Below are 144,179 nucleotides of genomic sequence, written 5' to 3'. Positions count from 1 at the left end.
TAATTTGGTGGACCAGGCCTAGTAGTGTAATATACAACAGTGAAGAATAGCCAGACATTTCTGGAGAAACCACTGGGAGATTTCACTACTGTAAGGGACCCATGATTAGAACTCAGCTCCACAACAGGCACCAGAAAGAGAAATTAGTATTTAGAATAAAAAGAAAGACTGAAATGGAATTGCCACCTTTTCCCCCCTTAAGGGGAATTACTTTTCATATGAAGAGTCCCATAAGAAAATATAAGGTTATGAAAGATTTTGGAAGAATTCTGCCAAGCTGAAAAGCATAGTACTGTACTTCTACAAATAATTTATGGTAAAAAGGAAGAGAAGTGGGTGATTACAAGGTAGAGCTACAAGGTGAAATAAAGGACATCCTTCATGACTGAGTAATGGAGAGCTAGCACAGTGTCGTGGCTTGAGCATTGGACGCTTCCAGATAGCACCAAAATCCACATTTTATAAATGAGGCAAAAATTTCTGGGATCTGATAGAAGATACACACAAAGACCCGTCAGTTCTGGGATATGGCCCCTGGCATCCTCACAACCATTTTCTGTAGCAGTTCAAGATGGAGGGTGGACAAGGGTCATTTGGCAGAAGTTTTTTTAAAAAAAAATCACTCTGTTATGCACTGGACCATATATGCACACATGCAAATATATCTCAATATAATTGCAAGCAGATTTGCATGTGTGCGTATGAGGTCCAGCACATAAAGGAGGGATTTTAAAAAAAAAATCTTCCCTCGGAGCTCTCTCTTCTCCCAGTTCTTAACCTCTGTTTAAGATTATAAAGTGTAAGATAAAAAGAGAGTTCTAATTGCTCTCCATTTGTGCTTCCTTTGAACCACCTATGTGTCCGTTTGACAGCTTGATCCACTGTTTCGGGCCTTTAAAAAGTGCACATGCACTGGAGCACTCTATACAGGGGGGGGGGGGAAGGCAAGGGAAACATGTTTTGTATGACTGCAGTGATATACCATCATGCAAAGGTGTGAATTTTTTAGGCAGAATTGGGCTTTAAGCTCACCTTTTTAACACTTGCTTTTAAGATCTTAACCTGATCCCTCCCACACTTTGACTAAACATTGTTTAGTTAGCCCCTACACCTTTTAACCCAGGTACTTCTGGGTTTTACAGCATGTGTAGAAGGGCCCAATGACTATGGAGACCAAGGTACAGATCGCTGCTCTGCCAGGAAAACATTGGGTAAGTACATACTCTCAGCCTCAGAAGAAGGCAAAGGAAAACTCCCAGCTGAACAAATCTTGCCAAAAAAAACTGTATGTAATCTCACCTGAGAGTCACTGTAAGTCAGAAATTACTTAAAGGCACACAATAACAATAGCTGTCATGCAAACAACACTGGCTGAAATTCCTATTTATCCACAATGTTAAAGGACAGGAGCCCTGTCCCATATTTCACATATTTCATGAAGCAACTCTAGAAAGAAGGGAAATGCCTCCATTCCCAGGAAACAGGTGTACTCAATAAGAAAATATATGTAAATTCATTCATACCTGTACATAAATATATATGTACACACACACACACACACACACATTTATTTGTGTATAGGTAAGAATAAAAACTACTTGCAGGCTCCTCCAAAATGAGGTTTGTTTATAAGCACCGATCACTCAGTTTATAACTTCAAATTCCCAACTACCTTTATGGCCAATAATGAAATTGCTTCTGAAATGGAAGGAGAAGGTTTGGAATAAAGCCCAGAAATCTTTCACTCTCCCATCAGTGTCTAAGTAAAATTAGTAACCTCACAGACCTAGCTCTGCAATATCACAGGTTTCTCTGCATTGCAACTCTGTGTTATGTCAATTTAACATGTAGCCTTTGTAGGGCCATTTTGGATCTGCTCCCAATTTTATGCTTTAGGAGTACACATTGTGATTAGAAGAATCCTTCTCAAAGGAGAAGCAGACTCCCAACATATGTGCAGCCAGTTGGCTCCAGAAAAACCCAAACGCTGTTAAATAAATGCTATTTCCAGAGCTGTTTAATGGAGGGCATACAGAGAAGGGAATCAAGTAGCATCAGCTTTCTATTTTCTTCATATGCACATTTGGAAGATCTTTTGCCCTTTGATTCTACACTTTCCAGGATCAAGTATAGATCCAAAAGTAATATATCAAAAAAAAAAACAAGCAATATAACACAGAACAAGTTTCCTCTTACAACAGAAATAAATGTTGAATAGGTCAATGTTTCTTAAAACAGCAAGGCCAACTGCTGAGATATGGCAGAAGCTTTTACAAAAAAGGGAAAGGAAACAAAAAGCGTAACAACAAAATTAAATGCAAATACAATGCTGTCAATATTTCCCTTGGTGTTTTATATTGAGGATCAGCAATAGAAAGCCCCATGTTGCCAATGTAGAAATAAGGAATGGCAATGGTTAAAATAAGTTGGGAAACTTTCCTTTAGAGGATTGTTAAAAGAGCTGTTGCAAAAGTTGCTATGTTGCTATACTATGTTGCTATGAAATAAAAGTCAAAGGGGCAGCGCTAAACAGATTATTGTTTCCTCAATAACTATGATTGTTCTAGAAGGATTTGGGGAAATTTTCAAAGATTCACAGTTGAGATCATAAAAAGCTTTGCACTTCCTGAGGTTGTTCTCCACTTATATGTGTTTAATAAAGGTGAAAGCTCGTTTCAAAGACTGTTTCATTTTCACAGTCAACTTTGACACTGTCATCTGAGTCCTGGTACCCCGAAGCTGCCCCAAGTTCTCAAACCAATAAGGTTAGGAAGGAAGAAACAAAAACTTTATTTCTTATTTGCACAAAGAGGATTCACATGGTACAAAGCTAGTGAAATCATACCAAACTTTTTTGTAATACTTTTTTATACTTTTGTTCAGCACTTGCATGTTGTTTGATAATTGGCTAATGTTCCATATCTTACATGCTTCTAATTGGCTATTGCCCTATATCCTATACGCATGTGTGTGGTTTTCTATATATTTCTGTCCACATGTTTGTCTGCATGTCCTTGACTTTTGTAACTTCTCTTTCTTTAGGACTCATGTTTAGACAGACAAAGGGAGACAGTAGAGGTGTGCATTTGTTTGTTAGTCCTCATAATTCGGATCAAATTCATTAAATTTGTACTTATGAGGCAATATCCAATATGTGGATGTGACCTGCAGCAAAAATTTAAGAATCAAAATTTACCCCATATTTTTCATTTTAGTTTTGTAAATCTCAAAAGGCTCCCAAAGTCAGTTTCATATTCAGTGCAAGGAAACAAAGCAAAGCAAAGCCAAAAAGGCTGCCTTAGTGCACTCTCAACCTTATTATATAGGCTATCAGAATTGCCACAGATTATGGTGAATCCAGTGGTGCCCATCAAGGGACGTGGAGAACCTGTTACCCCATGCCCCACATCAGCCGACTCACCAATAACCCTATCCCATGGGGAGAAGCGTTGGTCGCCCATCTTTCTTCCTATCATTGCTGGTTCAAACACGGGAAGCCTCTCGTGTTGCCACGGTAGCAGCATATGCCAGTTCCACAATAGTTTAGCCATGGAGCCTTGCTGGAAGTAGTATTACATCGTGAGGTGAGAGCCGGCATGCTCAATGGTTAAACTATTACAGAACTGGCATATAATGCTGGAAAAAGCCCTGTCTGATGAGGTTGTAGCTGCCTGCTACCTAGTTAAAAGCAATTAAGTTGGACATTTTATAACATAAAGGGATAACATGATTAAATTCAACTTTATTACATTCTTGTTTAACTAAAGAGATTGACTTAAATTGGAATTAACTTAAATTTAATTTAATATTTTAGTTTTCACATTTTTACATTTAATTCCAGAATTAAGTTGTTACTTAATTAAATAACTGTCAGTGCTAAGGACAATTTCTATATCACTTAAATGTTTCTTAGCCCAGGGCTTTGTTCTCTTGGATTTTTGTAAAATTGTTTTACTCTTCCTTATTTATTGTTGAAGAATCATAATATTTAAGGTCGTCAGAGTGAAAAAATTACCATATTTACTCAAAGCTAATGCACACATTTTTGGGCTAAATTATCTTCCCTTAGTTCCATAGAATTGAGTCAGTTAAAGTTGCCTCAAACTGCATTAATTCTCCAGTGTAGATGCACCATTGGTCTCTTGAGCAGCAGAAAATAAGCTTGCACCCTCCTCATATATGAGATGTTATTTGCTGCAAAGAAACAAGCAAACCCTGGATCATATGATCAATGCAGAGCACAGAGACCAAAATGATGAGTTTTGGTCAGTTTACAAAAACAGTCCTCATATATATGATTGGACAAGAGAAAAGGAACGGAGATGCTCCAAAACCAAGCAATGCAAAATAATCACCATCTGGAAGCAAGAGCCATAAACAACATTTCCCTCAAGCTATGCAGAGCCACCTGAAGTGATGAGCATCAACAGATATTTCAAGCTACTTCTGCAACGCTGGGTTCATGCATAATTTAAATGCTTAATTCTCTAAGGTTATCTACAGCATGACTGTTTTGTGGGGAAAACAATTTCAACTTTGAGGTTGTACAATGAAAAGGAATCTGGGATGGACAGTCACAACATAGTCAGCCCTTTTCAACAATTCTTGAACACCGCATCCATCCCAGCTGCACAAGTAGCGCTGCGTTTATCTGTCCAAACTCCAAATAAAAAGTAGTCATGCTATGAATAACATTAGAGAACTTAATTTTTTAAATTATACATAAACATAGGCTCCCAGCTGTTCCTTGAAATCAATGGAGCTAATGTAAGCATAGACACTAATGGGGATTAATGATTTAGAAGTTTCCCTTGATAAAGAATAACCCATTGGTGCTGTGCATTTTTGGGCTGAGTATCTTCTAGCCTCCTTCCTTAACTTTCTAGTTTGTCTAACTCCTCCCAAATGATTTTTCTGTTCTTAGTAGGTGCTTTATGCTTTTCCTGCATGGCTGGGGATTGTATTAGCTGGCTCGTGTGGTCTCTTCCAGCTCTATTATTCTACGATTCTATGATTCTAGGAAAGCAGTCTTCAGCACATATCCTCACCCCTTTGGCTGAATTCAGCAGCTAGTCTTAACTATAACAGACTCAGTGTACATTTGGTAAATCAACACTTATGTAAGTTCAATAGTAAGTCTACTTTCTTTCGGGCTAGTAATTTAATTTAATTTTTTTATTTCCTGCAGAGTTCAAAACATTTCATTATTTGAAACACAAAGCTGGAAGAGACCCCAGGGTCCATCTAACCCAACCTTTACCATGAAGGTACAATCAAAGTACTCCTGACAGGTGGCCATCCAGCCTCTATTTAAAAACCTCCAGAGAAGGAGTTTTTGCCAGACTCCCAAGCAGCAGCAGATTCTACTGTTGAACAACACTTACAGTGATGTAATAAAAGAGTGTTCCTTATGTGAAATGACAAATTTCAAATTTGCTGTGTGTTTGTGTGTGTGTGTGTGTGTGTGTGAGGGAAGGGGAATATTTTCAATAAATGGTTGAATTTCTGGATGAGGAATGACTGTATAGTTAAAAATTCACATCATTAAATCCTAAATAACTTAAAATATAATTAGACTATGAGTGAAGTCAAAAGCAATATAAAAACACACAAACCATTTAAAACAAAATAAATGCAACAACATAGCCCACGATTAAGGATGCTTTCTTCATGAACATTTATTCCCCAGGACTGGTGTAAACAAAAAGTTGTTGCCTGCTGAAGGAAGGACTGCAAGAAAATTTATTATTTATTTATTTATTTATTTATTTGCAGTATTTATATTCCGCCCTTCTCACCCCAAAGGGGACTCAGGGCGGATTACAATGAACACATATATGGCAAACATTCAATGCCAACAGACAAACAATATACATTAGACAGACTCGGAGGCATTTTTTAAAAACATTTTTCCAGCTTCACGATTCCGGCCACAGGGGGAGCTGTTGCTTCACCGTCCAGTAGTGGCTGTACTTCCGCATTCCTTTCCTCGTGTTTTGCTGGCAGTTTTATGGTGTTGTAAATTAGCCTCCCGCATAAAGCATCCCTAAATTTCCCTAATTGACAGGTGCAACTGTCTTTCGGGGCTGCATAGGTCAACAGCAAGCCGGGGCTATTAATGGTCGGAGGCTTAACCCAACCCGGGCTTCGAACTCATGACCTCTCGGTCAGTAGTGATTTATAGCAGCTGGTTACTAGCCAGCTGCGCCACAGCCCGGCCCAGCCCGGCAAAGCATTAACCTTGCATCTGTAGAAAGTAAATTCAGAAATTGGGAGCATCCACTTAGGATCTCATCAGACACAGTGTCCCCTCTGTTTCTTTACACTTTAAAGATGGGGTCTACAGAGACCATTAAATGACACAAGAGTTGTTCCATGGGTTGCCCATGGTGCTCTGTCTTTAAAGTGTATAGAAACGGAAGGATTGTGAAGTCAAGGAAGAATCAACCTACACATAGAAATGGCTAAAACCAATACTTTAAGGCTTTATGGGAACAGTTGAACTTGAAGGTGGGATGGGAACTGTTGCAAAATTATCCATTTTCTTTGGAAATGAAACAGCATGGAACACCATGTTAAGAAGACGATTTGGCCCGCTTTCCCACCCCTTGTGGGATGAGGTCCTAAGAGGGTGCTCTCCCATATCCACACCCAACATACTTGTCAGAGTGGTGTGATAAAAAGAAAGGTCTCCACTGAAGATCACAAGACAGGAGAGATTTGTATGGGAATATACAGTCCTTCAGATAATCTGGATTATCCAGTGGAATTGTTTTAACAAAGGAGATGTATGTTCTCCATAATACCTAGAGAGTCACTAATTTGGACAAAGGAGCCTGCCTATCTTAATTTTTTAGCAGGACTACAATTTACTCAATTGGCTCAATAAAATGAATCCTAGTATTTATACTTTGGGGAGACACCAGCACTCTTTAGCAGGTGAGGCTGAAGACATTGTAAAACTACAGCTCCAATGATTTCATAGAATTCTATAATGTTGATACACCCTTCATTTCTGGCTTAAACCCATCTCCTAAATCCATCTAGTGGTGAAGAAGTGTTATAGGCTTTCTTCCTATGGATCAATGTCCTAGAAATACTATTGGAGCATACTTGGAATAACAAATATATCTGAATTTTGAATTTCTTCAGAGAATTCAGCACAGCTCACAGCAGGTCACATGTATCAGAATATATATCAAAATACATATTTCACCTCCAGTTGATAGAAAAATAAATTCTTCCAGTCCAGTGGAATCTGTCAAATGAAAGAGAACAGCAGAGTTAATAATATATAGTATAAAACACAAATGTTATAGAAACAGCATACATTCCATTAACATATATAGGCCAGCATCCTATTAGTGACTAAGATGTACACAAGTGCAACATATGGACAATTACCAATAACAATGATGGCAAATTTCATTGTCCCTATACATTATCAAGGTCATATTAAGGTACAGTCAGCCCTTCACATTTGCAGGTTTCACTTTCGCAGCATTGATTATTCATAGATTTGACTACTACATTCCCTCTAGGAGTCCCTGGGTCCCCCACTGATACTTAGCCAACATGTGTCAGAAGTTGACTACAGAGTTGCACTGGAAGATCTAAAGATCCCTAGAGAACATTTCTTTAGGCATTTATACACCCTCCAGCATGATTCTAAGCATAATGTCTAGCAGAACCTGACCATAAAGTCACACTGGAGGACCTAGAGATTCCAAGAGAATCCAAGAGTTTTCTCAGGTTTAAAAAAAATTAGCATTTTCCATGTTCACAGGGGTTCTGTGCCCCTATGCCCAGTGAATGTGGACAGAAAATTGTAGTTGGTACCCTATAGCAAAGCTTCTTAAACTATGGATCAGGACCTCAAATGGGGTCCCAGAAGTGAATGGTCGGGATGATAAAAGGCTCCCTCCTCACCACCACAGAGTAGGAGAGGTTACTGCTGTCATTGCCAAAGTCAGGCCCAAGTTGCTTAGGGAACTGAAACATAGCCATTTGTATGGATTAGGGAGAAAGAAACTAGTTTGTGTGTGTGTGTGTGTGTGTGTGTGTGTGTGTGTGTGTGTGTCCGTCCAAAGAGAAAACCATTTTATGTAAGAAAGACCATTTTACTACACTCTTGTTTATCATGGGACTTGAGCATCCATGGGTCTCCACAAAGGGTCTTGAAAGCCAACCCCAGTAGATTCTGAGGGCTCAATGTTTTTAACTTAGAGAATATTTTATGTACTCGAGACTTAGACATGCACTAATTCTCATTGATGTGGTATAGTCAGTCCTCTGTATCCATGGATTTAACCACCCAATGATTTTTTTAAAGTTTGATTTGTATATCTATTTTATATACCTATATACCCGAGATCACATACAAATTTATTGGGAGAAAGGGGGTCAGAAGTTGACAAAGTTTAAGAAACCTTGTCATAGAGCAGTTCCAGAAATAATTTCCTTTGTGTACATGTGTGAGTTATTCCAAAAGTGCAAAGACAAATTAAATTTAAAAACAGGGAGGGGAGACGACAAGAATAAAAAATCTAATTTTTTTCAGTGACCTTCATGTTTGATGTCATTTTCAGCTCTGCAACTTTGGTGAGTCTGACAGCTTGGTCCAATGCATTTTTACTCGGTTAATCAAGTAACACAAAAAGAGCTGTTCATAAATGAAAACACTGGGAGATTCAGGAAACAGCTGAAGATGAAGGGGAAGCAGCTGACACTATCTTCCTTTAACACCTGGCCCATAGCCAATAAAACAGCAACTGCCTCAACAGAAACATTGGTTTTCCATTCCTATGCATCTTCGCATTTTACAATTGTATTAGTAGAATGGACAAAATGATAACATGAAGTACACTGTTTATCTGTGTTCGGAATTTTGCACTAGACATATTAGGTGAAAGTTTACCAAAAAAATGAGCACACATAGAAGGGAAGGGAAATTAAAAGCAAATCAGAGAAATATACTTTCTAAAATGCATATGTAAAAATGCTTCCAAAAAGGGGTTATTATGAGAAAAATCTTGCAGATTTTGGATTTAAAATATTAAAAGTTATGATATAAATATGTCTGGCATTTTTTCACAATTTAATATTAACACTAATAAATTCAAATTTCAGGGCAATTGACTTTTCCAACAGTATCTCAAAAGTCATTGATAGAAATTTTGAGCGGCTGATTGACATAAAGAAATTAAATTAATTTTAAAATAATATGTTAGGATTGCATTAGTAAAGAGTTACTTTACACACATCTAAGTCTATACCATGATTAAATTGTTATTTAAGATGCTTGTAAATTAGCTATTTTAAATGGTTTTAAGTTCTGACATTAAAAATGTAGACTTTTTTTAAAAAAATTGCATAAAAAGAACTAGAAATGGGATAGAAGTATGGCTGAAGAAAAGGAAAAGCATAGTTGACAGGTGCAGCCATTTCTATGTAGTTGGCACACTACAGGAATACATAACTTTGGGTTTATTCAGTGTGACCTGATTTATAATGTTATATTTAAATAAAACCTTGAAGAGCATGAACTGTGGCTGGAGAAATAGCTTTTTCAAATGTGAGCTCATTCATGAATTCACTATGTAGCTTAAAGCAAGTCACACTTAGACCTGTCCTCTTTCACACACACATACACACATAAATGGGATAATAACAGGGACTTAACTTACACATTTATATGGAGAATTAACTGTAATATATTTCATCACTTAGAACATTCAGAGAAAGGGTCTACAGAATAGCATGAGAAATCTATCATTATACAAAGAGAACAGAAAATGTTCACCAAATTACTAGGGGCAGGAAATGATATCACTTACTGCAATTAGCTCTGCAAACAATACCCAATAGGTGGCCATGACATTTGTGCAACCACGTACCACATAGCAATTACTGTAGCAATGAATATGCTATCTCTCAATTCCCAAGGTTAAAAAGACTGCCAGTTGAGTGGTGGGAAATGATGATATCCTGGGGCAGCTAGATGGAAACAGTTATGCAGAACAAGTACCTGGGAGCCTGGGTGTGCTTTTATATCTACCTATTTAGTAATGATGTACCATATCAAAGAAAGTCCAACAGTGGTGGCTACTAGTGGCATCCATTTCAGTGAGGCAGAGTTTTTGCTACTGATTTCAGTGCTAAGTTCAAAGAACTATCCAAGGTGCTGAATTTTGGGGCCAGGAAGACACCATTCCACCATGTCTCCATGTCAATATAACAATATAATAATATATAATACTAATATTATGCTATACTAATTAAATAATATATTGTATATACATATAATATTAATAATAGTATTATAATTTAATACAATATAATAATAATACACTATTATAATTATATATTTTACATGTAATATTACTAATAATAATGCAGTATAGTGGTATGTACAATATAGTAATATATAATGGTTATATTGTACTATGCTAATAATATAATGTAATGTGTGTACATATAACTTGTAAGCCGCCCTGAGTCCTCTTCGGGGTGAGAAGGGCAGGATATAAATGTCACAAATAAATAAATAAATAAATAAATCTTGTCATCAAAATAGATTCAGTACCTTGGATAGCTCCTTTAAAGTTCACATTCAAACCCATTCTGGATTCTTTACACCATTGACATAGTGAGCACTATGAAATCGTGGAGCAATAGCCTAAAAGACAGATAAACAGGATCTCAGTTATAGAAAACCTGTTTCCCAGAGAGAGAAAATTTGTGATGTTATTGACATGGGTAGAATCATATTCAAGATTTTTTTGCAGTATTTCCATTTGATATTGTACTTCAATACACTGAAAATAAATTATTTTCAGGTAGAGAGTCTGTTGACTCTAACCTGATAGAAAACCAAGCACCTATAACAGGATAACTGTTGAGTGGAAGGACATTTAGCCCCAGCCTGTAGCTCTGAATTGGTACTACTCAGAAGAACATTTAACACTTTATCTACTGAAGGAAAATTAGTTATTGAAAGAAAATTAAAAGATACAAAGTGGCACAGCCTTGGTTTGCAACCTAAGGGAGTGGGACAAAAGAAAATATATTAAAACGACAAAGCATTGTTAACAGGAGTCAGTCAGTCAGCTGATGCCCTTCCCACTGTATTTATTGTGGCCAAACTAGGCACAACATTTATGTTCTGCAAGCAATCCACTGTGCTCATTATTTTTTAATTATAGGAGTCATTTTTAGTCAGATGGGATTTTGTTGGCATTGGTTGATTGGTGGGCTGAAAATATTTTCTTTTTTAACTCCTGGTTGCTGTTAGTTCTTTGTATTGCTCTGTTTTTAATTGTGATTTTTATTGTATGGGTTGTATTTTTAACTGTGACTTTGTCTGTATTGTATTTAATTTATGGAAGACACACTGAGCACCATTTTCAGTGGAAAGGCAAGATATGCATTACCCAAGTTAGATAAACAAATACTGTTATAATTTGCAAGCAGGATTGATATCACAGTGTGTGTGTGTGGGGGGGGGGGGGGTTGCTTCTTTCCTCCCACCACAGTCCTAATGGAAACTTCTCTCCTGAAAACATCTCTTTTACATCAGAGGAGAAACTTTCCACTGGTCACAACTGAAATATTAAGAGCTAACACATGATACCTACATGTTGTATATGGTTTGGTCATAAGAGAGCACGTGCTCTTGTTTGTAAAGAATTCATCCTGTACATAATGGCAATGGGAGGTGACTGCCTTGAATGCATTTGCTCAAGTCTCTTGATCATTCCTTCTGATGGTGATCAGATCAGTGTGCCTTACAGTTTATGCTATACCTTTTAAACCTGGGTGAACAAAATATTGTCCATGTGTTTCTAGTAAATTGTCTTTTCCAGCCTTTCCTTCATTTAGATTACCAACAAATATCTGTCCAAGTTCTCACAATGCTTAAGATGGGAATAAAAATGCCACGCTCATACACACACATATATTGCATTCTCATGGTGGTGTTGGCATACTACTCACACAGAAAAAGGTGATGAAGGCAACAGCAGCTGTAGCACCACCACAATCCCATACCACCAATGACCACTGCCACCATATAGAATCACTTACTTCCTGAATGCCTCAGAGTTTGGGTGACTTGCACAATTACTCCTCCCCACTACCATTTCACAAGAGAAAGTTCCAATCCAGGTAATTCAAGGTTCTAAAGAGTTATACAGATCAGGACAGAACAGCAAGAGCCAAACCAATTTGCCATTTGCTGTGGCCCTGGCATTTCAGGTTACTGCTTCACCAAGATACCTGGCAGAGCCCATCCTGCCACCAGCTTCCCTTTCCCCAGCAATTCATGATATTTCCCCACAATGCCTTATAAACACCAGCCTCTCAGGCACAAAAAAAAACTTCAGCAAACATGTGACTCCATCAAATCTTAGCAACCTTTCTCCTGGCAAAAATAATAGAAAGGTAGCCTTCCAGATGTTGTGTCTATCAACTTGTATTAAAGGTATCAAGCTGTCAAGATACTCATTTCGCCTTAGAACTTTGGGGAAAGCTCTAAATAGGGGGTACTTCAGAGCTCCAAAGAGGGCTTCTGGGTGAATAGACATGCTTTAACACCATACCCCAAGAGCCCTGTCACAATTGCCGACACCAGGCTTAATCTAAGCAAAGCTATTAGAGGCTACATGCCTAGGTCGCCTCTAGCAGTTCGCAGGATAACTGCTTTGTGGGCTTCAATATACTGAGAGAGAATTAGATTTCTCTAAGCCAAGGGATGGGGTTTTTTTTCTTCTCCCTTTCCATTTTGCTTCATTCTGCCCACTCACTCCCTGCACAAATGCAAGCAATTTTATTCTTGTTGCGTGTAAGGTAAGGGACATTGTGCTGCATTTGCCAGAGGCTGGACAAGCTGAAGAGTCTGATATTTTTTATAAAAGTTTCTTATTTTTGAAACTTAGAGTCTGGGGTCTTTTTAAGAGTGGCTGTAAGGCAGTGAGCTAGAGGTTATTTTATCATCTTGAGCAACTTCATGACCAAAGCAAAGAGCAGGGTTTCTTTGCTTGGTTTTTCACAAAAACTGTACTCTCTGCTGCTCCTGAGTTTAAATATGTTTGGATTTTGTAGGGCAAAGGACACCCAGTCTATTTGGTTTTTTTCTCATAGAGAAGGCTTTTCAAATGTGTTATGAGGATATAGATAGAGGAAGACATTTGGCTGCCTGAGTTATTGTTGGCTTTGATTTATGGCATCCCTATGAATAAGAGACCTCAAAGACTCCAGTCATCAGCAGTCCTGTTCAGATCTTGCAGACAGCACTGAATCAACCCATCTGTATTGTAATCTTCCTCTTTTCCTTCTGCTTCCCACTTTGTTGAGCATTATCATAGAATCATAGAGCTGGAAGAGACCACAAGGGCTATCCAGTCTAATCCCCTGCCATCAAAATACTCCTGACAAATGGCCACCCAACCTCTGTTTAAAAACATTCAGGAAAAGAGACTCCACCACACTCTGACAAAGTAATTTCCACTCTCCAAGAAATCTTACCATTAAAAAGTTCTTCCTAATGTTTAGATGGAATATTTTTTCATTGTTCTATGTTGTAATCTCCAGAGCAGTAAAAAAAAAAAACAAGCCTGCTCCCTCCTTAATATGATATCTTTTCAAATATTTAAACATGGCTATCATGTCCCCTCTTAACCTTCTCTTCTCCATGTTCCTTCCCTACTCCTCATAATGCTTGGCTTCCAGATCTTTTACTATTTTGATCACCCTTCTCTGGACATATTCCAGTTTGTCAATATCCTTCTTGAATTGTGATTCACAGAACTGGATGCAGTATTCCAGATGAGATGTGGCCAAGCAGAATAGAGTGGTACTATTACTTCCCTTGATCTAGACCAGTAATTCTCAACATGTAGGCCCCCAGATGTTTTGGCCTTCAGCTCCCAGAAATCCTAACAGTTGGTATATGGGCTGGGATTTCTGGGAGTTGTAGGCCAAAACACCTGGGGAAGGCTGAAGATATAATTACACCCCTGTTCATAGTGCAGATGGTACAGTTTCCTTCACTTTATTTAAAGGAAGCAGGCTAGCCTAGGGTACACAGGGCAGAATGCACTGCACATGGAGCTCTAGCCTCTGACCCTTGCTGCTGCCCCCACCCCTGTAGCTCCCACTCCCTGTATCTGCCACTTGTACAGCTGCATCATTTTCCATCTTGGCAGGACAAGGCTGCAAAGAACTCAGATGAACTCAGCATAGCTGTTCCTCAGAGTCAAGGCTAGAAACCACAGGCTAAACTTTTCTGAAAAATAGCTTCCCTAACACTACTAATTTTGTGCTGAAAAGTGCAGCCACAGGAAAGCTGTCAGTTGTGTTACAAGGAACAATTTCAGTTAATGTATGTGCATACCCTCCATTAACATGAGAGTCTCACAATTCTGCTGGTGCCTCCGCCAGAGCAGATGGCTATGTATGATGAACTGCTTCTTAAAATTTCTCACATGCCTCATATGTCCCCATACTATTTCTAAGCATTATGGGAAATCTAGTCTAAGATATATGCATTTTTCAAGTTTCTCCATGGTGAAAGACTAATACTCATCTTCCCTGTGGTTTTGAGATTTTATTTTGGGGTTGCTGTTGTTTTTTCTGTGCAGGGAGTTTTTATTTGAAAATATCTTCCAGCATCTTCTCACCCTCTGGCACTCTGTACAAGTTAACAGGTCCAGGTAACTTTGGCATCTAAAATAAATATAGGGCTTACAGGAAATTAGTGGAAATATATGAAAGCTGGGAAGCTTTGAAATAAATAGTAACCTTTTCCCTGAGGTTTAGCATTTGAAAATAACTAATGGAGTGAACCCTTGTTATGATATGATATATTCTGGCTGAAATCCACAGGAACTTGTAGACAAGAGTCACTTTTCAGGGGAGGAAATAATGGATTGAATCTAGTTGTAAATAAGTACCTACTATTTACAGAGTCATTTTAGAAAATATAATTGGGACCTACCCTGGACCTCTTCTCATGACCATTTCAGCAGGTGACAGCTGAGATAAACACCATATCTTGTTGATTCTTAGATTGGAAAAACTATACATCCAAATTCAGCTTTTGGCACAACAATGCTATCTAGCATGGTTTTGTGCCCTTCTCCATAGAGGACAGTCTTATGTTTGAAAGAATCCTTTGTTTGATTTATTTGAAGGACTGTAGAGCCCAAGTCCAGAATAATAGGAAGGGAGAAAAGCATCTTAAATCCAGGACTGACTGGTGATGGAAGACTATGTGGTTTTTCAGTTTTGTTTTGTTTTCTTTTGGGGCAATATATAAGCCACTGCCTTAGTTTTTGAATAATTTTGCTGTTGGCATGTCAAACCTGAGTTGAGTATGGCATTTTCTGAAGGACAGATCAGCACATAGGGATGCTCAGAATGCCTTACATGTTTTCAAGTACAGGTCGAGTATCCCAAATATGGAATTCAAAATTATATGTAGTTGAGAAAGTGACACCTTTGCTTTCTGACAGTCCAGTGTGCACAACCTTTGTCTTGTTCACAGAAGTATTCCAAAATCTGGAGTTTTGGAGTTCGGTGCCATCTCTATGCAGATGACACTCAACTCTATTACTCCTTTCCACCTAATTCCAAGGAAGAGCCCCAGATCCTCGACCAGTGCCTAGCCAGTGTGATGGGCTGGATGAGAACTAACAAGCTGAAACTTAATCCTGACAAGACAGAGGTCCTCCTAGTCATTCATGCAGCCGATCAGGGTATTGGGTCGCAACCTGTGCTCAATAAGGTTACACTCCCTCTGAGGACACAGGTCTGCCATTTTATTTATTATTTATTTATTTACACCATTTATATTCTGCCCTTCTCACCCCGAAGGGGACTCAGGGCAGATCACATTACACATATTAGGCAAACATTCAATGCCTTTTTAACACAGGACAAAGACAAACAAACATAGCTCCGAGCGGGCCTCGAACTTAGGACCTCCTGGTCAGTGACTCATTGCTCTCCCGTCTGCGCCACAGCCCCGGAGAATTTGGAGATTCTCCTGGACTCAGTGCTGACGCTTGATTCTCATGTGTCTGCGGTGGCCGGGAGGACCTTCGCAAAGTTGAAGCATGTGCGCCAGCTGCAACAATACCTTGAGAAGTCTGCCTTGGCCATGGTGGTTCATTCCTTAGTTACCTCCAGATTGGATTACTGCAATGCACTCTAAATGGAACTGCCCATGAAGATGGCCCGGGAACTACAATTGGTACAACGGTCGGCAGACAGGTTGTTAACTGGAGCGAATTATAGGGAACGGACAACCCCTCTATTAAAACAGCTGCACTGGCTGCCGATAAGTTTCTGGTCCCAATTCAAGGTGCAGGTATCTATAAAGCCCTAAACGGTTTGGGTCCAGCTTATCTTTGCAATCGCATCTTCCGCTATGAACCTGTGCGAGCCTTAAGATCTGCTGGGGAGGCCTTTCTCTTGCTCCCACCTCCGTCACAAGTGCAGTTGGTGAGGATGAGGGAGACTGCCTTGGAGGTGGTGTCCCTCCAGCTCTGGAACTCCCTCCCCAGAGAGACTAGATTAACGCTCACCCTGACCACCTTCCGGAAAGACCTAAAAACTTGATTGTTCTGATGTTCTTGATTGTTCTGAAGACACCTCCAAGGTCATGTGGCCGGCATGACTGCATGGAGCATCGTTACCTTCCCGCTGGATCGGTACCTATTGATCTACTCACACTGGCATGTTTTCGAACTGCTAAGTTGGCAGGAGCTGGAGCTAACAGCAGCCGCTCACGCCGCTCCCGGGGTTTGAACCTGGGACCTTTCGGTCTCCAGCTCAGTACTTTAACGCACTTCGCCACTGGGGCAAAGCCTTTCTAGCCCCACTTAATATCTAGCCTTTGCACTTTATTACCAGAAGCGTCCCTGCAGTATATTGCACAAGCCCTGCCCTGCCCTCTTAGCTCTGACCATGCCCACTGTAGTTGGCTACTGGTATAAGTTATAATGGAGTTCATGTTTTTATGATGTTTTACATGTTTTTATGTTGTTAATGCCTTGTAATACAAATGTATTTTATGATGATGTATTTTATTTTTTGCTTCACTGGGCTTGGTCCCCATGTAAGCCACCCTGAATCCCTTCGGGGAGATGGAGTAGGATATAAGAATAAAGTTGTTGTTGTTGTTGTTGTTGTTGTTAAAATAAAACAATTGAAATACGAAACACTTCTGTTCATTTCAGATAAAGGATAATATCCCTATATAAGCTAGAGAAGACTCATACATAACTTCTATTAGGACAGCAATAAGTCTGTTGTATCATTGATATGTGTGTGAGAGAGAGGGGGGGAGGGAGAGGGAGAGAGCAGACAATAATTGTTCTATGATGAGAGGTGGGCAAGAATTATTACTACTACTACTACTACTACTACTATTATACATGCTTACCAGTTGTGCTATTAAAGATGCCATAGAACATTTGGTCAGTATTAGCTTGACAGTTGGGATACCACCTTACCACATCCCTTTAGCAGAACTCTCGCTTGACTGCAAATTGAAAAATATATTTTTTCCTTCACCTCCTGACCTGGCCCACTGCACCAAGCAATGTTATTTGGTGATAAATATGTTCTGCCTACAAAACCAGGCTTTTGTCACATTTCTATGAACAGTTCCAGAAACGTGTTCATAGATGTTTACTTCATTCTGTAACTCCTATAGAAGCCTTAGAAAGATCTCATATTGCAAAGAGAAGTGTCTAGATTGGCTTTCTCTGTTTCCTTCAGTTGTCAAATCTGAGTGCTGTTGTGGGATGTAGCTGTGATATCCCCATGGTAACTAAAAGGCTTCATTAAATGAAGGGCACGGTGCCAACGCCTCTGCTTCAGAATGACCTCTGGAGTTTTTGGCCAGTTTTAAACACCTTTGAATCTCCAGTGTACACAAGGGGCTCTATTAGGCTGCCTTGTTTGTTTCTAATTGTGGATTTTTAGCAGGCTGGTTAAATCAAACATCAGAAACAACAACCGGAGTACTCGATGTGGTTCAAAGTCTTTTCGGCGCTAATAGCCATGACCAAAGGAGCCCTGCCCTCAGGCAGGAAATGCTAGACATGCAACCATTTATTCTTACTTGCTTCCTTGTGGGAAAAGTTAAGACTTAACTAACTCAAAGTGAGAAGAGGATTTATAAATGCGGGAATGATGAAAAATTAATCAGCCAGTGTCAAACTGTGCGCAGTGGCTCCCATATCAGCCAGCTTTCCTTATACAATGACAGCTCAGTACCACCCTGTCAGAATTAGCAGTAATAAGATGGATGGAGAGAAGGAAAACCTGCATTGTGCTATGCAGTGCTCAGCAATTCCCTTCTGCTATGCTGGCAGGTGGTGTTCGTGCTGTGGAAGAATGACGGGATAAGTCATTGCAGAATAACAGCTCTGGGAAAGTAGGATTTCCATGCTTAGAAAGAGTGTAGAGATACTGAAGACAAAGAACAGGGAAAGACTGGTGCTGCCAACATAACACAGAAATAGATAGACCCTTGGTCTCATTCTGCAAGGGACACCTTAGCATACATGCAGAAAAGTGTGAGCTTTGTTTTGTGTTTAGGCTTGTGTGGATTCAATGTTAAGGTTATAACTGAAAATTTAACATCAGCCCATCAGTGCATACTGCTTTCGATGTCGTTTAAAAAAGAGCATAAGTCTTGGGACCATAAGAAGAACTTCTGACCTTCCGTAAGTGACTGAAAATGTGGCTTTGTGACCAAGCCTTTGGAGAACTTGTGCAATAGACATATATGGAATGATGTGCAATGACTTTTGGAATGGCCTGATTTACACTTTTGGATTAGGTGATTAATTGTTAATGTATTATTTTAAATATTTAATGTATTTCATAATTTTCTTTTAATGTCTGTTTGAACTGTACACTGTTTTTAAGGCATCAAATAGTTGCCTATGTGTAAAGCTGCTATGAGTCCCCTTCAGGGTTGAGAAAGGCAGGATAGAAATGTTGTAAATAAATAAATAAAGATAATTCTTGGTTTAGAGTAACATTTTTTTTTCCATATTGTGCAATCTCTTCTCCTACACGCTTTATTTACAGCTTCTGTTCCCAGGAGGTTTCACTCTGAAATTGCTAATATCTTCCAAATGGGGAGTATACAAACTGTAGCCATTATACCCTCCAGTGAGAGCCCCAGTTAATCTTCTGCTGTTTCACTTCTGAGCTGCTTTTAAAATGTCCTGGTTTCTCTCTCTGCTGCCATTTTGCTCTTGTCGTCAGTTGCTCCAAGCAGAGTTTAAAGTCATTGAATCATATAATTAGAAAGTTGAATGAGATCTCATGGGCCATCGAACCCAACTTCCTGCTAAGTACACAATCTCCACCTAAAACGTCCATAGCATGATGACATTTAGAGAAGGAGACCTTGCCATCTCTCTAAACAATTGATGCCATTGTCATAACACTCTTGGTGTCAAAAAATTCCTCCTAATACTCAAATGAAATTTACTCTCCTGTAACTTCAAACCATTAGACCTGATGCTACCCTCTGGGACAGCAGAGAACAGGTCTTCTCCTTCTCTCTATGACAGCCATTGAAGAATTTAATGAGTGAAATTATGTCACTTTACAATCTTCTCTTCACTAAACTGAACTTGTCCAGCTCCTTCAACCTTGTGTTTTCTTCTCCATATCTTTTATTATTTTCACTGGGCCCCTCTGAACCTGCTCCAGTTTGTCTATATCTTTTTTAAAAAAATGAGATACCTAGAACTGAATGCAGTTCTCCATATGAAAAGTATAGATGGACTATTACTACCCTCAATTTGACTGCCATATAATCCAGATTATCAAAGCAGATACTCAACATTATCTGCTTTGAACTGGATTATATGAGTCTACACGGCCATATAATCCAGTTCAAAGCAGAAAATCTGGATTTTGTATTGCAGTGTAGATCCAGCCTATGTTTCTATTAATTCGGGCTCAAAGTATCACACTGCTAGGTCATGTTCAATTGACAGTCAACAACAATCCCAAGGTTCCTTTTGCATGTAGCACTGCTGAACCATGTATGTTCTTTTACCCATGTATTCAGTTTATGTGGCTTAAACTTTGCTTTTGTCTGTATTTCATTTTATTAATTTGTGCCCAATTTTCTAGTTTATCTTAGTTTTTTAATACAGTTTTGTTTCCTCTACAAACTTGATAAAGATTCTCTCCACCCCATCATCTAAGTAATTGATACAAATGTTGAAGAGTAATGGCCCTAAAACAAAACCATGAGGCAATTCCCTCTAGACTTCATTCCAGTTTGAAGTGAAGTACTTGAGCATGGTTTCCCACACAATTATGGATCCATCTGATAGTGTTCCTATCTATTCCACATTTAATCAGTTTGCTAATCAAAATAATATGCGAGGAATTATCAAACATTTTGCTGAAATCCAGACAAATGGCAGCTATAGAAACTCATAACTTGACAAGGGGGGGGGGGAGAGAGAGAGAGATAAAGGATTAATTTAACAGAATTTGTTCTTGACAAAACTATGCTGCCTCCTACTGATTACTGCATTGCCATCAAGTTAGCTGCAGTCAGACTACTGTATAATCCATTCTAATATTTGTCCTGGTTTTGAGGTCAGTCTGACTGATATGTAGTTTGCTGGATATTCTTTTTTGCTTTTAAAAAAGAAGACGGGCAATGTTTGTCCTTCTCCAGTCCTTGAGTACCTCTCTGTTCTCCAAAAATTCACAAAAACAATGTCAAGTGGTTCAAGAATACGTCAGCAAGTTCCTTCAGTACTTTGGGAGGCAATTCATTTGGCCCTACAGATTGAACTCATTTAGTTGAGCTAGGAGATTCCCAATGAACTTCCAATCAATGTTGCCATGGCCTTGTCTCCCAGCAATAATTGAAGTCCTCAGTAACTATTGTGTCTTACATCTTTGAGATTTCTGAAACTTGTTTCTGAAAAGTATTGCAAAAGTAGTGTGCGATCTGTTAACTCAGCAGTGGGAAGCAGGGGCAGAATCTACCTTTCCCAGCAGGCTGAAACAAAAGCAAACCAACTGCATTTTCTCCTAGCTTGTATAATCTTCCTCATTAATACTTTTGCCAACTCAACCAAACCCTGCCCACAAAAGACCATTGCAAAATACACTCCCTTGCTTCTTAAAGCCTTTTAATCTAGTTTATTGCAATAGCAAGCTGTAAAGGGGAGCTATAACTTTAGAGCAAATTTTTGAGAGAGCCCCAGTGTTTGACATATCTAGCAACAGATATTAAACACATATATTCCATTACCTCTTGTAAATGTTAACAGCTTTTTGGGAAGCAGAACATATGTCTAAAGATTAAAGGTGTAAACAAGACCAGCAGTTATTTCTTTAAAAGCAATAATCATCCAGGTACACTTTTTACATGGACTATAGCTCTTAAGTTTACATGTTAAATGGTTAAGTGAAGTGAAGTAGAATGGTCCACACAACCAGGGATCACTAATAAACCAGGTTCTCTGATTGTATAGAGCAGTGGTTCTCAATCTGTGGGTCCCCAGATGTTTTGGCCTTCAACTCCCAGAAATCCTAACAGCTGGTAAACTGGCTGGGATTTCTGGGAGTTGTAGGCCAAAACACCTGGGGACCCACAGGTTGAGAACCACTGGTATAGAGCATTCTACTTATGTTGCCTTTAATATGAACAAAACTCTGTTTCAATGCAAGAAGGACTGAGGCAGGTCTCATCACATATGGGAATACAGGAGATGTTCCCATATGGGGACACCTGAGAGAATCATTACTTAGGAGCTTTATGCATTCTTCTGAAAAAGATCAAACTCTTGAACCAGAGGAATAGAAACCTGGATTATGGTCATTAGTTGATCACCATGTTTATGCTCCCTGGATAACTCCCTTTTTCAAAGCCCCATATTACCACTTCATCACACCTCCGCCCCCCCGCCCCCCAATTTTATGGGCAGCCACTGTAAATTTACTGGGAGTCCTGGCTGCCATCAAATGACTTCCATTCGTCGCTCCTCCCCGCCCACCCCCCGCCCCCAGGTCACAGAACTACAGAGCAATTGTGAAATTGGGCAGATCTGTAATCACAGGGAGAAATCGCAAATTTAGCCAAAATAGCACTAAGAACCTGTTATTTTGGCTCAAGACAACATGTGATGGGGTCTGTGACAGTCTCCATTCTGTTTGTGAGCTTGCCATGGTGAAAAGGGGTGTTCCGATGGGCGGTACTTAGCAGTAAGCTGTCATTAACAGCGAGCTGTCATCCCTCTTTATGGAAGTGCATAATAACTTCTTCCCTTCGCAATTTTTAAAATAATATTGACAGATATATTGTAATAGAAGCATTGTAGAACAGAGAACAGGCACTTTTCTTTTGCTGGTTTGCTCCAATTATAATATTGTACTTAGCAGAGAGCTGTCATCCCTGTTTATAGAAATGCACAATTACTCCTTCCTATGGAAAGAAGAGGTTTAAAACAGCATCCCTATTTTAAGGGTCCAATGGGTTTTGATGCAGAACAATTGTATCCCATGGAAAGGAGTTCAGGCAGATTTGCATGAGGGGAAAAAGCTGAGGGTGGAGACATATTGCATAGGTGTAATGTGTAGTGGACACTAGGCTTGCTCAAATAATTCGTTTTCCCCGTTAACCGTTATTAATTCGTTATTTTCGTTTGTTTTGAAGCAATTTTGAAGCATTGGTTGTCCACACGTCTGGATATCGCGGTTTCGAATCGCGAGAGGCCGTTTTTCGTTATGTCGTCGTTTTTTTCGTTAGGAAAAAAAAGCTTTTGCAAATCACCCAAACTCCCACCATTCAGGCCCTTTCCTTTTGCCCCTCAGCAAAAGGGGCGTCACGGGCTCAGCCAATGGGAGGGGGCGAGGGGGAAGGAGGCCGAGGAGGAGGAGGAAGACGGAGGGGGGAAATGGCCGCCGCCGCCTCGCCTCAGCTCAGGCCTGGTGTCTCTCTGTGAGGCGGGAAGGCGGCGGATGGAGCCGGGAATGGAGAGACCGAGAGAGACAGAGAGGGGCCCGGCGGTGAGGTTTTGACGTCTGTGCGAAGCTAGGCAAGTGGGGTTTATATATCTGTGGAAGGTCCAGGGTGGGAGAAAGAACTCTTGTCTGTGGGAGGCAAGTGTGAATGTTGCAATTGGTCACCTTGATTAGCATTGAATAGCCTTGCAGCTTCAAAGCCTGGCTGCTTCCTACCTGGGGGAATCCTTTGTTGGGAGGTATTAGCTGGCCCTGATTGTTTCCTGTCTGGAATTCCCATTTTCTGGGTGTTGTTCTTTTACTGTCCTGATTTTAGCTTTTCTGTAGCTAAAAATGCATATAAAATTGATTCTATAGGGAGGATAAATGATTGGATTTCAACTCCTACAGCTTGGCTTTCTCTGCCAATAATGGTACCCATCTTGGATATTGTAAGGGATTTATTATTATTATTATTATTATTATTATTATTATTATTATTATTAGACCTTGCTCCCAGGAAGGTGCCTTCGCTGTGGCTCCCAACTTATCTATCTACCTTTCCACATATTCTCCACATTGTGTGTATGTGTATGTATATTATATATACATGAGCCCCGATGGCGAAGTGTGTTAAAGCACTGAGCTGCTGAACTTGCAGACCGAAAGGTCCCAGGTTCAAATCCCGGGAGCAGAGTGAGTGCCCGCTGTTAGCTCCAGCTTCTGCCAACCTAGCAGCTTGAAAACATGCCAATGTGAGTAGATCAATAGGTACCGCTGTGGCGGGAAGGTAATGGCACTCCATGTAGTCATGCCGGCCACATGACCTTGGAGGTGTCTATGGACAACACTGGCTCTTGGGCTTAGAAATGGAGATGAGCACCAACCCCCAGAGTCAGACATGACTGAACTTAACGTCAAGGGATACCTTTACCTTTACCTATACACACACACACACACACACACATTATGCAGGGACTATATATATATTATATATATACACACACAGTATATATCACACACACACCAATTTAACAAAGTTTCAGCCACAAAAACAAAGTTTCTGAAGTAGAACAATGACTTTCACAGTAAAGACAACCCAATTTAACAGGAAATAAGACTTTCAAACCAGGAACAGATTTCTGCAATTATTAAAAAATGGTTTATTATAAAAGCTATGAAAATTCGCCAAAAATCAGAGGATAAGGGAAACGTTCCAAATTTTGGTGAGCTATCAGTGTTATATGTGTTCTACCACTGTACCAAGTTGGAAGAAGATCACTCAAAAAATGAGGGTGGGAGAGTCCTGTAAAGTCCTCTCCCTCTGTGCTGTTTTTGGGAATTGCGCATGCGCGTCTGCCATTAACGAATTAATTTAGAAAATAACGAATTTTCGTTAATTTCGAATTTTTTGGGGGGGCCAAATTCGGAAATACCATCAGAAACGAAAAGCTGCCCCCCTCTAGTTTTGAAACGAGTTTAGAATCAAATTTTTCGTGGATCGATCAAGCCTAGTGGACACCTAAGGGGAAACACTAAAAGCCTGATGAGAGAAGGAATGAAAATGAGCGAGGGAGGACTGGAAAGTATGATCAGCTCCCAATTCCTCTCTTTACTTAGCAATGCCTCTCAATACTGCCGTCTGATAAGGTCCTTAGTTTAGGAATACTTGGGATTTGTTTTGGAATTAATTAATCTAGGAAATCATCTTGCAAACCTTTTTGACCTTATCAAGAAATCCCAGGAAGCATGAAAAGAAGGCAGGGAATGTCTCTACAGCACTGAAATACTTGCCAGCCTCTTATCTGGAATTCAATTCAGTGCTAAAGAGAAGGGCTTTCCTGACAACCATTCTCTCTCCCCATGGGGTGAGTTCTTGAATGAGCTTTAATGGCTTGCTTTGTCAGATGTTTGAGAAATTGCCTTTCCCACCTCCAGTTTGCAGTCTCCCAGAAGAGACTGTGGTTACAGCTCTTCCTGCTTTCTCACTTATGGGAGCTGTACCAGTTCCGACACTGAAGCCCACCTGAGAGCAGAGCCTCAAGAGAAATGGACTTTGTAAATTATCCTTCTCCACCTTCTGATGTTCAGTGGGGATGGAATAGGTCCTTTCTCAGCAAGTATAATTAATGGACGATGGTGTTTCCATTTATCTGCTCCTCCTTTTACCCTACCATTCACTTCTGGGAGTCCCTACAGTGAGCCTGAGTTGTTGTTATATGTGTGTATTTCTTTTTATATTTTGCACACATCCCTCTCTAGGATACTGGAGAGGTACGCTGGGCTCTTGTCTCATGGGGTATGTATATCAGGCATGACATACTGCTTTATCACTTCTGTGCTATTATTTCCCAAAGGGAGAAAGCTGCAAAGAATGAAGGAAGATGTCAGAGAACCACTTTGTGAACTGTTATGGGAAATTAAAAATTAAAAATGTTAATTGAAGTCACTGCGCAGACATTATTTTCTTCCATTCCAGAGTGCAAGAGCTTTTTTTTTGGGGGGGGGGGGGGGTATTTATAAAATTATTGACTGGTGTTATTGTTTTCTTTCCATTAGACTGATGCAGCATGGCATCAAACTGTAAAGCTCAGGATAAACCTGAAATAAATTAATAAAATACAATGTTTTTACTCACCACACTATCTTAGTATCTATCCTTATACGCCACACTTTTTTTCCGTATGCATAGGTTACCAGCTTTCCATTATTTATATGCTCTTGCAGTCCTTTAAATCTATTCCTAAACACATCTCACTGAGTTTAGTAGGCCTTACTTACTTCCAAAAAAGTATATATGGACTTAAGTTTTAGTAATTTTTTTTCTATTTTGGACCCATTCTTCTTTCATAGGAAAACATTCATATATTGCAGATGGAGAATCAGTACAATGAAATCTCAAGGAGCACTTAATCCCATACAGACTTGGTTATTTTTCACTTGGATCAGATGAAGTTGAAATGGGTGTCTACTCTACATTTAGAGGTCACACAGACCATTGCCAAACCTAGAAGGACCACACCTCTCTCATAATCTCTGCAGCTGAAAATTGAAACTCCAGTGATGCAGGAACCAATTTTGTCACTTTTTGGGGTCTCTCTGCCCTGTTTTATGAGAATTCTTTTTCTCAACCAGTAAGTGACCAGAAATTGCATCCAGTTTAAGAAGAACCCTCCCACAAAGAGAGACATAGGCTGGGACTGGATGTACACCGCCATATAATGCAGTTTCTGAATTCAGATTCAGAACAAGATTATATGAACCTACACCGCCATATAATCCAGTTCAAAGCAGATAACATGGATTCAGAAACTGGGTTATATGGCAGTGTAGATGAAGCCACAGACACATAAACCAAATATTATTGAAAATACAACAAGGAGAACTTCATTGGAGTCTCTAGAGGGCATGTGTAAGTATTTCACTTTGCTCATCTCAGGCCCTTTCCACAGAGCTGTATAAAATCCCATATTCTCTGCTTTGAACTGAGTTATATGGCAGTGTGGACTCAGATAACCCAGTTCAAAGCAGATATTGTGGATTTTCTGCCTTGATATTCTGGGTTATATGGTTGTGTGGAAGGGCCCTCAGTCTAAATAGATCCTTCTTCAATAACCCCTTCATGTCAGGACCCTGGCTGCAGAGCACCAATAACCTTACACAGAGGCCAGTCTCTATCTAATATCTTTATTAAAGAAATATATAAAATCAATAAAAACAAGTGAAGAATATAGTTCAGAAGCAGACCTTTCAGATGAGGTCAAATATAGTCCAGAAATGTATTGTCCAATATAAGATATTAGAGTTCAAAGTTTTAATCCACTTGACCGAAACACACACTTTGCCAAGCAATAGTGTGGGGAAATAACAGAGTCTTTAAAGTCCAGTGAAGCTTGACAACAAGGCTGGAAATAAACTTGATTCTTGACTAGATCCGTGACTGGAGGCAAGACGAACATGAAGCATGAACAGAGTCCGTGGTAAAACCGTGAGACAAGGCAAGGCTTGAAGCTTGATCCGGGAAGCAAGGAACTGGGATTACGAAGTCCACACACGATCTCTCTCCTCAAGCTGATCAATTGACTCCGCAAAAAATCCCTCGCGCCAAACACCTATATTGGGTCTCGTTTTCCCGCCAACAGAACTCTTTCCCTAGAGAACGAGAAGCGAAACCCAACTCTGTCCAGATGCATGACTCCTTAGAATTTCCCAAGGCAAGCAGACCTAATCAGCCATTTGTTTGGCAGCGATTCTCAGGCTTCTCCGATTAGCCTCCCTGACTCCCCTATCTTTAGAATAATTTTCCCTCCTGGAAAACGGGGGGGGGGGGGGAGTTCTGCCCAAGGCCTGTTTGGCTGAATTCTTGAGGGCAAACATCAACATCCTGCAGGTGAAGAGACTCCGGCTCTTGCTGAACCGGCGAAAACCCCATGTTTTCCTCTTCGTCTGCCACAATAGTACTAGGAACAGGACTACAAGGCCCATGAGTCATCACACTACATCTACAGTTTAAGAACACAGTGAGCAGAGATTGGACCTTCTTTGTGATGGCTCCGTGTTGGATGCCTGCTCTTGTTCTAGGCACACTTGGTTAAAAATCCCCATTGCTTATTCAAAACCACACATTGTGGTGGTTTTCTGTGTGTATGTGCCTTCAAGTCACATGTCAATTTATGTTAATGCCATGTGTTTCACAGTGCTTTCTTAGACAAGAAATAATTGGAGGTAGTTTTGCTATTTCTTTTTTCTGAAATATAGCCTACAACACCTGGTATTCCTTGGTGGTCTCCCATTCAAGGACTAACCATGACTGGCTGTCTTAGCTTCCTGGTTAGATAGCATCTAGTACTGGCTATTTGTATTTTCTAATCCTTAGTTATTTCTAGCTCTTAAATTCTTTATTGCTTTATTTACAGTCATTGTTATATTATCCGTTGTCTTTAAAACCAGATGGCAAAATTTGTTTAAATGTAGGAAAACATTCCCTTGCAGGTAGAACTTCTGAACACCATCCTGGAAAAAGGTCAGGGAGAAATTTGAAATTAATGGTAATGGTAGTCTCTTTATCAGAATTCAGGGAGGATGTTTTTAAATGACCCAACTCCACTACTCACAAACCCAGTTGAAAGCTGAAGTGTTACTTTGATCGAGGAGAAGGCAGCACGATGCCATGTCAGTGTGAAAAATCACCAGCACCAAGGACAGACTGGCATTGCTTTGAAGTCAAAGGTATTAGGTGTATTGATGAGACTCACTAAGATGCTCATTTGAATCCAGACTGCAAGTCCTTGGATGTAAATGCAAAGTCAAAGCAGTATCACTTCCAAGAACTCCACTTTCTAATAAGAACATAATCAGCTGCATTCATTAATCCTTCATTGAAAGGAGGAGGTCACATCTGTTCTCCCTCCTGGCTGGGCTGTTCTTTCAGCTTGGTGATCTAGAAGAAAGAGAATGAACACAGAACTAAAATCTTTGCAGAACATGAGTAATTGAGCTCCCCACTTCCTCTGCTCCTTCCACCCCATATCAGCCTGATGCTAATATGGAGAATTAGAAAGGGAAGGGAGGGAGGGAGGAAGGAGACATGCAGGAACTATATGGCAGTTGTATATGAGTCCCAGTTTGGGTGGAGTGCTGGGATATAAATTAAGAGATGGAGGGAGCCAGTCAGCACTAAATTATGAGTTTTAAACAGGGGCAAAAAAAAAATCCCAAGACTTCAGAAGAAGTCCACATACAGATCTGTTAGTCCTGGGATTTCTGCCTCTGTTGTCCAGACTTGTTGCTTTGTTCTGAGATTTAGAGGCTCCCAAGATGACCATCGCGGGACTTCTGCCGGAAAGTGCCAGGATGCGGATATGCAGATTTATGAATATGCCCATCTCTGCAAAAGTTCCATTCTTTGTCCTGGCCAAGAAAATTTATGCCCTCCAGACGTTTCATGAAGTATCTGCCACACAAATAAACCTCATGAGGTAGGACCACTATTGCCCAAGTCAGCACTGCACAATGAAACAGGAACACACACTTTCAAGCCAGAAACAGAACTTTGTCATTATTGGCATTTTTTAGAACCTGGCTGTCTAGCCATCTGTCCCGCGATGGCCATCTATCCGCATTTGGTTGTGTACTTATGGCATGGAACAATAGGGTGCTGTTCCTGGGTTATACATGGCTATTTCTATTAGCCACCTGCATGACCTTGGCTCTCAGTATTTACATTCCTCTCCAGCATATTCATGTCTCAACAGCCAGTACCAAGTTTTTGCCATTTACTAAACTGTACCCATGTTGTCAGCATACGCCCAATGAGGAACCAGCATGTATAACCCGGCAACTTCATACTGTTGTTCCCTGGCACAATTACACCACGAAACCAGATGGCCATACAACAAGGTCTGACTAATTATAGTAATGATGACATTATGTTCCTGGTTTGAAAGTGTCCCTGTTTCATTATGTACTACTTAATGTGAAAGTACTTGTTGCACCCCAGGAACATCATTTTTCTGTCACAAACTTCATTAAACAGGTGAAGGATGAAGTTTCTCTTCCTGGGACAAGGTTTTTGCCTTCTACTTAAGTGTCACCTTCTTTTTAGGAACTGCGAATCAGGAACAAACATCTAAAACCCAGGAACAAACCCAGATAAAAAATTCCATGATTTCCAATTACAGGGACATACAGACATGCGAAGATCAGGATATTCGGCTAAGACCTGCAATATTCCTGCACCTGAAAATCTCGCAGTTTTAGCCTTTTGTAGCGATTGCTTCCGGATTTACAGGGAATGGCATCTGGCCACCCTTCTGATTGCTGCGGGAGCTCCTGGGGTAAAGGTACTGTCTGGACGGGCCCGGAGAAGGAGGCAGAGATGATGGTGGGGAGGAACAGACTTTAAGGATCAGTTTGTTGTTGTTGCATGCCTTCAAGTCATTTCCAATGTATGGTAATCCTAAGGTGAGTGTATGATTGGGTTTTCTAAGGCTCAGAGTATGTAACTTGCTAAAAGTCACAAAGTAATTTTTCATAGCCTTGTAGGGATTCAACCCTGGCCTCTAGAATTGTAGTCCAGTGCTCAAGCCACTACATCACACTGGCTCAGTACAATTAGCTAAATGTGTTTTTGACTGGTAAGGGAATTTATTTTCACCTTCTAAGTACTAATCACTACACAATGCTTTATAAAAAGTAAAAGTAAAAGAGGAACATTTGGAGAATTGTAACCTGAAGTATCTAAAACAGAAGTATATATGGAAAAAAGAAAGGAAGGTCAGGGGGATGAGAAGAATTAGAAACCCCCCACAGAAGACATCAAAGCTCACAACAGTAGACTAGACACCTACAAATAAGCTGAATTATTTTTACGAACTATATTACTGGGTTTTTTAAGTCAGGAGAAAAATGTAGCAGCCTTTTGAAGGAGACACAAGAAGAAACAATGTCAAACCTCAGAGAATGGTGCAGTCGAAATTGTTCAAAATAGCCCTGCTTGACTGAGTCCACCTTCAATTACTGCTTGGTTTCCAAGAAATAAATGGCTGGATTGCTAATTTAGGTAAACAGAATTAATGATATGGATAACATGGAAGCTAAATGCTTACCCCAAATAGAGCAAACCCGTTCAAGCAGTGGGATTAACACCAGTGTTGATTTGCCATTCAGTCACTGGTTTAATTGATGTGTTCTAGCTGGAACTGGAAATTACATTTAAGCCTCAGGATCTGCTATATGGTTTCAATACATTCTGTCTTTTTGAAGCCTCCGTAATCACTCGTGAGAGGAATGAGTGGGAATTCAAGTTGCCAATTGACAAGTGTATAACAATAAAAGCTAACACATACTATCTTTTATAGTTTTTCTGTCAAGCTGTTTAAATGCTTGTCTGTTGTAAATAGTTTTTAAATTGTTGGATGATCAATAAAAAGAAATAGGATGATTGGCTCTAAGCAACATCCATTCCTCTTCACCAGCCCAAAGTTAGCAATCAAAAGTACCCAAGAACCCACATACTCGTTTATTTTTTTCCTGATGTTTTCCACTTGTGTTTTTACTAACTCTCACCCTTCCAGAGGCAATTTCCTGATAGTGATAGTACACTTCATTGCAGCCTCTTCTATTTGCAATCTTGTTTCTTCTGTTTTCTCTAGGTCTGTTGGTTTGAGTTTACTTTGCAGTTCTTTCACATTTCTGCCCAATTTACACTTTAGTCTCAACAATTTTTTCAGGTATCTACTGTATTGAATCTTCTCATGTCTTCTTGTTCCCTTAGAGATTCTGTTTGTTGAGCAATTTAATCTTACACTCCTTCCTTGCACCATGTATGAATTGTGTCAACAAAACACTTTTGTAAATATTTTTAGCCTCTTATGTCAAAGTTGCGGCACCTAATCAAAGGCTGGCTGAAAAGGCCAACAGGAAAATAACATTTACAGAATAATCCAGCTGTGTAAGTTTAATGCTTTTACCAACAGCAGATGAGAAACCAGTTCTGATTGGGACAGGATTAGAGGAGACTTGTGCAAACTTTGGTGATTGGAATGAATCATCCAAGAATTGAGGCTATTGTAACAGAATGTATGCAAAGACATTGGGCCATATCAACTACATCCAAGTCCCCAGGGCCAGAGTAACTACATCCAAGAGTATTGAAGGAACTAACAAAAGTTATTTCAGAAACACTGGAAATCATCTTTGAGAGCTCTTGGAGAACGGGAGAAGTCCCAGCAGATTGGAGCAAGACCCAGCAAATGTGGTCCCTATCTTCAAGAAGGGAAAAAAGGATGTCCCAAACAATTACCGTCCGGTCAGCCTCACATCGATACCAGACAAGATTCTGGAAAAGATCGTTAAGGAAGTGGTCTGCAAACACTTAGAAACAAATGCAGTCATCGCTAACAGTCAACACGGATTTATCAAAAACAAATCATGCCAGACTAATCTGATCTCTTATTTATTTATTTTTTTGATAGAGTTACGAGCTGGGTAGATGCAGGGAACGCCGTGGATGTAGCGTATCTGGATTTTAGTAAGGCCTTCAACAAAGTCCCCCATGACCTTCCGGCAAACAAGCTAGTCAAATATGGGCTAGGCAAAACTACAGTTAGGTGGCTCTGTGATTGGCTAAGCAAACGAACCCAAAGGGTGCTCACCAATGCGTCTTCTTCATCCTGGAAAGAAGTCACGAGTGGAGTGCTGCAGGGCTCCGTCCTGGGTCTAGTTCTATTCAACATCCTTATTAACGACTTAGATGAAGGGTTAGAAGGCACGATCATCAAGTTTGCAGATGACACCAAACTGGGAGAGATAGCCAATACTCCAGAAGACAAGAACAGAATTCAAAAAAATCTTAACAGATTAGAGAGATGGGCCGAAACTAACAAAATGAAGTTCAACAGGGACAAATGTAAGATACTTCATTTAGGCAGAAAAAATGAAATGCAAAGATACAGAATGGGGGATGCCTGGCTCGACAGCAGTACGCGTGAAAAAGGTCTCGAAGTCCTCAAGGACAACAAGTTAAACATGAGCCAACAATGTGATGCGGCGTCAAAAAGAAATCAATGGCAATTATGATTACAATAGGCAAATTCTTATATAGGGCAAGCACCTCAAAAAATCATAACCCAACTAGAAAAGTGGATAATAGATATTGTAATATATTTCTAGTTAATGACTTTTTTGAAGACATGCTTTAACTTATCCTCAGTGCCTTGAGCCAATTCTCCTACTTTCCAGCAATCAGAAACTATTTCATGTTGCTATGTGGGAAAGCTATATAAGCACAGAGTATATTGCAGGTTGTTGGAATTCTTGGTTGACACATCATGGATGATGCATTTCCCCTTCCTTTCTGGGGCTAAGTGATCTGGCCATCACTAATCCATTTTGGAAATGGATTGCCAATGTAGCTCACCTCCAGCTCTGCCTTCTGTATCTGACTTCTGTGCCAGCTGGTGCCAGTCTTCAATTTGTTCTCTGCTAATGGAACTGACTATCAAACTGACCATGAAATATTTCATTTCTGGGGAAGCTCTCAGTTCTAAGAACTATGGTTTTTTTTAATCAACCCCCTTTGGTTAAAATATAGTGATGGGGATGATAATGACTATGATAATTTTATTTCTATTCTGCCTTTCTTCTACCCATGGGACACAAAGTAGTTTACAACATTTTTTTAAAAAACACAAAATTAAAAAAAGGTTTTAAGGTTCATTATTTCAAAGACAATTAAATTATATAGTTAAAAACATTAAGCATTGATGATGAAAGCCACTGGCTTTCTCTTTTCTGTTCATTTTTTGCTTCTCTTACTTATGTCTGCCACAAGGGAACGGCTTAACATATTCATGACCTAATCGCACATGAAGGTCACTGCTTGCAATTATACATATTATTTGTGACTAACAATGCAAAACTCTCACTACTGCAGGGATTTGGGATTTCAAGCTAAGCGTGGAGAAGTATCATGGTGATACAGATTCAGATGACAACTCACCCATGAAGTCCAGAGGGTATCCTTGAGCCAGTCACTTGCTCTTGACCTAGACCATATCTACATGGGACAAATATAATGGACTCACATTTCAACCATTGTGAGTAGTCCATACAATGTATGGATGTTTTCACAGCAGAAGTGCTGCTTCCAGACATTAATCCAGCACAATTTGAACTATAATTTACTCTAAAGCTTCTACCCAGTGCTTTTGAAATGTGGAAAGCTGGATCAGTTTGCACTCAAGTTTGCACGCTATCTGGGGTGTGTGTGGATGGGAGCCTGGGAAAATTCACGTTTTTAAAACATGAATGTTCCCGGGATAACTGTATGTGTGGAACCGCCCTGAGATGACCAACACAAGAAAAACACAACTCTTGTTTCCAGGAACCAGATTCAACAGAGATCAAATAAGCAAAAGAAAGAGAAAGGTTTGAATCAAAACACAATGATCCTTAACTTTAGCTGTGACATCTGACCAGCTGGAGTGAGAGAAGGAAGAACAGAAGGCCAGTTCAAGTGAGGGAAATCTCGGGTATTTCAAGATAGAGTTTAGATGTAAACATGAGATTATGCAGGTAATATCAAAGCAAAATAATATGGAAACTCACAATGCCTCCAGAAGCTTTTTACATTTTGGAAGAGTCCTATTTAGACAACATTTCCCAAGTTGGTACATTCCATATATATTGGACTACAACCAGGGCTGTGGCCCGAGGGGGGGGGGGGGTTAAGGGTTCAACCCCCCCCCCCCCGAAACCTGGTTTACTCGTGAATTTTAACTGGTTAATCAATTTAAGGGATTTTTTTAACCTGACACATTTGGGGGGGCAGTGAATCCCCCCCCCCCCCGGCTGTGGCCCAGACTACAACCACCATTTCATAACTGTACTATCTGGGAGATAATGGAAGTTCATTTCAGCCAGTACAGCTTCTTGTTGTGCGCTTTTAAGTCAAGAAATATGCCTGAAATTAAGTCAAACCAGTGGTCTATCTTGTCCTTCTTTGCTTGGGTCCCACTTTAAATCCTGTGCTGGGAAAAGGCAGGACATGTATATTAAATAAATCAATATTGTCAATTCTGATTAGAACAAACCCTTTCCAGAGTTTTCAGCCAGATTCTTATCTGGCTCTGTCATGATATCGTTGGGGTTTTCCACTGATCTGTCATCCAAATAATGAATCCTGAATGGTTTCTAAAATCAGAGAAGACATGATGTGTTTAGTTTAGTATCGTGAGAAAGGAATAGAATGCATTTGGAAGTCACCAGCTCTAGCAAGGATGACTGAGAATACAAAATGCCTATTCATTATCTGAGAAGACGCTCTGGTGCTTATTCCTATTCCTGTTCTATTCCACTTAATGGGAAACTTGTATTGTGAAGTAACAAACTATCAACTGAAGAAATGCCAATTAATGAGGAAACTGACTTTGTAGAGTTGCAATTCTAAATGTCTATATAGCACTAAATTGAAAATAATTCTGAATTGCGATTGACACCATGCTGATGAAATTACTAGTGAATCTCCAACCTTCAGCTTGCAATAGTTGCACCTCTGCCCAGAGTACATTTACTTGGAAGTAAATTCATTTCAGCCAGTACAGCTTGTTGTTGTGTGCTTTTAAGTCATACCTGTATCTTACTTGTGGAAACCCTATCATGCAGTTTTCAGGACAAGATTTGTTCAGAGGAGGTTTGCTTTTGCCTTCCTCTGAGGATGAGAGAGAATTCCCAAGGTTACCCTGTGGGGTTTCACAGGTATACAGACAGTCTATCCATGACGAGTGATGGGTAAGACATTATTATTATTATTATTATTATTATTATTATTATTATTATTATTATTATTATTATTCCATTGACCACACTGGCTCTCTTTGGGATGGTCAACATACGATCCAATGTTATGCTTGTTTATTCAGATGTAATTCAATGATTTGACAAGAGGATGTGGAGGACTGCAAATTTCCTTTTCCTTTTTTCCTAGTGCTTTTGTGTAAAATTATTTGACCCATCATTTTCTCCCCTTCTGTGCATCCATCCATCCCTTTATTGATATTCTGCCTTTCTCCAAGGCTGGGACTCAAGGAGGTGTACAAAAAAATAATTCAATTCTTATCCAGAGAAGCAATTCTTTTATCCCTATCCCCTTGTGCTACTATTCTGGTTATGTCTCTTTCCTCTGACAGGTATAACAGGGGGAAAAGACAAGGGAAAACTGCACCTGTTGAATTTGGCCAGTGTATAGAATTTTATTCAACTTACTTAGAAAAATATAGCATCATTTGGAAATTCTTTATTAAAAGACTAGAAAGAACAGGTTTGACCATCTCTTGTTCAATGAATAGGCATGAATGTTTAAAATCATCAACTATACTGGGAGGGGAGACGCTTTATTGTAGGTTCTTTATTGTTTATTGTCTTTCAACTATAGAGTCTTATTTGTTCCTTAAAACCAGAACCGAACAGAATGTGATGTCAAAGCAATAGTTGCACATATGTTATATCCAGTAATTAGTAACTCACAGGGAGCAAAATACATTAATGCAAAATGCACAGTTACAGCTGTTCTCTTCTTTTCCTTGAAAGAAAAATTCTCTCCATTTTTCCTTTGTACATCTTGATTTGTGTCCCCTAATTTTGTTATCCTATTTGTGCCCGCTCACAAAGATGAAAATAAATCTCATGCAAAGAAGTGGACTCCAGTTTAAACAAGATGCCAGGCATGTGCCTATGCTGGTATTTCACATCTGAATTAGAGCTGTTCATGAAGACTTCCCAAGCTCCTGAATTGGAGAAGACCTTCAGGGAATCATAAGACCCCATTTCAAATGACAAATGATCTATTTAAGTTCCCACGTATGCTTCTAGCTCAAACATAAACTCAGACTGGCTATAATTTCTGTGTTTAGAAGGTATTGACTAGGAGGGATTCTGGAAATAAGGTGCAGATTAAAAGCACTGCTCAGTTCACATCTTGAATTGGCTTGTAAAAATAATTAAATTCTTTCTTTCAGGAAAAGAAAACAATTGCATCATATCTGAATCAAGAAGGCTGCAACTAAGAATTTTAATTTCACTATTTCTGTGTATATCCCTGACTTAGGGAAGACCTTCAGTGCCTTATCATTTGCATCAAGTTTGCAAATTATGCAAATAAGAAGATTCATATCAATATGCATGTGCATTTTATGTATATTTCCCTCAATATAGGCATTTTTCTTATAGAATATTATCTTTTTGCAAGAATGTCTCCTATCACTATGTATGTTATCCTATAGAATCTCGTGGGTTGTAATTTGGTGAAAAATTCTCAGTTGCTTTGTTGTTAATTTTCATCAAGTTGACTTAGCAAACAGCACTCCTGGGTGTGAAAGACCTCAAAGTCATTCTGTTATCAATGGCCCTGCTCATGATTGTAGCTGAATCAATCCACTGATAATATGCTCTTCCTGTTTTTCTGACTGCCTCCCACTTTACTAAGCACTGTTGTCTTTTCTAACTCATCACATGATGTCTTCAAAGTATGATAAGTTATATTGGCTTCCAGAGGAGGTTCAGGCTTGATATGCTTTAGCATCCATGTATTTGACTTTTTGGCAGCCCATTATATCTGCAGAACTCTCTCCTTCAGTATCACAGTTATAATCAGTTTGGTTTTTTCCTTATCAGTTTTCTTTATTTATGTAAACCTTATGTAAAGACCAAAAATACAATGGCATGGGCAATATTTACTTTGGTATTCAGTGATATATTTTTACATTCCTTAACCCTAAACTGAAGGTCCCAGGATTCTATAGGAATTTGCTAAAGCCGTTAAATTGGAATAATTGCACTTCTGATATATAGTATGAAAGTTCATCCACCAACTTAAATGAGATACAAACCAAAGTAGCACCACGTTCATGCATTCTTATTGCCCATGTTTTGTCTCCATCTCAACAAATCTGAATTTAGTCTTCTATGGCCTTCTTACACGCACAAAACAGTAAAAAGAAAAACTAATTTGACAACCTGGAGGGGAAACAAAAAACCAAGATTTGTGAATCTCATGAAACTCCAGTCAACTCAAACCATACATTTATGGCTCATTATATCACTCCCAAGAACTTTATAAGCATAAAACTCTCAGCTGTTGGGTGACTTTTGTACTTGGGTGTAATTAGAAACTTTCCTTCAACCTCATCCACCTGTTTTTCTTCAACCCAAACAGTTCATATTTCCAGATGTTGATTTACTTCTGTGGATTGATTGGGCTCCAGATGCACAGCCAATAAGTGTTTCTCCATTAGCTGGGGGATCATTGAAATACATTCATTGCAAGCATCGCTTCTGGACAGAGCCAACCCAGATGGCTTCCTGGAAACCATATTCTTGATGTAAGTAAAAGAACCATGTGAACTGTGTACATCAAATCCCTAAATGATCCTGGGCTTGCTTGCTTTGATGTTTAGTGTAAGACCTCAACTTTCAGACTATAATTGGCAGAAGATCAGAAGTCTGGACTTGGAATCAAAATGCATGTAGATCTGAGTGTGTGTGCTGCTAAGCACAAAATCTTCACTTACTGCTAGACACAGTACAAAGCACAGACAGAAAATAGGGTCATTGAGTTTACATAAAGAGGGCACAAGCAAATGAAGATGTTAGTCCCATTGTGTATTTTGTTGAAACTGCACAGAAACCAGTGGTTTTCCTATCTGGTAGCTTTAAGATGTCATAAGACTCTGGTTTTATTGCTATAGACCAACATATACAACCTTAGAACAACTGCTAAGGACTCATTGATATACTCACAGTTTTTTATATACTCACCTTCATCCGAGTTCTGCTCCATGTATGTGTTGATTTGTACAAAATGTTTCTCTAATAACCCCAAGTTTCCGAAGCCACCTGTAGTTTTAATCTGAACTTCATACATTTCCAAGATGCTGAACTCTAGTTCCAAATAGGTTCAGCATTCTGGATAGTTTCCTTAAAGTTTAGACTAAAGCTGGGAATGGAGTCACAATTCTACTGGCCTGGGAGCCACCAGCCAACCAACATCTACTAGTTCTCTTTTCTCTCAGGATGCACCTACCCTGTAGAAGTAATATAGTTTGATGCTCATGGCTCAAGGCTATGGAATCCCAGGAGTTGTGGTTTTTGGAAGTCCTTAGATTTCGCTGCTAAATAGTGGTGCCCCACCATACTACACCTCCTAGGATTCCATAGCACTGAGTCATGGCTATTAAAGTTATGTCAAACTACATTATTTCTGCAGTGTAACTGCAGCCCCAGTCTCACCCAGACCCTCATGCTTTTCAAAGGGACTTCTCTCTTCTCTTGAAATTGTGATGTGTATCCGAATCACACAAGTACATGGGAAGTGCTAAGTGTTCAGGTCTTGTCCACTAATCAGTCTCTTTGGATTTTCATGAATTTAAAGGGGGGCATATCTAGGTCTCCAAATAGTGAGGTTTCCTCCTGCTCTGGAATAGAAGATCCTGCCCAAAAAGGACTTGTAAAAACCATCTATCTTATTTTGAGTTTTCATGCCACTGTAGCAAGAATTAGTCCCAAAAATCAGTTGCTGGCAACTATCCTGTCTTCCTTCCAGGTCTAAATCCCCTTTTAGAACAACAAAAAGTTAGCATCTGTTTTCCAGCTTCCTTAGAGCTCAAAGGGCCCCCTTTTCATTCAGATATCTTTTTCCTCTTAGAAAATAAACCATGTTCTCCACATGCTTAGAAACACAGAGCAGCTCGGGGTTTCTGTTGTCTCACATTCACAGAAATATCCTTCTAATAAAGCATTTTGACGAATTCCAGACCTCTCTGCTCATGTGATTCTGAAAAATTGGATGTTGCACAAGTGAATAGAATATAAAATGTACCCTGTTAAAGCCAGGGGAAGAGAGATCGGCGCAAAGAAAATTGCAGTACATGATGTTCATTCCAGGCTAAAACCTATGCATGAACTAGAAGGCAAATAGATTAATCTCACTGGAGAGAAAGAAAAAGACCTACAAAGCAAAGACTTGGCCTCTCTCCTCAGTTCATTGGTTTCTTGATAACAATGTGATGAAAACACCTGGGGAGAGAGTCAGTCCTGGAAGCACAAGTGTGAGTTATTGACTAAACTCAGAGCTAAATTCTGTTCTTCTCGGAACAGAATAAACTACCTCCTAGCCCCTGGTCTTCAACATGATTGTATCTGGGGTTATATTAACCCTTGCTCTTTTTCTCAAGTCAATTATGAAAAGAGGCAAATGCTTTGTCTGTGAGGTCATTCCTGCATGCCTTTGTCTTCTTCGTAGTTTTAGATCTCACCTTTCCATTGGCCAAAGGAGGCCAACAGAACAGTTACAGTAAAACAGCACAAGATCATAGCATACAAATGAATCACTGTATAGATGATGGCTTCTGATGGAAACTTGGAAGTATAAAACTACATGATATAAGACCCCAGAGAAATCCAGGCATGCTACCTGATGGCCATGAAAATATCAAGGAGCTGAGAAAAGTCGCAGAAATGCATTTCAATATCTCTCCTCTCTACTGAATTGCAAACCCTTTTTGCAACTCCTCAGGTTAATAAAAGTTATTTATGATACTACACAGGATGACTAGTTTTTAGAAGAAGGAAACTCTATTGTTCACATGGAAGGAGCTAAATGCCTTTCTGGATCATGGCCAAATTAACAGGACATAGAGTTGAGACTCTCAGGTCTCAATATTCATATAACTTTGGGGCGCCTTACTCAAGCAACTAAAAGCAAAGAATAGCCAAGATCCTAAATCAAGCAAATGAAGGAAAACTTTACATTCACTAGCCTCAATTCTAAAACACATCAATATAGTATAAATATCCACATATGGTGCTTATGTTGAACAATATACCCCCTCAACTTACTGGAAAACAGCTAAAGGCACCCTACACAGCCATTTTGTGTTTGACTATGAACAGGCAGGCTTGGAAAAGCATTGACTAGATACCCAAAGCTGGATGTAAAATGATGGCATCAGTACTGAGATTTATCAAGGTACTCTAGGTATCTCAGTATTGCTGTGATCATTTCAGCATTAATTCAATACCACTTTGTTAGTTAAATGTAATAACATGCAACTAAATGTGTTGTCGAAGGCTTTCATGGCCAGGATCACCGGGTTGTTGTGTGTCTTTCGGGCTGTGTGGCCATGTTCCAGAAGCATTCTCTCCTGACGTTTCGCCCACATCTATGGCAGGCATCCTCAGAGGTTGTGAGGTATGGAGAAAACTAAGCAAAGAGGTTAATATATATCTGTGGAAAGTCTAGGGTGAGAGAGGTCACCCTAGACCACAAGCATGTGGACAACTTCAACAGAAAGGAAGAAACCATGAAAATGAACAAAATCTGGCTACCAGTATTAAAAAACTCAAAAATCAGAACAGTAAATAAAAAGCAATACTCTGAAAACAGAGGATTTCCAGACATGAATCAACCTAGGGCAGTTAACGACTCTAAACAAAGGATGCCCCAGAGGCAGGAAGAAGACAGCAGATAAGCTTTTCAATGCTAATTAAAGTGATTAACTACACAACATTCACATTGACCTCTCTCACCCTAGACTTTCCACAGATATATATTAACCTCTTTGCTTAGTTTTCTCCATACCTCACAACCTCTGAGGATGCCTGCCATAGATGTGGACGAAACATCAGGAGAGAATGCTTCTGGAACATGGCCACACAGCCCGAAAGACACACAACAACCCGATGCAACTAAATGCATAAATGGAAGGAGCCCCGGTGACGAAGTATGTTAAAGCACTGAGCTGCTGAACTTATTTATTTATTTCCAGAATTTATACCCCGCCCTTCTCACCCGGGGGGACTCAGGGCAGCTAACACAGTTGGCAACATTTAATGCCAAGAACATAATAAAACAAAAAACAGTACATATAATCAATTAAAACTATAAAAATACATCATTAAAATACATTATAAAAATTAAAACATAAGTAAATTAGATCCATTTGTCTAAAAACTTCATGCTTCAGCCTTCAATCGGACCATGTCGACGTTATCATATTACTCGTTAAAAGCTTCTGCACACAGCCATGTTTTCACAGCCTTTCTGAAACCCAGAAGAGTTGGGGCTTGTCGGATATTTGTGGGGAGGGTGTTCCACAGCCGGGGAGCCACCACCGAGAAGGCCCTGTCCCTCGTTCCCACCAGCCGCACCTGCGAGGCAGGTGGGACCGAGAGCAGGGCCTCTCCAGATGATCTTAGGGATCTAGCTGGCTCATATGAGGAGATACGTTCGGATAAGTAAATTGGGCCAGAACCGTTTAGGGCTTTATAGGTCAAGACCAGCACTTTGAATTGGGCTCGGTAGCATATCGGCAGCCAGTGGAGCTGGATTAGCAGGGGGGTGGTACACTCCCTGTATGCCGCCCCAGTTATTAATCTGGCTGCTGCCCATTGTACTAGTTGGAGCTTCCGGGCCGTCTTCAAAGGCAACCCCATGTAGAGAGCGTTGCAGTAATCCAAACGAGCTGTAACCAGAGCGTGGACCACCGTGGCCAAGTCAGACCTCCCAAGGAACGGGCGCAGCTGGCGCACAAGTCTCAGTTGCGCGAATGCTCCCCTGGCCACCGCCGAGACCTGGGGCTCCAGGCTCAGCGATGAGTCCAGGATCACACCCAGACTGCGAACCTGCATCTTCAGGGGGAGTGCGACCCTGTCCAACACAGGCTGTAACCCTATTCCCTGCTCAGCCTTACGACTGACCAGGAGGACCTCTGTCTTGTCTGGATTCAGTTTCAATTTGTTGGCCCTCATCCAGTCCGACACAGCGGCCAGACACCGGTTCAGGACCTGGACCGCCTCCTTAGTGACAGGTGGGAAGGAGTGACAGCGCTGGACATCATATGCGTACAGATGACACCTCACCCCAAAACTCCGGATGATCTCTCCCAGCGGCTTCATGTAGATGTTAAACAACATGGGGGACAGTACTGACCCCTGCGGGACCCCACAAGACAGTGGTTGTGGGGTCGAGCAGGTGTCCCCCAATGACACCATCTGGGAACGACCCTCCAGGAAAGACCGGAGCCACTGCAAAACAGTACCTCCGAGACCCATCCCAGCAAGGCGCCCCAGAAGGATACCGTGATCGACGGTATCGAAGGCCGCTGAGAGGTCCAGCAGAACCAGCAGGGACACACTCCCCCTGTCCAGTTCCCGGCGTAGATCATCGACTAAGGCGGCCAAGGCTGTCTCAGTACCATGCCCCGGCCTGAAACCAGACTGCGCCGGATCTAGAAAATCAGTGTCAACCAAGAATGCCTGGAGTTGTGCGGCCACCACACGTTCCAGGACCTTGCCCAAAAAGGGGAGATTGGAAATAGGCCGAAAGTTCTCCAATTGAGTGGGGTCCAGTGATGGCTTCTTCAACAGCGGTTTGATCACAGCCAGTTTGAGGCTCGCTGGAAAAATGCCTTCCCGAAGGGAGGCATTCACCACCACCTTCACCCACTTGGCCAATCCCCCTCTGGCTTCTCTCACCAGCCAGGATGGGCAGGGGTCTAGGATGCATGTGGTAGCCCTCACCTCTCCAAGCACCTTGTCCACATCCTCGAGCTCAACCAATTGAAAAGAATCCATCAAAATGGGACAAGCAGGTGCTCGTGTTACATCCTCGGAAGCTGCCGTTAATATGATGTCAAAGCCAGAACGGATCAAAGCGACTTTGTCCGCAAAGAACCGAGCAAATGCTTCACAGCGGGCTGCCGAGTTATCAGGGATCCCGTCTTGAGGGACGGGATATAACAAACCTCTGACAACTCGGAACAGCTCCGCCGGACGGTTCTTTGCAGACGCAATATTAGCTGCAAAGAAAACGTTCTTTGCAGCATCTATTGCCGCAGCGTATGCCCTAAGATAGGAACACAGCCGTGTTCGGTTTGGCCCGCTCGGCTCTGAACGCCACACGCCCTCTAGTTCCCTCTTCTTTCGCTTCATCGCTGCCAGCTCCTCAGTGAACCAAGGAGATGGTTTAGCTCGGGTACTCGAGAGGGGACGTTCTGGAGCGATCGTGTCTATTGCCCTAGTCGCCTCCTTGTTCCAGAGAGTGACCAGAGCATCGACAGAATCACCAGCCAAGGTGGCGGGAAACTCCCCAAGAGCCGTCAGGAATCCGTCCGGATCCATAAGCCTCCTGGGGCGGACCATTTTGGGTCCTCCACCCCTGCGGAGGTTGGGGGGCGCAGTGATTCTAAACCTGATCAAGTAATGGTCGGTCCATGGCAAAGGAGCGATGGTGAGCTCCTCCACACCGCCACCTTCCTCCCCTCCCTGGCAGAAAACCAAGTCAAGTGTGTGCCCTGCTCTGTGGGTAGGGCTAGATACTAATTGGGACAGCCCCATGGTTGCCATGGCGGCCATGAAGTCCTGAGCTGCACCAGAAGGTGTGGTCTCGGCATGGACATTGAAGTCCCCCAGCACAATGAGCCGTTTGGACTCCAATGCCAGGCCAGAGACCATCCCTGCTAGCTCAGGCAGGGAGACTGTAGTGCAGCAGGGTGGTCGGTACACTAACAGAATCCCTAAACTGTCCCGGCCCCCTACCCTCAGATGAGCACACTCAAACAAGGTAGACTGCGGGGTGGGGCACCTGGTCAGGGGGATGGACTCCTTATAGACCACTGCAACCCCTCCTCCCCTGCCTCCAGATCTTGGTTGATGCTGCACAGCATAACCTGGTGGACAAAGCTGGGTGAGATTGACACCCCCAGCCTCATCCAACCAGGTCTCCGTTAGATCCTGGATGATTGCAGCTTTACCATTGACAGACCTGGCGTTCAGCAGCACCACCTTCAGATCGGAGGACCCGCCACCTTGGGCACCCAAATTTACTGTGTCAGGAGGCCGTTTTAAATCTACAAGCACTCTGTTTCTCACCCTAGGCCGAATTAAGTTATGCCTCCCTTTCCCGTATCTCCCCCTTCCCTGAATTACTTCAATAAGGGCCCCCCAGCTGATACATGCCCCCCAAAATGTCCCAGGTTCAAACTCCAGGAGCGGCGTGAGCTCCCACTGTAAGGCCCAGCTTCTGCCAACCTAGCAGTTTGAAAACATGCCGATGTGAGTAGATCAATAGGTACTGCTCTGGCAGGAAGGTAACAGCGCTCCATGCAGTCATGCCGGCCACATGACCTTGGAGGTGTCTACAGTCAACGCCAGCTCTTCGGCTTACAAATGGAGATGAGCACCAACCCCCAGAGTCAGACATGACTGGACTTAACATCAGGGGAAATCTTTACCTTCTTTAAATGCATAAATAAATTTGCATCTGTATTTACATGTGTAGAAACATCAGTGTGTAACCGCACAAAATGCACATACTCAACAAAGCACAACCATGCACAATGATGCCACTTCTGCAACCATGAACTGAATACGGCTATTCCATGATGAACAAAATATACAACTGTTTAGAAAAGGAAGCATAAGACATCAATTGGAGTCCAGTCTATGTTTCCTATGTCTAAACTATTACTCTTGGATTTTTATGAAATCAATTTTCACTGTAGAAGTTGCCATTTGGGGAAAGTAAGCATTCTTGTCATTAAAAAAAACAAAATAAAACATGTAATTGACTTTTTTGGTGCATTTGTTCAATGCCTATTCTTGGGCCCTGCTCTTCCAGACTGCCGCTGAGGCTCTTTTGGATATGTGACACATTCTTTCTGTTTATACAAGTAACTGAGACCAAGGGTGTGGGGGAAATTCAGTTGGTTTTCATATTCATATGGACTAACCTAATTTATCTATCAACTTTCACACTTGTTCAATTCTTCAGTGCAGTTCCTACAGTAAGAAAAAATGACATATAAAACAAGCATATATTAGGGGAAAGTGGTTTTTTAAAGCACATAGAACAAAATTGTTTGCAAAAATAGGTATAAATGTTCAGCTAAACATTCTTGCACTGGACCGAATCCACAAACGCTCATGGTAGAAACTTCTTGTTCTCTCTTAGGGTGCTTCTGCACTGTAGAATTAATGCAGGTTAACTCCCATGGCTCAGTGCTATAGATTTATAAGAGTTACAGTTTGGTGAGGCACCAGCACTCTTTGGCAATGAAGGCTAATTACTTCATAAAAATCATTGTCATCCTCATCATTATGGGCAATCACTCCTGGATGAGAATGATAGTCTTCCAGAGGAAAGAGTCTTGGCAGTGGATCCATGAAGACCTAGTCTGGATCCACATGGTCTGTCACAAAGAGAACATAGATTTCCAGATATAAGGTGGTCAGGACAAGTATTTGCTTGATACTTGGCACATTTCTCCCTTTTGCCCTCTATTTGTGCTGTTGGTAACAGCTACTTTTAGTTAGAATGCCCGGGTGCCAGGGGCTTCTCAGTTGTTAGTGTTTATATTACAATTTTTTAGGTTAGCTTTAAACCCATATTTAAATTTCTTTTGTTGTCCACCTTCATTTTCCATTCTGGAGCTGAGAATAAAGTAACTGCTTTGGGAGATGGTGTTTGGACATTCGGATAACATGGCAAATCCAGTGAAAAACTATAAATCCCATAACTCCATATCATTGAGCCCTAGCAGATAAAGTGATGTCAAACTGCATTAATTCTGCAGTGTAGATGTACCCAAACTCTCAAAGGTGTCAATTAGCTTTGTGTGTGTTGTGTTTGCATTTCCATGAAGACTTTAAAATAGCATTTACAAACAGGTTCAGACATGGGACAGAACACATTTACTGTCCAAAAAGGTGTGGATGTTAGAGAAATCTAAACAGCAAACTTGGTCTTTTCTTAGTTTTGTAACAGTACACTATGTTAATACATCATCCCAGCACTGTCAAGTCAAGTATAATTTGCTTCTCTTTTTTGGGGGGATAGTGAAGCACTCCTGAATGTGCCTCCCACTGAAAATGGTGAGACAAAATATATGGGGTTGCCATAAATCAACAGGCAACTTGATAACACATGAACACATACAATGAAGGTTAGTGATGGGGAGTCAAACTATTCTAGTATTGTTAACTTCTCTGCCTCACTTTACTTCTTTTCCCAGCACACAATTTGGCCATCCGCACACAGAGAACTACTGCTTTTCTTTTCTTCCCCTGTTTCCTTCCCTAAAGAAAGAATAGCCACAAGCATCTTTTAGTCAGCATAACAGTTTGCTGCAGGTGTTCGAATCCAGACTTCGGTTCTACAATCTTGTACATAAGCAGACTTCCACAGAGCTATGAAACTTGGATGGAGTTTGAGGTTAATGACCCTTGACAGAGACCAAAGAGATTAAAAAATACTGCTCTGTTCTGTCTCATGGATAAGGAAAGTGTAGAGCAGGAAATGAAGCAACAGCAGCACGCCTGCACAGAAAAAAAAAGAAAGAAAAGCAAGAGGCATTCACTGAAACTAAGGAAAATACATTTCACAATGACACTTAAAGAATCATATGGCGAAGAATTTTAGGAACTCCAGAGATAGGGGGGTTCCCAGCTGATTCTGCCATGTTCCTGCCTGTCCTAAAGCTCCTCGGGCAAAATCACATCATCTGCAGAGATATGAGGGGGGAAAATCATCAGGGATCAAGCAAAGCAGAAAAGCACCAGGAAACAATGATGAAAGACCTTGTCTTGTACACTCTTTTGGGTCCCCACTTTCCTGAGCAGCTAGACATTCCACAGGAAGCACTATAGAGTTCACTGTCTTTTAAGTAGAGAATGCGGGAGACTTTGTAATATTTGATTGACTTACAAATATGCAGGCATGTTGCAAATGGCTGATGAATGGGAATTCCTCCAAGGTAGTGACCTGCTACCCTGCATCAAATCACTAAAAATTGGCTCTACATCACAAGAGAATCTGCCAGCTGACATGGCTTTCTGTCTCCAGATTCAAAACTGATATTTCCCAAGCACGCTATAAGCACTGGCATCTACAACTCACTCATGTGAGTCAAGAAACATGAACAATTCTCAAGAAATATTCATAACCTTCCCTCCCTTTCTCTCTGTCAAATCATAAACTCTAAGGAGGCATCACTTTAGGCAAAACAAGAGTGGCAGACACATTAAATATAGAGTTTCCAGGTGAAAAAAGGACAGGATTCCTGTATTGTTAATAATTCTGCAGAAAGGTGAATAATCACAGGTGGAACGTGGGTGACAAGCAAATCCAGTTAAAATTCCCTCTTCTGCATGACTATTAAAAGAAAGAAGACTCTGCCCTCTTTCTTTGCACTGGCAATCATAATTCAAGACAAGTTAGCTCATCACAACAACATTGAGCAGAAGGAAGCTTCCCAGGGTGCATCGCCACTGTAGAACTAATGCAGTTTTATATCACTTTAACAGACATGGCTCAATGATACGGAATTATGAGAGTTGTAGTTTGGTGAGGCATCAGAACTCTTTGGCAAAGACAGCTAAAGACCTTGTAAAACTGCAGCTCACATGATTTCATAACATTGAGCCATGACAATTGAAGTGGTGTCAGCCTGCATTAATTTTACAGTGTAGATAAACATCAAGGTTCAGCTGGCAAAAGACATCAAGGTTTAGCTGGCCAGAGTTTAAGAGCAATTCTCATGACCCATTCTTGACTAGCATCTATCAATTTAAGTATCTGTATAGGAAACACATCAAAGATTCCATGTGGGGTCATCATCTTTCCATTCAGCATCAAGCTAGCTCTCAGATGAACAAACAGAATTTCTTATATTCCATTACACACTTCTTCCAGACATTCAGGATGATGACTGTTGTTTTCATCCAACTCCATTCACATCTACACAATCACCATAAGGGATAGATTTTGATTAAGGTCATTGGCTAACCTGAAAAGCGGGTGCTAAACCATACAGACATAGGTCTGTGTCAATAAGACATCTCTTATGAGATACAGTAACCATCATGAGAATTCGGAGTTAAGGGGGATTTGAATTCAAGTGTATGTATAAAAAGGGCCCCTTATGGTGCAGCAGGTTAAACTGCTGAGCTGCTGAACTTGCTGACCAAAAGGTTGGCGGTTTAAATCCGGGGAGCGGGGTGAGCTCCCACTGTAAGGCCCAGCATCTGCCAACCTAACAGTTTGAAAACATGCAAATGTGAGTAGATCAACAGCTACTACTCCCGTGGAAAGGTAACAGCGCTCCATGCAGTCATGCCCACCACATGACCTTCGAGGTGTCTTTGGAGAATGCTGGCTCTTTGGCTTAGAAATGGAGATGAGCACCAACTCCCAGAGTTGGACACAACTAGACTTAATGTCAGGGGAAACCTTTACCTTTACTTATGTATAAAATAAATTCCACAAGAATGCAAATTGCAATCAAATGCATTCTCAAGGTGTTTTAAATCTAGGCCAAAAAATCCTGGGATCTGACAGCAGGTTCACACACAGACCTGTCCATCCCTGGAAATGGTTCCTCACCATCCACACATCTTTCTTTGAAGCAGATCAAAATGGAGAGAGGACAGGGGACATCAGGCGGAAGTTAAAATATCACTCAGTTATGCGCTGGACCTCATATGTGCAGATGGAAATATCTTAAAGATATTTGCATATGCGCATTTGAGGTCCAGTGCATAACTGAGTGAATTTTGTAAAACAAATCTTCCGCCTGATGTCCCCTGTCCTCCCTCTATCTCCAACACAAGTAGATTTCTTATCTCATGCGAAGGTGCACATTTTTTAGAAGGAATCAGGTTTTAAGTGCATCTTTTATCACATGTTTTTCAGCTGTTAACCCGATTCCACCTGCACTTTGGCTAAACATCATTTAGCCACCCTCACCCCTCTTTTAACCCAGTTTCTTCCAAGTTTTTAGCCATGTGTAGAAGGGTCCTTAACAGAAGGAAGCCTCATTAAGCCAATAGGATTTAGTTGTAACTTGCTTGGGATCAGGATGCTGAGCACGCTGGCCCTGATCTGAATGTGTACACACTCAAAAACCTGGGCTGAGTATACATTGCACTATCAGAGATATTACCACTAGGAGAGAAGGGGAACTCTGATGCTAACAGAATCCTCTCTTATGAGGAAAAGAAAGGTGGGTATTCAGTTTTGCTGTTACACATTCTTAACCTAACTGGCCTGTATTCAGTGAGACTATATAGACTTCACTGGAAACCTATGCAAATCCCAACTAGGTGATGTGACTTCTGATCCAAGTAGTGAGATAAGCTGCCTCAGAATCTGGTGAGTCTCTTTCTTTGGAGGTTTTAAAGAGAAACTGGGTGCCATCTGTTGGGAGTGCTTTGATTATGAGCTCCTGCATGGTTAACAATTCAGAACAAATGTTGACTGTAGTGACCCAGGATTGTCAATGGTGGAATGAGTTGTAAACATTAATTCCAGTATGGTGTGACTGCCTGAGGACTGTTGGACTGTGAGAGTCCATATTTCAAACCCTCACTCAATCATAGAAATTCACTGGCTGATCTTGGACAAGGTGCTCTTTCTCAGATTTACAGAAAGTCAATTCCCAGCTTCTGGATACATTTGCCAAGAAACCCTTAGGATACAGTCACATAAGTCAACTTGAAGGCAAATACCATTGAGCCTAATGATCTTGAAAATATATTATGAGAGTCTGCAATTCAAGTAATTCACCAATGGATAAATTAGGTAGAAATTCTGGACTAAGTTCATCGTCTGCTCTCCCTTTTTTTCTTTTTTTCTTTTTGGTTTGATTTCCATATACTGTGAGCTGTATAGTGCTGGGGCTCTTTTCCCCAACCACAGAACTTTGGGGCACACTTTTACTTCATAGAGTTTCTTGTTTGTTGTAGGGAGGTGTGATAGCTGCAATATCAGCCAAAGAGCCAAAAGGTTGGACATTATACAGTCCAAGTTAAACAGGATGAAGCCATTAGAAGGGATCCCAGGAGCAGGTCTGTGAGGTAGAAAATGCCCCCGTGTATCTTGTTTAAGTTGGCTATGTTATTGTGAATAAGTAGTTACCATAATTAATGCATTTTTCTCTGAGGCTGTGAATGGCTTAAACTTTATTGCTAAACCTCCATTGGTGTTGCTACATTGCCACCTAGTGATGAACAGAACATTAGTTGGGGGTTCTTTAAGGCACTTGAAGGCATGGCTGGGATATGAAAGTGAAGATGGATTTTTAAAGGTTGACACTTCCATAGCACCATTTGTACATTTCAGCTAGCTCTGCAGTTGAGTGATCATTTCATTTTGTATTAAAATTAAATTAAAATGGGAAGAAAGTCTCAGTAAGCTTGAAGGGATGCTCAGCTGAGCAGCATTTAAGCACTGTCACCTCTGCCAAAGCTAATTACCTATTTCTGTATAGAGCATTGGGAGAAGGCATCTGGATTGAATCTGGCAGATGTGGAATTATTTTTTCTCCACTGCAGCCACTTGCATGGTTGAAAGACCAGGCACACAAGTAGAAACCTGTCTTATTAGACTGAGATATGACTAAGGGATCATTGCTCTGGGAGAGAACATATGCTTTGTAAAGAGATGGGGGTCCCAGGTTCAATCCTCAGTATGGACAATTAAATTATTTTAGACAGAAGAACAAAGAAAGACCTCTCTGACTGAGATGATGAAAAGAAACCATTTGTTGAAGTGGACAGTGCTTAGTTGGTCAGACCAATGTTCTCACTAAAGATGTGAAGGTAGAAGGAGTTGAAAATGTTATAGGGAATAACCTTTTTGGCATGTTTTTTGAAGAGAGGAAGGGAAAGCTATTCTGTGGAGCACACATCTGAGAAAGGAGTTCTCCGGTTGGGTTCATATACACTGTGCCAGATTGACCATTGTGCTTAGGTGTGCTCAAGCACAGGGCTCTGTTGCCAGTGCATCTTCCTGCCAAAAAATGTTTTTATGATGGATTTTGCTTATGTGGTGCAATTCTAAATTTGAAGGCATTCTGTTTTGGAGTGATTCAAACATCCAGACATAATGATTGTTATGATTGAGCCTCATGGCTCTGTTACTGACAGACGTGGGCGTAAGACTCCTCGAGAGTCAGATACTCTCGAGGAGCGAGAGAGAAAAAGACTGCGAGACATATTTGCAGCACCATCTGACGAAGAATCTTTCGAAGGGTTTACGGAGAGAATGGAGGAGGGGCTGGTTAGCTCAGAGGAGGATGAGATGGATTGGACTCGGGTAAGGGAGGAATTGGGTGCCACTGGCCATGATGGGACAGAAGATGAATGGGGACCTTCAGGATTAGACCCATGGCTTAGCTGGAGGGATGGGACGGGATCCACAGCTGGAGATGCTGTTGGGCGTAGTCAGAGGTGTTCCAGCTCTGACGAGGAAAGTGATGAGGAAACGCCCGGGTTAAGGAGGACAGCTGACAGTGATGAAGATTTGTAACTGGCATAAAATGGGGCTTGGGAGCAATTGCAAATTGCGTCGGGCAAGGTAATCTGGGCAAACGCTTGGGATCCGTGTGTGTGTGGGACGCTTCCCTGAAGACTTGTGTGCTTTCCTGTGCTGTGACGTAAGTTGATTGAAATCCAGGGTCAGACGGCGGGAGGGATTGTGTGGGCATTTGTTTGTGCAAACCTGTGCTTACTCTTATTAGCTTGACCTTCCGTCGTCTTTCTGACGGACGCCATCTCCTGCTTTGAGAACCCGGACTGAACTGACCACGGCTTGTCTTCCCCCCTTCTTGGACTTGGAAAAACTACAAACGTCTGCTTCTGGCTTTGATTTACGGAACGGAACTGGTCTACTCTACTTCTACAATCCTTGGCTGAATTGCTCGTGTTGGAGATCCTGTCTACTGTGTGTGTGTGGGAGCGACGCAAGTTACTCTAAGCACAGTGCTGGCAGCAGAGAGGAATCTGCTGCCAATTAGTTGCATTCTTTGTATCTTTTGTTCCTTGGCTTTCGTTCTGTTAATACCTAGGCTGAAGCAAGCAGTTTGTTTTTACCCGGATTAAACTCCGGTTTAATCCGGTTTATCTTTTGAACATTTACTTTTGTCCCTTTTTGCTCCTAAAGGCAAAAATTGCCTGGCCCTTGTGTTTTTACGGGCATTTTTGAGTTCTGTAATCTAATAAACTCTGTTACTTTGAATCTTGTGGCGTTCTGTCCTTGACAATGATAGAGTTGAGAGTGTGCTACAAAGCAGGCAGTTGTAAGTCTATCAGGCCTATCTCCTTCAGGGCCCGAGTAAAGGGCCTCATAACTTAACTAGCACAGGACCTCACTTGTCCTCAAGCCGACCCTTCATATACATGATGCACAATGGTCTCACATTTCTCGTTCAGACTCATCGCAAGAAAGATTCATATGATTAAGTAAGTCACTGCAACCTAGGGACTAATTTGGTGGTTTTAAAACTAGTCTCCCCTCCTTCCAGTGTAGCTCCATTTTGGGAAAATGCTTTCCATTAAATAACCTTTCACACCAAATGGCTTTCAGAGCTTTCTGTGGGCCGAATTATGACTGCTGGTGTAGCCAAACCCAGAAAGTTCTAACACTGGGGTCCGAATTTGCTTTCCCCTCCACCCAGGCCCAGCTAAAATTTCTGTTCTCCTGCCCCTTCCTCACATGGTGGCTGTCCTGTTAGTGGCACACTAAATCCACATTAAAATTTAGTTCAGGTTTGAAAGAAGCTATCCTTGGTTCTAAACCCTAGCTCTAAAACAAGTCCACTAACACGGATGGCTTGTTGAAATCTGGACAAAAACCCAGAGTGGATTCAGTGTTCCATTGTCATCTTGTTTTTCGTGTCAGGAGTGACTTGAGAAACTGCAAGTCGCTTCTGGTGTGAAAGAATTGGCCATCTGCAAGAATGTTGCCCAGAGGATGCCTGGATGTTTGATATTTTACCATCCTTGTGGAAGACTTCTCTTATATCCCCACATGGGGAGCTGGAGCTGACAGAGGGAGCTCACCCACTCTCCCCAGATTCGAACCGTCGACCTGCCAGTCAGCAGTCCTACTGGCACATGAAAGCCTCCAACTGACACTAGTTTTCCTAAATGTATATGTTTTCCAGTTGAGGAGGAGAAGGAAAATGGAGCTCATGTGGCCTATTTTCTGTAGAGATGATTGAAAAAATGGGGAAGGAAACTTTTTATTTTATTTTTCATCCCAATCAGGTTCACCTAAAGAACCAGCTATATTTTAGGTTCATTACACAGTATGCAGCTTGAGTGTCTCCACTGTTTTAAAAACAAACAATTAGACTTGCCAGGAAATCTTTACCATTAGGGAAGCATCTTTTTAAGGGCCTGAAAAATTGTCCAATATGAGCATTACAGAGTATGCATGTATTTACAGGTATCAGTGGTACACATGGCCTTCAAATTACACTTAAGAGGAAGGGGAGCAGTCTCTCGTGAATTAGGTTTCCACCTCCTCTTTATAGATGGAAAACTCCTTCCTTTTCCAACCTTATCAATTTCTAGGGGTTTGGGCATTCCTGTGAGATCTGAGATTTCACAGGAGCCTTTCACACAAGGGCTTCCTCACATAAGATCTGATGTTGGACTTGCATAGGCCTCCTTCAGAGTTTGACTGTCCCTTATTATTATTATTATTATTATTATTTGGAAAAATTGGCAGGGCTACAAACAACACACGGGAAAGCACAGAGAGGAAATAAAGTGCTCTCAAACTTCCCAAAGGCCGCAGCTGAGAGGCAGCTGCTTCACTGCTCCCCTCTGCCATCCCCATACAAAATAAACAATTCCTTAGAAAAGTATTAGCTAAGGGAATGAACATACAGACACAGGTTAAATAAAGAGAATATATCCCAATCAAGTGGATTTATACAGAGCTTAAGGATCCTTCCAATCGATTCTAAGGCACAGAAAGAATTATGCTAACTTTGAGCAAGGTTTGTGAGATGAGATCCACCATGCATGGAATGTGGGGTTTCTCAGCTAACAAAGCTAAAAGCTGAGCCCTTTGGCATCAGAGTACATTGGCTGATTACCATGAAAATGCCATGCCCTGTGAGCAGCAAAGAGTTCTGCCATTTCCTATTCCTGTTTAAGCTGGAAATTCTGGAAGATGATGATGAAATGACTTCTATGAGTCCCCAATGTAATGAGTACTTAGTAGGCAAAAGAAAGATACTTGGCAAAATTTCACTGTTACATTTTACAGCACTGCAAACTGTCTTCCAGCTCTGTGTTACGCATGGACACCAGCCATCAAAATTGCATTCCAGAGGGTTTCACTTGGAGCAAACAACACATTCATGCCTTAGGCAGTGAGAAAAATTACTGATCAATTTATCTGTAAGTAGCCTTTCCCCCCTTTGTCTGCATAATTGTGATTCGATGATTACGAGTACTATGATGTGCACCAGCAAGGGCTATTAGTACAGCATGTTTAATTTCCTTATTGTCAGATCATTACCGAAAGTAACAGTTTGTTTGGAACCTGTGAACTGAGGATGATAGCCAATGTAATAAAGGGCATCATCAGGCTATATTGCCAGTTTGAGGCAATTTCTCTCCTGCTTTGACAAGCTGGACGGAATAATTTCATCCCCATGTTTAATATGCCTATCATGACACTTGAGGCCAAAATGTGTGTAGAGCTTAAAATATTTCAGTAGGAATCTGAGAGACCAGGGCTGAAGTCCTTACACAGTCATAGAAACCCACTTGAGCAAATCACAGTCTTAGCCTTGGAAGTAGGCAACAGCAAATCCCCTATGAACAAAATCTTGCCAAGAAAACCCTGTGGTAGGGTTGCCTTAGGGACACCATAACTCAGAAATGACTTGGAGGCATACAACTACTACACCACAATAACAACAACATATATATGGACCCATGATCAGAGTCTAGATCTGCTGTTCTCCCTTAACTGTTCCTTAGCCTTCTTTGGTCTCCTATTTCTAAAGAAAAACTTTGGGGGGAAACAGCTAGTGCATTTTGGATCCAGAACTGCCTCCCTCACATCACATCAACTCCTATTTTTATGGAAACAGCAACACTGCTTTCTCCTATGTTATTTTCAGGCAGTACTTATGGCAGCTGAGGATTATTTAAATTTAGAATAACCATAGGACATGTTGATGGAAGAATTTCTTTTTTAGACCCAATGTTTGGGATGAGTTAATTTTAGAGAGCAGGTACTTGAGGAGAAGTTAAAGCTTCCCCTTCTGTTCAATGTCATTCCAGTCCAGAGTGGTGCACTGCTATAGAGTACGATCACAGGAGGGGTGTGGGGTAAGGCTAGATATATTTTTTACATATTCAACATAATGTATAGCTTGTCCTTGAATTGAAGCTCTTTTTGACTTCACTGAAAATGTAGGCATTTTTCTTTCTTTTCCTTAAATTGCTCCATTACAATGAAGAGTATGACCCCAGTATTCATGGGGATATATTCCTGAACTTTACATGGAAACAGAAACCCATGAATAATAATGAACTCCATTAAAATGAACAATTTTCACCATAGATTATCATAGAGTCACTCTGAAGGACCTTGAACCTTCTAGGTTTAAGATCATAATAATTATTATTATTCTGCAAATATGTTTTATATGTACAATAACTTGGAGAAAGTCTTCCCTTCAAAAAAAAAACTTTCCGACAATAGGATGTATATGAACATGTGTGGATCATTTGTATGTTCATACCCATAAACCTCAGCGTAGTTTTCCCTAGTGATGTCTACAGAGTTCTGTCCAAAACTGTACATTTCAGGCTTCTTGCTTCCCAAAATTTAAAGCCTGCACGGTGTCTCTGCAGATCTAGATTTGAAGTTCCAGATTCTGGTGCCACTGATCCATGGGTGACCTTGAGTCAGTCACTCACTCTCTACCTGATTATCTGGTTATTGTCAGAATAAGTTAGGAAAGCCATATATGCCACTTGGAATTCATGGAAAGGATGATGTTTTGGTCCTCAAATGATGCCAGTTCTTGAATGCCAATAGTTTTCAACAAAGTGATAGTGGATTTTTACTGTTAATGCTGCACTGCCACCTAATGGGGAAATGTAGCTTCTTTGACAGAGAAGGTGAACTGAGAATTATTTACAGTTCTTTCTCAGGTGACTGAGCAGTTTATTGGACTTTTCTTGTACATTTGTTGTATATTAGAGGTACATCTGAAAAAATATGATAAAAGATTGCAAACACGTATCTCATACAAGAAGCAGAAAGCCAGCTGTGTTCGATTAGAACAACAGTTTGTAATGAATGAGGAGCCATCATAGAACATGGTAGCACCATCATGAGGTCCCAAGTTATGCATCATGCAGTTTAACCTACCTATCACAATGCATTTATTATTCCAGTGGCAATAACAATCAGATGTAGGACAGCCATCCCAATTCCCTATTACAACCTCGCTCACTAGTGGAAGGAGGTCAGGAATGTTATCTTTCCCAAAAAGAAGCTGAACAGTGCTCCATTGTCCAGTTTGACTGCTGGCTATTAGGAAGACCAGACTACGTGATGTCAATTAGTTACATATATGTAACTATGTAAGCAATATAGAAAAACTATCATTAAGACCCAAATACAATTACTCTTCAAATTGCGTTATTTCATCTGAAAGGGTTACAAGCACACACTGCTGTCTTTGTTGTTGCTAGTCTTTTATAGTTGCTGATTTCATCAAATTCCTGGTATTTTAGGTACAGTAATATGGTATGAAATAAGGTGAATGGTGGTGGTGCCCTGGGTAGCACCAACCCTAGTGACACCAATATACTGGGATTTGGCATTCATTCTTAGCCAGAGCTTTTGCAAACTCATCATATGGGTCTAAAATCAGCAACATATGCCGATCTAGCCCCACAGTTACCCATGGACGTCATGCTGGCTCCATGGATGAGGGAGGGCAGAACTGCAGCAACACAGGATACTTCCCTTGTTGCCATTGACTTTAATGGGGGAAGCTGCATGCTTCATGTGCACTCCATGCCTCCCCCCATGGTATCAGCTGCCAGTGATGCAGGGCATGGGGTGGCAGCTTTCCCATGCCCCGTGGTGAAGCAGAGTAACATGGAACACTTTTGGCAGTCATGTGATGAAGTCTTTGGTCCTCATTAAACTACAATCCTCAGAATTCCACACATGTTGTCATTGTAATTAACATGGAATAACATTGCTATAACAATGTAAAGACATATTATCTGTCAGAGGTACTTTGTGCTTTTCCTAGGGTTGGACTAAATGACGTATTTCCAGTTCTGTGATTCTATAACCTCAAGACAAGGTACATAACCTTTGAAACAACTGTCATGACACATATTTGTGGATTTGTTAGAGAGAGGCAAGCAAAACCCCACAGATGCTGAGAGACAACCTTCTGAAACATGCATCAATGTGTGCTAACAGTTTTGTGTTTGTGTGTATGTTTAGTGGAAACTGTAATAGATAGATATGAGAGTAGGAGAGAGAACAGAAAGACTGTGGCACAGGTGCTGTAAGTAGATGAACCCCCCCAAGAGCAGCATAAAATGTAACTGGGAAAACCTAAAGTGCAGAGACACTCTGCGGGTCAATATTTCCATGCCTGTTCCTTGATACAGCAGGAGTGCCTGGCAGAGATAAAACACATAGACGGTTCAGTCATAAGCTTGCTGAAGAAATCAAACAGCCACTTAAAGCCAAGCCAAAATTATTCTCAGTTGGTTTGTGCAATTTCAACTACAAATATTTCAGTCTTTTATAAGGAACTACTTTGTAAAATGTTATAGAAGTGTTTAATGCCATTCTTGGATTTGCTGTCCACTGCCCAAACATTATAATCATCCCTTTGCATTTGCAGTTTGATTCAAACTGTTCCCTTGTTTATGGTCAACTTCCTCCAGTCATGCTGGAAGACCTAGAAGGAAAGAGATGTTCTGCCCTGCATACTGCTCTATAGAAACCATAGAATGCCATCCCAGTTGACATTTCAGTACTGTTACCGAAATGTCAAATTTCAGTAGCAGCAATTGCAGTAGCAGCAAAACTGACAGCTACTGGCAATGCACTCGCAGTAGTCTTTAGGGGGTTAACAAATGAGAAGCTGCCCATTTCTGTTTTGAGTCCTTTAATTGTTCATTCCGTATCAGTAAAAATCTTGTTTATGCTATTGCTCATTTTGATGATCACAATGGTTTTTCAAGTCACCTTCTACTCGATTTTATGAACTGTTGCCAGAACAATTTCTGCCAAATTTTTACCAGTCAAAGGTGTACCAATAATTGAAGTCATAGTTTACACACATTTTAACACCCTGTTTTTCAACACCTTTGATAAAGAAGATTCCCAATTGTATTCACTTGAATGTGAATGGGGATCATTAACAAAATGTTTTTAATATATTTTTCATCCTGATACAGAACAAAATGCATTAATTGTGGTCCCCCAACCCCTTTACAATGAACACAGCTTTGCCTGCTCCTTGCAGCAAGATGGTACCTTTTTTCTCCCTGAGTAGCTCATTGCCTTCTATTGTCTCTATTTTTGTGCATGCTATTTTTAAGCTATGCACCTAAAACTGAAACACTGAGAAATGACAAAAATATGTACTGTTCAGGTACAGCACAGAGAGGCATCAGCTTATGAAAAAGTGACAGAGTAAGAATGTTGACCCTGTAGAAAGATACACTTCAAGAGACAGTTTGCTTTCCCTTTGAGGTAAAGCAGAGAATAAGCAGGCTGTCCCCTATGGATACATGAAAAGAGAAGCAAAACCAGCCAAGAATTTCGGTGGCTTTGCCAAGACTTCAACACTGCTTCATTATGAAGAACCAGGACTGACTCTACATAAGTATGAAATTATAAATTTTACATTAGGTGAGTTTTGGAAAACTCCAGGGGCTCAGTCTATGAGTGGGCAGCTGCATGGGCAGTGCCAAAAGATGACAAGTTGGGCAGGCTGCTAAAGTCTGTGTAGACTTCAGATAAAATGGGCTTCACCTCCCACTATGTTTTACCCACTAATACCTCAACAATAGCATAGAAAATAGTGGTACCACCATTTTGTTATCTCACAGAGCTGGGAGATAATGTCCTAAATCCAATTCCTAGTCCCAATTAGAGTAGATCCAATTGAATGTACATAAGCAATTGGATTTAGGCCAGCGTGTGTGTTTCAGCTTTTCCCATTTAGATCCACTGCAGACCTCCATCCTGATTTATTGCCTGATTCACCTGGCTATTCTTAATTTCTATGTATTAATCCTTCTCCCCTTGCTTGTTAAAGATATTTGCTGATGGTTTTGGGCAAGTGCATTCCAAACACTGCTCACCATTATGAACTGACTTGCCAGCGAAGACCCACACCTAAATATGTAGAGTATTTGGTCTATTTGTCAAAGGTCAGATGCCAGCCAGTTAGATAAATATAGTTTATTCAAAAATAACTCAAAAAAGCTCAGCATAAAGTCCTGAGAGCTCACAACACTTTAACTTCAGTGTGATTAAACAGTTCAGAGCAAAGAAACCTCAAAAACTCAAACCGGAATATAATCCGGATTATCCGGAGATATAATCCGGATTAAAACCAAAGTGCTTGAAAACAGCTCCAAATTGCAAGGCAGAGTCAAAACAAACAAGGGCAAGAAATTCCAAAAGCTCAAAAGCTCCCCAAAACCCCAAAAGTACAGCAAAAAGCCCAAAACTAAAGAGAAAGCCAAAACCAGGCTAAAGTTCTTCGCCAAAAACGGCACAGGCAAACAAAGCAGGAAAAAGCTGAGGCAATAGCGACAAGCCACTGCGGAGTCAAAAGCCAAGCCAGATGTCAAGGGAACGAAACGTCGTAGCGAAATCAAACCGGTCCGGAGTCAGGATTGAAGAACAGCGTTGGAGTCGAAAGTGAAGCCAGCAATCAGCAACGGAAGTCAGCCACAGAGACAGGAATTATGCCAAGCCGAGTTTAAGAGCGAAGAGATATGCCAAGTCGAGTTCCGGTCCAAGGTCCAAAAAGGTGAAGTCATCACAGCAAGGTCCACGTCACAGGATAACACAAAGAGCCAAAACAACTGAGGCGAGCATCAACTAATGCAAAATAGTAATAACAATGCAGTCCAAGAGAAAACCCACACAGTTCCAGCCCTCTGCCGTAGAATAACCCAGATTAATTTACATCAGTTGCAAAGTCCCAAACCAGTCTTCGGAGTCACATACAAGAAACCCAATGGCGCCCAACAACACCTTGCCACACGCAAAGAACAATGGCCAAAAGCCCCTTATTTATTTAGGTTTCCTTGGGCGTCCAAACAACCAATGCCTTAGGATCAGGTGTCCCAAACTCCTCATCAGAATCCAAGCTCCAAACAGCCAACGCCCTAGGATCAGGCATCCCAAGTTCCTCACCAGAGCCAGAATCACCCTGCCCACACCCAACCCTGCCCACACCTGTAGCCTTGTTAGAAACAGATAGCTTTGATAACCAGAGACTGCCGATCCCCTCCCTTCGCCCAATGTGCATCAACAATGGTCACACGTAGTGGGCTAGAACTGGGAGTGCTGATTGATTAAAACTGGACTCCAAGTGGGTGTAAGATAAGCAATGTGTTAATGATGTAAAACCACTCTAGTGCCTTGACCAATTAAGCTTGACAATGATTAAATGATGCCTCAAAGAGGGTGGCACTGTACTGTGAAACTATAAAAATGAATGTAGTTTCCCCGCCCTCCTCCCTGAGTTCCAATCTTGGCACCCTCGACCGCTCCAGTTCTTTATTTTTCTACTACCTCTGTTTTAAATAAAAACTTCTCTCTGAGATCAAGGAACACCTGGTTGTTGCCTCCCCTTCTCAAAGCTACACCTTTAGGAGGTTGAGATGACAATATTGTTCATTACAGCTTCTTTTGTGTACTTTGATACATTATTAATAGTCTCAGCTTCAGTGTAGAATTTTTTATATTCTTTTTCACAACTCCATTATATAATTTGCACCATTAATTTGTCACAACTTTGTAACAGATAGTTGCATGGGTCGGGATCCAGGATCTGGTATGGTGCATTAGAGGAAAAGGGGAAGGGTCCCAATATAGGAATAAGCTGGTAATGGTGCAGATTTTGAGTGGTCAATGGATCCAGTGCTAGGGTGGATCAGTGCATCAATGATCAACAGGTGGCTTGGTTGATACCTAGATCCAGACCCATGTGGAAGTCAATCCTGGTATAAAGCTGTAGCCAGGGCCTTTTATTTCCGTATTTAATTATATGTGTGGTCCACCTGGTTTTGCTGGAGAGCAGAAATTGCACTTGAACACACAAAAACCTATGAAATTAATGGGATTTGCATAAGTTGACACTCACATACAGTGTTCCCTCACTTATCGCTGGGGTTAGGTTCCAGGACCACCTGCAATAAGTGAAAATCTGCAAAGTAGGGACACTATATTTATTTTAATATTTATACATTATTTAGTAGTTCTATACTATTTTAAGTCTTTATCAACCAATCGTGTGTTGATAAATCACTTCCTTCTCCTCCCGTTGCTAATTGGGCTCCTTTTCTCTTCCTTTGGCTTTTCCTTCCTCCCTTACTTAGGCTGTAAATTGTAATTTTTTATGATTTATGTCTTTTAGAGTTTATTGAAAAACTGCGAAAAGCAAATCCATGAAAAGTGAACTATGAAGTAGTGAGGGAACACTGTACACACATGTTGTTATAATGTTGTGGGCTTAGGTTATGCTTACTGTTGATGATTGTATCACAACACCTATATGTAAGCTCTGGTTAAATTTAGTAGGTCTGTTACTCTCAGAATGTGTATGTGTTTCAAAAATCAGCCATGTTAAATGCAACAATGAATTTCCTATAACATCCAGTTGAACTTCACTGAAATTCTTTTGCATAAAAAATGGAGCGGGAAATTCATGGTGAGGCCAATGTAAGTTATAGGAAAGCCTGTTTTCTTTCGGCTCTTGCTTTTCTTGAGGTTTTACTCCTGCTTCTCAAGTCTGTCACAGTTGTGGAGGCAATTTTAGTGCTTGCTTGGGATTGTATTAATTTTTCTCACCCTCCAAGTCTTTGTAGCCCAAGAGGAAAAGCTTTTCAGAACTAAGTGGCATTTGTACAATGACAATTTTCCTGTAAGGAACACTTGACTGCACAATCCTGATATGAAAACAGTTTCTTCAGGGTTTTGATTTTGTTTTTTAAGATAGGCAAGCAAAATAAACAAACCTCTATTTCCGACTTGTCTTTGTGGTCACGGTTGTACAGTGTTATATTGAATATTATTCTTATGGTTATATAAATTCCCCAGGCAATGAAGAAAAAACCTTTCTCAGCCTGCAGGGAACATTAAGAACATGTTGTAAGATGGTTACTTAGGTAACACAAAGCTGTCCCCAAATCCTGAATATGAGCTTATTGCTTTACTTATTCCTTTAAGGCTGGTTTTTCTTTTTAAAACCTAAATTATTTGGCTGTACAACTTTTTAAGTACATCCAAAAGGCCATTGGAAAAGCCATCTTTCATATTGACAGAAGGAATCATACTAGTTTGGTAGAAAGATTTAGACTGGGAGGCCTGTAGCACTGCAAAGGTCACTGGACTCTGATTCCCATTGGCCCCAGCCAATATGACCAATGGTCAAAAATCATGCATGCTGCAATCAAAAAAATATAAAGAACCACAGACTGCCTGCTTTAGAGATTTTACCGATACCATTCCCCCTTATCTTTCTAAAAAAAATGCACAGAAAACCTCTGAGATTGCCTTGGGGATGGTAGGCTATTCTTCTTTGAGTGCCTATTAGCAGATATTGGTTGGGCACTTCAGTAGTGCCTCGGTTATGTCTTCCTGTATAGCACGCAAGTTGACTGAATGACCCAAGGGTGATTCCATGAACCTATGGTGAGAAAGCAGCAGGTTTACCAACTGGTAATGAGATAGACAATAGTAAATTGTCAATGGGTAGACAGTTTTGTATGCCCATAGCCACACAGATAAAATACTTTTCATCAATGACTAAGACAAAGAAATAAATACCTGCTGCTATTTTCTGTTAGGCTATATTAGTAGTGGAGAGAATGTGCCCTTTTTATTGTTATCAGGTAAATAAAAACCTTCTCTGCCACTCTCAAGCTTTCCATGGAGTCACAGCTTGCTGAAATTCAGTATATCATGCTTTAAGTGTTTTAGTGATAAAAATCACCTTTTGTTCAAGCAAAAGGACTATACAATAGTATTTTGTTTGTTTTTCAAGATACTGCTCTGGGCAGTCTTAAAATGTTTTCAAGGGAAGAGGTCATAATTGGCAGGAAAGTTGTTATAAATTTTGCCTAGATGTAGGTATGTTTTTAAAAAGCAATAAAAACATCTATACTGCTTTAAAGCAACAGCTACAGAGGAGACATGTTAGAAGTTTACAAGATCTCACACGTAATACTCTCAAAAGAAAATATAAAAGACATATATCTATCAACTTTGAGGTACAGAGAAACTTCTGATGTGGAATCTTAAATTTAGGGATGTATAGTGACCAGTATAGATCAGATTTGCCATCCCGAATGACAATAAAGTATTTTGTGTTGTCAGGAAGTAAAAAGAGATTGTGAACAGTATCAAAAAAGTTTAAACAAAGGGAAGAGACTTTAAAGAGCTAAATGAGAAAAGTAAGCAAAAACAAGTATAGGAGATCCAATTTCTCGTATTCAGTGAAACATTGTGAGCTGGCCACAACTGATCTAGTAATCTGAAAGTTGATGTATCCTAGATGTCTCACATGTGCTCAGTGTACTTTATCTCCAATATAGGTACACATGATTGATTGCATGCAGAGTTTGTGATTCCTGAGAGGGCTCAACTGCAATAGCTCTCGTGATAATATTTGTTGTGTTTAATAAATATGGGCACTTTTAATAATTTATGAAGGGGGTGAACAACATAATAGTCTTGGTGGTTTGATTTGTTTCAACACTTCAGGAAGTGCCTGGTCTACTTTTATTTGTGGTCTGGGCTGCAACCCAAACCCTAACCCTCTCCGTTCTGAGGTCCAGGGGCCTGTGTGATGAGAAAGTAGAATATGCATTCCATACATGATAAATGGCAAGACATCATAGCTAAAAGAATTTAATATTTGCAGCATTTGGATGACACTCAGAAATAGGCCACAAATACTGTTCTTTTGATTATATTGAATGTATTCTAACCTTTGCAGATGTATTAATGACATTGTTGATGAGGCACAGTGCTGGTGTATCCGTGCTTAGAGGAGTATAAATAGTGGGCCAGAACATCTCTGACTCAAGTCTTACCTCAAGGATTAGTGATACCTCAAAATAAATCATTCATTCATTAATAAGCTATTAATGAAAATGGAGGCTATAGTAAGAAAGCAGAAGAGAATGAAGATTTAGAAGGGCAGGTGTGAGGAAACCAGATAAGATCCTCAAGTGTAAAGAGCTATCGGTAAATAACAAGGTAAGACTCATTTATGCTAGAGTATTTCTGATTTCTATGTATGAATGTGAAAGATGGTCAATGAAAAAAGCTGGAAGGAAGAATATCAGCTTTTCTGAAATTTGATGTTGGATGAGTACTCTGTTCAGACCACAGATCACTAAAATGACAAATAAATGGGGTTCAGAACCAATGAGAGCAGAATTATTATTATTATTATTATTATTGACACAACAATGTTGTATGACACAGCAAACAAGATAGACAAGCTGGATTTCATATCACAAAATCACAAGTCGAACACTTCCCAAGTGTCTAGGACTGTGTGATGTATTTTCGGATGATGCGCGCAGATCCCAGTAGGGTGGCCTTTTGCAGTAGGCAGATTGTAATTTTGTCAATGTCTATTGTTTCCAAATGCCGGCCAAGATCTTTTGGCACGGCACCCAATGTGCCGATCACCACCTGGACCACCTGTACTGGTTTCTGCCAGTCTTTGAAGTTCAATCTCGAGGACCTGATGATGATAATGATTATTATTATTATTATTATTATTATTATTATTATTATTATTATTATTTTATTTCTTACCCTCCTCTCCTCTTTTCAAATTGTAACCTTTAAGCAGGAATTGGCTTTTTGACTTATTGTATGTAAATCCAGGAGGTTTTTGATTTTTTTTATTGAGGGATGTAATAAAATGCTTTAAATAATAAAAACCTAAACCAATTGTTATTCTCTACAAATTACCTATACCCATCATTGCTACATGCATATATGTCAAGACTTACATATATCTGCTAGATTCAATCTGTCTGCTTGAGTTGGGTGCTGCAGTTCGATATGGGGCCAAAAATGGGAATTGTTGCACTGTTAGGCCCCAGATGATGTTGGATTGTAATTTCTGGCAATTTATGCCAGCATCACCAATGTTGGGACTTGCAAGTAAACCATGTCTGAAGAGCCACATAATTTCCAAACATAAATTAGGCCAATAAATGTTAGGGAAAGCTGGAAATATAACTACTATAAGTAATATAGCAGCAAGAGAAGTGAATTCTTTAACGTTGCTGTCAATATTGCAAAAGAAATGAATGGCAGCTGGTTGCATAAGGAAAAAATCAGATTCTACTGGAAAGACAATTGGATTCTCATCTACTGGGAGTGTTAGTACAGAATGTGCCTGCATATAATGGTTCCCTCCAATTATTTTCATCATAGTTGTGATACTGGAAAATACATTATTCCAAATATGTTCTATGCTGATGCACCTGGCTATGTGCATACCAGGGATGTGCACCATATGGCTTAAAGGCTGCCAAGGGTCTGCTCAGCAGATGTCTCAGGTATACTGAGACCGAGAGTGGTATGTATGTATCTCTATCCCCTCTCTTTCCCACTTATCTTTAGTTAATTGTCTCTGTGTTAAACTATTGTTGATCTCTGGTGATGAGAACTTCAAATGGAACCCTCTTAGCAATTTCTGGAAGATTGAAGCAGTTCTTCAGTAACCGAGACAAGGCAGCTAAGAAGAAGATATCCACTTATATGAAATGAAGTCCCTGTCTGGTAATCTCATTGCAAGATGTTTGCCAGACATTAACCACTCCAACCAAACATTATTCCTCAAAGCTGTACAGATGTACTATCAAAAAGTGAATGCAGGCAAGAGAGTACAGTCCCTGAAGGTAAGGATGAATCAGAATTTCATTGAAAGTTGTTTTTTCTACGTATGTACCAAAATTTGTATTTTTTCATAATTGGGATGGAAGGATTTCATGATGATAAAACTTTGGATGTAGAAGAAACCAAAACTGATAAATTCATTCAGACCCAGGATTTTGAGTGCTTAACTCTTCAAAGTATGAGTCTGAATCCCTGTGCAATCATTTACGTGGATTTACATTTTCCACCTTTCATCTTTAATACCAACATGGTATGCTGGTTTCCAGTTGTCCTTTCCATGATGAAGATGGCTTAGAATCCAGAAAGTTAATGGGAAAATGCTGTTACATTACAGTAACACTAAAAAGCCAAAGATTTAACATTGATTTTCTGTTAAAATGGGGACTGTCATTTCAATTGTGATTCTAACTTGACATTTAAATTTATGCCATAGCATGCCACGAAAAACCTAACTAGAACACAGAAGAAAACCCCAACAATGATTTCACTGCTTCCCCATCTCTTGTCCCTGTTTTCAGCTATGGAGAGAAGGAACAAGTTTCATGAACTTTGGAAAACCCAAATTCCCAGCAATCCCTTAGTATGTCACAGTAATGGAGACCACAGAAAGAGACCTGTTATTCTCAGCTCCTGCTTTAGTGGCTGCCAACAAAGTGTGTTCATAAAGTAGTGCCAAGAGGTCCAAGTAATGATTTTGCCTTTCCTGAAGTGTGAAAACCCTGCTGTGAGGACATGAACCAACTCTGTGGCCCTCGCCTACACTTGGAGTGTCTCCCCTTTTCCAGGATTTTTCCACAGCAATTCATGCACTTTTTAAACAATGCTGAGGATGCCATAAAAGAACTACTTTGGACAGGAATGGCCTAAACGTAAGCTGAACCTGAAGAGATGCCAAACAAAGCCGTAGTAAGAAAGAATTGGTCATCATAAGAGATCAAATTAGACTCAGAAGGGCAACAGCAAACCAAAACAGAACAGATGAGAGGGAAACCTAAAAATGAACTAAGCTGAATTGTAAGAGTCAGTCTGAAACATTTCTAGCAATGTTGCTGCAGTGCTGGGAAGAAATGGAACTGATGGTTTAGACAGGAAAGGTGCTCTATAACAGCACTGGGAGTTGGTGTGGGGTGACCTGACCATCAAAAAGGTTAGGGAAGAGTCTGGAATGTTTGAAATGATGCACTGCAAAGGTTCATAAAACTCCATTTGTGCAAGTTCACAGCTGGCCACTATAAAAACACTTTTGTACAAAAATAAAGTGTTGTGCAAAAAAGGGAGAATATTCAAAGTATTTTGCAGAAGAAATGTGAAATTCCTCTCACATTAGAAACAGTCAAAAAACTTTAAAACACCTTGTACTTCTATGTAATTGTGAAATAAGCAAAAATAATCATCTGTAGTGTACAGTCTTCCAACTCTTGCAGAGGGTGAAGGACAACATATACCAATTAAAATCCAATTATAAAAGGCATTCAGCTGCATAAAATGTGGTCAAACACATGCAGAGGGCAAAGGCATTGGTACAAACATTATGTGTTTGATAAACCAAAAGTTGGACTGAATATTTTTTCCACTCAACAGAGCATAGCAAGAGAGGTGGCCACCCGGTCTCATAAGGCATATAATGCCGGTTTGCATCTAGTTTGACTTCAAGATACTGGTGATGACAGTCAACACCCTAAACAATTAGGGACTTGATACTTGAAGGAGCACCTCTCCCAAGAACTGGACTGAAACATGCTGGGGGGGGGGGGTCTTCTTTTACATCCCACTGGTGGGAATGAAACGGCAGCAATTGTCCTAACTAATTTTCTGTCAATCCACTTTTTCAGCTGCATTTAAAATGTTCCAGTTTTTTATTTCTTCCTCCCACTTTCTTCATTTGACTTCAGATGCAATCTAAGTCCAAAGTGCAAAAGTAGTTTATATTCAGTCAAATTAGCAGAAAAGAGAGGAGAAGAAGTGGCAGAATTTTACTCTTCCAGTAGGCTCAGGTAAAAGCAAACCACTCCAGTCTATACTAGTTTTTGTGTTTATCCTCATTAATAACTCTTAGCAATCTTGACCATGCACTTATGTTGCTTGGCCACATATGTCCTTGTTCTCATATATGAAATGCTGGAGAGAACTAATATGGACAACAACCCTCCTTGTTGTGGCATCCTGTTTATTAACATGGAGACAACTGGCATCAATATTAATTTCCATGACCTAACTGTAGGCAATGAGAAAGTCTTTCCCTAACCATCTGAACCCTCATTGTCATTATCACTGTGAAATAAGCAATGGCTTCCCTGCCAAATCTTAAGAAGACAGAAAGATAGTATGGCCCGGGCTGTGGCGCAAGCTGGAGAGCAGCCAGCTGAGATCAATCACTCTGACCAAGAGGTCATGAGTTCGAGGCCAGCTCGGAGCCTGCATTTGTCTTGTCTTTGTTCTATGTCAAGGCATTGAATGTTTGCCTATATGTGTAATGTGATCCACCCTGAGTCCCCTTTGGGGTGAGAAGGGCGGAATATAAATGCTGTAAATAAATAAATAAATAAATAAATTCAGTTTCAGCTGAATATATGGGGAATAAGATTAGGTGGATGCAATCTGAAAGTAATCCTTAACCCTGTAGGTTGTGTTTGTGATATGATCCCAAATGGTGATTGTATCTTCATTGTTGTATTCTGAACAAAGAGAAGTTATTGAAGACTCTTCAGATATGTTTTGCTATTCTAGTTTATGTTACTACTATGACATGTGCCTACAGCAGAGCATTCCAAATATTTCATGTTGGTGACACACCATTTTAGATGTGCATCATTTTGTGACACAGTAATTCAGTTTTACTAGCAAACCAGTGGTTAAACCAATTCCTTATAAGAGATACGGACACATCCATAAATTGTAGTAATGAAATGCATGAGGGAACACAACATATCTCATGAAAACCTTTTGTTTTTGTTTTTTTAAAATATATGCTTTATTGCTTATTTCACATACAATTAGAGGTTTCTAGTTACATTCGCATAACACACCTATATACTGCAGCCAACACATTAATGTGTCACAACACACAGTTTGGAAAGCTCTGCTCTACAATGTCCAGAATTGCTTCAATTTTTTCACTAGTCAAAGTTTGCCATATTAGGGCTTTACAAAACAAAATTCGACAGCTAATAGGCCTTCACAAGCCCAGAAATGCTTACATGGCACAATATCGTCATTAAATGCAAAACTGAGAAATGGCCATAAACCACCAAAATGCCCAGGATTAAGTGAAAAAGTAAGAGGATATAAAAAGTGTCTTTGTCAAAACTATCCAAGGAAAGAAAAGCATTAGCCAGCATTTTAACAATCTATGTGAAGCTCTTGTTGAAACTGTTGCATATTCTGATGTTATCATAATAGTTGAGTGGTTAGTTTGATTCCAAAATAACAATGAGCTGGGATTGTAAAATCTGGAATGGCCAGTCTTTGTATTTGCTGAAAATAAAAAGCTGTGTGCTGAAAGGAAAGCTTAATAGAAAATGGGGAAACAAGCAAACCCTGTGTCTTGGTCAAGAAAGGCCTGGTCACCACCTAAATTAGTTTCTAGAAAGGTGCATCTAAACTGATTGAAAACTCTTAAATTTTGTTGTGTTCTTTTTGATTTTATATTAGATTCAAATGATCTGGGAAGTTGGCATAAAAATCTCATCATACTAGAATCCAACAGAAAATACTTTATGGTAAGCAAAATCTCCAAAACAAAATCACTGCTGACTTAGGTATTATGTATCCTTTTGAAACTATAAATGTACAGCCCTATCAAGCAAGGAAAGTGGGATTGGAATATTGGTCTATTTTTCTTTCTCCTGTTTTCCCATTTTAAATCTCATATTCTTTTCCATCCTAAATGTATGAATTGGAAACCTTGAGCCTAGAAGATTTGTTACCTTCCATACTCCCATATTTGTTTTAAAACAAACCTTAAACTCTTTCCATCCTGACTATGAAATAATGTTCCTATACTTTTTTCTCTCTCCCAATGTAGGATAGTGCGGCAACATGAATTGTCCATTTGTTTATGTATTACCAATATTTTCTTCATATTTCTAGGGTGTTCAAACAATTCAAGGCTGACATCTTTTTAGTGATCTGTGCAGGCATAGTTAAACCCTACCCCTGCATACACCCATTTTTGTTGGTTGAAAAGACTGATTTTCCCCTTGACACTTTGTAGTGATCAAACTGTAGAAGTAATGAAGCCCCCCCCCCCCCATGGCATCAAGCTATTGTACTGAGAGCTACAGAGGGTCTTGGCAAACCTCAATATCTGATAAAATCATTTTGTGCAAGACTGTGGGGACATAGTCAGATGTTCCTGCAATTCCATTTCCACCCTTGCTGTCTTCCAGATGTGGATCACTGTGTGTTGTAGGCTTCAATGTTTTTGTATCATAATCTATTCTATTTTAGCTTGTATCTGTTTTTTAACTGTGAGCCATAGGTCCTAGTGTTGGGGAAAAGATGTGGTGGGATATAAACATGTACATTCCACAACTAGACCATTGCTATTGTGCAGACCCTCTCCTTAGTAGCCACTCACTACACTTCAGACAAATTGGGTATTTACAGAGCAATTCAGTGGAGATGAGAAAACAAGCCATCATGGAAAATTCATCAAATCCAAAGCAGAAGATGCAAAAGCAGTAGCTTGAAGAAACTATTAGGTCTGCCAACTACAGGGATGTAGTTATTCTGAGGTGAGTAGAGGGAGTTGAAGGGATTTTTGTTGGGTTGATCCAAACTCTTTTACAAATCATACCAGGAAAGCTTTCTTTCTGTCTTACAGTCTTAAGCTTGTGAGATCTCATCTAATATCTCCAAGATTGACCACTTCTTCTCCAGGCCTTAGAGTAAAAAAGAAGCATTGTAGAATGAGAGTGTTGACTTGAAAAGTGTGTGTTTGTGTGTGTGTGTGTGTGTGTTCTTTATTTGAGATAGTTGATGTTTTTATTTGAGATGGCATGCTCTGTTCAGCTATGGTTGGTACATGCTATATCCTGCACAATGACATATCCAAGGCCCATCCCTTGAGACACCACAAGAGATGATTCCTCTGTCTCACAAAAACTCAAGAAAATCTTTTTAAAAACAATCTTGATCCTAATGTTGTAATGCTATAAATACATTCTCCATAATCATTCCAAGTGCTTCCAGGGAAGCCTTTTTAAAATAAAGGTTAAAATAATATATTCGGATGCCAGATCCAGTAATAATACAATGCAAATGTGTGCCAAAAAAATACACAGCTACTTTTCTTTTCTTTTCTTTTCTTTTAAAAAAAAGATGAGTCTTCTATCTTTTCAAAAATCTGGTAAAGCTAAAATCCAAAACATAATTGATCCATTGAAAAATCTGTTTTTGTATTGTTGATTTTATTATTTGTTTGTTAATTGTTTTGTAGAAGGAAGCCTTATTGTACTTGAATTTTAAGGGCAAATATACAGTAAGCTATGATACCTTTGGATTGATGGGATTTCACAGTTTATGCTGTACTGCCATCTAGTGTAGGAAAGTGTTCTTTTAGCCTACAATACTTGAACAGGCAACCATAGTGCTTTCAAGGTCTATATACAGCTATGAGGATGCCTGCCATAGATGTGGGCAAAACGTCAGGAGATAATGCTTCTGGAACATGGCCATACAGCCCGGAAAACCCACAACAACGCTGTGATTCCAGCCATGAAAGCCTTCGATAAGCAAGGGAGGTTTATATATCTGTGGAAGGTCCAGGTTTGGGAGAAAGAACTTCAACAGACAAGAGGCATAGGCAAACTTTTTGACCAACATAAACAGTATTTCAGTGGAAAGCCCCAGGGGCCTTCTGCCATGCAGGAAAAGCACAATCAAAGTACTCTCAACTGATGGCTAGTCAGCCTTTGTAACAACAACAACAACAACAACAACAACAACCAAACAACAGCAGCAGCAGCAGAAATCCCAGGGGCAATCCAGTCAAACCCCCTTCTGTCATGTAAGAAAAGCACAATCAAAGCACACTCTGAACAAGGGGAGGAAAAGTGCATTTTGGAAGGAAACAAGATGAGGAGGAAAGGATCTAGGTGGCAAGGAAGGCAAGGAAAAAGGCTTTTGACAGCAAGAGGACTGAGGGGAAAAGTCTTTTGGTGGTGGGGGAGAGGAAAGAGCATGAAAGAGTAGGGAAAGCTTGCTGGGGGTGGGGAGGAGGAGGGAATCTCAGGCTCCACGGAGCACACTTTGAGAACCACTGCACTAGAGCATTTACTCACTTTAAATCTGGTTGCTGCCTCCTGCAGAATTCTGGCTTTTGCAGTGTAGGGAGGTGCCTTTAAACTGCTCAGCCAGATTGGTCCTGGGCCTCACTTAATTACAACCCCACGATTCTGCAGGAGGCAACAACTGGATTTTAAGCAGATAGATGTTCTGATGAAATCCGTAAACATTCCTCAGAAGAGTTACATGTTCGAACGGCAACTTGCAGGAGCCATGCTGGTGGGGGGGGGGGGGGTGCATATCAAAATTGTGATTTTTACAAGTTCTGTGCTTTTATTAAAGGTATTATAGGGATTTTGTTTTGGTTGTTTATTTTTGCTTCTTTGTTCTGCCTTCACCCTAAAGCAAAATACCCCCCTAAAATGTCTAAACATGGCAGGATAGATCTCCCAATTTTTTGCCTAGAGTCTGTCATACTGCTTCTAAACATGGAGAGTCCAATTTAAGCATTCATGGCAAACAATCAGGAAAAGACTGCTAAATGATTTGAGAGACATGTAAGCAAATATTAATAAATCTTGATGAAGACAGATCACAAATAACTTTTTATCTACAGAGGAAAACAGGCCTTTGTACAGAACAGATGGAAGAATCACCATTATACAAACAAGCATGCATTTTCCACCCAAAGCCAGGCAAAATAGTCATTGGTCAGGATGAAAATAAATGAGGCAACAGCTGGGATCTCACACTTCTAAAAAATTATAATTGTCCCAATTATTTCTTGCCCCATTGTTTAATCTCTCTGCAATTCTGATGACTGCCAAGCAGACCTGCTAAATATGCCGCTCAGTGGTGGCTTTCCAGCCAGCTAAAATCATGAGAGGGCTCCTTTGAAAATGTGCTTGAAAGGCACACATGCTTCCTACCCTTCTGCATGGGAAATAATTTCCTGACCTGTTCTTGACCTTCGGCTCTTACCATCTCCTCTTTTGTCCTCCAAAAACCAAGGGCAACTTAAAAGTCCAAAATGATTTTGTAATCTAACAGAAGCAGTGACCTTACCATTTCACTAAAACTTGTCTGGGGCTTATATTTTTGGCAGGCATGATCTTAGAAATAGTGCTTTGAGGCCACATATGTTGGAAACAACTTGAAGGCACACAACAGTCCACAAACTTATATGAACATACATATGTGTCACCTTTTTATTTTACACATTGTTTCATAAAATGCCCAATCAAGCTTGCATTCTTATTCTGTTAGCTTGGTAGCTTTGTCCAAGCAGTAAAGGGAGGAATGTTTTAAGATATGGTGGCAGAAAGGGGAGAGACAACATCATGTCATTTTTAAAAGCATCTTTTTGCTCCCTAGGATTCAGATGGAAACAGTATGGTTTAATCTATACTTCACAATTAAAGAAGTTAGATAACACTTTAATTGATATGGATCCATGCCTTTAACAATCCTGGAAGATGTCATTTGCAGAAGGACCAAGGCAACTCTAGTCCTCTCCCATGAATTACAGCATTAGAGCTCTCTGGATATCTCACAAAACTACACATTCCAGGATCCCATACCACAAAGCCCTTAAAGTGATTTCTAACTATGCAGAACAGAAACACGCTGAGACATTTTCTCATTCTTTTTGCATTGATATTTCAAGATGGAGTAGTTTTAGGATCTAGTGTCAATCACAAGATGTTGAATGACATGGACCACTCATGAGTACCATGAATGGTTTCACAGCCCTGTTTCTCAACACTGTAAATAGAATAGACAGCTCAAGCCTATCTTGACTCCATGATGAGGGTATCTATGGGATGGGGTGGGCATGCAAGATTTTCACTCATAAAACTAGAAAACTAGAGTGGTGTAGCAACTTAAATGTTGGACTGGAATTCAAATCCAGCTCTGAGTCCCTGATGAGACGTTAGGTCGGTCATTTTTTCTTAGCCTCATCTACATCACAGGGTTGTTGTAAAGATAAAGGTGGGAGAACTGTGCCTTGAGATCACTGGAGGAAAGGTATGATATAAATGTATCTAATTGTTGCACTTATTAGTATTAGTATTTGCCACTACTACTATTACTATATTATTATAACTAAATAAAACAGAATACCTAAAAATAACTTTCAAGTTTAGAACTTAGCCTTTGGAGCAATCCCAAGTTTTCCTGAAAATCATTTCCACTAATGCCAATGAAACACTTCTGATTTTCATGTTAATATAACAAGACATGTGCCTAGGAGTCAATTGGTTTCTTTTCAGAGTTAGGCTCCCAAAAGATCCATATATTTGGTGCCAAACCTACACATTTCATTTAGCCAGCTTCTATAAATATAATCTCATTTTTTGAATGGAATCACAGTTGAGAATTGTTGCTAGAGGTGGGAAAAGTTATTAACTGAGAAGATAACTGCAGTCTGTACTGTGCTCAAGAGTTAATGAGATGGCAGGAAACTTGGCTCCTCGGTAGTAAAGGCTGCCTCTATTAAGAAGACTGTGATAAGACCTGATTGTATTTTTAATGAACTAATGAAATCACACGAATTGATCCCTGTGGTTCAAATCAAGAGGAAATTTACCTTTAACCACTATGCTAGATAACCTACTAGGAGACACTGTTTCTGCTCAGATTAAAAAGGCATGATGCAGTCAGTATTTAAGCCACATCCATAAGGGGATTCTTGGCCAACATATCTACATTAGCAAGATAATGAGCACAAGTTCATTGCTTCTGTCTGTCTTAAAGAGCAAAGTTACATTGACAGTAGTTAGCAAAAACAGACTTTTGAAGCAGTAAATAAATACCATCAGCCTCCACATTTGCCGGGGTTAGGAGCATAAGTCCTACATTTCAGTGAAAAACTGTGAATAAAGAAGTAGCTATGTTTTATTTGAGATAACGCCTTTTTGAAGAAGGGGGTGGCAATGGGAGTTTACAACTTCAGCCACAGAGCCAGGTGGCTCCCATCACACTCCAGATAATTACTTCCATGGCGGCTCTGTGGCTGAAGTTGAAAAATGGCGGCAGTGAACAATGGCAGACTCCCCATCTTTCTGTTGAACAAAAACTGCCCTCTTGTGATGGGACAGGAGGGAAACAGCTCTATGATCAGCCTGCTGGAAGATGAACCACAGAATCACAATGGAGGACCTAGAGATTCATCGAGAAATGTTCTCTCTAGAAATCTCAAAGCCCATTATCATGACTTGCGGATGTTGACCATACAGTCATGCTGGAGGACCTAGCGATAACTAGAAAAAGGGTTTTATATTCCAAAGCTGCCCGTTTTGTGTTTATTTTAAATGTTATATTTATATTTTCCTTTTTTTTGTTTTGCAAAGCTAGAATTACAACACTACTCTAAAATAAAAAAATAATAAACTACAGAATATGAGTGCTGCTGAAAGGCAGAGTTATGATGGTATGCGTGTGATTGTGGAGCCACAATCTGTCAAATTATCACTATTGCTCACTTGAAGAGACATGCAATTTCAAAGGTGCTCACCCTGGTATGTGTCTGCTAGCAATTATGGTGTCAGTGCAGTGAGAGAGCAGGTGTGTGCAATAAAGTCCTAACATCATCAGTGATCACTCATGTTCGAGTATGATTGCTTTCCAAATGTAGTGTCTTGGCAGTGAGTCCATAGGTGACTGTAGAGACCTATTCTTGATCTTCGTGTTCTTCCACTGTGAGGATATAGATTTTCAGGTGGAAGGCGGTCCCGGTCAGGGTTGACTTGATGTGCTTTCCTCTTGACACGTTTCTCCCTTTCACCCTCCATTCGTGCCTCTTTAAATTCCACAACACTGTAGGTCATAGCTGACCTCCAGTTAGTATGCTCAAGGGCCAGAGTTTCCCAGTTCTCAGTGTCTCTGCCACAGTTTTTAAGGTTGGCTTTAAGCCCATCTTTAAATCTCTTTTCCTGTCCTGCAGAATTCTGTTTTTCATTTTTGAGCTGGGAGTAGAGTAATTGCTTTGGGAGATGGTGATTAGGCATTCGGACAACATGGCCAGGCCAGCAAAGTTGATGGCGGAGGATCATTGCTTCAGTGCTGGTGGTCTTTGATTCTTCCAGCATGTGGACATTTGTCTGCCTGTCTTCCTAAGAGATTTGCAGGATTTTTCAGGGGCAACACTGATGGAATCATTCCAGGAGTTGATTGTGACATTTGTAAACGGTCCACATTTTGCAAGCTTATAACATAGTTGGTAGGACAATAGCTTTATAAACAAGCATCTTGGTCTCCCTAAGAATGTTCTGATCCTCAAACACTCTGCTTCATTCAGAAAAATGCTGCACTCACAGAGCTCAGACGGTGTTGTATTTTGTGGAGAGATGGCTGCCAAGATAGCGGAAATTGTCAACATTTTCTAACATTACACCATTTAGCTGTATTTGTAGCATTGCAGAGGGATATGAATGAAGAGAGCAGTTTGCATTTGTCTGGACCTACTGGGAAGAGTAAGATTTCATCTCTCCTCTTCACCTGCTGAGCTGCATATAAACTACTTTTGCACTTTACACTTTGAACTCCATTTGCAGCAGTGAAGTAATATCAGAACAAAGAGAGGGGATGGAACAAAAAACCTAGGATAGTTTAAAAATCCGCTGAAAAAATGGGATGCTAGATTATTAATCAGAATTATTCTTGTCAGATTGGGATAGTTGGAGGACATGCAGGTTTCTACAAGATGAAAGCAAGCTGGTGGCAGCACTTGTCCCCCTGCCTCAGGAAGCTAGGCATCTTTGATTACAGCTGTTTAGACACTCTGTTTATCAACTCCTTTTCTATAGGCATTGCCAAGAACATACAACAAACTATTGATCTGACTCATCAAGGAAGCCATGATGTTCCCATTCTACTCATATTAGGGCACTTCCTGTTATACAATTATATACACTTGATACGTTAAAAAAGGGAATCATTAAAGGTAACCCTAAACCCTAAGGAAGTTCTCCAGGCCATTTCCAGACTAAATGGTTAGTAGATAGTTGTAAATTGAACTATTAAGCCAAATAGCTGCCAAACCACACTTGAGCTCCCCTCCAGAGTAGTAATTTATTGAACATCACTAATAGTCCATTAGGCTTACATAATGGCACATTGAAGAGTTAATTGAACTTTTTAGAATCTTGGGAATTGCTCAAATTGATTTGTGAGACACCACACAGTTCACATTTGACCTAGCCCAATGTTCAGGGAAGCAATGTATTCCAAATAGCCTTTAACAGGACCACAGACATAAACTGGACGTCAGATCTTTCTTTAGAGAACTCTGAGCAGGAAAACCCTCCACGTTGTGATGGGAATTCTAACTCAGAAGCTAGAGACAAAACAAAAAGATATATTTGTAACTATATTTTGTAGAGATTCATCAGCATGGATCTAGCGATTCCAGAGGAAGATTGATATTAATTCTACTATTAAGCCTACAACCTTTTTGCCAATCAGAAGACAAACCACTCTTTAAAAGTTTCTGCCTTCAAAATAACGGTGTCACTCTCAAGAGTTATGAGAACAGTGATATTAGTTGGACAATCAGATATACAATTCACAGTGTTATTCCAGAATTTGAAGAAATTATTTTGGTGCCTTTTTGGGGCTAAGAGATTCTGGGAGGTATAGTACAAAAAGGTAACTTTGCCTAGCTTTTTCTGGTACAATAACATTGTTAGTGAGGAGTCTTTTATGTTGGGCCCAGAGAGTCTTTAACTATAGGCACAGTGAGCTCAGGTGTGCAACCTACAATTGCAACAATTCTGGGGTGTTGTAATTATTATATTTATGTATATCCCAATATTTTTTCAGTGTAGGGCTCAAGTTTACAGATAATACCAGATAAATATTATTAAAAGTTCACACCATACACAACTCAAGAAGCAATTAAACTATTTGAAGGGATGGCATATGAAAGATGGAGCAAGTTTACTTTCTGAGGCTCCAAAGACTAGGGCTGCAGTTATGCCGCGTAGGCTACTCCAGTGTAAATCTACCCCATTGCAACCCCAGATCCAACATGCATGTGCTGAATCTAGGTCTGGTATCCATTCAGGCTAGAATCATATTGGTCCTACTGGGCTTTCACCTCTGTATTGTCACCACCATGCCAGACACAGAGCTCCATTTAGGCCTGTAGGCAGGGGAGGATTAAGGGTTTAACCACCCCACCCCAAAATGTTTCAGGTTTCTTAAAAAAAAAGGTTAACCAAATTGGTTAACCAAAATTCATGAGTAAGCCAGGGCTTTTTTTGCACCCACCATTGCCTGACAGCTGTGTCAGAACAGCGCACTCTCGCGATCAGCAAGAACAAGGGGGTTGATTGATGTTCTCCTTGTTGGTCATACAGGTGACTCATTCTAGCATCAGTGGATCCTCCCTCTGCCAGGCTCTTGCATTGAGTTCCATAGCCAGTAAAGAGTGATGACCATGACCGAGGGACAAGCCATCTTTTCTACATGGTGCTGATCGGCACATGGTGGTGGTGCCTGCTTGGAGCTAATGCTTTTAAAGATTCTCTTTTAAAGGAATCCAATGTTTAAAATTGTAAAGTGCCTAAATATGGAAGAAATAGGGACATCAAAACTGCCATAATGAGTCAGATCAATGGTTTGTTGTATGTTCTTGACAATGTCTATAGAAAGGGGGTTGATAAACAGAGTGTTTCAGCAGCTATAGTCAAAGATACCTAGATACCTGAGGCAAAGGAACAAGTACTGCTTTCTCCTTATAGTAAGCTGCCAGCGTACAACCACAAGGCCTCCAACTGTCACAATTTGGGCAAGGACAGTCCTGAGTAATCATGTACCCAATCCAGCTGTCGAGACCCAATCCTGTCCAAACAGATGCAAAGCCCTGGGATACTCCAAAGTATCCTCCAAACTCTGGAGTATTCCCCGACTTTGGCTTAAATGTGGCAAAGTTGTGTTAAACTCAGAAACCCAAAACACTCACCAGAAATCATTGTGCATTGTAGAGACATAGTTGGATTCATGATGAACAGAAAAAGAAAAGCTTATTATATTCACATAATTTTAATATGGTGTTTAAATTTACATTATATTACTACCCTAGAAGGCATCCTATGCATGAAATGTTGCTGAAACATTTTGCTTGTTGTTGTTTTTTCTAAATTCAGTTTCTAAAGAACATATAAAATATCTGTGTTACTTACTAGTCAGCTAATTACTCTAAGGTTGTTTTTTGGACTGACATCTCAATGGACGTTATCCAGGAAAGTTAATTAATTCCTAGGTTTACTTTCCACCTGAATTCAGTCTGTTTGGATAATTCCAAATGTGCAGAAACAGGCTTTTATAAAAAGGTATTTAATATTTATCCAAGCATTTGAGATAAGTTATGGTAAATATACGGAAACATATGGAAACATATGGTTGTCATTTATTGGCCAAGATAAATTGCACACACACCACATAAAACACAAGAAAAATGTTATTATGCAACTGTAGAAGCAGAAATGCAATAGTAAATGTATTTATATCACGGATTTTGGTTGAGCAGCCATAGCTGTGCACCTTCCATTGGTCCGGGGGACAATTCTGATATTGGCCCTTCAGGACCTGCTACATGTCTGTCACACCTTTCTGTGTATGTGTTTTGGAAGAGTTCCTGGTTGTTTATCCCAACAATGTGACACTGTGTAGTTGCTATGAAAAAAGGCAAAAATCAATGCTAGAGGTCATTATGAAAGGATTCAAGTATGAAACTGCCAGTATTCCCAAGGACTTGTACAAATCCATGGTGAGATTGAGACATTCATTTGGAATGTTACACAGTTTGTATCATTGTCCCCACACATGAAAAAAAAACTGTTACAGAACTGGAAAGAGCACAGGAAAACACAAGCGATAAAGCAGTTGGAGCTGCTTTTTTTTTTTGCTTCCCCCCCCCCCCCCTTTTTTTCTTTTTTGGAAGAATGGTTATGTTTGAGGCTCTTTAGAGCCCTGGCAGGTAGAAGATGCAGGCAGTGAGTTTAATGTTGGCCACACTTCACCCTCATCACACTAGAGCATGGATTCACTTTAAATCGGTCTTCTGCCTCCTGCAGAATTCTGGGGTATGTAGTTTAGTGAGGTCCAGGGCCTGTCTGGCTGAGCAGTTTAAAAGCCCTTCCCTAAACAACAAGCTCCAGAATTCTAGATGTAAAGTGGATTCATGCTCTAATATGATGAGATCCTGTGTGTGCACACATGTATGCATTTTAAACTGGCAGTGGCCAGATATTAACTTTCGGGGGGGAGGGGGGCAGCAACCCACCCTTCTCCTTGCAAGACCCTCTTACTTTAGTTCCTATCAAAACAGCTCCAAACTGTGGCAGGCAGGCAACAAATTCCCACATAAGTATGCGAAAGAAAACTCTTAATGTGCATCAGTGCTCTGTGGTTTATGCAAGATTTCCTATGTAATCATCTGCACAGTGAAATCACTTTAGTCAGTACCAATTTGAAGCTGCGTTACATGGTCAGTGTAAATTGTGGGGGTGGGGAGGGGTGTCTACACTGACACTATAATCCAGTTTAGAACAGGTTTGGGAGGCTTAACACAGGTGCCCTCCCCACCGAACCCATTACTAGAACCTTCAGTAGCTCACTGTGATGCTTTTAACAAGCATCTTGCAGATAAAATATCTCGCATAAGAGCTGACTTAGACATAGTCATTGGAGCAGAGGCCAATAACAAGATATCGAGCAACTCTGTAAGTGGGATTACACTGGATCAGTTTCAATTGATGAGTACTGTTGATGTGGACAAGCTGCTGGGGCAAGTGAGGAAGACGACATGCCTTTTTGATCTCTGTCCATCTTAGTTGATCATCCAGACAGGAGATGCAATTTGATCTCAAATGCAACAAATTATTAATGCATCTCTCAGGGCGGGAAATTTCCCATCCTATTTAAAAGAAACAGTAATCAGACCACTGCTGTAAAAGCCTTCCCTGGATCCCCTGGATTTTAATAATTACCAGTGGATCCCACTGGTAATAATTACACAGTGGACCAATGTCCAACCTTCCTTTTTTGGGCAAGATAATTGAGAAGGCAATTGCCCTCCAACTCCAACTTCCTTGACCCATTTCAATCCAGCTTCAGAGCATGATATGGAGTTGAAACTGCTATGGTCGCCTTAGTGGATGATCTCTGTCTCAACATTGACAGGGGGAATGTTTCCCTGTTGGTGTTTCTAGACCTCTCAGCAGCCTTTGATACCATTAACCACGGTATCCTTCTGGAATGCCTGGAGGAGCGAGGTATCAGAGGCACTGTGCTGCAGTGGTTCCAGTTGTACCTCTCAGGCAAGTTCCAGATGGTGGTGTTTGGGGATAGCTACTGCTCAAAAAAGGAGCTGATAAGTGGTGTCCCACAAGGTGCCATTCTATCCTCAATGCTCTTTAATATTTACATGAAGTCACTGGGGAAGCTCATCTGTAGGCATGGGGCAGGATGTTATCAGTATACAGATGACAACCAAAAAATATTTCTCCATGCCTTCCAAAACAGCCTCAGCTAAGGATAGCATGTCTCCCCTGAATGAATGTCTGAGGGAGGTAATGGGCTGGATGAGGAAAAACCCATTGAAACTGAATCCAGATAAAACAGTGGTACTTGCTATCAAAGGTCCTAATCTGGGGATGACGGTGTGTCAGCTAGTCTTGGATGGGGCTACACTCCCGCTGAAAGATTGTGTTCACAGTTTGGGAGTGCTCCTGGATCCATCTCTCCAAATTTAGCCCAGGTAGATGCGACAGTCAGAAGTGCTTACTACCAGCTTTGGTTGATACACACCAGCTGTGGCCCTTCCTAGATTTCAAGGATCTAAAGATGGCACTGCATACACTGGTAACCTCAAGGTTGGACTTCTGCAATGCACTCTACATTAGGCTACCCTTGCATCAAGTTCAGAAACTCCAGCTGGTTCTAAATATGGCAGCCAGATTAGTTACAGGAACATCTAGGCATGAGCATATTACACCTATCCTAAAGTCACTCCACTGGCTGCCAATTAGTTTCCAGGCAAAGTAAAAAGTGTACTTTGTACTTTTGACCAGCCACAACCCAACAAGCAACTATCACCCAGAGGACCTTTTCATCGGTCACCCATAGATTGTGGAGCGACCTGCCAGAAGAAATCTGACAGCTAAATAAGCTGTCAGAATTTCAAAACCATGTAAAGACTTCTCTCTTCCGGCAGGCCTATCCAGACAATCTTTAAGCATGAATTTAAAATGTGTGTCCTTTGTTTAATCTTGATTACATTAACCATAGAAGGTGGCCTCCTTGCAGGTCCCGTCCCTCCCAATTTTCTGGGAGAGATGCGCATTAGCGCATTAGAGATCTACACGGTTAAGGGGGGGGGGGAGTGGTGAGTAATAGCAGAAGCAGTCAACTGACCCACCCAGGGAGTTTGTTAGCTCCCTGTTGCCCAGCTATGCCCTTGGGGTATTTTTTTGGCAGCCCCTGTTCAGGATCTTTTAATGTGCTTCATCCAAGGCAGATGTTTGCAATGTATTCTGCATGTTACAGAAACAATTTCGCCCTGGATCTGGGATATACTGGCATCAGTTGCAGCTCAGGTTTTTTGCACAATTTGGGCTTTTCCAGGATTTTTTTGGTCAATATATAATGCAATAAAACTGAACCCTTGCTCTCCCTCCCTCCTGTCTCCCCCTTGATCTTCTCTGTTTACTTCCCAATTCCTGGGTAGGAGATATTATTACTTTGAAGATGTATGCTGGGTGTCTTCAAAGTTAACAACTCTAGATTGGACCCTCTGGCTAATTGTGTTTAGATATTTGAGGTGAGATTTTTCCTGGTTCAGTCTTATTCAAAGTCTGCCATCAATAATTGTGTGAAATGTCTGTACGTTGTTTTGGGATTTCCCCCACAAGCCTCATTGCCAGTTTATCTATCTCTGACAAATTTAAAACTTTTGTAATCACTCTTCTGCTGTTGACATTCACGTGTGTTTCCAGTTTTGTGCATGTAGCATTCTCACCCTAATTATCATGTATTGGGATGTTTTTGTGTTTATTGGTTTTGCTTGTTCCTTTTGCACTCCTAGAAAAAATAGTTCAGGGCTTGGTTGAATTGTGACTTTGAAAATCTTCGCAGTAGTTTTTGTATGAGGGTTGAATGAAAAGTAATGCCTCCACCTTCATTATTCAGGTTTGGATGGAAATATTTTTATAAATCAAATGCAGAAATAATCCTTAGAATGTGCTCTTTAACTACCACTATTCACTTTTCCACATAATCACCAGACAATTGGATTTATTTCTGCCAACAATTAACAAGTTTTCTGAAGCTGTCACAGAAGAAGTCAACACTCTGTTTCCGCAGCCAACATCTCACAGCACCCATCATACACAGATCTTCCGATACCTAAGCAAAGCAATAATATGACCCACACGTTCTTGTGAAATGCCGATTATGCTTGAAATTTCTCTCTGAGTAATACGATGATCATCCTGAATCAATCTATCAACCTTTTGCTCACATCAACACAATCACCATAAACAGCTTACATTCTCTGATGAATCTCCTTTGGGGTGACACCTTCTGCTGTCAAGAATTCAATGACTGCACATTGCTTAAGTCACATTGACCGACCATCTGCACAGGGTTCCATACTTCGCACTTTAACAACATAATCGTTCAATGCTAAGGCTTCCTGCCAAGTGAAACTGAAGAGGAGAGTCTACTGAACAAGCCAGTACCTGCCGCATTCCAGTACTGCCATCTGTAGAGGAGTTACAAAGGTGGAGGCATTACTTTTCATTCAACCCTCATATCAAGTTCCAAAATCGCCTTGCTTTAGAGGAGGTCCACACATGGGAAAATGTCCCCATCTCTTTGCTACACCTATTATTATTATTATTATTATTATTATTATTATTATTATTATTATTATTAGATACACAAGATTAGTTAGTACACAACAAATAAGATCACTACACTATTTATTTTCGTGTCAAAAGCATTGGTACAGCAAATACATTTCAAATAATGGAAATAAAATAGAAAAGAAAAGAAATCACAAGCAACTAAATAGTTTTGGACCAAAAGCGGGCAACAGCAACCGCATTGTCTGTAGCTTTAAACAACTCCTCCTCCGTACATGAGGCAGGGCATTGTGGGCAAGCATACATATGCTGAGTTGTTTGTTCAGCTCCACAGTCACACAAGGTGGAGGATTCCTCCAGGTAATGCCACCTCGCCAAGTTGTCTTTTGATCTGCCCACTCCACTTCTGAGTCTGTTCAGGGACTTCCAAGTTGCCCATTCCTGGTTTGCCCCTGGAGGAAGACCCTCTTGGGGGGCCATCCAGTTAGAATTGCCAGGTTTAGCTGCCCAGAGAGACACCCTTGCTGTTGCTGGAGGGACATCAAGAGGAGTGGTGGTTCTCATGAAGCCCTTCCTTGATTTGAGTCTGGTGGGAGGAGGGTGATAGCCATGCAGTGGGTGGCTTTCACAATGTTCAACCTTTTTTCTCTCACCGTTAGCAGCAACTTCCCGTCGCACGTCAGGAGGGGCAATGCCAGCTAACTTGTAGAGTTTATCAACAGGTGTAGGTTTAAGGCATCCCGTGATGATTCTGCATGTTTCATTCAGTGCTATGTCCACCTGCTTTGCATGGGCAGACTTGTGCCAAACAGGACAGGCATACTCTGCAGTTGAGAAAGACAAGGCCAGGGCTGATGTTCTTATTACTTGTGGGTCTGCTCCCCATGCGCTGCCAGTCAGTTTCCGCAGGATGTTATTGCGTGCAGCTACTTTGTGCTTGGTGTTCATGCAGTGTTTCCTATATGTTAGTGTTCGGTCTAAGGTGACACCAAGGTATTTAGGATGGAAACAGTGTTCGAGCTCTTGGCCTTCCCAAGTAACTTTCAGTTTCCTGTTGGCTTCGCGGTTACGTAGGTGGAAAGCACACACTTGTGTCTTGGCAGGGTTAGGCTTCAGGTGGTTCTCTTTGTAGTAGCTGGAGAGATCTTTCAAGGCATTGGTGAGTTGCTTTTCAACTGTTTCAAAATCTTTTGCTTGTGTTGTAAGGCCAAGGTCATCAGCATATATAAAGCTCTTTGTGAGTGATGGTAGTGGCTGATCGTTCGTGAAGATATTAAATAAGGTCGGTGCAAGAACGCTGCCTTGGGGTAAACCATTCTTTTGCCTCCTCCATCTGCTTTTCTGGCCCTGAAACTCCACATAGAAGCTGCGGTTTTCTAAGAGGGTCTGGACAGTTTTTGTAAAGTCAAAGTCCCGGGTGATATGGTAGACTTTATGCAGCATTTTTCTATGTTGCACCGTGTCATAGGCTGCCGTAAGGTCCACAAAAACTGTTCCCGTGATGCAGCCTTTCTCGTAGCCTTCCTCGATATGTTCAGTCAGATGAAGAATTTGACCTGTACAGTTTTTCCCTGGTCTGAAACCTGCTTGTTGTGCAATAAGCTTGGGTTCGATAACAGGTCCTCGTCGATTTAATAGCATCCTCTCATAGACTTTATATAGATGACATAAGAGGGAGATTGGTCGATAGTTCCTGGCATTGGAGGCATCTTTACCAGGTTTTAAGATGGCAATTATCTTAGTTTTCCTCCATGCTCTGGGAATCTGTTTGTGTGCCAGGCATTGATTGTAGAATTTCAAAAGCCAGTTTTCAGCTTTGGCCCCCAAGTGTTTGATTTGCTCCATCATCAGGTCATCTAGGCCAGGTGCTTTACCAGTCTTACATCGCTTGATGGCTTCTCTGAGTTCTTTCAGGTTTAGAGGAGAAGACAACTGGTGGGTTTCAAGTTCTGGCACCCTGTTGATTTTCATCTTTATTCTGCTGCAGTTGGTTTTCCCATTCTGAATTAGCTGGTGAGCTATCTGGTCTGGTGTCACGTTCGCGTGTCCAGGGTTGACCAGAGGGTCGCTATCCAGGCGTCTCAGCAATTGCCAGGCTTTTCGGCTACTCTTGGACATGTCCAGGTTCTCAAGCAGCTCTATCCAACGGTCTTTCTTAGCATTAGCTAAGGCTGTAGATAGTTTTGGGCCTGCTGCTATAGTCCCATCACTGTATGGGTTCTCTTGAAATAATCTGAGATATTCTTGTAGCTGATTTAGTGATTCTTCGTTTAGGCCTGGTAGGTAGCTTGTGCGACAGCCTCTAGGGATTGAGCGCCTTGAGGATCTTTTCACAGCTTCTACGAACAGGTCATAATTTTCTATAGATGGTTCTATATCAGAAATAGCAGCTTTCAAGGTCTCTGTAAACTTTGTCCAGTTAGCTTTATTGAAGTTATATCTTCTGCGGAATGGGACACTTTTCGGTCTTACAGCTGCATATCCTACGCAGCATATTGGTCTGTGTTGTGTGTTAGGTATTGGGTTTAATACCCTTTTGGTGCATTGGTGGCTTATGCTTTCCTTTACAAAAATCAGATCAGGGTTATAACCATGCTTCCATCGGCCGCTATTAAATGATGGTGGTAATTTACTGTCATGAAGGAGGCTCATTCTACTATTGTCGGCCCACGTTAGAACTGCTTCGCCATTTCTATCATCTTCGTCATAGCCCCAGACACAGCTGTGGCTATTGAAATCTCCCACAACAAAATGGGCTTCATGATTGTGGCAACTGGTTGGGGGTGTAAAATAGAAATCAGCCCCAGGTGGTTTATAGAGTGATGATACGGTGCAACTATCAAGTTCTACAGATAAGATTTCAATGTTGTTCACTTCTGTGAGGGAAGTTGCAGAGATTGCTACACCAGATCGTACAAAAATGGCACTTCCATATTGTCTGTGAGGTCGTTCCACTGCCAGCTGCATTCCAAGAATTTTTGGTCTTCTCATTGTAATGTCTCTGTGTGTTTCCTGTATACATAGGATGTCGCATGAGATGTCCTCAGACATTTTGGCTAATAGTTCTTCCTTAGCAAGTGACAAACCTTCTATATTAATAGACATAATCATTAGCAATGGTCTTGATAAAGACCTTTGGTATTCATCCATTCATCCAATGCTTTTGGGGTGGAAAGATCGGCCGCTTACACTGGCAGATGCAAGTAGGGTTGCCTTTTGCAGATGACAGATGACATTATTATTATTATTATTATTATTATTGACACAAAGACAACTTATGACACAGCAAATGAGATATATATGCTGGATTTATTATTATTATTATTGACACAACGACATAATCTGACACAGCAAACAAGATAGATATGATGGATTTCGTATCACACGTTGAACACTTCGCAAGCATTTAGGACTGTGTGATGTATTTTCGGATGATGCGCGCAGATTCCAGCAGGGTGGCCTCTTGCAGTTATTATTATTATTATTGACACAACAACATTGTATGACACAGCAAACAAGATAGATATGCTGGATTTCGTAATACAGTAGAGTCTCACTTATCCAACATAAACGGGCCGTGTTCCGTCCCCCAGGACGATGGTTTGCCTTACTTATTGGTCGTTTGTTTGTTTTCCCTCCTTTGCATTTTGTTTCAGCCTCTGGCTGCAAAAGCCTAGGAAAAGTGGCTTGAAGTCTGCAAGAGCTGGCTGCAGTTTTCTTTGCAATGATTGGTCAAAGAGTACAACATCTTAGGACCGCCCTTTTTACCAGGGTCTAGTCTCCATTTTAGAGTTTCATTCTGGCTATAGTCTTCCAACGTGCTGGAGCTGTGCAAGGCTAACTGGGACAAATCATCCTCAAAACCAGGCCAATCTAAGCCTATCCAAATTAGATAAGTATTGAATTATACTGATCTGGAATAGGAATTCTAGTTAGAGGAGCAGGGTTATTCCATCGCTTCTAGAACTAATCTTTGCTGTAAAGATAGGGAAGGAAAGAGTTTCTCCTTCTAATATAGACAGCGTGATTAGGGTATAGTGGTTTTATAATCACCTTTGCCTTCTGGAACCAGGGATAATTCTGCAACTAAAACCTATGGAAATTTGTTTCATTTTCTGCAACTTTAAGATCTGTGCCAGGTTTACAACCTTGTATGAATAAACATCCTTTTTTGAAGTTCTCCAGACTCAGTCGTTCAATATTTTAGGACAGCTTATAGGGATTTGCAGTTCGCCCGGATAAAGGACGGCACGTTTCAGCTTTATAGTGTTTTTTTTATTGTCTGGCGGACGGCACAGTTTTGAGGACGATCAGCGGTTTTCCGCTTGAGCTAGCCTGCACGGCCATAGAGACTTTGATTTTGTTGGTCTGTTGCAGTGAAGCTTGCTGCCATTCCTTCAGCCTCTGCAGTATCCTGCTCTTCAGCTGCGGCTGTTTCTGCAATTGCACGGCTGTGCAAAACCCAGCAATCTACCCCGAGCTCCTTCGGTGGCAGGTATCGAGCCGCGGAGCTCCAGCAGCAGTCTTTGGGCTCACACAGAGGTGGTGAGTCCAGAAGCACCAGGCCGGGACCCAGATAAGCCTGGCAACTCCAAAAGAAAGTTCTGGCTGAGTCTTCACAGTGGCTAGGATCTCGGCCGGGACAGTCGCCCGGCGGTGGTGACCTGCCTCATGGTCCGGCGGTGGTGACCTGCCTCATCATCCTGCGGTGGTGACCTGCCTCATTGACCTGCGGCGGTGACCTGTCTCATCATCCTGCGGTGGTGACCTGCCTCATTGACCTGCGGTGGTGACCTGTCTCATCGTCCTGCGGTGGTGACCTCCCTTCACAGCGGGGAGGAGGCGTCTCTTCTCTCCTCCTTTCCAAAGCCAGCCTCGGTGCGCCTTCGGCGGCAGGCCTCGAGCCGCGGAGCACTAGGTGCTTGAAAATTTGGCGAAGTCGCCATTTTGGCAGTTTACGTCACTCGGGCAAGGGAGGTATCAAGTGGCAAGTTGCTGTCAGTTGGCATTTTGCAGCTTGCCTACCAAAGTTTGGCGCCAAAGGTCACAATCTTTGTAAAGTATAGTTACTTAGTGATATATATTGCTATGGTTAAGTGCTGTGAATTGTATTATATATTGAATTTGCTTTTATTGTAAATTTACTTGCAGGTATATTGCATTTGCCTTTGTTGTAAATTTACTTGCTATTAAGAATACATAATGTCTATGCAATTTCAAGATGATGCAGATGGTATACCTCCTTCTGAGGCTGAAAGTAGGAATGAAAGGCCCCAAAGGATAAAGCACCCTTCAGCCAAGATGCTAGCCCATCTAATAGATGAAAAGGAGCTCCTCCATGTGAGGTTAGGTTCGGCATGGGAGCGAATTGTAACATTAATGGACAGAATTGAGAGCTTGGGTATTACAAGGGTGCCATCCATATTACAGACAGACCTTGAAGAGACCTTCGGTATTTGGAGGGGTTTGGTGTCTAAGATAGTCCAGGTCCTCGAGCGCATTAACGCCAAGGATTCAGAGTTAGAAATAGTGAGTGTCTTAGCTGACACTAATGAGAAAGAAAATAAGGTGAGGGCAATTCTAGATGCCTTGGAATTTAGTTCTCCATCTGTTAATCTAAGGTCTGAGCCAAAAGGAAATCAGTCTTCCTTATGCAGCCATGAGACCAATCTTTTAAAATCACCTGCTGTGGCACTTAGTCTTAAGTCCAACCGCTCTAGCCAGGTATCTAAGCTAAGGGAGTGTGCATCATCTAAACATAGCCACTCTAGCAAGTCTTCTGCTGCTGGGAGTGCCATCTCTTCCCTAGCTGCCTTGCACATTAAGGAGGCTGCACGTCTAGAGCTAAAGAGCAAGGTAGCGGGGGCGGAGGCTGATGCTAAGGCAGCTGATCTCACCCTTCCCTTTAAAGAAGAAGAGCAACGACTGCAAATAGAACAGGCCCGTAGACAAAGCGAAATGCAAATAGAACAGGCCCGTAGACAAAGCGAAATGCAAATAGAACAGGCCCGTAGACAAAGCGAAATGCAAATGGAACAGGCCCAAAGGCAAGGTGAAATAGAAATGCTTAGAATAAGGATGGATGCTACTGCCAAAAAGGTAAGGGCTGAGACTTTGGCCAAGGCCCTAATTGAGCCACTCACAGAAGAAAATGTAAGTCAGTTGCCGAAGCAGGACCCTTCTTCCAAGGTGCTTGTGCATCTTAATAGCTTAAACAGCCAGTTTTCGGATGAGGAACAGGAAGACTTCTCTCCTTACCCAGAGCAGGGCCCCAAAGTCACTTTTGAGTTTCCTGCAGAGCAGAGCGTCATAGCGGGGAGCTCACCCTTGCCCGAGCTACCTGTGCCTCCTGCTAAATCCCTAGGTCAGTCAATCAGGGCCTCAAGGCCAAGTGCTAGTTGGCCCTTACAGACAGCTGCACAGGGAGCCACCGATTCGTCAGTGGTCGATGTCATCCCTCCAAGAGGCCAAAGGTTGACGCAAGGTGCACGGTGGGAGTCCACTCCACAACAGCAAACTCCTCAATTGTTCCCTTCGACGCCAGAGTCCCAGCTTGTCTCCATCATCAGAAGCCCCAGAAGAGATCTTAAGGACAAGGGTGTCGAAAAGTTTTCGGACAAGCCTGAGGAATTTCTTCTCTGGAAGGCCACCTTCCAGAGAGCAATCAGAGACTTAAAGTTATTGCCTGAGGAAGAACTGACTCTTCTGGCTGCATGGTTGGGCCCAGCCTCATCCTCACAAGTTAAGAAGATCTACGCAGCCCACGTAGCCGATCCCGACAAAGCCCTGGAAAAGGCCTGGGCCAGGTTGCAGCAGAGGTATGGGGCCAGCACAGAGATTGAAGCATCTCTTATGGACAAGCTCCAAAGGTTCCCAGCTTTGAAACTCAAAGACTTCAAACTCTTGTGGGACCTCAGCGATCTCCTTACGGAATTAGAGTCGGCCAAGGAGAATCCAGAACTGCCCGGTTTGAAGTGCCTCGATCAGCACCTGTCCCAGAGGCAGATCTTGACCAAGCTGCCCTTCACTTTGCAAGAACGCTGGGGACAGGAGGTCTTCAACTACAAGGAGGCCCACTCCCAGGCATACCCTCCATTTTCTCATTTGGTCCAGTTCATCACCAGGGCGGCCAGAGAAAGGAATGATCCGCAGACGGGCCTCCCCACCTTATACCAAGGGACCCAGCCAGAGAAGGCACCTAAAGTGGAGAAAAAACCATCCAGAGAGGCCAAAAGACCGGTTAGTGTTAAGGCTGTTGAAACTCAGCACAGGGCCAACGAATCCAAGTCAGAGGTGAAGGAGGTGCTCTGCCCCATTCACCAAAAGCCTCACAGTTTGGCCAACTGCCGGGAATTTGGCAAGAAGCCTTATAAAGAAAGACAACAGATTGTACAGAAGCTGGGCATATGTTTTAGGTGCTGTGGAGCAACTCCTCACTTTGCATCCAACTGCAAAGAGGACGTCAAATGCGCAAGGTGTAACAGCCTTAAGCATTGCACCGCGATGCACAACTCTGACGCTGTCTCCCGCGCCAAAGGGGACACGTCTTCCAAAGAAGGGTCATCTACTGAAGCCACCAACATGCAGACCGCGTCACGGATGCAGGAGGATGCTCCATCGGTCGCCTGTACTGAACTATGCTCTGACGTGCACCAGTTCAGAGTCTGCCATCCCATCTGCCTAGCAGATGTATATCCAGCCAGAAGACCTTGGCTTAAAAAGAGACTTTACGTGGCTTTGGATTCACAAAGCGACGCCTCCCTGGCGACTCCAGAGTTTTTCCAACTGTTTGACATAAAAACCCAGACGGTCGACTACACCATGTCCACCTGTGTAGGGAAGAAGAAGTTGCAGGGTCGCATAGCATCCGGCTTTGTTGTCTCCTCTTGTGACCAGAAGAGACTGTTCGAGTTATCAGACCTCATTGAGTGTTCCTCTATTCCCCGGAACAAAAGGCAGATTGTCACCAGAGAAGTCGTGGAAGCCCATCCTCACTTGCGAAAGCTGAAGAACGCCTTACCTGCTTTCCGTCCAGATGTGGACATTGCCCTTCTGCTTGGTGCGGACTGTCCGAACTTGTTCTATGTGAACGACCAAGTTAAGGGACCTCCAGGGGCGCCCATTGCTCAGCTGCTACCACTAGGCTGGACAGTTACAGGCCCAGTGTGCATAAATAGGATGCACCCTCCATCGTCGGTGGGCACTCGTCAAGCGCACGTGCTTCAAGGCAGTCGCCCCACACTAATGCATAGCTGTTTGAGTCATATCTCGGTCTATTGTCAGGGGATAACACCAGAGTATTCTTCCATCTTTGAAGTCTCCGAAAGGGATGAAACTACAGCGCTTTCCAAAGATGAACAGAGGTTTTTAGAGATCATGAACTCTCAAGTTTCCCGGAGTCCCGAGGGAAATTGGATAGCCCCTCTGCCTTTTAAAGCAGAAAAACCCACTTTGCCAAACAACAGGCATGTGGCAGAAAATAGACTCTGGTCACTGAAGAAGAAGATGCAGAAAGACCCCAAGGTAAAGGAGCAAATCGTTGGCTTTATGGAAGACATGTTCCAAAGTAACTACGCCGAGGTCTCTGATCAAAGTGAGGTCAATGAAGAAAACTGGTTCCTGCCTTTCCATAAAGTCACGCATCCCCAAAAGCCTAACAAGGTCCGAATTGTATTCGATGCCAGTGCCGCATGCCAAGGCATTTCTCTTAATAATGTTTTGCTAAAGGGACCAGATCTTTTAAACAGTTTGCTCAGAGTCATCTTGAGATTTAGAGAGAAAGAGTTTGCTGTTATTGCAGACATCCACAAGATGTTTTACGCCTTTTTAGTTCGTCCTGATCATCGCAGGTACCTCAAGTTTTTGTGGTACGCGGACACTCAAAATTTGTGTGACGTTCGGGTTTTTCAGATGCGCGTACATGTCTTTGGAAATACCCCGTCTCCAGCCGTTGCAAACTACTGCCTCAAAAGAACCGCAGATGAGTTTGGGCACCAGTTCAGTCCAGAAGTCGCCAGCATAGTTAACCACAACTTCTACGTGGATGATCTTCTGGTTTCGTTTGACTCCGTTCATCAAGCCATCCAAATAGTGCATGAGCTGCAGGCTTTGTTAAAAGGTGCCAACATTCGCCTGCACAAACTATTATCCAACAGCAGACAAATCTTGCAAGCCTTTCCCTCCGAAGACTTAGCGGAAAGCAATGTTAATACAGAATTGCCCGAGTCCGTTCCAGAGGTGAAAGTTTGCAAGATGACCACAGAAATCAAGATGGGCCAAAGATCTTGCCTGGAACCACACCGTTTTGAATGTTTTTCGGAGTGGCACAGTCTTCTTAGAGCAGTTGCTAGGCTTATACATCGTTTAGCTTGCAAAGATAGTGAGCCTTTACAGGTCCAGGATATGATAAAGGCTAAGAGCGTCATATTCAAGTCAGTACAGAGATCTGCTTTCAAGCAGGAAATAGCTAGGCTAGAGCAAGGGCTCAACATCCCTAATCAAAGTCTTCTAAATGAGTTAAACCCATTTCTAGACAAGGAGGGTATTTTGAGAGTTGGAGGAAGGTTAGCCAAAGCTAAACTCAAGGCGTGCATAAAAAACCCCATCATCATACCCCCTAATAGTCACACTGCATTGCTGCTCGTTCGGCATCGCCATGAAAGGATCCATCATCAGGGTAGGACTCTAACTGAGGCAGCCCTTAGAAATGAAGGTCTGTGGGTAGTTAATGCCAAAAGGTTGATCAACAGTTGTATTTTCAAATGTGTTAAATGCAGGCGCCTTAGGCGAAACTGTCAAAGTCAGTTGATGGCAGAACTACCTCAGGATAGGACTTTGACAGACCCACCCTTTTCCCATGTGGGAATCGATGTGTTTGGTCCTTGGGAGGTTGTCACTAGGAAAACCAGGGGTGGTGTTGTAAATAACAAGAGGTGGGCAGTTTTGTTTACTTGTTTAGTAATACGAGCTGTCCATATAGAAGTCATAGAAGGGATGGACACTTCATCATTTTTAAACGCATTAAAAAGGTTCATAGCCCTCAGAGGGCCAATTAAGTCAATTCGGTCGGACTGTGGCACCAATTTTGTAGGTGCGACCAAAGAACTCAATTGTGTGTCTAGGTTTGGGAGAGACCCAAAGGTTCAGAACTTTACGAATACTGAACAAATTATGTGGACTTTCAATGTTCCTCACGCCTCCCACATGGGTGGTGTTTGGGAGAGGATGATTGGTATTAGTCGCAAAATCCTTAATGCCATGCTTTTGACTCATAGGTCATTGACGCATGATGTTTTGGTGACACTTATGGCGGAAGTTACCGCAATTATCAACAACCGGCCGCTGGTTCCCCTTACCAGTGACCCTGAGAACTTACAACCACTGACTCCTGCACTTATTTTGACACAAAAGGTGCCAGGATGGAAGGACATCATGTTGCCAGTTCCGGACGGAACTCACCGTGCCCTGTGGAAACAGGTGCAGTCCTTGGCCAACCACTTTTGGAAAAGGTGGAAAGCTGAGTACTTAAGCCAGCTTCAAGCTAGAAGAATCTGGCAAAGCCCACAGGACAACATTGAGGTTAACAACGTTGTGTTGTTAAAGGACAAAGACTTGCCCCGCCATGCATGGCCCATGGGCATTGTATTAAAGACCTTTCCTTGCCCGGATGGTAAGGTCAGGAAAGTTCAATTAAAGACTTGCAACAGAGACAAAGTGTCCATTTTGGACAGACCAATTAGTGACCTCGTGTTGCTTATTGGAGATGTTTAAAGTTCTAGTGTTTGTATTGTCATATGTGCAAAGGTGTTTGTATGTTTTTGAGTGGTAAATTCCCACATCCTGGGAATTTAAGCGGGGAGTGTTCCGTCCCCCAGGACGATGGTTTGCCTTACTTATTGGTCGTTTGTTTGTTTTCCCTCCTTTGCATTTTGTTTCAGCCTCTGGCTGCAAAAGCCTAGGAAAAGTGGCTTGAAGTCTGCAAGAGCTGGCTGCAGTTTTCTTTGCAATGATTGGTCAAAGAGTACAACATCTTAGGACCGCCCTTTTTACCAGGGTCTAGTCTCCATTTTAGAGTTTCATTCTGGCTATAGTCTTCCAACGTGCTGGAGCTGTGCAAGGCTAACTGGGACAAATCATCCTCAAAACCAGGCCAATCTAAGCCTATCCAAATTAGATAAGTATTGAATTATACTGATCTGGAATAGGAATTCTAGTTAGAGGAGCAGGGTTATTCCATCGCTTCTAGAACTAATCTTTGCTGTAAAGATAGGGAAGGAAAGAGTTTCTCCTTCTAATATAGACAGCGTGATTAGGGTATAGTGGTTTTATAATCACCTTTGCCTTCTGGAACCAGGGATAATTCTGCAACTAAAACCTATGGAAATTTGTTTCATTTTCTGCAACTTTAAGATCTGTGCCAGGTTTACAACCTTGTATGAATAAACATCCTTTTTTGAAGTTCTCCAGACTCAGTCGTTCAATATTTTAGGACAGCTTATAGGGATTTGCAGTTCGCCCGGATAAAGGACGGCACGTTTCAGCTTTATAGTTTTTTTTTATTGTCTGGCGGACGGCACAGGCCGGCAGAATGTTGGATAAGCGAATATGTTGGATAATAAGGAGGCATTAAGGAAACGCCTATTAAACATCAAATTAGGTTATGATTTTACAAATTAAGCACCAAAACATCATGTTATACAACACATTTGACAGAAAAAGTAGTTCAATATGCAGTAATGCTATGTAGTAATTACTGTATTTACGAATTTAGCACCAAAAGATCATGATGTATTGACTACAAAAATGTGTTGGATAATTCAGAACGTTGGATAAGCGTGACTCTACTGTATTATCATTTCGTATTATTATCATCATCGTTGTTGTTGTTGTTATTATTATTATTATGGATAAGGGATTCTCAGCCTATATGCATGTGGTTTCAATATAACATCTGTTCTAAAGCAATCCTTATGAAAACCCCACAAGACAAGTGAAGTAGTGAATACAACTGGACACATTGCTTTTCGCAATGACTTCTGGGCGATGTAGTCCTTTCTCCTGATCCCAACATGCGCATACGTTAGTGTCGCCTGCCTAGATAATTTCTGCGACTGCAAAGGGCTACGGTCACAATGATTTTCGTCTTATAATTCTGGTTCGGGATCAACTGCATTACAATCCTCCATTTGCGGGGGGGGGACTGCCTTTCTTTTAGAATGAATTGAAAGGGTCACAAATGTTACCAAATCTAACTAAAAATTCAAGCCCATCTTGTGTAGGACATTTTACCGATTGCGATGAGGAACCCGAAGTGACGTCTTGTTTTGCCCTACGCAACAATACCACGCCCCTATGACATTTAGTCAGCTGATCGGCCGCGGGGAAACTACTGACGCGCCGGCCCAGCATTGGGAAGGCGAGTTGTTTCCCATCCAATTCCGAGCGGCCATGTCGGAACAACGCGGCAGCCAATGAGATCGCGGCGTCTCCGGCGCCGAGCGGCCATTGGACGGGGCGCCGCGCCGCGATTGGCTGACCCGGCGGGGAGTCGGTGGGCGGGGCCGAGGGTTTCCGAACCCAGGCGGCCCTTCCTGTCAGGGCGCAGCGTCGCCTCGCTTCGCCGGGAGAAAGCAGCACCAGGGAGATTGATGGAGCGGCCGGGAAAGCGGGCCTCTCCGCGGTGGCTCTCCGCCCGGGCCCTGACCGCAGTGGTGCTGCTCTTGCTGGCGGCTGGGGTCTGCTTGGCGGCTGCGGGTCAGTAATGGCGTTACGGGTGGGCCTGTGGTCACTGAGGGGTTCCTGCAGTTCGACCCTCCACAGGGGTTTTGGACCTCAACTCCCACCATTCCTCACAGCCTCAGGCCCCTTCCTTTTCCCCCTCAGCCGCTTAAGCGGCTGAGGGGGAAAAGGAAAGGGCCTGAGGCTGTGAGGAATGGTGGGAGTTGGAGCCCAAAACACCTGGAGGGAGGGCCCAAGTTTGCCCCTACCTGCTTAAAACAAAACTGGTTTGAATTCTCAGTTACTGCTATAAAGGAAGCCAACATAATAAACAGATGATATGAGATGCAGTTTTACAAGTCCTTCAGCTTGTTGACAAGCTGGAATGTGTCCAGAGGTGGACGACTAAAATGATCAAGGCCTGGAGAACAAGTCCTATGAGGAGCGGCTTAAAGAGCTGGGCATGTTGATCCTGCAGAAGAGAAGGCTGAGAAGAGACATGATGAGGGCCATGTATAAATATGTGGGGGGAAATCATAGGAAGGAGGAGCAAGCTTGTTTTCTGCTGCCCTGGAGACTAGGACATGGAACAATGGTTTAAACTACAGGAAAGGAGATTTCACCTGAACATTAGGAAGAGCTTCCTCACTGCGAGAGCTGTTCAGCAGTGGAACTCTCTGCCTTGGAGTGTGGTGGAGGCTATTTCTTTGGAGGCTTTTAAGCAGAGGCTAGATGGCCATCTGTTAGGGGTGCTCTGAATGGGATTTTCCTGCTTCTTGGCCGGGGTTGGACTGGATGGCCCATGAGGTCTCTTTCAACTCTATGATTCCCTACCACTGAACTACAGTTCCCAGGATCCCATAGCATGGAGTCGTGGCCTTTAAAGTAGTGTCAACCTATGTTCACTCTGCAGTGTAAATGCTCCCAGGGATGTATGGTCGGTTACGTTCAGAGCCTGTAACTTTATTGTAATTTGCCCACTTTTCTGTGGCAAAAAATTAAAGACATCTTACAGCTGTCGTTTCCTAACACTGTTGCTTGCCTTGTTCCATGTCCTTATTTTTCGCTCTTTTTTCCTCCCTGCTAAGCAGCAAAGCCTTGTGGCTGGGAAATTACACTTTGGGTTGTATGGTTTGTATAGTTTGCTTTTAATTACAGTTCTGTTTTGTGTTTATTGTTATTTCATTTATACCTGTTTGCTATAATTTTTGTTACTTGGTGCTGCTACTGAGTTTTAGTTAATTTTTGTGTATTTTATATATTTTGTTTTGCACTGTGTTGCCTTGTAAGGTGCCCCAAGTCCAAGTGGGGAGATGGGGTGGGATATAAATAAAGTTATTATTACAGATCAAATATCTCTCATTCAAAATGCTCGAACCTAGAAGATTTTGGATTTTGAACATTTTTTGGACTATTTACATGTACATATACGTACATGTATGGGGGCCCCGGTAACGCAGCGGGTTAAACCACTGAGTTGCTGAACTTGCTAACGGAAAGGTCGCTGGTTTGAATCCAGGGAGCACGGTGACCTCCCGCTGTTAGCCCCAGCTTCTGTCAACCTAGCAATTTGAAAACATGAAAATGTGAGCAGAAGAATAGGTATCCCTCTGGCAGGAAGGTAATGGCGCTCCATGCAGTCGTGCCAACTACATGACCTTGGAGGTGTCTACGGACAACACCGGCTCTTCAGCTCAGAAATGGAGATGAGCACCACCCCCCAGAGTTGAATTCGACCAGACTTAATGTCAAGGGGAAATCTTTACCTTTTATACATACATGTACATATTTGTTACCTTTATTTATTTAGAATATTTATTATATTCCACTCTTCAGCCCCAAAGCCTCTCTCAGCATGGCATACAAAGCATTATTTTGACACTTCGCTACCCTCAGACTTACAATCGATATACCTTGGTATATATTTATATTCCTTGGAGATGTGACTTAGATGTTCCATTCATACTTTATACACATTTCCCAAAGGTAATTTTATGCACAGTAATTCCATGCATGAAGGAAAGTTTTTATCATCAGTAAGCAAAGGTGTCATTCAATATCTCTGGCCACCCATGTGGACAATTTTGGATATTGGATAAGGGATGCTCAAACTATCCATTTTAGATATTCTGGAATGTATTGCAATATATTGTTATTGTTATTTTGCTTTTATTTAATAAACCGGGAATAAATGCTGAAGTAAAATCCACAAAGATTAAATACAGGTTTCATTTCATCAGGCTTTTTAATCCAGTGGGTGAGCACTAAACAGTGTGGGGAAACAGTGTTGTTCTCCAGATATTAACAGAGTGCAGTTCCCATTGTTCCTGTCGAGGGTCATAAATTAACTGGCTACTTTAAATATGCAATCCACCCTAGAGTATTTAATAGTACCAATAAGCTTTAAAAACACAGAGAATATTTGCTGATCTTTCTACTTTACACATATAGCACCCACATCCTAGCTGGTCCACATTCATAGTTTTATCTCAGTTTTCAGAGCTACAAGGAAAATGTCTGAGCATTAGCTAATCTAGGATTTGCAAAGAGTGGCATTCAGCTGAGGTACTCTGTAATGTCTTCACCAGCAGAGCAGAAATGTGTTTGTTATTTTTCTATGTTATACGGATGGCAATGAGGATGCAGGAATCTTTGCTTTTAGAGGCCTAGTATAGTGCACTCACTCCAGGGAACCAGAAATACCAGATTTATTTCCTAATATTCTTGAGTTCATTCAGATCCAGGTAAGCTTTTAAAGGGGTGAATTATTATACAAGAGGGTTGGACTGGATGGCCGATGAGGTCTCTTCCAACTCTACTATTCTATGATTCTAACTGTCTGATACTATAGAGGCACTGCTTACATTCTTTAAAATCATGGTTGGAATAGACCATGCCATGCAGAAACCGTTCAAAGCACTCCTGACAGATGGCCATCACACCTGTTTAAAATCCTCCAAAGAGATTCTGAGGCAGCATATTCCACTGCCCAACAGCACTTACCATCAGGAAGTTCTTCCAAAATTTAGGTGGAATTTCTTTTCTTGTAATTTGGATCTAATGCTCTGTATTATAGTCTCTACAGCAGGAAAAAACAATCCTCAATCCCTCCTCAATATAACATCTCTTAAAACATGGCTATTATGTCCCCTCTCAACATTCTCTTCTCCAAGCTAAACATATCCAGTTTCCTAAGCTTTTCCTCATAGGGCTTGGCTTCCAAACCTTTGACCATTTTGGTCGCCCTTATCTGGACACATTCCAGCATGTCAGCATCCTTCTTGAATTGTAATGCCCAGAACTGAACACAATATTCTATGAGGTCTGACCAAAGTAGAATAGAGTTGGTCTATTACTATACAGCAGTGCTTATCAACATTTTATTTCATTATGCCAGAATAGAAGTACCAATCAGGTTATCACATCTTGGGAAACATTAAGATCAGCTTCCATGCAATTACATGAGAAAGAAGTGACTACCAAGGATTGCTCCTCATCTCTGGAATCAATATCAAATCTTTCATGTCTAGTATTGTTTGGTCTATGGCAGTGATTCCCAATCTTTGGGCCTCCAGCTGTTTTAGACTTCAACTCCCAGAAATCCCAGCTGTTAGGAACTGTGGGAGCTGAAGTCCAAAACACCTGGAGGCCCAAAGATTGGGAACCACTGCTCTATGGAGTACACTGTCAGATCATGTTACATAACTTTGTGGTGCTTTGAGTAGAGTAGTTGGATTGTACAGTGTGATTCCTAAGATGCCATACTTGTTGAGGTTCTGCCTATCAAACTGAAGCAGTTAGTACAATTGCAAATATTCTTGACAGACTTGCCTAACAAAGAAGGTTAAAGATCAGTGAGGTAACAGTGCAGAGACCAGATATTCCTGATATATGTATACACCAATTGACAAAGCAGGTATTTTTTGAAAAGTCTTTTTAATACCCCATCCTGGTTTTTTGGTTACTGCTCCCAGGCTGTGGAACTCCCTCTCAAGAGAAACCAGAATAGCCCCATCCCTGCTGGCCTTCAGAAAGCAAATCAAGACCTTTCTTCGCCAACAGGCTTTTGGGGAAGGGTAAGGGGAGGCTCTAGAGAGGGAGGGTGGGATTGAGGAGGATATGAGTTTTAAAAGCCATTTTAATGTATTTGCTATATTTTAATTCTGTTTCTACCACACTGTTATTATTGTTTCTTAAGTTTTGTATTGCTCTTTTTAAACTGTTTAGTGTGGATAGATGTCAGTCGCCTTGAGTCCTCATGGGGAAAAAGGCAGGATATAAATAATGATAATAATAATTAATCCTCTAGCTGGATGTTCTCTAGAATTGGGAGGATGACAGAGGAAGTCTGGAAAAGTATCAACTGCCAGTTCCACAATATAGCACCATGTCTACAGTAAGCAATGTGGTGAAGCTTGAGCTAGAAAAGGGATTCTGCTGTAGCTGATCCTGCTTCAGCCGTGTGAAAATAAGATAAACAGCAGCTCCTGTCAGGATCATTATTATAGGCTATCACTCATGGCCGAGTATAATTGCTTTCCAAGTGTAGAGTCTTGGCGGTGGGTCCATAGGTGACTGTAGAGGCCTATTCTTGATCCACATGTTCTTTTGCAGTGGGGACATCGATTTCCAGATGAAAGGCAGTCACGACAAGGATTGGCTTGATATGCCTTCCTCTTGACATATTTTGTCCTTTTGCCCTCTATTCATTTCTATTCAAATTCCACAGCACTGTTGGTAACAGCTGACCTCCAGTCAAAAGGTTCGAGGGCTAGAGCTTCCCAGTTTTCGGTGTCTATGCCACAGATTTTAATGTTGGCTTTAAGTCCATCTTTAAATCTCTTTTCCTGTCCACCAACATTCCGTTTTCCATTCTTGAGTTGAGAGTATAGTAAATACTTTGGGAGACAATGATCAGGCATTTGGACGGTGTGACCAGTCCAGTGAAGTTGATGGTGGAGATCATTGCTTCAATGCTGGTAATCTTTGCTTCTTCCAGAACTCTGACATTTGTCTGTACCATGCAAAGCATGCATGAATGAACATTTTTATTTGCTTAGGAAAGGTTTATGTAACTTGTTTCTTTCATTTTATATTTACATATTATTATTATTAATATTATTATTAGAATTAAAAATTTCCTGAAACAAAAACTGCTTTTTTGAGCTATAGGAATCTACTGCTATTCTTTCATGTTTTTTGTGCCTCTGCTGCCAAATTTTCTGCTAAAGATGTAATGACACATCAACTTTGTTCACTGAAGTATATTTGTACCCGAGTGGCAAATTAGAGGTCACTTCATTAGTTTGGTAAGCAAACAAAGGGTGGTGATAGAAACTATTGTGGTGTTTTATTACGTTAATCACATAATGACTACCTTTTCTTCTAAAGTTTGTAGTATGTTTTATCTCTGACCTTGAAAGTATAGAACAAATAGGGAAGTTGGCTTTAGGTGTACTTTGTCTTATTATTCACCATGGCAGCTTTGAGAAGTCCCAGGTGTAGATTCAAGAAAAATTAATTGCAGAGAAATTTCACATTTTTATTAATATTTTGAATTGGGATTAGGTTCTTCCTATGCTTTAGTTAAAGAAGAAATGAGAAAATAGTGATATACTTTCTGTTCCAATACCCACAAACATACACTCTGAATCAAAGTTCTTTAAAAGGGGTCTCTTGACAAGTTATTGCACTTGAGAGTAATCTTCAGGCAGTTATGGTTACATATCCTGTATTTATGATAGACTGAAGCTACTTTTAAGACAACCTGGCTCTTTACCTGTGATGTAGCATTGTTTGGCACTAAGGGATTTCAAAAAGGTGATTGGGGATTTGCATTGAAATTAGAAATACTTGGATAGCTTTGTAACTCCAATATCCATTTAGGACTATAGTTACTACCAGTTCTTATCTATTCCAAATGTATACCAGGACAGTGCATCTGATTACAACTTGAAATATTGTGGAAATGGAAGTGATGAATTAATAAGTTCTACTACTAGTAGTTTTACATTGGGAAATTACTCCCTTTTTCTGAATGGATCTTTTTTTGTATTATACATTTTCATGATAGGAAGGTTGTCTTGAAAAGCCAATGCAAGTGGTGAATTAGAATAATAGAATAATGGAGTTGAAACAGACCACATGGACCATCTAGTCCAACCCCCTGCCATGCAGGAAAATACATTCAAAGTATCCCTGACAGATGGCCATCCAGCCTCTGTTTAAAAGTTTCTAAGGAAGGAGCTTCCACCACACTCAGAGGCAGAGAGTTCAATTGCTAAACAGCTTGTATGGTCAGGAAGTTCTTCCTAATGTATAGGTAGAATCTCCTTTCCTGTAATTTGAACCCATTGCTCCCAAGGGAGATGCATCAAATTCCAACCCTGTTGGGCTTCAGAAAAGCCTTAAAACCATGGCTGTGTGCCCAGGCTTTTAATCAATAAATGGTGAAAATGACACGGACTGAACTATAGACAAAGCATGAGGAAGAACGGATCTGATTTTATGTTTGAAATGTATATTTTTAATTCATAATGTATTTTAATAGTTTTAACTGTTTTAAGTGCTGTTTTATATTGGTTTGTATGGGCATCTAATTGTTGCCACTGTTGTAAGCCACCCTGAGTCCCTTCGGGTGAGAAGGGCGGGATATAAATGCGAGAAATAAATAAATAGTCCTAGTTTCAAGGGCAACAGAAAACAAGTTTGCTCCCTCTTCCTTATGACACCCTTTCACATTTATACATGGCTATCATGTCTCCTCTCAATCTTCTCTTTTGCAGGATAAACATACCCAGTTCTTTAAGACTCTTCTCATAGTGCATGGTCTCCAGACCTTTAATAATTTTAGTCTCCCTTTTCTGGACACCTTCCAGCTCGTCAATATCTTTTTTGAACTGTGGTGCCCAGAATTGGACACAGTATTCCAGGTGAGGTCTAACTAAAGCAGAATACAAAGGCACCATGACTTTACTCGATCTAGACACTGTACTCCTTTTGAAGCAGCTCAAAATCATATTGGCCTTTTTAGCTGCTACATCACACTGTTGGCTCATGTTCAACCTGTTGACCACGAAGGCTCCAAGATCTTTCTCACATGATCTGTTGTCAAGCCAGACATTATCCATCCTGTATCTTTGCATTTCATTTTTTCTTCCTAAGTGTAGTAACTTACATTTGTCCTTGTTGAAATTCATTTTGTTATTTTTGGCATAGCACTCTAATCTGTTAAGGTCATTTTGAATTCTGATCCTGTCCTCTGGAGTATTAGCTATCCCTCCTAATTTGGTGTCATTTGCAAACGTGATAAGCACACCCCCTAAACTTTCATTTAAGTCATTAATGAAGATGTTGAACAGAACTGGGCTCAGGACCGAACCCTGCGACACTCCACTAGTCACTCCTTTCCAGGATGAAGAGGAACCATTGGTGAGCACCCTTTGGGTTTGATTGCTTAACCAATTACAGATCCATTTAATGGTAGCATTGCCTAGCTTACATTTGACTAGTTTGCTGGCAAGAAGGTCATGGGGGACTTTGTCGAAGGCCTTAATGAAATCAAGATATGCTACATCCACAACATTCTCTGCATCTACCAAGCTTGCAACTATCGAAAAAAGAGATAAGATTCACATGACTTGTTTTTGAGAAATCCATGTTGACTTTTAGTAATCACATCATTCCCTTCTAAGTGATTGCAGACTGCCTTCTTAATGATCTGCTCCAGAATCTTTTCTGGCATTGAGGTCAGGCTGACTGGACAGTAATTGTTTGGGTCCTCTTTTTTCCCTTCTTGAAGACAGGGACAACATTTGCCCTCTTCCAGTTTACTGGGACTTCTCCTGTTCTCCTAGAATTCTCAAAGATTCTTGTCAGTGGTTCTGAAATGACTTCTGCTAGTTCCTTCAATACTCGTGAATGTAGTTCATCTGGCCAGAGAGACCTGAATTCATTTATAGTTGTTAGGTATACCTGGACTACTTCCTTACCTATTTTGGGTTGCATTTCCCCTATTACCTCATCCACTCTTATTGTTCAGGTTGAACCCCAATCTCCTTTTGGGTGAAGACTGAGGCAAAAGAAGGTGTTAAGCTGCTCTGCCTTTCCCTATCCCCTGTCAGCATTTCCCCACCTTCTCCTTGCAGAGGTCCTACCATTTCTTTTTTCTTCCTTTTTCTACTGACATAACTAAATAACCCTTTTTTTTGGTTTTAAACTCTCTGGCAAGCTTGAGTTCATTTTGTGCCTTAGACTTACGAACCTTTTTCCTACATATGTTGATTATCTGTTTTAATTCTTCTTTGGTGATTTCCCCCCTTTTCCATTTCTTGTGCATGCCTCTTTAAATCTTAGCTCAGTTAAAAGTTCTTTGGACATCTATTCTGGTTGTTTTATACGTCTCCCATTTTTTTCTCCTTACTGGCACTGTTTGCAGTTGTGCCTTCAGTATCTCACTTTTAAGAAATTCCCATTCATCATTAAGCCCCTTTTCTTTTACTAACAATCCAAAGTTCATGTCTGCCTTGCAGCGAATGATAGAAGTGCCCTCTAAGGAGCATGCTAGTTATCCAAACCACCCTGTGTGGCAATTCCACATTTCAGTCCAATTTCACTTCTTCATACAGTTTTTTCACAATATATGAATCAGAAAATGCAAAATTGATGACTTGCCCAGCTGAGGTCAAATGTGCAACTTGTGGGTGTTTCTGATCTTGCGGACAGCAGGTCCAGTTTTTGTGTTGACAGGACTAGCCCCTTGGTTCATTATCTTATCCAAATATGTGATTAGCAATGTGTTAATCCTCAGTAACCATCTGCATTTTTCCCAGAAGTATTTTTAGAATAATCAGGTTGTGAAGCAAAGTGAGGAATAAATCAAGGGTACTAGATGTTTTACCCATATATGTTTCATATATGTTTTTCATGCTACCTCTGTTCTTAAATGTGATCAAGATGCTGAAAGGCATTTTTAAATCTCAAATCGTAATGCTCCAAATTTTTCTTATAGGCATTTTAATGCACACCAAAGTATCAGTTAGCAAATAGCAGCCAGTTTAGGCATGGAAATAAAAACATAAATATAACCAAATATTGTGTTTAAAATTTTGTTGTGCTCACTTGTCTCCAGAAAATATCTCACCTTAATTTAAGAAAGACTCTAGTTATGCTCCAATCTTTGAATTTTCTGATTCATATATTGTGAAAAAATTGTATAAAGAAGTGAAATTGGGCTGAAATGTGGAATTGCCCCACAGGATGGTTTGAATAACTTGCATGCTCCTTAGAGGATACTTCTATCATTGGCTTTAAGGCAGACAGGAACTCTGGATTGTTTGTATGGGTCAATATCAGTAAAAGGCCCTTCAGTATTTGCAGCCTTAATTTTGACCAGTTGCAGTTGGAACATGTGCCTTAGACTTATACTCAAACCGATGGCTCTGCGATAGCTTGATTAATTGTGTTATTTTTTTATAATCAGAATTTTAAGCAATAACTTGTTTTACTCTTGTGAGCTGCCAGGTTCCAATCAGAAAGGTTGGAATATACATTAAGTAAAAAAAAAAATGCTGACAAATACGGTCCATTTTTCTTATGTATCAGTCTATTATAGGTAAAGATAATTGCATTGGAAACTTGCTCAGAAGTTCTGGGGAAAAATATTTTCTATGTTTTTAAAAATCCTTTAGGCATACTTGAAATAAAGGTTCATTAGATTACTTTATTATTGTGATCATAGGGGAAATATGCTTATTCTTGTTTTAAAGAATCCAAAGAACTATCTCCCCTTCCAGCCATTCTTCTTAGTAACAGGCCATGTTCAATTTTATATCCTATTTCTATTGCCGATCGAAATGGCTTGATAGCTGGAGAATATATCATTACAATGCTTTAAGGATTCTGACTGCTTCTTTCTCGATACCAAAACAAAAGATATAGCATTCAAATCATGTATTTATGATGTCAGCTCTCTTTATCACCATAACAATTCATCTTGGTTTAGTTTAAAACAATATAGAAGTAATGCCATATTAGTAACCTCCTGGAAAGTGTGTTACTTACAATTCAGCCAAGTTTGGGGTGCACTGTAGAATTAATGCAGTTAGACACCCCTTTAACTGCCATGGCTTAATGCTATGGAATCTTGGAATTATAGTTTTACAAGGGTTTTAACTTTCTCTGCCAAAGAGTGCTGGTGTCAAATCAGACTACAGCTACCATGACTCCATAGCATTGAGCCATAATAATTAAAGTGATTGCATTAATTCTACAGTGTAGAATTACACTGGATGTTCATCTTAGATAAGCAATCCTGACTGTTGCTTGTGATCCTTATGCTTTATCTAAGCATGGGAATCATAATTAACATGTTTCCTTATTTTGTTTTACATATTGCGATGAACAGAGTATGCTTTCAGGTAACCATAAATAGATATTTATATCTGAGATTCTAGATATTGCTTACCAGCAGCTTAAAAGCCTGCTCTAAGATTTAGGAGTTTTGTGTTTGGAATGGTAAAAAGAAGGAAATGTTCCTGTCACTGGGCTGATTTTACAGATTGGCTGCCCGTTTAAAAGGAAGAATGTATAAATGCTAAAAGCCAACTAAACAAATAGAATCACCTTTTCCTTTGATACTTTGCCTTGGAAAGTATATCTATTTTCTTAACAATCAGTACATGCTTGTCTGCACTCAACTATAGAGCTTGTTGCTTCAGAGAGATGTTAACATGATGCAACAAAAATGAAACACTGCTTCACTCAAGATAACAAGAATATATTCTTTCTCATGGTTTAGAGGGTTCTCACTAAACCTTTTTCTGCATTTTGTTTTTTGTTCAAAAAGGTAGTGCTAACTTGTTTACAGATACTTTCATTGTTAATCATTTTATTACCTGATCCTGCCATCTTTTTGTGCCTCTTCTTGATAATAATGCTGTTGAAATCACTATTTATAGTATTACTTCATAACAGAAAGAAAAATATTACTGCTAGCATATTGTTATTGTAAACATTGGTCAGGTTTTTAAAAATCCTTACCTGTTAAAAATGTAGATGCTTTAGTTTGCATCATCTCCTAGTTCATAAATTCTGCATTGAACTGGATTATATGGCAGTGTAGAAGGGACCTAAAAATAATAAAGGGTTTTTTTTTAAAGCTATTTTTGCATCTCTTCAGGGATTAAATGTCTTGTGTTTCAGAGTTTTGGTTTGTTGCTTTTCCTGAGTGAAACTAAGTCAGAATCTTCACAGCTAAGTTAGTTTTATGAAAGCAAGCTCTATGAAAACTAATTTGCTGAGAATGACTTTGCAATTCTGTATGTGCCGTTTTTGCCTAACTTTGAACAGTCTTTGAACATGATGTGATTTTTTTTCTTTAACTTTCTTTCTCTGCTAAGGAGCCCTTCTGGCTTCACCATACACAATTCTTTACCTTTGATCCCTTTCAGTGTCTTCCTTTGACAGGGTTATCTATCTTGCAGTTTCTTCTTTTTCTCTTTAAATACGTGATTCCTCACAGGTTATAAACATTCTTACAGTTTTGAAGCAAATGATTGCCATATAGCTCTTTGTATTTTTGTGCTGCTTGTTCAAATAAAAAAAAAAATGACAACGCAATGAAAAGAGAAGAAAAAAATATGAAAATGGGAACAAAACTGTGTTGCATGGGCTCTGTGATATGTAAACTGAATTCTTCAGTGGATTTAATCTGGAAGAACCAACTGCATTAGAGATTTGAACTCTTAATCCTAATGATGGATGGCCATTTGATACTTCGGGTTAGATCCAAAATGCCCCTTCTACAAATAGAAGGGCTTCTTCCATTCGCAGAAGAAATGAGATTCAGTGAAAATCCTCACTGGAAGAATGCAGGAACAGATTCAATAATGTCACCCATCAGCATAGAATCATAAGTTGGAAGAGATCCCATGGCCCATCTAGTCCAACACCTTGCCATGCAGGAAAAGTAAAATCAAAGCACCCCAACACATCACCCCCAAACAAATGGCCACCTAGCTTCTGTTGTTTTGTTTTTGTTGTTGTTGTTGTTGTTGTTGTTTTAAAGGAGCCTCCTACACACTCTAAGGCAGCGAGTTTCACTGTTGAACAGCTCTTATGGTCAGGAAGTTTTTCCTAATGTTCAGGTGGAATCTCCTTTCCTGTAATTTGAACCTGTTGCTCCAGAAAGTCCTTCAGTCATCTAAAGCAGCTTCTCAAGAGGCAGTAGAGAGTAAGAAGTAAGGTTTGGTGCATCTTTACAGATTAATTGCTCCATAAGCCAAGTTTCACTCATAAGAACCGTTTATTTTAAATATTATAACCTGGGGCTGCAGAGGAAGACATAATACATCAAGGCTAAGCAGAAAGTAATTCCTCCTGTGGTCCTTTCTGCGAAGCTGTCAGCCATATGAGAAAGTTAAAATACATTTCTAGAGATCCTGTCGGTTAACTAAAAATTTTCAGATACCTCCACAAAACAAATAAGAACATGTTGACCATTCTAGGCTTGAATATAAAAGAATAACAGATATTCTTAAAACTACATGATAAGTATTAAAAGTATTCAGATGAGACAGTGAATGCCTCTGGATATCATTCATTCATACTTGTTTAATTTTGCAGATGAAGAAGGACCTCAGGAAGAATCCTTTGAATCAAAGGTGAGCATCTTCTCATATTTATGATCCTCTTTTCCCATCCGAGAAATATCAAGAGATTTTCAGTTGCTAATAACACTCTAAAATGGATGAGCAAAGGACAATCCTCTTGTTCATGTTATATTGCAGCTCACATCATCCTCTTCAACATGGAATACAGTGTTCCCTCACTACTTCGCAGTTCACTTTTCGCGGATTTGCTGTTTTGCAGTTTTTCAATAAACTCTAAAAAAATATTATAAATCATAAAAAATTACAATTTACAGCCTAAGGAACAGAAGAAGGAGAAGCAGAACGGAGAGAAAAGGAGCCCAAGTGGCAACGGGAGGAGAAGGAGGCGATTTATCAACACACGATTGATTGATAAACTTTAAAATAGTGTATAACTGCTAAAATAATGTATAAATATTAAAGTAAATATAGCATCCCTACTTCATGGATTTTCACTTATTGTGCGTGGTCCTGAAACCTAACCCCAGCAATAAGTGAGAGAAGACTGTATTTATGGCTAAAATACATGGATGCAGGGGGAAGTGCATGTGTTAGCAAAGAAGTCTTATCTTCTCAACTCAAGTAGTGGATGATAAGCCAAGAAAGGAATCTAGGTTGAACATGTTTTTTGGAGAAGAATCATCCACAATTTCTAAATACTCTTCATAACCTGAGTTTTTGAATGGAAATAAACAGAGTCAAGTACTTTCTGACGCTGATTATTTCCATTCTAAAATGAGAACTCCAGTTTTGCTAGATATATGGGATTGCATGGATTTGAACAGTGATTAAAAGCTTGACCTGTTTGTTTATTTGTTTCCTACTATTTCTGCAGACAGCATTGCCTTCTGAAGAACAAGTGAAAGACCATCCATCAGGAACCCAAGTGGTAGCAGGACAGATCTTCATTGACTCTGAGGAACCAGAAACTCACACGGAAGATGGAGAAAGTTTCACGACCCAAGAGGAAGAGAAGAAAAGGCTTTTGGAGGAGATAGATTCTATGGAACTATCGACTTTATTAAAGGGTTTGGAAGAGATAGAAGTGCAAAAACCAGGTGATTTTGTGTGTGATCTCTTTACTTGTAGAGCTTAAAATATATGCATAAATTGTAGATGAGATTTGTAGGTCCTGATGTGGAGAATATCAGTTTCTAGAAAAGTGGTAGTATAATTCTGTTAACTATGGTTATTGAAATGAGAAAGAAGACTGCATTCTTCCTCCATTCACCTGTGTGAATTTTTCTCCAACAATCCTGTAAAAGAAGAATACATGAATCTGAAATGTCTCAATTGTTTCATAAGAGGACAACAAATCATTTTGAAACTATTAATATTGGTTAAAAGCTATAATCACTAAACCAGTAAGAAGACAATTTATATATCTAACTGCAACACTCCAAAGCAAGAGAGGACCTGTTTCATGCTATGTTATCACAAAAAACAACAGGTGGCACCTGATTTTCACTTCTCTTCTAATGCCACGTCAGCTGTAATTGATGACTTTATGTAACTTTCATCACTTGAAAACAGATTATAAGAATAAGGCTAGCAAAACTTAGAGCTGTTTTTCTTAGAAAAAGAAGCATATATTTATTTATGGAAAGAAAATCCTAGTAAATCATAGAATTCCAGAGTTGGAAGAGACACCAAAGGCATCCAGCCCATACCCCATGTTTTTCCATGCATGAAAAAACAATCAAAACACTACAAACAGATAACCATCCAGCTTCTGCTTAAGAACCTCCAAAGAAGGAGACTCCACCACATGCTGTAGCAGCATATTCCACTGCCGAGCAGCTATTTCCATCTGGAAGTTCTTTCTAATGTTTAGATTATTTTTCCCCTCTGCAATCTGAAAATGTTGCTCAGTACTAGACTCCAGAGCAGATATTTGTCCATTCAAATATTTAAATGTGGCTGTCATGTCCCCACTCAGCCTCAATATAATCAATGTTCGGTAGGTTCTTTGCAACATCACATTTCATGACTCACTAGCCTAAAATAGTAGCTGTTTCAAAAGATTTGGCCTACTTTGTTTACACTATCTCAGTTGTAATTTGAAATTTTTGAGAACATCACTGCTTTTCACAAACAAATATTAATTACTAGCTGTGCCCGGCCACGCGTTGCTGTGGCAAAGTGGTGGTGGTATTGGTTAAAAATTGTTGTGTAATTTTTATTTGATGTTATTTGTATTTTTTATTAATTTTATTGTAAGTTATCTTTTTATTTATTATATTGTATTATTCTTGTATTATTTTAAGTTATTTTAAGTTATTTTCTGTTATTATAGTATTTTATTGTATTAATTTTTTAGTGTTTTTTATTATTTTTTATTGGGTTGCTAGGAGACCAAGTTGGAGGAGCTTAGCCTTCTAACTGGCAGCAATTGGATAAAAGCAATTATTCCTCTCTCTCTAATTAGGACTTTATTTTTCTTTTCTTTTTGTTGTATCAACCTAGAGCCGTGGATGATGGGTTGTGTTGTCAAATTTCGAGGTTGGGGGGCCTGTAGTTTTGTTGTTTTGTGGGTCGCCGTGATGCCATCACTCTTTTATATATATAGATAGATGGGAAGTATGTACACAGTATTTGTGGTATGTGGCAGGGGGAGTGAGTATATTGACTGAACTCCGTCTGACCAAATTGTTATGCAACAGCAACTGGATATGGTGAAGCAACTTGGTTCATGTGTATTTCTCTCACTTCACATGATGACTATCTGTTGGCAGAATGCCTGCCTGCTCCTACATGGATCCGATTAATTACTACACGTTCAGCAGTTTCTAGACATTAATATTTGTTTTGTCGGGAAAGAAATATTCTATAGACATACATTTGAGAAGAAAAAAGCTTAAAGCAGCAACATGTTCTGTTTAACATATAAAAAGTTGGAAAACAGTATTTTTGATACTGTTCAGATCCTTCAAGTTATATTAAATTCCTGAAAGTTTGATGAGATGTGTTTTTTGTCTTTTAGTTCTGACAGCTATTGGAGGAACTGCAGACGGTGAACCATGCCACTTCCCTTTCCTTTTCCTGGAGAAGGAGTACTCAGAGTGTACTACAGATGGGAGAGAAGACAGCAGGCTTTGGTGTGCAACAACCTATGACTACAAAAGTGATCAAAAGTGGGGATTTTGTGAGAGTAAGTAGATCTGGATCCTAACTCTTAATTCTTAGACTACCAGGAATTTCCTTATAAATTGTATTTAGAGAAATTTTATTTGTGTTTTTATAACAATAGAGATTGAGGACAATGATATCTGATTCATATATTTAATGTATATCCCACCTTTTTCCCAGCATGGGATCCAAGGTGGCATACCATGTTTTAAAAGCATAATACAGTTTTAAAACTCTAGTAGAAATAGCAGTAGACATTAGATTAAGGAATTATATATTTGCTGTGACTTAGCTTTAATAGGTCATTAAATTCTTGGAGGAACTTCCATATTCAATAATAGTGTACATCCAGATGCCAGTTTCTCAGAATAAACAAAGTTTAGAAGCTATTATTATTATTTTCCCACTTTTTTCTCTTGAATGAAACCCAAAGCAGCTAACTACCTTCAGGCTTTACTTGCCGAATTCCCAGAGACATCTGATTCACCACAACCAGTTTCATCTTGGGGGGCTGATAGTTATCTCCAGCTGAGCAAAATTAGAGCCATAGGTCTTCTCTCCTTTCAGTATTAGATACACTTCATTTATTTATTTGAGGTACAGCCATCTGTTAAAATAGTCCCCAATGTAGTGGCTGACTATGTACTGGCTGTTTTCTTTCTTTCTCCAGTTTTGTTTAAAGTTTTGTGTATACTAATGATGTAATGTTGATGGTTCTTAGCACTCCATATAGCTTTCACCAATCAAGTACCCTTTCCCTATATCTGACTTGTTAAAATGCACAAAATGTGTTTCTCCACATTTAACCACAAAACAATGAGCTATCTATCATTTCGACTATTTCCAGTTTGTGATTGGTTTCATTGATTTCTGAGCATTTGCTTCTCTACTGCAGAACAAGGAAAGCAGACAATTTCTTAAGGTATAGCCAGACAGTGTCAAATAGATGGTGGTGTGATGTTTTATAGTCACCAAAATGTTTGGCCTGAAAAAGTATGACCAGTATCTTAATGTATGAAGTATTCATTTTGTATCTCTTTTATTAGCTGAAGAGCAGTCTAATAAGAGAAGACAAATGCAAGAAGCAGAAGATGTTTATCAAAGTGGGATGAAAATGCTTAATGAAAGTAGTAAAAAATCCCAAAAGAAAGTGTGAGTTCCTTTTTTTTAGATAAAGTTTTTAGTCACAATTTTATGCAGCAATAATTCAGCATCCAGAATGTCTGTAACTGTTAGCCCTGGTACAAGTTGAGTAAACTTTATCCAAAATGCTTCGCACCAGATGCATTTTGGAGACTTTGGAATACTTTTATATGCATATACATAAGAAACTATCTTGGAGATGAGAAACCAGTTCTAAACACAAAACTGATTTATGCTTCATATACACCTTACCCATATAGCCTGGTGATAATTTTATACATAATATGTTTTAATAATTTTGAACATGCAACAAAGTGATATGTACATTGAACCACCAGTAAGCAAAGGTATTACTATCTCAGCCACTTAGGTAGACAATTTTGGAGTAGTTTGTATTCTCAAATTCCAGATAGGGATACTCAGCCTATAATTCTCTGTTCCCTCCAGAACTGGAACTAGCAGCTTCATTCATCTAATACATAAATGCCTTCTATATAAGTGATAAAAATATAATTTTAATACTGTCAAGCTACTGCAAGACACACTTCCTTTCAGGTAAATATTAATAGCATGTAAGAACAGCTCACTTGAGCATCATTTCCAGTAGCCCTGTGCTAATACTTTATAATTTTTTCACTGCATGTAACATTAAGGAACCCCTCTTCACTTCATCTAGATAGTCTTCTCTGTTTACTCAAAATAATAATTGAGAGTGCATGTGTGTTTTTTAAAGAGCCTATCAATATCTTCTGAGGGCAGCTGATATGAATCATACAAAGGCAATGGAAAAAGTGTCTTATGCGATGTTGTTCGGGGACTATCTGAAGCAAAACATTCAGTCCGCTAAAGAACTCTTTGAGAAACTGACTGAAGAAGGTTCTCCGAAAGGGCAGACAGTGCGTATATTTTAAAAACCTCTTTTATTAATAAAGTATGAAATGTATAATTGTGTTTGGCTTGCCCTGTGTTGCTTTTTACTCATTAATATACGCTATACTTTTATGTTATTTCTTAAAAGAATGGCCACATTTCTTTTGCTATAACTGAGCTGTGATAATGTCCTCACAGGTTCCTCCCGTTTTAGCTGATATAAGGCTTCACTCCTAATTTGTTGTTTCCTACACTAATTTGCTTGTGGAAAAATGCACATTAGCACATTGTGCTACTTGTGCCTTTAGCCAAGTTAGCTAAAAGACTTCAGGTAATATCAGAGCTTCTTATGTAAGCCTTGTGGTCATGGACACCTTCACAGAATGTGAAATAGGGTTTAATTAATGTTTCTCTGAAATGTGAAAATACCAGTACAAATTACAAGTTTCATTTTCAGAATATTCAGTCATCAGAACACTAAAACGTCACATCCCACCTTGATTTCTCCATGTAATAGTCTAAGATACATTTTGGTGCCAACCGTATCTTCTCAGAGTCAGAATAAAACTTAGTATGTAGGGTTTATGCCAGATTTTATAGACCAGCAAGTATATGTGTAAAAATGTCACTTTTTCATGAGGATTTCCTCTTGTGCCCTCACTGCAGGCATAATTTTCAGCTACCATGCAGAATTGATTAAAATGCAAAAACATCTGTCACAAAATGTGGCTTGTATCGTACCATGTTGCATTAGATTTTGAGATAGTATTATGAAGCATGGAAAGTGCTTTGATCACTTCAGTGTGTTCTGTTGTATTGGCTAGGCTACCTATGTAGGAAGCATGAACAAGACTTTCAGTTCACCTTTATTACTAATTAAAGGAAAATAGGAAAATAGTAACATTGTAAAACAGTTGTAATTGTTGTTAAAGCAGTAATGAAATTGCCACATGATTTCTGTTGTCTGTTTCCATTTCAGGCCCTTGGTTTTCTCTATGCCTCTGGCCTTGGTGTTGATTCCAGCCAGGCTAAGGTACTATATCATTCTAGTTGAGCTTTTTCTCCCTCCTTATGTTTTTCTGTTAACTATGCTAATAAAATCAATCTAATTAGCCAGCTTTTCTCTCTTTTTCTAGGCACTGGTTTATTACACTTTTGGAGCTCTTGGAGGGAATTTGATAGCCCATATGATTTTGGTAAATATATTTCCTAACCTACTTACATAGGATCAGTTTTGGAGATGTGCATCTTCAAGTCTGATCTTTTTCTTACAAGTCTATGCTGTGGCATTGTAACCTGTAAAGCAGTGATTCATAGTCTTCCAACAAGATTGAGGTTCAAATGACCCTTTGGGTAGTATTGGACTATGAGCATTTCTCACCACTAGCTATGCTGGACATAGCTGATGAGACTTGTATTCCAACATCAGGAGGGATGTATGACCCCTATCCTTGAGTTAGTGATAATCTTGCTCTGGATAAAAATGTGAATGAAAAGAGCCTTCATATTCATGGAAAGCAAAGTATGGATCCAGTTTTGTTTGATGTGTAACTTTTATAGCTCCTGAACTGAAATAAAAGCTGGATGTAGAATACTTGAATATGATCATATCTTTCACCTTTTCTCAGGATCAACATCTTGAATAGTTCTGTTTATAAGACAGCAAGATTTATCTTTGTGTAGTGCCAGATTTTTTTTTGTCATTCAGTAATATGAATAATATTATTTGCTCCTTTCTAGGGCTACCGGTACTGGGCTGGAATAGGAGTTCTTCAGAGCTGTGAATCTGCACTCACACATTATCGTCTGGTTGCCAACCATGGTATGTTTTTACCATATTTAATTTGACTTTTGAGGGCCACATTTCCTTAGAGATAATCTGTTAGAAGCTGTTTACTGGCATCAAGTTGATCAATTTCCTTCTTCGCCACCACTGCTTTTACATTTACTGAAATCATTGAGAAAGTGAAAATATCAAATACCTAAATGTTTTTGTAGCAGGCAGGGCTTGTATAATTAAGTCTGGGTTGCCAATTCTGTCTTTTCCTTTAGGTACCAGATCTGACTACAGTGGCACATTCATTAATATCCTATTTGGGTTACTACAATACACTCCACATAATGCAACATTTCAGAAGTGTTCAGAGACTACAGCTAACTCAGAGTGCTGCAGTTGTACTCTTTATTGAGATCAGTAATACACTGTCCTGTTATTTTTCTAGTAGTTCTGTGTTCTTTTGGGAGCCATTTCAAATACTGTGTGTTTTTGATACATGCAGATATGCATGTGGAGAGATTTGGGGTTCAATTGTATGAACTTTAAGAGAGCACTGAAATAACCGAGAGTATCTAAACTACTTACAGCTCTTGGTAGAAGGGGAAGATGAAGGCAGTTTTTCCCTCCTCTGTCACGAGTTGGTGAAAAATGTGCTATTCCAGCTCCAAGACTGATATATTTGCCAGCTATTGGGGAGCATTGTGGATTTTGTATATTCACTCTTTCCCTGCATATTGGCACATTCCCACTTCTTTGACTTCAGAACTCCACCCTAATGAAAAAAAATGTGGCAATTTCTCCTGGTGAGTGGAAGTCTGGGGTTGCGTCTCCGTCTTCAAAGGCCAACTTCTTTACTCTTGATGGCAAAATATATTATATCCTGACAGTCCTGAGACACCTCCTTGAAACCATAGAATTGCGCTCTTAAGTAGTCTCCTTTAGGAAAGGAAATAGGATACAAATATCATGATCGTCATCTTCATTATCATCTGTACTCTGGATGACTGTATGAACAATCCACATATGCAAGTGTAATTATGCTGACATCAGGGAGTAAGCCAGGTCTTTGTGGGTTGTTTCTGGAGGTACCCCAGAATGCTAAGTACTGTTGTTTAATTCACATACATTGAAACTCCTTTTTGATTATATACTTGGGAGCTTGTTATGTGTAATGAGCTGTGCAATATAATGCAAAATCTACACTAAATAGTTCATGTACACATTTGTCATTTCTTGCAGGCAATTACAGTAGAACCCCATTTATCTGATTTAAACGGGCAGACCGCAACTCGGGTTGCCCGGATTAATCGGATAATCCAATTGTAGGCCCAGGCGCCTAGCGGAGGGAGGAAACTTCTCCTTCCGTCAGGCGCTTGGACCCAAGGAAGCACGAGGCATGCCACTGCTTAGCAACATGCCTGGCGCTTCTCTAAAGGCCCGAGCGCCAGGCGAAGGGAGTAGTTTCCTCCCTCCGTGTGGGCCCAGGGAAACAGGCCACAACCTCAGGCCGCTTCCTCCTGCCTCTCCCGTGAAGGAGCTCCTTCTCGCGAAAGGAGAGGGAAAGGCCAGAGGAAGCAGCCCACAATCACTGCTGCAGCAGCGCTCGTGGCCTACTTTCCTGGGCCGAATCCTCGCCCCTTGGGAAGCAGCCCCCGAGTGCTGCTAGGCAGCGGCACTCATAGGCTCCTTCCAAGGGGTGAGGGTTCCTTTGGGAGGAGATGGGGGGCTGGCAGCCCCTCGGATAATCCAGCGAATTGATTAACTGGAGCTCGGTTTACCGAAGTTTTACTGTATTTGTGGACAAACTGCTGAATATACTTCCCTTCCTTTTTCTCTCTTACTAGTGGCAAGTGACATCTCTCTGACAGGAGGCACAGTGGTACAGAGAATTCGCCTGCCAGATGAAGTAGAAAATCCAGGAATGGCAAGTGGGATGCTAGAGGAAGATTTGATACAATATTACCAGTTTCTAGCTGAGAAGGGAGATGTTCAAGCACAGGTATGGATTAGTTTACCAAGACAGGATGGTAAATTGCTCTTTGAAATGGTTTTGTGATAGCATATAAAGGAACATCTAAAGTATTAGGACATGTAGCCAAGGCTCCTGTTGGGCATGTTTTGTCTATACATGCTAAATAAATGAACTTTGGCTGCCATCCTGTTCCTCTTCTCTCCCAACCTTTCCCTTTTCAAGCTTCTTCCTTAAACTGCTTAACCTTTATTTCATTAAAATGGACATTTATTAAAAATGTAATTCTCTTCAATAGTAATATGTTGCTGATGATGGGAACGATAGTATAACAGCTACAAAAAGATGGGTAAAGTCCATGTGCCTCCTTTTTTTACAGTATTTCATCTCTATAGGAAGCTTTGGGGCCAATTATGGCCAAAGATAATGCAGCCCCTAAAGCAAGCATGGGCAAACTTGGACCCTCCAGGTTTTTTGGACTCCCAACTCCCACAGTTCCTACTGGCTGTTAGGAATTGTAGGAGTTGAAGTCGAAAACACCTGGAAGGCCCAAATTTGCCCATGCCTGCCCTAAAGCCTCCCAATTTCATTTGTACTTCATTACTTATCCTATTGTCGGAACACTTAGTACAGTGCAAGAGTAAGGCATTTTTAAAGTGATGTGGTCTGCAAACCAAAAATGATCAAAAAGAGTCAAAGAGGCATTTTCTGTCTTCAAGGATGGTGTTCCACTAGCAGCTAAGATCTTGTAGTTTATTCTTAATGTTTTACCAGGGTATCATACATTGTCTTCTGTAATTTGATTCTCACAGGTGATGAACCTGCAGATTGGGACTCACATAAGTAAATGTTCCTCTGTAGAAAACGTAAATTTTAGGAATAAATGAAAGCCGTTTCTGTTTCATTTGCACATACATGCATGTACACCAATTCCTCCCTTTTTTCCTTTTTCTCATGAAACCTCCTATAGCTGCTGGAAGGTGAGAGATAATAAAAAGAGCACTAAAGAGAAAAGGAAGGAAAGAGAAAAATCAAAAGTGGGGAAATGGGGAAAGAGTCAAATGGAAAAATAAACAAGCCCACATTGGAGTTTGGTCCCTGAAGATAGAAAATATTCCTCCCTGCTGTAATAGAGAAACTACTGCTGGAATGAAGCACGTTTTGATTTGACCTAGGTTTACCATCTCTGTGAAAGATAGTTCTGTGAATTCTGAACAGTACTCAGAACAGGTTTTTAATTATTATTTCATGTGTCAGCAGTTTATTGGTAGCTGATGGTGTCCGCATTGCGATGTTTATTAAGGTCATGTTGCTCTCTTCCTTAAAATATTTCCTGGGCCTCTTGATTTGCACATTATACTCTTGCTGTATGTTTGTTTATTCTGCTCTTGTGTGTCTCGTGGGTGGATTGGCTTTATAGAAAAATGTTTGAATTAATATTCCAGGTTGGACTCGGGCAATTGCATTTGCATGGAGGAAGAGGAGTAGAGCAAAATCATCAGGTTTCTTTTTTTTATCATTACAAAATAATACAATTGTTTTAGGAAATTAAAATATTAGTATCCATTTAAAAAGCAACTAGGCTCAACACAAATTTGCAATACACTGTGCAGTTATTAACCCATATCTGTACAGTTACTGTAGTAAGATTGGTTCATGAGGGACCCACAATGAATGTAAGCCTTTAATGGGAACCTTGAGTTAAGGAAGGTAAAAACACAAGCTCTTATTTAGTTCCTACACAAAAAATGTTCCAACTTTTATTTGGATGAGTCATCTAACTAAAACTGGCGTCTTTCCATGTTATTTATCTGAACACATGTTAAACTTGCTAACCTGGCTCAATAAGCAACACGGTTGATCATTAAAATTACCAACTAGTAGTTGACAATGATGTAGTCAAGCAGAGATTGGATATATACATGAAGCAAAATGGAATGGTGGTCAAAATATTTATGCACTTGTGTTAAAGAAGATTCCAATGTCACTTCACTTAGTCACTTAGACAGTTCCTCACAACATCTTCACAGTGTAATTCACAAAAATATAACAGTTTAATAAGCATTATTAATAAATACTAGATATTGGGTTGCTCAAGTAATAGAACAAAAGATATCATTACAGATCAAATATGGGGCATAGATTTTTGAATTTCCCTCACATTTAAACTTCTTACTTATGAAAAGCCCTCCTTTTCCATTTTACAGGGAGCCTGCTTAAATAATGGTCCCAGCAGTCTTTAAGTTATTTTGTTCAGTGCTTCTGGAGCTTCAGATTCTTAATTAAGCTTAGTTCTTAAGCATACTTTCTTCACTGTGACAAGGCTATAGAAGTGCCTTTCAGGCTGCATGCTATGGATTGAGTGCCATATTGCCCGCATATCAAGTTTGTTTAAAAAACAAACAAAATAATTAGCATTTTTTCTTTGATATGTATTTGTAATTTGTTTATAAAATGTGTAAATATTTCATTACAATAAGAGACATGCTAATGGACAAATGTTCTCACTTGAATTAACTGATCATTTTCCCTCCCTTCTAGAGAGCTTTTGAATATTTCAGTCAAGCAGCAGGTGCTGGCAACTCCCATGCAATGGCATTTTTGGGGAAGGTAATATATGCTGATATTGGGTGCAGCACACTTGGAAGTTATAATATTATTAGTATGAAGACCAGGGCTAACTGCTGGTGGGGAAAGAGATACACATTCTGTAAAGCTGTTTCCTTTAAGTTCACTTGAGCTTAGTTTTAAAAGACTTGTTTAATTGTAGAGTAGCTGAGTCTTCATTTTGATTATGGAAAAAATCAGTGAAAATCTAATTTGGAAGAAACTGCAAAAACATGTTGGTGAACTTTTCAGTTCTGATCGATATTATTGTTCTTATCTCTGACTTATGGTAAACCTGTCATAGAGGTTTTTTTGGGCAAGATTTGGGTAGACATTTGCCACTGCCTGCCTCTGGGGCTGATCAGATACCCAAACCACTACAGCACACAGACTGTCTGACCAATTTGTTGTGTGTCTTCAAGGCATTTCCATCTTATGGGGATCCTAAGGCAAACCTATTACAAGGGTTTTTTTTGAAGCTAAGAGTGTGTGACTTTCCTAGGGTCACCCAATGGGTTTTCATAGCTGAGCCATGATTCAAGCCCTATTCTCCTGTCATAATCCAATGCTGAAACCACTACGCCATGCTGGTTCCATCAGTGATGACAGATATTGCATATAATGAGCAAAAGCCCTTTAAAAGTGGCGTCTCTCCATGTAAATCTTCCTTTTGTTTTACTTATCTGCAAATTAGATCTGGACATAAACCCTTAATCATATTTTTAAATTAGGTGACTGCCGTGAGTAAAACATTTCTGTATTTGTGCTAAAGAATAAATGAACTTAGTTGTGCATGAAGGATTCCTTTAGATTATTACTTGAATGGCCACTCTATCTAAACTTTTGTCTTTCCACAATATGACCTGAAGTTGCATTTTGTTTCTCCAGATGTATTCAGAAGGAAGTGATATTGTACCTCAGAACAATGAAACAGCTCTTCAGTACTTCAAGAAAGCAGCTGATATGGTACATTTCAATTGAAAATACAATATAAGCTTGGTGCTGTTGCATAAGGAAAATTCATAACTCAACAAATTGATGGCCTGAGGAATGTTTGTATTATCTTGTCCATGTAGTATCTTGAGGAAACAGTTTCTTCAAGCATAGTACCACTTGCTTTTAACCTTATTTATTTATTTCGGGTCAAAAGCATTACATAACAAACAAGTCCAAAAGTGATAAAACAGAGGAATCACAAACATCTAAATAGTTTTAGACCAAAAGTGGGCAACCGTTTTTAACCTAAGTCACAACTTCATGTTAACATACAGCCTAAGTATGTCTGATTTTAAATGTATTTATTTGAATTTGTTATGACACCTCAGAAAGCCTAGATGTCTGTCTAGCAAAGATAAAGACCCAAATTTACGCATGACTCTTGTAGCCACTGACTGTTTCATTTATCCATGTGTTGCAAAACATATCCCCTCTAGGTATTTTTTTATGTCCTCCAGCGTGGCTCCATAGGATTTTTGGGCCAGAAGTATTTCAGTTCAGTAGAGTTCACTATATCTCTGGTTTCATGTATCCATGCAAAGTCCCTGAAGATACAAAGGTCAATACTGTAATTACATTTCCCTTAATATTTCTTTGTTTTCCAGGGTAATCCAGTTGGGCAGAGTGGTCTAGGAATGGCTTACCTGTATGGAAAAGGTGTTCCAGTGGTAAGTCTTCCTGACAGAGTAGCAGTATCAACCTACCAATAAAGCCACTTTTTTGTAAAATAAGTTAGACTTTTATTACCATATTTAATAGTATCAGTATGCATGGTGCTTACATGGTACAGAATGACAAGTATATGCCTTGGGGGGCTTAAAAGCTATAATTTTGCATAGAGAAAACAACATAGGAGGGGAGGCAAGGATAAATTGTGAAGTAATAGGCATTATTGGATCCTGTGCTGGGAGAAATAAATAATATAGAAGATAAACCAGTTTAGGTTTCTTTCTCCAGAATTGTAGCATTTTGATACCACTTTGATTGGTACTCCTTTTGGAATCCTGGAATATGCAGTGTTGAAGAGGCACAGCAACTCTCTAGCAGAGAATTCTAAATGCCTCGCACAAAATTATAAATTCCAGGATTCCATAGAATTTTGCCATGTTGAAGTGGCATAAAGGTGCTATAATTGTAGTTGTGTGAAAGAGAGATGACAGCTGAGCATAGTGCCAAAAATTTCATAGAAAAAGCAAAGAAAAGAAAAAGGTATACAAAAAATGCTATGAATAGCACAGAAACAGTGAGAGAAGATAAAAAGAGTGTCTTCAGCTTTTGGCCATGCTAGTGGCTACTTCTACCTTGGAAGAACAACTACAGAAGGCTTTGAGAGTTAGGATTAAAATTATTATACTTTTTAAAAATGGAATTGGGCAAAGGGAATAAAAGGGAAGTTACGGGAGAAGCATATATAAAAGAAGGAATAACAATTGCAAGATATAAGATACTAGTGATGGAGGAGGGGGGAAACAAAGTCTCTGAGGCCCCATTTTGAAACTGCATTATATGTTCAGTATAGACTCAATGCAGTTCAGTACAGATAAACTGCATTATATGAGTCTACACACTGACCATATAATTCAGTTTAAAACTGCAGTGTAGATGGGGCCTGAATCATGGTCCCTGCAGAGTCAGTGCCTATACTGAAATTGGCAGAAGCTGAATTGTGGAACTCCCTTCTACCCAAAACATTCAAAGAACTTTGCATTTTTCAAAGTGATACTTGGTACCTGAAGAAAAGAATGCTTGATAGTAGTATGGCTCATAGGCCTTAATTGATTACGCCAACCTGCATCAGTCACCATTCTGAGATGTTTTTGAAACTCAAGGGGCCTTCCCCTTCCAAATACCAAGACTTGTCTATTCAGTGAAGTTGTAGTCATAGAAGTGGATTTAGATTTATTATAAAGGTATCTGCGTATTTCAAGTTAAGATAGAATCCTAGTATTCCTAAAAAACACTTGTGTCTTCCTGCAGAATTATGAATTGGCACTTAAATATTTCCAGAAGGCAGCAGAGCAAGGATGGGTGGATGGACAGCTTCAGCTGGGCTCCATGTATTACAGTAAGCCTTCTCAATCAGATGTTCATTGTCTATAAATTGGGACTTTTTGTTGCTATCAAATGTCCAAACTAAATAAATAGGATGACTGACAAAGTATGGGGTTGTTTACATTTTTGACAGCTAGAAATCCATTTTGTATCATCTTTGTGGGTGATTAACGAGTCTTATTCTTAGCTAACTAAGATTTGCAGTCTTTAATAAAGAAGGACATATTATGGCACTTGATAAAATTTAGGACAAGGCATCTTTGAAGACTGGGACAGATGTGGGGTTAGTTATAATGTGTCATGGGGAAAGCAAGATAAAGGTAGTACTCAGTTGACTACAGTAGCCATCTTACTGGTCAAAGAACATTTAGTACAATGTCAAGTGTTTTAAAAACTTTGTGTTTTCAAATACATTGCAACTTGTACCCTCGGTTCGCTTCTGACATGATAAATAAAATAAGTTGCCATCTTAAAAACCTAGCAGTGGTGGAATCCAATTACTCCAGGGGATACCACTTTGATAATTCCAGCTGATGTAACTTTCCGTTGTCCTTTTTCTGTTTGTAGATGGTATCGGAGTCAAGAGAGACTACAAGCAAGCTTATAAATACTTTAATATGGCTTCCCAGGGAGGCCACATTCTTGCCTTCTATAATCTGGCACAGATGCATGCCACTGGCACAGGAGTGATGCGTTCCTGTCATACTGCTGTTGAGGTAAGGGTCAATAAGTCTGCATATAATCAAACATGAACAAAAATAATTGCATGTGCAGCCAAGCAGCATTTTGTGCACGAATTCATGGTATTCAATTAAAGGTGCTTACACGTTTTAAAAGAACTTCTTTGTATGAACTAGTCTTATACCTAATATGATGCTTTGGAGGGTTAATGTTCATCTTCTGGGATATTTAGTATGAAAAAGCCTAAATTAGAAACTTTCCTGTGGAGTTTAATATAAATCAGGGGCAAGAACCGTGAATCCTTCACATGTTATTGGACTGCAACTGACAGCATTATTTGCCATTTGCTTAACACGCTATTCTTGATGTAAAACCAAGTGAAAACTTCTAAGGGCAGCAAGACCAAGAAAGTATTTTCTTATAAAGCAGAAGTATTAAAAGTAAAACCTCCTGCTGCAAATCATGTCTAACCAATATTTATATTTTCTTTATCTAGTGCTTGTCACTTCCAACTTTTCCTCATTTGTGTTGGATGGTTATGTAGCCAATACTATTTTTAACATGGCTGTGCTTGAAGATTATGTCTATTCTAGATATCTGTGATGTTTGGTGTGTTCTGTTTCGTTTTTTCTTTACAGCTATTCAAGAATGTCTGTGAAAGGGGCCGTTGGTCTGAGAGGCTTATGAATGCTTATAACAGCTACAAAGATGGTGATACAAATTCTGCAGTTGTTCAGTATCTTCTCTTGGCAGAACAAGGTTATGAAGTTGCACAAAGCAATGCTGCCTTCATTCTTGATCAAAGTAAGGCATTAAGTGAATGTTATATATGGTACTAGCTTCATTTGTGTTAATCATGACCATTTCTCAATACCCAAGCAGCCTAATTCTTAGGAAGAAGCAAGATTATTGACAAGTGGTTTGTATTACTTTGGAGTAAAGTTATTTTTCAAATAGACAACCATTACAGAAAAAATACCATAATACAAGAGTAAATTCTGAAAACTTGTAAACTAACATGTTTGAGTGCAGAAGAACAAACTAAAATACATCTTAAAATTCATTTGTTTTATGTGCCTCATTGCCAAGGCAAAAGACCCACATTATTATATCATTCCATAAAAATTACTGCATTAATTCATGTTACAGAATAAATAGATGTACAAAACATTTCAGTAAAAGTGGTGCACATGAGTTTAATAAGAAGAAGAAAAGAGCACACATCCAATTAAAAATATTTCCTATTCAAAGGGAGTTCATTTGTCAAAGCCTTTTCTGAATACAAAGGTCTTTATTAAATTTGTTAAAATTTAGCAAATAGGTACTGTTGAAATGCCACTTTGCATTGTTCTACAACAACTAGCAGGATGTGTGATTTGGGTCAGATTTTGGAGTTTTCTTGGAAATTATTTATCTGAAGTATTTAATGCTTTTTTCATTTCATTTACTGTCATATCATAGCAAGTGAGGTGAGTTGATAATCTCAGAGGGCAGCATAATAGCAAAAAAGCAATCTTGTGAAGTGCAAAGCATAAATCCATGTTCTGAAATTTTTAAATGTGTTAGCTATGATCCGTTCACTACTCTGTTCCCAGAGTTGCTCAATAGAGTAACATCAGAATACTGTAAGTCATTTGGGATTTTCAAGTTTCAGGTATTTAAGTATAACTTGTATCTTAATTCTTCCATTTCCCCCCTCATAAATTTGCAGAAGAAGCTAGCATAATTGAAGAAAATGAGACTTACCCTAGAGCCTTACTTCATTGGAATAGAGCAGCCTCTCAAGGTCAGTTTCAAATGCCTGGTCATGGTGGGGTAAACAAAGGAAAGATGGCTATTGTTGTGATGCCTATTAATTAGCACAAAATATAGGGTAGTAAATATGTTCCAATTTGCATAAATGTGTTACGTGGTGCCACATGAATTTTTCTTGTGCCCTTTCCCTATGTTTTGGTTCTAACTACAGCAGAATCCAGACAAATCTGCTTACTGGAGGACTAAACTAATACCAGATCTACATCCCCTATTGACCAGCAGTATTCAGTAACTGGTGGAATCAATTTAGGTCCCAAACTTCAAAATTTCTGAAGTTAGTCATTGAAGTTTCTCAAAAGATGCTATTTCCAGTGGTTTTGCATAAAAGCAGTAGGACGCTCAAGTTTTAGCATTATAATTCAGGTTCAAATCCTGACAGATGTTCAAGTAAATTTTGTGCTGAAATGAATGTCATCTGTATGCAGTACATTCGGCCCTCTACATTCACTGGGGTTAGGTCACAGGAGCCCCATGAAAGCAAAAATCACAAGTAAAAAAATTGCTATTTTTATCTGAGAAACACCTATCTTGGAAACTCTAGGTTCTCCAACATGACTCTGTGGTGAACCCATGATGAATATTGGAGGACCCAGAGATAACATTTTAAATCAATCCCTTAATAATCACATCTTCTGAAGTCATACCTGTAAACCTGTAGGGCTGCCTGTATAGCCCATAGTTCTTCATGGAATTGTGTTATGTTTTTTACTTGATAGGTTATACTGTTGCTAGACTGAAACTTGGTGATTACCATTTCTATGGGTTTGGCACTGAAGTCGATTATGAAACAGCATTTATTCACTACCGTCTGGCAACAGAGCAACAACACAGTGCTCAAGCTATGTTCAACCTGGGGTATATGCATGAGAAAGGTCTTGGTATCAAGCAGGTAAGCACAGCTTGGGATGTAGTGTCATTATTTGTCAATCTGCAGTAGCACAAGCATCCATTTGGAAGGGTGTAGAGACTTTATGCTTTCTACCACACCTGAATAGTTCTTATGAAATAAGTAGTTTGGGGAAAGGGAAAAATATCTCTCACTGCTATTTGCGAATCAACATCAGCACACTGAAGTGATTTGAGTTGTTGTTTTTACCAACATGTCTTAGTATGTTTGTGTTTGTATTGCAGGATATTCACCTTGCAAAACGTTTCTATGACATGGCAGCTGATGCTAGTCCAGATGCTCAAGTTCCTGTCTTCCTTGCACTCTGTAAACTAGGAATCATTTATGCCTTCCAGTATGTACAAGACACTAATGTAAGTAATGTGGAAGAAAGAATGTTGTTAAATGATTTTGGGTAAATGGTTTGAAATATAAATATTATGTAATAACACAATGTTGGTGTAAGAATATTTGCTTGTTGACAGAACAGTTTCTGATGATAGTGGTTTTTAAGGTCTTTGGTTAATGTTCCATGTTTAGTTTCTATTCAGTTTCCACTGCAGTTGGATTTTATATTTCTTTGTCACACTTAGTACTTCTAGTATTTCACTCCTATTCAGCTAGTGAAGAGGTAGAGAGTCCTAGATTTGTTAGTTACTATATATTTAGTGTTACAGAATTTTGTAGACCCAGAGACAGTTCAGTGTGAACCAACATGTTTATTACACATGTTCTAAGTCTAGCATGACTTAACACCCAGCCAGAAAAGCCCCAAATTCTGCATCTTCTGATGTACAAATGCAGATGTCATTAAGCCATTTTAGGTAACAGCCACATGTCATAAGATTGGAGAAATATCAGTTTTCATAATAATTTAAGAATACAATTTTAAATTGATTTTCTGTGTTTAAAAACAACAGTTAAAATTAATGGTCATCACAAACATTGTAATTAAGTGTATACTTCAGAGTGTCGAATATGAGCAAATAGCTCTGTTACACTCAGACTGAGTTAATTGCCATCAAATATGAAAGGTTATATAAACTCATATTTCTGTTTTAAATGACAGTATGAATTTGGAAGACGAAGTCTAGTATGCCCTTACTTCTGATATCTTAAAAGATTAAATATTGAAAGCATTTTAATTGAATGTATATTTTTAATTGTCAATTAATTTTTAATTTGCAAATATTTAAGTTCATGTTTTATATGTGTTTTTAAGGCATTGAATAATTACCATATTAAACTGCCTTGAGTCCCCTTTAGGGTAGAGAAGGTGGGGTATAAATAGGGTAAACAATAAATAAGCAGACTTATTAGTGTCTTCTGTGTCTGCTGCCCTCTATGGTTCCCTGAAGGGATATTCTTTGGTATAATCTTTGTATAAAACAGTTGAATGTCCATTGTTGGGCAAATAGGTGCTTTATAAGTATGCAGGTTTTAAAGTTAGCTGTCAGTCAGCTGTACTGTGGAAGTAGGTATGTGACATTAAAATATTTGTTTAGTAAACAATACCCTAAATTTGGAACCAGCTAGAATAAATCCACTGAATCAGTGAAGCTTACATAGGCATTGATTTGCCAAAATTCCCAGTGTTGGGAAAAAACAATTGAATTTCAGGTGAGTAATATTATACTTGTTTGAGTAATGTACCGATATAGCTTGAAATTGGTTGTGAGTTCATGTACAGATTGATTTAGCAAATATCCTCTAAATAATAGTAAACAACTAAGTTAAAACTTAGTAGATGTTAATATTCAGATAATATAACTTTGTTCAAAAAGCAAGTATAGTAGTATCAGGGAAAACATTATTTAAATCATTGATCTGAATAGTATTTTTTTCTAGGTAATTTCAATTTCTTGAAACATATCTCAGGCTATACAGCGCTTTTTGTTTGTTCCTTTCAACTACTGGTATTTGATCAGATAAGAGCTCTGAGTTGGTTGGAACTTATTTTCAAATGATCTTGGAACACTGACTTTTTGCCTTTTAGATGGCCCTGCATGCCCTTCTTCTGCTCTGGCCAGATAGGGTCATGATTCTGTGAATCATTACACTGAAAAATGAGCAGACAGTTCAAGATGAAATTTGAATTCATGCTTTACTTCTGTCCAGATAGACCTTATGAGTGATCACTTAAACTTCCTTGCCCTTAAAGAAATGCAGGAAATAAGCATTCTTTTCATGTGACAGTACAAAGGCTGTTTTTAGGGGAGAAGAAAATAATAGTTTAGAAGTGATTGAGTAGAAATTCTTGCTGCAGCCATTTGTAATTACAACAACAACATTGATTAAAAATTGAAATACTTGGCATGTATAATACTTTGAGTATAGGAAAAACAAACAAAAAGACCTTTCTGAGGTTCTTACACAGGTACCAGATTAAAATGCAGTGAACAAGATATGTTAGAACAGAATACCCAAGTAGCACTGTTCTGCTGCAAAGTGGGTTTCCTGTCAGATATACTGATGTCACTACCCAAGAAGGTATTCTTTGTTTTCTACAAGACAAGCAGATGTTACTGTATCACAACTCCCATTAGGTCTAGTCATAATGTCCAATGATGGGGAATACAGGAGTTGTAGTTCAGCATCTGGAGGGCCACATAAAATGACATGGCGGATCAGATTTGGCCTTTGAGCATTCAGTTTAACACTTACGGTTTAACTGATTTCCCCACAAATACCTTTTGTTTTTTAGATCAAAGAGCTGTTCTTACAACTTGACATGGACCAGATCTTGGGCCCTGAGTGGGACCTCTACCTCATGACCATCATTGCGTTGCTTTTGGGCACCATTATAGCATACAGGCAGAGGCAACATCAAGCGATCCCCAGGCCGGCAGGGCCAAGGCCGGCGGTGCCTCCCCAGGAGCCTGCCCCAGAACATCAGCCAGCCCAGTAGCAGAGCCAAGAGCCTTGGTGAAGTGGACTTGATTTCCAACCTGGACAGCTCACGTGATTTTATGACACCAGATCAAACAGCCACGTCTGCAAGAGAAACACAACAGATGCACACTTTTTGTTCTGAAAGCAGTTTAGAGCTATGCCTTTTTTCAGGGATGTGCATCTTGCTTCAAGATGGAGTTGAATGTTATTTCAGTGCCAATGGAATAACAAAGCCTCTTAAAAAAACAAAAGTGTACTGCTACAAAAGTGATGCCTGCTGTACCCACATTGTTCAGTGCTCTTTTGAATTATTCCTCAGTAATTTGAACGTCCTATGAAAGTTAACCTGCACAGAAAGGAAAATATTGTGAAGCTTGAGACAAGAAAATAAGACCTGTGCTCTTCCACTAAGTACTTTTTTTAAAAATGACACTTTTTTCAAATGTGTTTGGCATTGCGATAAACTTTGATTTACTTTCTGACTCACCCAAATTATTTCTTAATCATTTTAATTCCTTCATAGTATTTTCCACCCTTTGAATGCTGTAACTTGGGTCTACCAGTTATAAATTGGAGATAAAGACAATCAGTAAATATGACAAATATACTTCTTTGGTCTGTACCTGTCCTCTCCATTTGGATATAGTCTTCTCCTAGTAGCAGGGTTTAGAAACATGAATTGCACTTACAAAGTTAAAATCAAATTCAGCAAAAACAGGCAATGTGTGTCAACATTTAAATGTTTGATTAAGCCTGTTTACAACTTGCAAGGCTCCCCTACCACTCCCAGATACACAAGATGACTTACTTAATCTTCCTTTTCTCAGTTGTTCCACAAATATGGCAAGATTAACCAAACAGTAGACTGGAAAAACAACCAGTGTTAATGAATCTCTGTAAGCCCCATTTATGGCTCTCTTTTTCTCTCTTTCCCTCTCTCTTTCCCACTCCCCCCCCCCCCCCCCCCCATCTCCCAATGTGTTGCTGGTTTGCATTTCAGTTGATCATGATGTAGTTTTAATGAGCCAGACTTAATTAAATTGCTATTCTGGCAGGGGATTGTGCAGCTATTTAATATGTGATCTACATACCTCTCTAAAATAATCTCTTTTACAGGCACATGCAATCCAGGGAACAATATGTTAACATATACAAAGCTACTCTAAAGGTATTACTTAATCCCAGTTTTACCATTTAAATCATCATACCCATTTGAATTCCCTGCAACAGTCATGATCTGGCTAGAGGACATATGATTTTTAAGCTTCTTGCAGATAAGGATTGTCTGTTGAAAGGATTGGAATTTCTGAAGTTTAATGTCGCCAAGCAGAAACTAAGGCCTGCATTATAGTAAAAAAAAAAATTAAAAAGTTTGCCATGCTATTAATTCAACAAAACATATTCTAGGCTGTAACAAGATCGTAGGAGTCCTGTTTTTATTTGGTGACCCTTTTGAAGTAAAATAATTATACAGATTAAAGCTAAAGGATAGCTTTCTGATTGAGGACTAAGAAAAAAACACTGTAGCAGATGCATATGTCTGTTTCTAGAGCATCATTATATTAGTTTCTGGCCTCTTGAAAGCTCTGGCTTTTGAGTGCTGTTCTCTGGAAGCGGGATTTCATTTAAAACATTTGGGAAGCATACAACCTACCATTGCACACAAAGAGCTTTTGTTAGGCAAACCTTTGATTCATACACAGATTAACAAGAGCATCCTTTAAAAGGGAGAGACACTGTGTCTCTCTCAAATGGCTAAATAGTGTTGAACAAGACTGCCTTACTCTTAATTTATTCTAAAATCACTGGGAAGATCTCGCAGCAGGAAGACATTTTGTGGCGTAACAACAGTATTATGAAGATGGACAATCTTATAGGGGAGATAGACTAAAATTTAGATCTTCATTCAAAAGGAACAGGCACAATTGAAGTTGTCTTACAGTCTGCAGTTCAGAACAGCAATATGCAGGGTTTTTTTTAAAAAAAAAATTCAGTAGTTCTCACATTCCTAGAAACTAATGTAGTAAAACTTTCAGCTCTGAAAAAGTTCAACTCAGTACAAATATTAGTAATTTGTATTAAGTACTGAGACAGAATTCCAAAAATACTTAATTTCTCTGTGTGATAGATTTTTTTCACATTGCATTGAAATGAAATGTTACTTTCTCAAGATCACGATAAGTACATAGTCTTCAAAGTATTTATATATTTCCAAAGTCTTTTAGCCACAACATTACATTTTATTGTTACTGTAGATGGGCAACATTCTTACTTTGTTTTGATAGTTAACAGGGTTTTATTTGCTATTTCCATCTGATGAAGCAAACTATAGCCACATCTGCACTTCACTAAATCATTTTGGGAACAAACAACCCAAAGAAATCAACTGATTCCTCCCCTACCCCTGGAAAAAATGCAATATAAGCAATAAATATGTTTTTCATATTCTTCCATTGCTCATTCTATTTTAAGAATATCCATTATGGATGTAATGTAGTTGACAATGAAATACAGAGAAGAACATTCAACTAACTCAGGGATTTAAGAATATTGAGTAGTTCTAAGTTATCTTCGAATACCCTCTTCTATGCTTAACTAACCTTTCAAATTTTCTTTTGAACTAGACCTAGTATTTCTCAGTATGAAAATTGTTTGCACTCAGTTGATATTGGGAAACTAGGCTTTGACTTATAAGTTTTCTTATGGGGTGTGATTTTCATGATCATTAATTTAACTGCAAGGATGGGCACCATGAAAGAAGTAAAGGAGAAGCAGGCTTAAGGGCTTAGCCTAAATGTGTTAATTGACATAAATGAAATTATTAAGAGCAGAGGCTATGCAATGAAAAGTTGTCTCCTTTGCTCCCCTATCTCTTGAGTGGATATTTATGTCCAAAGATTAGAACATAATATGGAATTGGCTGAAGAGTTGCTAAAGCTTCTGTGTCTAACCCACTTCTCTTTAAAGGTTGTTTAAAAGTGCATAAGGTGTTGCAAACATGAGCGGCATGTTTCAGAGAACATGATTATATACTGTTTTGATAAAACATTGCATACCTGAATGTAAATAGTGCTCTCCATGTCTACAGACTTACACATTGCAAAGTAATAGTCTTTGGGTGGAGAGTTTACTCAAGTCTATCTAAACTAGGAACTAACCGATTATGTTTGGTTATTTCAAATAACAATGATTGCTTTGCCACAGATCTGTTTCAAGGTTTCTAGGTTCTGCCTTTCTTTTTTTGGTGGTTGTCATAGACATAGCCTATTCAACGTGTGGTTGTGTGAGAGCAAATATTTCACTCGACTACTATCCTTCGGGATATAAAGTAGGAGACGAGAGATTGTCTTTCAAGAGAGATTGCTGATGTATTAGGAAAGAGGTACTCCTTACATGTTTTACCAAACCAAATGAAAATGTATAGTAATCCAGCTAAAGGTAGCCATCACTGTTAGACCAAGTTGGGTTTTTCTTCAATACTAGATAACCTCATTGAAACATGTTCTTGACTGATATCTGGCTTCACATGATGCTGAGTTTGGTGAAAAAATAGAATTTTCAGATGGTGTTGGGTATAGAAGAAGTACATGTTCCTGTATATGCGACAGTGCAGAACTAATGTCATGAACTGATGCAACTGATGTGTTCCCTTGATTTCAGTGGAACTACAGTTACAGTTCTTTGTGCACTTTCCTGGTTGTACATCTCTTTGAACACAGCAGAACTTAATGCCAAGTAAATATGCATATGATCAGAGTAAATTGAAGGAAGAACTTGCACTCTATTTGCTGTTTCTAAAGAGGATTAAACTCCATCTTACCTAGATTACAAGGATGGAAAATCTCCCTATTCTCCCAGAGCATGATAAACATACTTTCCCTAGGTTTTTAAAAGGTTGGTATGATTTCAAAAATGCAACTGAATATGTACAGTTGGAGAGGGCTAGTGAGAAGATGTTTTTGTCTACAATTAGCCTAAGTTGCTGAGAGTATATAAGGAGTTTTGTACATTTTATTTTGTATTTAAAATGATGCAGTGTAAAGGCTGGAAAAGTGTAATATAACTGTGTAAACAAATTCTGTTAATAGAAAGGTGTACAGATTCATTTTGTACTATATCTTGTTGAATAAAGATGCCACTTTTGTGATTGGCCTGTAATGCTGTATAAAAACCTGTTTCCTTTATGAAGTCTTTCATGCTTTCTTTTATGATTGATCATTGGAAGGTAAAAACAGACTTAATATGCCAGGTTGTTTGCTCAGGCTCATAGCTCTGAAAACAATATGTTGCAGGTGGAAAAAAACAGGTTATTCATAGGCAAGGGCAACAAGGGAAAGTTGTTACAGAGATTTGGAAACCAAGCCCTATGAGGAACGGCTGAGGGAGCTATGTTTAGCTTGGCGCAAAGAAGGGGATGTGATAGCCAAAGAGAGGGGACGTGATAGTCATGTTTAGATATTTGAAAGATCTCATTGAGAACAGAAGGGGGGGGGGAGCACGTCTGTTTTCTTGCCATCTGGAGACTAGGACTCAAGAGCATTGGATTCAAACTGCAGGAAAAGAGATTCCACTTAAACATTAGGAAGGACTTCCTGATGGTAAGAGCTGTTTGGCAGTGGAACCTACTGCTGGGAGTATGGTGGGGTCTCCTTTTCTGGGGGGTTTTAAGCAGAGGTTTGAGGATTGATAGAACTTGCAGTCCATCATTATGTGGAGAACTGCACATTCCCCGTCCCTGCTTTAATCACTTTTCTGGATATAAGTTTGACTAAGCTCCAGGATGCCTAACCAAATGTCTTTAGGATGTCTAAACTACATTTATCTGGCATCTACCAATCCCCATGGGTGACAATTACCTGAGAGTCTACTGTATGTACCATGTTTTGAAAGCCTGGCAAAATAGCTTTCGTTATTGAAATAGAAGAAATGAGAACTGTTTTGCTTCTTAACATTAAGAAAGGGAAGTGTCATTCATATACAGTACATCATTCTGCAAACAAGCAGAGGGTGCAGCAATCCAGGTACTATAAGGCTAATAATAAGCTAATACACTTATTTCTGTGCTCACCTGTATTGAGAGTCTAGGCATGTCAGTGGTTTTCCTAAGAAAAAAGGAGTTTGTCTCCTCAGCCAAAACTGGTCTATATGCACATTGGCACCTGTCTCAGCTTGATCCTCAGACCTGTGCTTAGTATACTACCAAGATTATTTATGCACTACCAAGATTATTTACTCTCATATCCTTTCCCTGAGGCCCCGCATTGGCAAATTACTAGTCCTTTTCTTTAAAACTATTGACTTTGCCTCCCATTATCTTTCATATATCTAAGTACATCCCTGCCAGTAACCTTTGATACTCAATTTCACTCCCTATAGTCATCCAAAGATCTGCTTCCTTAAAAGACGTCACCATTTCCTTTTTTATGGGCTAAGCTACAAACTGTCTCCCAGAATATTGACATAATGCCACCTTTTGTTCGTCCTATTTCCTATACCTCACTGAACATTTCAAGAGCATTTCATTGAAACAACCATACACTGTTTTCAAGGTTTTGTTTGCCTTCTAGTTTCTACCCTTTTCTGTAGAATTTTGAATGAGAAACTCCCAGGGCCAGGACTTAGCCCTCACTGATGGTTATATAGAAAGCAATTGCCATAAGTTTTTGTTTACTTGGGCCAGGATCCAAAAGATTACCTCTACTGCAGAGAAATGAGGAGAAGGTAATCCCCTCTTCACTGTGGCTCTGGTATGAACCCCCCTCCCCCCCCCAAAAAAAAAACCTGTCCGAGAGTACTACTGCTTAAACTGTGGGTCCTGATCTCAAATAGTGTTTCCTTAGCTCAGTGTTTGGGTCACCAAAATTGGCAACAGTAAAAGATTTCTGAATGCCACCCATTTACACAATGTGCAGCATTTACAGTGGGCTCTGTAGAAAATGCTTCAGCTGTACTTCATGAAAAAGGTAAATTGGCCTTTTTAGCAAGCCTTGCAAATGCTAATTTATTATCAGTAAATGTTTGATTTTTATATCTATTTTATATGCCTATATACATGGGTCACGTAAAGATTTCTCGGGCGGAAGGGGGTTGTGAGTGGGAAAAATTTAAGAAGCCTTGCTCTAGAGGACATGGGAAAAGTCCGGAAATAATTTGGGCTAATAAGGGCTGTGGTGAGAGAGAAAATTCAGTTTTACTGGCCCTGCAGCAGTAATGCACCTAAGGCAATGTGAGCAATATTTGTTTAATGCCTCCAAGAGACTACAGTAACAAAGTGTGGCAGTCTTATATCCATTTGTAATGATGTGAAAAGGCAAGAGGAAAGAATCCAACTATTATAGAAAACCTGCACGTGTACATCTATGGCTGTACAGGGGCATTTACACTGCAGAATTAATGTAATTTGACAACACTTTAACTGCTTTGGCTCAATGTCATGGAATTCTGGGATTTGTAAGTTGGTGATGCATCAGCACTCTTTGGCAGAGAAGGCTAAAGGCCATGCAAAATTTACAACTCCCATGATTTAATTGTATTTAGCCACAACAATCAAACTGGTGTCAAACTACATTAATTCTACAGTATAGATGCACTCTCAGTGGGCTTCCATGCTTGAGTGAGGATCTGAACCCTGATCTCCAGAGTCATAGTCCAACACTCAAATCACTACACCATGCTGACTCTCTTTACCAGTCCATATTTCTCTAAAATATAGTGCTTGATTCAATTAAGTTTTGTTCTTTTTTCTTATTTGGTAACAAATATTCTTTCAGACAAATGTACATACTTGCATGCACTCAAAAATATATAAGGGCTATTTGAAGCTTGGAAAGAACACTTCTGAATAAATTTGTTCCAGTAATTCTCACACACCCATAATTCTCAAGGGCTTTTTATGGAACACATTGAAATCAACAATAAATATATATTCTGGAAATTAGTATTTGAGCTATAAAAGGTGTTGTAGATAACTGATTAGCTCATAGGCAAGGCATGATTTGGTACATACCAAGTATGTTAAATCATAGAATTCAACAGACACAATAACATCCATAAAACAGACTTCATCATGAAGAAATTAACTTAGAAATGTTCTCGCAATTTAAAATGAAATCTGTAAATCAAGTCCATAATGATATTCTGGATTGAAACTCACTAAGGTAGGTTGGATCTCAGTTTCTGGGAATTTGCAGAGATCCAGGATGAGCAAACTTGTGTTCTGGCAACAGCGAAGAAGATGAGAAAGGAAGAAGAGGGAGAAGGAAAATAAAAGGCTCTTGGAGTGTTATGTCCGTGAGCACAGATGTTTCTCAAGCATAATACAGAAAGGGATGGTTTGAGTAAAAGGAATCGAGTGATTTCAGCTAACCACGAGATTTGGGTCCAGAGCTCAGTGCGCTTCACTACTTCCAAAGAGCCAGATCAAGACATGAACCAGGTTTGAATGCAAGGAACAGACGTTTACTCAACCTAGACAGAAAGGATGTATAGAGTCTGCACTCAAAATCTAACCAAGGAAATGTATCAAGGATAATTAGAAATCACCTTAAACATATGCATACATTTCAATAACAAAATGAATAAAGATTTGGAAACTACAATACGTTCAGAGAGGACCTGCAGGTCATAGAGTCGTGTTTCTTTCACTAATTGGATTTATATCCAGGAAGAGAGCTACTAGCTTAAATCTTTACAAGTGAGGCTGCAAGGAGTTTAACCTTAGTCGGCTCGCACTGCTGTTTCGTTTGTTTGTTTTACTTTTGATCTCAAGTAAAAGTTAAGTTTGGTTCAGCCTAGTGAAAAAATACACAGGAGGGAGTGGGATGAAATGAGAGAAAACTGAACAACATGACATAATATGATCTCACTCCACAGCTGTTGGCTATTTCAGCCTCCTATTGGAAGACTCCCTATTGAGGTTCCTTCTCCAATATTCAAGGAGGTTACAATGCAGCAGTAATATTATTACAAAATTTTAGGCCTTGACAAGTTATTTTTAAAGAGCAGAGCTTGGCCATTTAATTAAATATAAGTCAAGAAATTTTAGTATACATTTGTACCCTGAAAAGCTGGGTAGTTTTTCAACAGGTCTATGCTGGTTTCTACAGGAGTCTGGTTAATTGCAGTCTATTAAGACAAGACAATGGCCTGAGCATACACTGGAAAGCAGCTCCCAGGGGTATATCATGGACATCATCAAGCCTTGGTAGAATTTTGGCTTCCAGTTTCAGGACATTGCCATGTCAGAGAAACAGTAGGCTGAAATATGTGACATCTGATAAAACCAATGTAAGAAGAATGCAGTCATTGGAAAAGTGGTTGCCCATTGATATGTTTGTCAAGGAGTTTCAAAAGTGGGACATACCAGGAACTAATTGTACTTTTGATTTTATAGTTTGTTGCATTCATTAACAAATAACTATTCTGGAAGAATACTCCAAATACAGTAGAGTCTCACTAATCCAAGCCTCACTTATCCAAGCCTCTGGATAATCCAAGCCATTTTAGTAGTCAATGTTTTCAATATATTGTGATATTTTGGTGTTAAATTCATAAATACAGTAATTACAACATAACATTATTGTGTATTGAACTACTTTTTCTGTCAAATTTGTTGTATAACATGAAGTTTTGGTGCTTAATTTGTAAAATCATAACCTAATTTGATGTTTAATAGGGTTATCCTTAATTCCTCCTTATTATCCAAGATATTCGCTTATCCAAGCTTCTGCCGGCCCGTTTAGCTTGGATAAGTGAGACTCTACTGTACACTAGAAAAATATAGCCTAAAACTATGATGGTGTTAAATAATAATAATAATAATAATAATAATAATAATAATAATAATAATAGTGCAGTTGTCTGGCATTGTATATTTCTGCCGCTTCTGTGACTGTTCATTTGTATTTTGATTCCGTAGCCCACTTGTCGATGGATGTCCAGAATCAGCAGCATCCACCGCGGTCCTTTTTATCCTTGGCGACAACCAAACCAGTATAGACTTGGTTTTGGTGTGATTCTCCATAATGCTAATGGGTTAAGTGCTCTTAGTTCTGCTCCTCAGCTGAGGGCTCTCTGGCTTGGTTGGACCTGCCAGTAGTTACACTACCACCAGCACAGCCCTCAGTCATCACTGGAACAGTTAAGCCCCCCCCCCCCACCACATCAAGATGGCACCTGCAGAGAGGGAGCAGAAGATCAGGGGGCAGAGGACTCTTACAAGTAAAACAAGCAGTCAAAGAAGAAGAACATGCCCTGGCAGAATATGTAAAGCAAAGTGAAGAACCTGCTTTGATTGAAGTCAAAAATCAGAAACTCCTCAAAGCACAGCAGACAAAAAACCAGTACAAGAAAACCGCACTACAAACTAGAGCTGACAGCTGGCACAACAAAACATTGCATGGAAAGTTCCTTGACAAAATTGAAGGAAAAGCTGATAAAGAGAAGACCTGGCTATGGCTCATGAATGGGACCCTGAAGAAGGAGACAGAAGGCCTGATCCTTGCAGCCCAGGAGCAAGCCATCAGAACAAAGGCAATTCAGGCCAAGATCGAAAAATCAGCTGATGACCCAAAATGCAGACTGTGCAAGGAAACCGACGAAACCATTGATCATATCCTCAGCTGCTGTAAGAAAATCACACAGACAGACTACAAACAGAGGCACAACTATGTGGCCCAAATGATTCATTGGAACTTATGCCTCAAGTACCACCTCCCTGCAGTAAAGAACTGGTAGGATCACAAACCTGCAAAAGTATTGGAAAATGAGCATGCAAAGATACTGTGGGACTTCCGAATCAAGACTGACAAGGTTCTGGAACACAACACACCAGACATCACAGTTGTAGAAAAGAAAAAGGTTTGGATCATTGATGTTGCCATCCCAGGTGACAGTCGCATTGACGAAAAACAACAGGAAAAACTCAGCCGCTATCAGGACCTCAAGATCGAACTGCAAAGACTCTGGCAGAAACCAGTGCAGGTGGTCCCAGTGGTGATCGGCACATTGGGTGCCGTGCCAAAAGATCTCAGCCGGCATTTGGAAACAATAGACATTGACAAAATTACGATCTGCCAGCTGCAAAAGGCCACCCTACTGGGATCTGCGCACATCATCCGAAAATACATCACACAGTCCTAGACACTTGGGAAGTGTTCGACTTGTGATTCTGTGATACGAAATCCAGCATATCTATCTTGTTTGCTGTGTCATACAATAAAATAATAATAATAATAATAATAATAATAATAATAATAATAATAATAATAATTGGAGCTTGCGTGTTCCAATGGGAAGTGTTCGACTTGTGATTTTGTGATATGAAATCCAGCATATCTATCTTGTTTGCTGTGTCATAATAAAATAATAATAATAATAATAATAATAATAATAATAATAATAATAATAATAATAATAATAATAATAATATAAAACTTCCTTTGAATTCTCTGTGGGGGGATTCAGGGCAGATTCCAACATACTGCGGCAAACATTCCACACCTCCATAAAACAAACAAATACTGACATAAATACCAGAAAAACCCCACATATGAAAACATTAAAACCTAACATCAAATTAAAGCCTAACATCAATAATTTAAAGTACACATAGTCAAACTGATTATATAATAACAAAGTCTAAACAAACATCCACATTAATTTACGACAGCCAAGTAGAGTTCACAAAATGATCTGGTTTGTTTGTATAGTCAAATGATGGTCATTGGGCTGGCGTGGATTAGAAGAGCCCAGATACGAAATAGTTCTCAACCAGGGGCCCTGTAGTGATTTCTCATTATCTAATCCTACCCCTATCCATATGCTAGTGAGCAGAAGTAGGTCTTAAGTTGTTTTTTGAAGGAGAGGAGGTAGGGGGCAGCTTTATTTCTTTAGGAAGGGAGTTCCAGAGGTGGAGGATGTCCACGGAGAAAGCCCTCTCTCTCGTAGCAGCTGTACTTGAGATGGGGTGGGACTGAGAGCAGGCCCTCTTCCGCTGACCACAGTACCCGGGCTGGTTTGTAAGAGGAGATGCATTTGGTCAAGTAAGTGGAGATGTGTTCTAAACAACACATCCTTTGAAAAAAGGATATTTACTTGGGCAAATGGTTTGATAAATATCTCCTGGAGAGGAACAATCTGTTCACTAGATTAAAATTCATAGAAGGTACACCAAACACCTAAGGTACACTTGCTCTATTTAACCAAAGAAATCACGTTACTCACCCCAGAAAAACTAAAACAATGGAGCAGCAGATAAGCAAACCAACAGATGATACATCAGATGCTGCAAATGTGGTTGCAAAAACTAGAGCAGCATCCAAGTGTTTGTACAGTAGCTCACTAGAATGATCATTGGGGAACATTTTCCTCATTTGAAACTATGCTATTATTGGGGTAGAAAATGGCTACATGAGACTGTTAAAGATAGGTTCCACAGAAAAGAAATAAGAACAGCCTGCTTGCAATCTATTGTGAAAGTTAAACTGAGTTAGATGTCACCACTACGTTGATGATATCCTTCTCTGTTTCACTTGCATGTCAAATGGGCTTTTCTTATTTCTTTCCTAGAGAACGTATCTTTAATAGTCTCATGGAGGAATTTCCTACCCCAATAATAAATTCAGAGGATCCCCTCCAGTGTTTTCATTCAGATGGCAAAAATCAGGAATACTGCTGAACAGTATAGATCAACAATCATGAGGCTGAACAGCAATCCTCGGGGACCACATTCTGGGGAAAATGATGTCATAGTCATCATTATATTTGTGTCCTGTCTTATTCCCAGTCTGAGACTCAAGGCAGATTACAATGTTATAGATAAATATTTCAGACTTATGTTAGTTGATAGGTATCTTATCTGATCTGGAATCCTTATTCTAGAAGGGCTTGTACTTCTCTAAAGAACAAGATTTGCTGTGTGAGTCTGCGTTTAAATACAAGGTGGAGGGAAAAACAGCCCTTGGGCCTCATGCACCCACAGAATCCTTTTTGTTATCCAAAAGGTTTAAAATGTGTTTCTTTAAACCATTTGGTCCAAAGAGCCCCAAAGTCTCTCCTAAAAGGATAGGGGGCAATTTTGCCGCGTTCACAGCCCTTCAGACATTTTATTCTCTGGAAAAAAAACCTTTTTTGCAAAAGGAGGTAAACTGAAAGTTGATCTCTGGAACTCTTTAGAGAAGGCCTCTCCTGGCCAATAGTGTGACCAAATTCCACCCCCAATGGTTTTGAGGAGCTTCTGGTGTTAAAAAATGAAAATGGAACAGTGCCTTTGGAAACAACTTGAAGACAGTTATCTCGTCCAAGATAAGGCTATTGATTTGGACTTGTCAATTTTAAAGTTATTTACCAGAGAGATCAGGAATTGGTAACTAGGAGACACTTAAATTATTCTTAAACTTGCAAGCTGCTGAACATTTTTTTAATGTGTTGCCATGTGCATAATGCAAATGTTTGTTCAGAAATGGGGATCTAACTATTTTTGTTGCATTTCTGGGGAACACACTGGCAGAACAAAACAGTTCCTTATTTTATGGCCTGCTATGTAGTCAAAGGTGGCCAACAGGGGAAATGTTTCTCTTCAATGCTTTATTGGAATAAAAAGCTTCCAGTTTTTATGTCACATAAGGAGAGTGTGGGAATTCAGAGACAAAACTCCCTACATTTTCATATGAATGCTTTTCATTCGCAAAGAAAACACCAGCTGCTTATAATGAACAGAAGGGAATCTTATAATGTGTTGGTGTTGTTGAAGAATAAATGCAAATCATTCTCTTAAATTGCTTATTTAAATGGATTAGCTTGCACTATTATTATAGCTGCAAGATAAATGATACTGTGCATACCAGAAGATAAGTAATATTGTGCATTCTATAATGCCCATAACAAATCAAGAAGACTACACATTTAAAAAGAGTTGCATTAAGGAGAGGGAAATATATAGGTAAATAGTGTTGATGGAGACACGTCTGTGGAGGGCAGAAGACAGCATGCCTAACAGGGAGAAGAGGAGTTCTGCTCACATATCTATACAAATCTATAGATTTGTTCACACTGTTCAGTCACTCTCAAATCATAATACCTATATGATACAATTTCTAAATGTCTCACTCCCAAATGCAACAGAAATGAACATTTCTCTTTGTTTTCTATCCATCTCACATCTCCATGCCTTCAAAAACAGCCTTAGCTAAGGAAAGAATATCCTCTCTGAGTGAATGCCTGGAGGCAGTAAACAAATTGAAACTGAATCCAGAGAAGACAGAGGTGCTTGCCCATCAAGGGTCCTCATTTGGGGATGGAGGTATGTCGACCAGCCCTGGATACACTCCCCCTGAAAGGCTGTGTTCGCAGCTTGAGAGTGCTCCTCGATCA

General features: G+C 40.0%; 1 protein-coding gene across 1 annotated transcript; it reads left to right on the top strand.

Annotated features, from left to right (window-relative positions):
- The first annotated feature begins 97,064 nt into the window (after window positions 1-97,064).
- sel1l (SEL1L adaptor subunit of SYVN1 ubiquitin ligase) lies at window positions 97,065-134,992 on the top strand. The gene is made up of 21 exons (XM_003214422.4): window positions 97,065-97,377; window positions 109,966-110,003; window positions 110,827-111,049; window positions 112,975-113,142; window positions 114,167-114,272; window positions 114,997-115,159; window positions 116,113-116,166; window positions 116,270-116,329; window positions 116,874-116,955; window positions 118,755-118,909; window positions 120,325-120,381; window positions 121,421-121,489; window positions 122,375-122,452; window positions 123,088-123,150; window positions 124,460-124,547; window positions 125,102-125,250; window positions 125,854-126,019; window positions 126,927-127,001; window positions 127,747-127,919; window positions 128,162-128,290; window positions 130,621-134,992. Exons 1-21 carry the CDS (start codon window positions 97,095-97,097, stop codon window positions 130,822-130,824), a joined length of 2,583 nt encoding a protein of 860 aa, XP_003214470.1. The 5' UTR covers window positions 97,065-97,094; the 3' UTR covers window positions 130,825-134,992.
- The last annotated feature ends 9,187 nt before the right edge of the window (window positions 134,993-144,179 follow it).

The sequence above is a fragment of the Anolis carolinensis genome, chromosome 1, assembly GCF_035594765.1.
Source record: "Anolis carolinensis isolate JA03-04 chromosome 1, rAnoCar3.1.pri, whole genome shotgun sequence".
NCBI lineage: Eukaryota > Metazoa > Chordata > Lepidosauria > Squamata > Dactyloidae > Anolis > Anolis carolinensis.
This window is presented reverse-complemented; position numbering and strand designations above follow the sequence as displayed.

Bases quoted from the DNA above. Each gene is read 5' to 3' on its own strand.
- sel1l (XM_003214422.4), top strand. From the start codon at position 97,095: ATGAGATCGCGGCGTCTCCGGCGCCGAGCGGCCATTGGACGGGGCGCC. The intron at 116,330-116,873 runs GTAAATATATTT...GCTCCTTTCTAG, and splicing joins TGATAGCCCATATGATTTTG to GGCTACCGGTACTGGGCTGG. The intron at 123,151-124,459 runs GTAAGTCTTCCT...GTCTTCCTGCAG, and splicing joins ATGGAAAAGGTGTTCCAGTG to AATTATGAATTGGCACTTAA.